This window comes from Oncorhynchus gorbuscha, linkage group LG18 (assembly GCF_021184085.1).
Source record: "Oncorhynchus gorbuscha isolate QuinsamMale2020 ecotype Even-year linkage group LG18, OgorEven_v1.0, whole genome shotgun sequence".
NCBI classification, from domain to species: Eukaryota; Metazoa; Chordata; class Actinopteri; order Salmoniformes; family Salmonidae; genus Oncorhynchus; species Oncorhynchus gorbuscha.
The window spans coordinates 2,218,648-2,362,826 of NC_060190.1; the positions used below are offsets into that span (position 1 = coordinate 2,218,648).

Here is a 144,179-nt window from a genome sequence, read left to right on the forward strand (position 1 = left end):
TGATCTCATGTTAGAACACAAGGATAAAACACAATGATGATCTAATCTGAGATCTGATCTCATGTTATAGAACACAATGATGATCTAATCTTAGATCTGATCTCATGTTAGAACACAAGGATAAAACACAATGATGATCTAATCTGAGACCTGACTGATCTTCGCTCAGTCCCTAGATTGTATTGGTAGCGGCGCCATGATATTAATACAATAATACATTTATTGCATAAAATACTTTCCTAATATAAGTGCTTTCATAATGCTTGATTAGTACAAACACATCTTGTTACAGATACATGGCTTTTGGTGCCTAGATTAATTTAACTAAAAAAAAAAGGTACTCATTTTCCCCCTTAGGTCAGGGATACCAGAGACCCCAGACCTCGTGTTGTCCCCCCTAGGTCAGGGATACCAGAGACCCCCCAGACCTCGTGTTGTCCCCCCCTAGGTCAGGGATACCAGAGAGACCCCAGACCTCGTGTTGTTCCCCCTAGGTCAGGGATACCAGAGACCCCAGACCTCGTGTAGTCCCCCTAGGTCAGGGATACCAGAGACCCCAGACCTCGTGTTGTTCCCCTAGGTCAGGGATACCAGAGACCCCAGACCTCGTGTTGTGGTCAGGGATACCAGAGACCCCAGACCCTTGTGTTGCCCCCTAGGTCAGGGATACCAGAGACCCCAGACCTCGTGTTGTTCCCCCCTAGGTCAGGGATACCAGAGACCCCAGACCTCGTGTTGTTCCCCCTAGGTCAGGGATACCAGAGACCCCAGACCTCGTGTTGTTCCCCCTAGGTCAGGGGATACCAGACCCCAGACCTCGTGTTGTTCCCCCTAGGTCAGGGATACCAGAGACCCCAGACCTCGTGTTGTCCCCCCTAGGTCAGGGATACCAGAGACCCCAGACCCCTGTGTTGTCCCCCCCCTAGGTCAGGGATACCAGAGACCCTAGGTCAGGGATCTCCAGACCCCAGACCCTCGTGTTGTCCCCCCTAGGTCAGGGATACCAGAGACCAATTATAATATGCTACAGTAGACGTCTGCAACAAGTACAAAAATAAAATAGATTTTAAGATCTAGGATCAGCGTAAGATCTCCCAATCCTAACTATTAGTGTGTTTATTATATAACGGGGTGAAGCCTCCCTCAACTACAGATCTAGGATCAGCATGTGCTCTCCCAATCATTCCAACACGTTACTCTCTGCCTAACACCATGCCCAGACCGGAGGCGTGCAAATGTATTTTGTCCCCAACACACCTAAAGCGAACACGACATGGCAGATTGAAATATCAAAACAAACTCTGAACCAATTATAATCATTTCGTCGACAGGTTGAAAAGCATTAAACATTTATGACAATTTAAATGAGCTAGCTTGCAGTTGCTAGCTAATTTGTCCTGGGATATACATTTCGAGCTGTTATTTTACCTGAAACGCACAATGGCAACGCTGACGTTCATTGGCGCGTGCGAGCAGTGTGGGCGCAATAATTGAATAACATGCACGTTGTACATTTATTTTGCAACGCTCGCGTCAGTTTGGTCAGCGTGTAAAGTCACAAGAGAAAATGGAGAATAGAGACGGACTCCACTTTCACTGCCGTTCGATTGAAAAAGAGGACTTCGGCCAACATACAAATAACAGTCAGCCGTAGGCTTTCTGCTTATAGCGCATTTTTTTCAAAAGTTACACGTCCGATAGCCTTTAACATGCCTCGTTTGTTCCATCACGTGGTCAAGTATTCTACTGCACGGAGCGTCACGTGAAAGAGGGGCTATAATTCAGAGCTGTTGTTTTGCGGCCCTGAAAGGGTCCTGCACTTCCCTGATAAAGATTAGCTAACAGACCCGTAAGTCCACTCCCACAGCAACAGGAATGTTTTGCGGTCCTGCACTCCCCTGATAAAGATTAGCTAACAGACCCGTAAATCCACTCCCACAACAACAGGAATTTATGTGTTTTAGCAAATGTGTTTCACGAAATACATGTACCAGATGTTACCAGAGCAGTATAACATGACGGTGCCAAAATGTTACCAATCCATGCATTAATCTACGAACTATGACTGAGACATGTGCGTTTCATGCAGAGCATTTGAAAGTATTCAGACCCCTTGACTTTTCCACCGTTGTTACATTTACCACCTTATTCTAAAATTGATTTAATAGTTATTTTCTCTCCTCAATCTGCACACAATAACAAAGCAAAAACAGTTTAGATTTTTTGCAACTACACACACACACACACACACACACACACACACACACACACACACACACACACACACACACACACACACACACACACACACACACACACACACAAACACAAAAGTATTTAGTCAGCCACCAATTGTGCAAGTTCTCCCACTTAAAGATGAGGCCTGTAATTTTCATCATAGGTACACTTCAACTATGACAGACAAAATTAGGAAAAAAATCCAGAAAATCACATTGTAGGATTTTAATGAATTTGTTTGCAAATTATGGTGGAAAATAAGTATTTCTCGGGGCCCAGTCCCTTGGGCATTGATAGAATACAACAGAGTGCTGTGGGGGGGGCTTTGATAGAATATAACAGAGTGCTGTGGGGGGGCTGGGGGGGGGGGGCTTTGATAGGATATAACAGAGTGCTGTGGGGGGGGGCTTTGATAGGATATAACAGAGTGCTGTGGGGGGGGGGGCTTTGATAGGATATAACAGAGTGCTGTGGGGGGGGGGGCTTTGATAGGATATAACAGAGTGCTGTGGGGGGATAGGGACTTTGATAGGATATAACAGAGTGCTGTGGGGGGGGGCTTTGATAGGATATAACAGAGTGCTGTGGGGGGGGGCTTTGATAGGATATAACAGAGTGCTGTGGGGGGCTTTGATAGGATATAACAGAGTGCTGTGGGGGGGCTTTGATAGGATATAACAGAGTGCTGTGGGGGGGGGGGGCTTTGATAGGATATAACAGAGTGCTGTGGGGGGGGGGGGGGGGGCTTTGATAGGATATAACAGAGTGCTGTGGGGGGGGGGGGGGGCTTTGATAGGATATAACAGAGTGCTGTGGGGGGGGGGGCTTTGATAGGATATAACAGAGTGCTGTGGGGGGGGGGGGGCTTTGATAGGATATAACAGAGTGCTGTGGGGGGGGGGGGGGCTTTGATAGGATATAACAGAGTGCTGTGGGGGGGGGGGGATATAACTTTGATAGGATATAACAGAGTGCTGTGGGGGGGGGGGGGGGGGGCTTTGATAGGATATAACAGAGTGCTGTGGGGGGGGGGGGCTTTGATAGGATATAACAGAGTGCTGTGGGGGGGGGCTTTGATAGGATATAACAGAGTGCTGTGATAGGATATAACAGAGTGCTGTGGGGGGGGGGGCTTTGATAGGATATAACAGAGTGCTGTGGGATATAACAGAGTGCTGGGGGGGGGGGGGGCTTTGATAGGATATAACAGAGTGCTGTGGGGGGGGGGGGGGGGGCTTTGATAGGATATAACAGAGTGCTGTGGGGGGGGCTTTGGGGGCTTTGATAGGATATAACAGAGTGCTGTGGGGGGGGGCTTTGATAGGATATAACAGAGTGCTGTGGGGGGGGGGGCTTTGATAGGATATAACAGAGTGCTGTGGGGGGGGGGGCTTTGATAGGATATAACAGAGTGCTGTGGGGGGGGGGGGGGGCTTTGATAGGATATAACAGAGTGCTGTGGGGGGGGGGGCTTTGATAGGATATAACAGAGTGCTGTGGGGGGGGGGGGGGGGGGCTTTGATAGGATATAACAGAGTGCTGTGGGGGGGGGCTTTGATAGGATATAACAGAGTGCTGTGGGGGGGGGGGGGCTTTGATAGGATATAACAGAGTGCTGTGGGGGGGGGGATAGGATATAACAGAGTGCTGTGGGGGGGGGGGCTGATAGGATATAACAGAGTGCTGTGGGGGGGGGGGGGCTTTGATAGGATATAACAGAGTGCTGTGGGGGGGGGGGCTTTGATAGGATATAACAGAGTGCTGTGGGGGGGGGGGGGCTTTGATAGGATATAACAGAGTGCTGTGGGGGGGGGGCTTTGATAGGATATAACAGAGTGCTGTGGGGGGGGGCTTTGATAGGATATAACAGAGTGCTGTGGGGGGGGGGGGGGGCTTTGATAGGATATAACAGAGTGCTGTGGGGGGGGGGGGGCTTTGATAGGATATAACAGAGTGCTGTGGGGGGGGGGGGGGGGGGCTTTGATAGGATATAACAGAGTGCTGTGGGGGGGGGCTTTGATAGGATATAACAGAGTGCTGTGGGGGGGGGGGGGCTTTGATAGGATATAACAGAGTGCTGTGGGGGGGGGGGGGGGCTTTGATAGGATATAACAGAGTGCTGTGGGGGGGGGGGGGCTTTGATAGGATATAACAGAGTGCTGTGGGGGGGGGCTTTGATAGGATATAACAGAGTGCTGTGGGGGGGGGGCTTTGATAGGATATAACAGAGTGCTGTGGGGGGGCTTTGATAGGATATAACAGAGTGCTGGGGGGGGGGGGGGGGCTTTGATAGGATATAACAGAGTGCTGTGTGGGGGGGGCTTTGATAGGATATAACAGAGTGCTGTGGGGGGGGGGGGGCTTTGATAGGATATAACAGAGTGCTGTGGGGGGGGGGGGGCTTTGATAGGATATAACAGAGTGCTGTGGGGGGGGGGGGGCTTTGATAGGATTTGATAGGATATAACAGAGTGCTGTGGGGGGGGGGGGGGGGGGGGGCTTTGATAGGATATAACAGAGTGCTGTGGGGGGGGGGGCTTTGATAGGATATAACAGAGTGCTGTGGGGGGGGGGGGGCTTTGATAGGATATAACAGAGTGCTGTGGGGGGGGGGGGGGGCTTTGATAGGATATAACAGAGTGCTGTGGGGGGGGGGGGGGGCTTTGATAGGATATAACAGAGTGCTGTGGGGGGGGGGGCTTTGATAGGATATAACAGAGTGCTGAGTGCTAACAGTGCTGTGGGGGGGGGGGGCTTTGATAGGATATAACAGAGTGCTGTGGGGGGGGGCTTTGATAGGATATAACAGAGTGCTGTGGGGGGGGGGGGGCTTTGATAGGATATAACAGAGTGCTGTGGGGGGGGGGGGGGGGGGGGGCTTTGATAGGATATAACAGAGTGCTGTGGGGGGGGGCTTTGATAGGATATAACAGAGTGCTGTGGGGCTGTGGGGGGGGGGGCTTTGATAGGATATAACAGAGTGCTGTGGGGGGGGGGGGGGGCTTTGATAGGATATAACAGAGTGCTGCTGGATATAACAGAGGGTGGGGGGCTTTGATAGGATATAACAGAGTGCTGTGGGGGGGGGGGGCTTTGATAGGATATAACAGAGTGCTGTGGGGGGGGGGGGGGCTTTGATAGGATATAACAGAGTGCTGTGGGGGGGGGGGGGGGGCTTTGATAGGATATAACAGAGTGCTGTGGGGGGGGGGGCTTTGATAGGATATAACAGAGTGCTGTGGGGGGGGGGGCTTTGATAGGATATAACAGAGTGCTGTGGGGGGGGGGGGGGGCTTTGATAGGATATAACAGAGTGCTGTGGGGGGGGGGGGGCTTTGATAGGATATAACAGAGTGCTGTGGGGGGGGGGGGGGGCTTTGATAGGATATAACAGAGTGCTGTGGGGGGGGGCTTTGATAGGATATAACAGAGTGCTGTGGGGGGGGGCTTTGATAGGATATAACAGAGTGCTGTGGGGGGGGGGGGGGATATAACAGGGGCTTTGATAGGATATAACAGAGTGCTGTGGGGGGGGGGGGGGGGGGGGGCTTTGATAGGATATAACAGAGTGCTGTGGGGGGGGGGGCTGGGGGGGGGCTTTGATAGGATATAACAGAGTGCTGTGGGGGGGGGGGGGGCTTTGATAGGATATAACAGAGTGCTGTGGGGGGGGGAGTGCTGTGGGGGGGGGGGGGGCTTTGATAGGATATAACAGAGTGCTGTGGGGGGGGGGGGGCTTTGATAGGATATAACAGAGTGCTGGGGGGGGGGGGGGCTTTGATAGGATATAACAGAGTGCTGTGGGGGGGGGGGCTTTGATAGGATATAACAGAGTGCTGTGGGGGAGTGCTGTGGGGGGGGGGGGGCTTTGATAGGATATAACAGAGTGCTGTGGGGGGGGGGGGGCTTTGATAGGATATAACAGAGTGCTGTGGGGGGGGGGGGGGCTTTGATAGGATATAACAGAGTGCTGTGGGGGGGGGGGGCTTTGATAGGATATAACAGAGTGCTTTGATAGGATATAACAGAGTGCTGTGGGGGGGGGGGCTTTGATAGGATATAACAGAGTGCTGTGGGGGGGGGGGGGGCTTTGATAGGATATAACAGAGTGCTGTGGGGGGGGGGGGGGGCTTTGATAGGATATAACAGAGTGCTGTGGGGGGGGGGGGGGGCTTTGATAGGATATAACAGAGTGCTGTGGGGGGGGGGGGGGGCTTTGATAGGATATAACAGAGTGCTGCTGTGGGGGGGGGATAGGATATAACAGAGTGCTGTGGGGGGGGGGGGGCTTTGATAGGATATAACAGAGTGCTGTGGGGGGGGGGGGGGGGGGGGGCTTTGATAGGATATAACAGAGTGCTGTGGGGGGGGGGGGCTTTGATAGGATATAACAGAGTGCTGTGATAGGGCTTTGATAGGATATAACAGAGTGCTGTGGGGGGGGGGGGGGGCTTTGATAGGATATAACAGAGTGCTGTGGGGGGGGGGGGCTTTGATAGGATATAACAGAGTGCTGTGGGGGGGGGGGGGGGCTTTGATAGGATATAACAGAGTGCTGTGGGGGGGGGGGGGGGCTTTGATAGGATATAACAGAGTGCTGTGGGGGGGGGGGGGCTTTGATAGGATATAACAGAGTGCTGTGGGGGGGGGGGGGGCTTTGATAGGATATAACAGAGTGCTGTGGGGGGGGGGGCTTTGATAGGATATAACAGAGTGCTGTGGGGGGGGGGGGGCTTTGATAGGATATAACAGAGTGCTGTGGGGGGGGGGGCTTTGATAGGATATAACAGAGTGCTGTGGGGGGGGGGGGGGGCTTTGATAGGATATAACAGAGTGCTGTGGGGGGGGGGGGGGGGGGGCTTTGATAGGATATAACAGAGTGGTGGGGGGGGGGGGGCTTTGATAGGATATAACAGAGTGCTGTGGGGGGGGGGGGGGGCTTTGATAGGATATAACAGAGTGCTGTGGGGGGGGGGGCTTTGATAGGATATAACAGAGTGCTGTGGGGGGGGGGGGGCTTTGATAGGATATAACAGAGTGCTGTGGGGGGGGAGTGCTGTGGGGGGCTTTGATAGGATATAACAGAGTGCTGTGGGGGATAGGATATAACAGAGTGCTGTGGGGGGGGGGGGCTTTGATAGGATATAACAGAGTGCTGTGGGGGGGGGGGGGGGGTGCTTTGATAGGATATAACAGAGTGCTGTGGGGGGGGGGGGGGGGGGGGGCTTTGATAGGATATAACAGAGTGCTGTGGGGGGGGGGGGGGGCTTTGATAGGATATAACAGAGTGCTGTGGGGGGGGGGGCTTTGATAGGATATAACAGAGTGCTGTGGGGGGGGGGGGCTTTGATAGGATATAACAGAGGATGTAACAGAGTGCTGTGGGGGGGGGCTTTGATAGGATATAACAGAGTGCTGTGGGGGGGGGGGGGCTTTGATAGGATATAACAGAGTGCTGTGGGGGGGGCTTTGATAGGATATAACAGAGTGCTGTGGGGGGGGGCTTGATAGGATATAACAGAGTGCTGTGGGGGGGGGGGGGGGCTTTGATAGGATATAACAGAGTGCTGTGGGGGGGGGGGGGGGGGCTTAGGATATAACAGAGTGCTGTGGGGGGGGGGGATAGGATATAACAGAGTGCTGTGGGGGGGGGGGCTTTGATAGGATATAACAGAGTGCTGTGGGGGGGGGGGGGGGCTTTGATAGGATATAACAGAGTGCTGTGGGGGGGGGGGGGCTTTGATAGGATATAACAGAGTGCTGTGGGGGGGGGGGGGGCTTTGATAGGATATAACAGAGTGCTGTGGGGGGGGGGGGGGCTTTGATAGGATATAACAGAGTGCTGTGGGGGGGGGCTTTGATAGGATATAACAGAGTGCTGTGGGGGGGGGGGGGGGGGCTTTGATAGGATATAACAGAGTGCTGTGGGGGGGGGGGGGCTTTGATAGGATATAACAGAGTGCTGTGGGGGGGGGGGGGGCTTTGATAGGATATAACAGAGTGCTGTGGGGGGGGGGGGGGGGGGGGGCTTTGATAGGATATAACAGAGTGCTGTGGGGGGGGGGGGGGGGGGCTTTGATAGGATATAACAGAGTGCTGTGGGGGGGGGGGCTGTGGGGGGGCTTTGATAGGATATAACAGAGTGCTGTGGGGGGGGGGGGGGGGGCTTTGATAGGATATAACAGAGTGCTGTGGGGGGGGGGGGGCTTTGATAGGATATAACAGAGTGCTGTGGGGGGGGGGGGGGGGGGCTTTGATAGGATATATAACAGAGTGCTGTGGGGGGGGGGGCTTTGATAGGATATAACAGAGTGCTGTGGGGGGATAGGATATAACAGAGTGCTGTGGGGGGGGGGCTTTGATAGGATATAACAGAGTGCTGTGGGGGGGGGGGGGGGCTTTGATAGGATATAACAGAGTGCTGTGGGGGGGGGGGGGCTTTGATAGGATATAACAGAGTGCTGTGGGGGGGGGGGGGGCTTTGATAGGATATAACAGAGTGCTGTGGGGGGGGGGGGGCTTTGATAGGATATAACAGAGTGCTGTGGGGGGGGGGGGGCTTTGATAGGATATAACAGAGTGCTGTGGGGGGGCTTTGATAGGATATAACAGAGTGCTGTGGGGGGGGGCTTTGATAGGATATAACAGAGTGCTGTGGGGGGGGGGGGGGGCTTTGATAGGATATAACAGAGTGCTGTGGGGGGGGGGGGGCTTTGATAGGATATAACAGAGTGCTGTGGGGGGGGGGGCTTTGATAGGATATAACAGAGTGCTGTGGGGGGGGGGGGGGGCTTTGATAGGATATAACAGAGTGCTGTGGGGGGGGGGGGGCTTTGATAGGATATAACAGAGTGCTGTGGGGGGGGGGGGGCTTTGATAGGATATAACAGAGTGCTGTGGGGGGGGGGGGGGGGGCTTTGATAGGATATAACAGAGTGCTGTGGGGGGGGGCTTTGATAGGATATAACAGAGTGCTGTGGGGGGGGGGGGGCTTTGATAGGATATAACAGAGTGCTGTGGGGGGGGGGGGGCTTTGATAGGATATAACAGAGTGCTGTGGGGGGGGGGGGGCTTTGATAGGATATAACAGAGTGCTGTGGGGGGGGGGGGGGGCTTTGATAGGATATAACAGAGTGCTGTGGGGGGGGGGGCTTTGATAGGATATAACAGAGTGCTGTGGGGGGGGGGGGGGGGGCTTTGATAGGATATAACAGAGTGCTGTGGGGGGGGGGATATAACAGAGTGCTGGGGGGGGGGGGGCTTTGATAGGATATAACAGAGTGCTGTGGGGGGGGGGGGCTGATAGGATATAACAGAGTGCTGTGGGGGGGGCTTTGATAGGATATAACAGAGTGCTGTGGGGGGGGGGGCTTTGATAGGATATAACAGAGTGCTGTGGGGGGGGGGGCTTTGATAGGATATAACAGAGTGCTGTGGGGGGGGGGGGGGGGGGCTTTGATAGGATATAACAGAGTGCTGTGGGGGATAGGATATAACAGAGTGCTGTGGGGGGGGGGGCTTTGATAGGATATAACAGAGTGCTGTGTGGGGGGGGGGGGGGGGGGCTTTGATAGGATATAACAGAGTGCTGTGGGGGGGGGGGGGGGGGCTTTGATAGGATATAACAGAGTGCTGTGGATAGGATATAACAGAGTGCTGTGGGGGGGGGGGCTTTGATAGGATATAACAGAGTGCTGTGGGGGGGGGGGGGGGGGCTTTGATAGGATATAACAGAGTGCTGTGGGGGGGGGGGGCTTTGATAGGATATAACAGAGTGCTGTGGGGGGGGGGGGGCTTTGATAGGATATAACAGAGTGCTGTGGGGGGGGGGGCTTTGATAGGATATAACAGAGTGCTGTGGGGGGGGGGGGGGGCTTTGATAGGATATAACAGAGTGCTGTGGGGGGGGGGGCTTTGATAGGATATAACAGAGTGCTGTGGGGGGGGGGGCTTTGATAGGATATAACAGAGTGCTGTGGGGGGGGGGGCTTTGATAGGATATAACAGAGTGCTGTGGGGGGGGGGGGGGGCTTTGATAGGATATAACAGAGTGCTGTGGGGGGGGGGGCTTTGATAGGATATAACAGAGTGCTGTGGGGGGGGCTTTGATAGGATATAACAGAGTGCTGTGGGGGGGGGGGGGCTTTGATAGGATATAACAGAGTGCTGTGGGGGGGGGGGGGGGGGGCTTTGATAGGATATAACAGAGTGCTGTGGGGGGGGGGGCTTTGATAGGATATAACAGAGTGCTGTGGGGGGGGGGGGGCTTTGATAGGATATAACAGAGTGCTGTGTGGGGGGGGGTGCTGGGGGGGGGGGGGGGCTTTGATAGGATATAACAGAGTGCTGTGGGGGGGGGGGGGGCTTTGATAGGATATAACAGAGTGCTGTGGGGGGGGGGCTTTGATAGGATATAACAGAGTGCTGTGGGGGGGGGGGGGGGCTTTGATAGGATATAACAGAGTGCTGTGGGGGGGGGGGGGGGCTTTGATAGGATATAACAGAGTGCTGTGGGGGGGGGGGGGCTTTGATAGGATATAACAGAGTGCTGTGGGGGGGGGGGGGGGGGGGCTTTGATAGGATATAACAGAGTGCTGTGGGGGGGGGCTTTGATAGGATATAACAGAGTGCTGTGGGGGGGGGGGGGGGGGGGGGCTTTGATAGGATATAACAGAGTGCTGTGGGGGGGGGGGGGGCTTTGATAGGATATAACAGAGTGCTGTGGGGGGGGGGGGGGGGGGGGGGGGGCTTTGATAGGATATAACAGAGTGCTGTGGGGGGGGGGGGGCTTTGATAGGATATAACAGAGTGCTGTGGGGGGGGGGATAGGATATAACAGAGTGCTGTGGGGGGGCTTTGATAGGATATAACAGAGTGCTGTGTGGGGGGGGATAGGATATAACAGAGTGCTGTGGGGGGCTTTGATAGGATATAACAGAGTGCTGTGGGGGGGGGGGGGCTTTGATAGGATATAACAGAGTGCTGTGGGGGGGGGGCTTTGATAGGATATAACAGAGTGCTGTGGGGGGGAGGCTGTGGGGGGGCTTTGATAGGATATAACAGAGTGCTGTGGGGGGGGGGAGGCTTTGATAGGATATAACAGAGTGCTGTGGGGGGGGGGGCTTTGATAGGATATAACAGAGTGCTGTGGGGGGGGGATAGGATATAACAGAGTGCTGGGGGGGGGCTTTGATAGGATATAACAGAGTGCTGTGGGGGGGGGGCTTTGATAGGATATAACAGAGTGCTGTGGGGGGGGGGGGGGGGCTTTGATAGGATATAACAGAGTGCTGTGGGGGGGGGGGGGGGGGGCTTTGATAGGATATAACAGAGTGCTGTGGGGGGGGGGGGGGGGGGGGGGGCTTTGATAGGATATAACAGAGTGCTGTGGGGGGGGGGCTTTGATAGGATATAACAGAGTGCTGTGGGGGGGGGGGGGGGGGGGGCTTTGATAGGATATAACAGAGTGCTGTGGGGGGGGGGGGGGGGCTTTGATAGGATATAACAGAGTGCTGTGGGGGGGGGGGGGCTTTGATAGGATATAACAGAGTGCTGTGGGGGGGGGGGCTTTGATAGGATATAACAGAGTGCTGTGGGGGGGGGCTTTGATAGGATATAACAGAGGCTTTGATAGGATATAACAGAGTGCTGTGGGGGGGGGCTTTGATAGGATATAACAGAGGGCTGTGGGGGGGGGGCTTTGATAGGATATAACAGAGTGCTGTGGGGGGGGGCTTTGATAGGATATAACAGAGTGCTGTGGGGGGGGGGGGGGCTTTGATAGGATATAACAGAGTGCTGTGGGGGGGGGGGGCTTTGATAGGATATAACAGAGTGCTGTGGGGGGGGGGGGGCTTTGATAGGATATAACAGAGTGCTGTGGGGGGGGGGGGGCTTTGATAGGATATAACAGAGTGCTGTGGGGGGGGGGGCTTTGATAGGATATAACAGAGTGCTGTGGGGGGGGGGGGGGGCTTTGATAGGATATAACAGAGTGCTGTGGGGGGGGGGGGCTTTGATAGGATATAACAGAGTGCTGTGGGGGGGGGGGGGGGCTTTGATAGGATATAACAGAGTGCTGTGGGGGGGGGCTTTGATAGGATATAACAGAGTGCTGTTTTGATAGGATATAACAGAGTGCTGTGGGGGGGGGGGGGCTTTGATAGGATATAACAGAGTGCTGTGGGGGGGGGGGGGGCTTTGATAGGATATAACAGAGTGCTTTTTGATAGGATATAACAGAGTGCTGTGGGGGGGGGGGCTTTGATAGGATATAACAGAGTGCTGTGGGGGGGGGGGCTTTGATAGGATATAACAGAGTGCTGTGGGGGGGGGGGGGGGGGGGATATAACTTTGATAGGATATAACAGAGTGCTGTGGGGGGGGGGGGGCTTTGATAGGATATAACAGAGTGCTGTATAACAGAGTGCTGGGGGGGGGGCTTTGATAGGATATAACAGAGTGCTGTGGGGGGGGGGGGGCTTTGATAGGATATAACAGAGTGCTGTGGGGGGGGGGGGGGGGCTTTGATAGGATATAACAGAGTGCTGTGGGGGGGGGGGGGGGCTTTGATAGGATATAAGAGTGCTGTGCTGTGGGGGGGGGGGGGGGGCTTTGATAGGATATAACAGAGTGCTGTGGGGGGGGGGGGGCTTTGATAGGATATAACAGAGTGCTGTGGGGGGGGGGGGCTTTGATAGGATATAACAGAGTGCTGTGGGGGGGGGGGGCTTTGATAGGATATAACAGAGTGCTGTGGGGGGGGGCTTTGATAGGATATAACAGAGTGCTGTGGGGGGGGGGGCTTTGATAGGATATAACAGAGTGCTGTGGGGGGGGGGGGGCTTTGATAGGATATAACAGAGTGCTGTGGGGGGGGGGGGGGGCTTTGATAGGATATAACAGAGTGCTGTGGGGGGGGGGATAGGATATAACAGAGTGCTGTGGGGGGGGGGGCTTTGATAGGATATAACAGAGTGCTGTGGGGGGGGGGGGGCTTTGATAGGATATAACAGAGTGCTGTGGGGGGGGGGGCTTTGATAGGATATAACAGAGTGCTGTGGGGGGGGGGGCTTTGATAGGATATAACAGAGTGCTGTGGGGGGGGGGGGGGGGGCTTTGATAGGATATAACAGAGTGCTGTGGGGGGGGGGGGGCTTTGATAGGATATAACAGAGTGCTGTGGGGGGGGGGGGGCTTTGATAGGATATAACAGAGTGCTGTGGGGGGGGGGGCTTTGATAGGATATAACAGAGTGCTGGGGGGGGGGGGGGGGGCTTTGATAGGATATAACAGAGTGCTGTGGGGGGGGGGGGGGGCTTTGATAGGATATAACAGAGTGCTGTGGGGGGGGGGGGTGGGGGGGGGGGCTTTGATAGGATATAACAGAGTGCTGTGGGGGGGGGGATAGGATATAACAGAGTTGATAGGATATAACAGAGTGCTGTGGGGGGGGGGGGGGGGGGGGGGGCTTTGATAGGATATAACAGAGTGCTGTGGGGGGGGGGCTTTGATAGGATATAACAGAGTGCTGTGGGGGGGGGGGCTTTGATAGGATATAACAGAGTGCTGTGGGGGGGGGGGCTTTGATAGGATATAACAGAGTGCTGTGGGGGGGGGCTTTGATAGGATATAACAGAGTGCTGTGGGGGGGGGGGGGGGCTTTGATAGGATATAACAGAGTGCTGTGGGGGGGGGGGGGGGCTTTGATAGGATATAACAGAGTGCTGTGGGGGGGGGGGGCTTTGATAGGATATAACAGAGTGCTGTGGGGGGGGGCTTTGATAGGATATAACAGAGTGCTGTGGGGGGGCTTTGATAGGATATAACAGAGTGCTGTGGGGGGGGGGCTTTGATAGGATATAACAGAGTGCTGTGGGGGGGGGGGGGGGCTTTGATAGGATATAACAGAGTGCTGTGGGGGGGGGGGGCTTTGATAGGATATAACAGAGTGCTGTGGGGGGGGGGGGGGGGCTTTGATAGGATATAACAGAGTGCTGTGGGGGGGGGGGCTTTGATAGGATATAACAGAGTGCTGTGGGGGGGGGGGGGGGCTTTGATAGGATATAACAGAGTGCTGTGGGGGGGGGGGGGGCTTTGATAGGATATAACAGAGTGCTGTGGGGGGGGGGGGGCTTTGATAGGATATAACAGAGTGCTGTGGGGGGGGGGGCTTTGATGATATAACAGAGTGCTAGGATATAACAGAGTGCTGTGGGGGGGGGCTGTGGGGGGGGGCTTTGATAGGATATAACAGAGTGCTGTGGGGGGGGGGGCTTTGATAGGATATAACAGAGTGCTGTGGGGGGGGGCTTTGATAGGATATAACAGAGTGCTGTGGGGGGGGGGGGGCTTTGATAGGATATAACAGAGTGCTGTGGGGGGGGGGGGGCTTTGATAGGATATAACAGAGTGCTGTGGGGGGGGATAGGATATAACAGAGTGCTGTGTGGGGGGGCTTTGATAGGATATAACAGAGTGCTGTGGGGGGGGGGGGGGGGGGGCTTTGATAGGATATAACAGAGTGCTGTGGGGGGGGGGGGGGGGGGGGGGGCTTTGATAGGATATAACAGAGTGCTGTGGGGGGGGGGGGGGGGGGGGGCTTTGATAGGATATAACAGAGTTTGATAGGATATAACAGAGTGCTGTGGGGGGGGGGGGGCTTTGATAGGATATAACAGAGTGCTGTGGGGGGGGGGGGGGCTTTGATAGGATATAACAGAGTGCTGTGGGGGGGGGGGGGCTTTGATAGGATATAACAGAGTGCTGTGGGGGGGGGGGGGGGGGGAGAAGCTTTGATAGGATATAACAGAGTGCTGTGGGGGGGGGGGGCTTTGATAGGATATAACAGAGTGCTGTGGGGGGGGGGCTTTGATAGGATATAACAGAGTGCTGTGGGGGGGGGGGGGGGGGGCTTTGATAGGATATAACAGAGTGCTGTGGGGGGGGGGGCTTTGATAGGATATAACAGAGTGCTGTGGGGGGGGGGGCTTTGATAGGATATAACAGAGTGCTGTGGGGGGGGGGGGGGGGGGCTTTGATAGGATATAACAGAGTGCTGTGGGGGGGGGGGGGGGGGCTTTGATAGGATATAACAGAGTGCTGTGGGGGGGGGGGCTTTGATAGGATATAACAGAGTGCTGTGGGGGGGGGGGGGGGCTTTGATAGGATATAACAGAGTGCTGTGGGGGGGGGGGCTTTGATAGGATATAACAGAGTGCTGTGGGGGGGGGGGGGCTTTGATAGGATATAACAGAGTGCTGTGGGGGGGGGGGGGGCTTTGATAGGATATAACAGAGTGCTGTGGATATAACAGAGGCTGTGGGGGGGGGGCTTTGATAGGATATAACAGAGTGCTGTGGGGGGGGCTTTGATAGGATATAACAGAGTGCTGTGGGGGGGGGGGGGGGGGGGCTTTGATAGGATATAACAGAGTGCTGTGGGGGGGGGGGGGCTTTGATAGGATATAACAGAGTGCTGTGGGGGGGGGGGGGGGCTTTGATAGGATATAACAGAGTGCTGTGGGGGGGGGGGCTTTGATAGGATATAACAGAGTGCTGTGGGGGGGGGGGCTTTGATAGGATATAACAGAGTGCTGTGGGATATAACAGAGGGCTGTGGGGGGGGGCTTTGATAGGATATAACAGAGTGCTGTGGGGGGGGGGGGGCTTTGATAGGATATAACAGAGTGCTGTGGGGGGGGGGGGGGGGGGCTTTGATAGGATATAACAGAGTGCTGTGGGGGGGGGGCTTTGATAGGATATAACAGAGTGCTGTGGGGGGGGGCTTTGATAGGATATAACAGAGTGCTGTGGGGGGGGGGGGGGGGGCTTTGATAGGATATAACAGAGTGCTGTGGGGGGGGGGGCTTTGATAGGATATAACAGAGTGCTGTGGGGGGGGGGGGGGGCTTTGATAGGATATAACAGAGTGCTGTGGGGGGGGGGGCTTTGATAGGATATAACAGAGTGCTGTGGGGGGGGGGGGGGGGGGGCTTTGATAGGATATAACAGAGTGCTGTGGGGGGGGGGGCTTTGATAGGATATAACAGAGTGCTGTGGGGGGGGGGGGCTTTGATAGGATATAACAGAGTGCTGTGGGGGGGGGGGGGGGCTTTGATAGGATATAACAGAGTGCTGTGGGGGGGGGAGTGCTGTGGGGGGGGGGGGCTTTGATAGGATATAACAGAGTGCTGTGGGGGGGGGGGCTTTGATAGGATATAACAGAGTGCTGTGGGGGGGGATAGGATATAACAGAGTGCTGTGGGGGGGGGCTTTGATAGGATATAACAGAGTGCTGTGGGGGGGGGGGCTTTGATAGGATATAACAGAGTGCTGTGGGGGGGGGATAGGATATAACAGAGTGCTGTGGGGGGGGCTTTGATAGGATATAACAGAGTGCTGTGGGGGGGGGGGGATAGGATATAACAGAGTGCTGTGGGGGGCTTTGATAGGATATAACAGAGTGCTGTGGGGGGGGGGGCTTTGATAGGATATAACAGAGTGCTGTGGGGGGGGGGGCTTTGATAGGATATAACAGAGTGCTGTGGGGGGGGGGGCTTTGATAGGATATAACAGAGTGCTGTGGGGGGGGGGGCTTTGATAGGATATAACAGAGTGCTGTGGGGGGGGGGGGGCTTTGATAGGATATAACAGAGTGCTGTGGGGGGGGGGGGGCTTTGATAGGATATAACAGAGTGCTGTGGGGGGGCTTTGATAGGATATAACAGAGTGCTGTGGGGGGGGGGGGGCTTTGATAGGATATAACAGAGTGCTGTGGGGGGGGGGCTTTGATAGGATATAACAGAGTGCTGTGGGGGGGGGGGGGGCTTTGATAGGATATAACAGAGTGCTGTGGGGGGGGGGGGGCTTTGATAGGATATAACAGAGTGCTGTGGGGGGGGGGGCTTTGATAGGATATAACAGAGTGCTGTGGGGGGGGGCTTTGATAGGATATAACAGAGTGCTGTGGGGGGGGGGGGGGCTTTGATAGGATATAACAGAGTGCTGTGGGGGGGGGGGGGGGCTTTGATAGGATATAACAGAGTGCTGTGGGGGGGGGGGGGGGGCTTTGATAGGATATAACAGAGTGCTGTGGGGGGGGGGGGGGGGGCTTTGATAGGATATAACAGAGTGCTGTGGGGGGGGGGGGGGGGGGGCTTTGATAGGATATAACAGAGTGCTGTGGGGGGGCTTTGATAGGATATAACAGAGTGCTGTGGGGGGGGGGGGCTTTGATAGGATATAACAGAGTGCTGTGGGGGGGGGGGGCTTTGATAGGATATAACAGAGTGCTGTGGGGGGGGGCTTTGATAGGATATAACAGAGTGCTGTGGGGGGGGGCTTTGATAGGATATAACAGAGTGCTGTGGGGGGGGGGGGGCTTTGATAGGATATAACAGAGTGCTGTGGGGGGGGGGGGGGGGGCTTTGATAGGATATAACAGAGTGCTGTGGGGGGGGGCTTTGATAGGATATAACAGAGTGCTGTGGGGGGGGGGGGGGGCTTTGATAGGATATAACAGAGTGCTGTGGGGGGGGGGGGGGCTTTGATAGGATATAACAGAGTGCTGTGGGGGGGGGGGGCTTTGATAGGATATAACAGAGTGCTGTGGGGGGGGGGGGGGGCTTTGATAGGATATAACAGAGTGCTGCTGTGGGGGGGGGGGGGGGGGGGGCTTTGATAGGATATAACAGAGTGCTGTGGGGGATTTGATAGGATATAACAGAGTGCTGTGGGGGGGGGGGCTTTGATAGGATATAACAGAGTGCTGTGGGGGGGGGGCTTTGATAGGATATAACAGAGTGCTGTGGGGGGGGGGGGGCTTTGATAGGATATAACAGAGTGCTGTGGGGGGGGCTTTGATAGGATATAACAGAGTGCTGTGGGGGGGGGGGGGGCTTTGATAGGATATAACAGAGTGCTGTGGGGGGGGGGGGGGGGGGGGCTTTGATAGGATATAACAGAGTGCTGTGGGGGGGGGGGGGGGCTTTGATAGGATATAACAGAGTGCTGTGGGGGGGGGGGGGGCTTTGATAGGATATAACAGAGTGCTGTGGGGGGGGGGGGGGCTTTGATAGGATATAACAGAGTGCTGTGGGGGGGGGGCTTTGATTTGATAGGATATAACAGAGTGCTGTGGGGGGGGGGGGGGGCTTTGATAGGATATAACAGAGTGCTGTGGGGGGGGGGGGCTTTGATAGGATATAACAGAGTGCTGTGGGGGGGCTTTGATAGGATATAACAGAGTGCTGTGGGGGGGGGGGGGGGCTTTGATAGGATATAACAGAGTGCTGTGGGGGGGGGGGGGCTTTGATAGGATATAACAGAGTGCTGTGGGGGGGGGGCTTTGATAGGATATAACAGAGTGCTGTGGAGTGCTGTGGGGGGGGGGGGCTTTGATAGGATATAACAGAGTGCTGTGGGGGGGGGGGGGGGGGGGGGCTTTGATAGGATATAACAGAGTGCTGTGGGGGGGCTTTGATAGGATATAACAGAGTGCTGTGGGGGGGGGGGGGCTTTGATAGGATATAACAGAGTGCTGTGGGGGGGGGCTTTGATAGGATATAACAGAGTGCTGTGGGGGGGGGGGCTTTGATAGGATATAACAGAGTGCTTTGATAGGATATAACAGAGTGCTGTGGGGGGGCTTTGATAGGATATAACAGAGTGCTGTGGGGGGGGGGGCTTTGATAGGATATAACAGAGTGCTGTGGGGGGGGGGGCTTTGATAGGATATAACAGAGTGCTGTGGGGGGGGGGGGGGGCTTTGATAGGATATAACAGAGTGCTGTGGGGGGGGGGGGGCTTTGATAGGATATAACAGAGTGCTGTGGGGGGGGGGGGGGGCTTTTTGATAGGATATAACAGAGTGCTGTGGGGGGGGGGGCTTTGATAGGATATAACAGAGTGCTGTGGGGGGGGGGGGCTTTGATAGGATATAACAGAGTGCTGTGGGGGGGGGGGGGGGCTTTGATAGGATATAACAGAGTGCTGTGGGGGGGGGGATATAACAGAGTGCTGTGGGGGGGGGGGGGCTTTGATAGGATATAACAGAGTGCTGTGGGGGGGGGGGCTTTGATAGGATATAACAGAGTGCTGTGGGGGGGGGGGCTTTGATAGGATATAACAGAGTGCTGTGGGGGGGGGGGGGGGCTTTGATAGGATATAACAGAGTGCTGTGGGGGGGGCTTTGATAGGATATAACAGAGTGCTGTGGGGGGGGGGGGCTTTGATAGGATATAACAGAGTGCTGTGGGGGGGGGGGGGCTTTGATAGGATATAACAGAGTGCTGTGGGGGGGGGGGGCTTTGATAGGATATAACAGAGTGCTGTGGGGGGGGCTTTGATAGGATATAACAGAGTGCTGTGGGGGGGGGGGGGGGGGGGCTTTGATAGGATATAACAGAGTGCTGTGGGGGGGGGGGCTTTGATAGGATATAACAGAGTGCTGTGGGGGGGGGGGCTTTGATAGGATATAACAGAGTGCTGTGGGGGGGGGCTTTGATAGGATATAACAGAGTGCTGTGGGGGGGGGGGGGGGCTTTGATAGGATATAACAGAGTGCTGTGGGGGGGGGGGGGGGGGCTTTGATAGGATATAACAGAGTGCTGTGGGGGGGGGGGGCTTTGATAGGATATAACAGAGTGCTGTGGGGATAGGATATAACAGAGTGCTGTGGGGGGGCTTTGATAGGATATAACAGAGTGCTGTGGGGGGGGGCTTTGATAGGATATAACAGAGTGCTGTGGGGGGGGGGGCTTTGATAGGATATAACAGAGTGCTGTGGGGGGGGGGGGGCTTTGATAGGATATAACAGAGTGCTGTGGGGGGGGGGGGGGGCTTTGATAGGATATAACAGAGTGCTGTGGGGGGGGGGGGGGCTTTGATAGGATATAACAGAGTGCTGTGGGGGGGGGGGGGCTTTGATAGGATATAACAGAGTGCTGTGGGGGGGGGGGGGCTTTGATAGGATATAACAGAGTGCTGTGGGGGGGGGGGGCTTTGATAGGATATAACAGAGTGCTGTGGGGGGGGGGGGGGGGGGGCTTTGATAGGATATAACAGAGTGCTGTGGGGGGGGGGGGGCTTTGATAGGATATAACAGAGTGCTGTGGGGGGGGGGGCTTTGATAGGATATAACAGAGTGCTGTGGGGGGGGGGGCTTTGATAGGATATAACAGAGTGCTGTGGAGGGTGGGGGGGGGGGGCTTTGATAGGATATAACAGAGTGCTGTGGGGGGGGGGGGGCTTTGATAGGATATAACAGAGTGCTGTGGGGGGGGGGGGGGGGGCTTTGATAGGATATAACAGAGTGCTGTGGGGGGGGGGGCTTTGATAGGATATAACAGAGTGCTGTGGGGGGGGGGCTTTGATAGGATATAACAGAGTGCTGCTTTGATAGGATATAACAGAGTGCTGTGGGGGGGGGGCTTTGATAGGATATAACAGAGTGCTGTGGGGGGGGGGGCTTTGATAGGATATAACAGAGTGCTGTGGGGGGGGGGGCTTTGATAGGATATAACAGAGTGCTGTGGGGGGGGGCTTTGATAGGATATAACAGAGTGCTGTGGGGGGGGGGGGCTTTGATAGGATATAACAGAGTGCTGTGGGGGGGGGGGGGCTTTGATAGGATATAACAGAGTGCTGTGGGGGGGGGCTTTGATAGGATATAACAGAGTGCTGTGGGGGGGGGGGCTTTGATAGGATATAACAGAGTGCTGTGGGGGGGGGGGGGCTTTGATAGGATATAACAGAGTGCTGTGGGGGGGGGGGGGGCTTTGATAGGATATAACAGAGTGCTGTGGGGGGGGGCTTTGATAGGATATAACAGAGTGCTGTGGGGGGGGGGGCTTTGATAGGATATAACAGAGTGCTGTGGGGGGGGGGGGGGCTTTGATAGGATATAACAGAGTGCTGTGGGGGGGGGGGCTTTGATAGGATATAACAGAGTGCTGTGGGGGGGGGGCTTTGATAGGATATAACAGAGTGCTGTGGGGGGGGGGGGGCTTTGATAGGATATAACAGAGTGCTGTGGGGGGGGATATAACAGAGTTTGATAGGATATAACAGAGTGCTGTGGGGGGGGGGGAGGGGTGGGGGGGGGCTTTGATAGGATATAACAGAGTGCTGTGGGGGGGGGGGCTTTGATAGGATATAACAGAGTGCTGTGGGGGGGGGCTTTGATAGGATATAACAGAGTGCTGTGGGGGGGGGGGCTTTGATAGGATATAACAGAGTGCTGTGGGGGGGGGGGGGCTTTGATAGGATATAACAGAGTGCTGTGGGGGGGGGGCTTTGATAGGATATAACAGAGTGCTGTGGGGGGGGGGGGGGGGGGGCTTTGATAGGATATAACAGAGTGCTGTGGGGGGGGGGGGGCTTTGATAGGATATAACAGAGTGCTGTGGGGGCTTTGATAGGATATAACAGAGTGCTGTGGGGGGGGCTTTGATAGGATATAACAGAGTGCTGTGGGGGGGGGGGGGGGGCTTTGATAGGATATAACAGAGTGCTGTGGGGGGCTTTGATAGGATATAACAGAGTGCTGTGGGGGGGGGGCTTTGATAGGATATAACAGAGTGCTGTGGGGGGGGGGGGCTTTGATAGGATATAACAGAGTGCTGTGGGGGGGGGGGGGGGGGGCTTTGATAGGATATAACAGAGTGCTGTGGGGGGGGGGGGGGGCTTTGATAGGATATAACAGAGTGCTGTGGGGGGGGGGGGCTTTGATAGGATATAACAGAGTGCTGTGGGGGGGCTTTGATAGGAATATAACAGAGTGCTGTGGGGGGGCTTTGATAGAATATAACAGAGGGCTGTGGGGGGGGGGGCTTTGATAGAATATAACAGAGTGCTGTGGGGGGGGGGCTTTGATAGAATATAACAGAGGGCTGTGGGGGGGCTTTGATAGAATATAACAGAGTGCTGTGGGGGGGCTTTGATAGAATATAACAGAGGGCTGTGGGGGGGCTTTGATAGAGGGCTGTGGGGGGGCTTTGATAGAATATAACAGAGGGCTGTGGGGGGGGGGGGGGGGGCTTTGATAGAATATAACAGAGTGATGTGGGGGGCTTTGATAGAATATAACAGAGTGCTGTGGGGGGGGGCTTTGATAGAATATAACAGAGTGCTGTGGCTTAGCTGGCTGGCTTAGATAACTATATACCAGTAACATCGGTTTACTTTAATGTAGCTGTAAGCTTGGTGTTGATAGCTGCTGTCTGTCTCCTGCAGTCACAGAACATTAGCAGGCTAGTTAGCAACATTGCAAGCTGATTTATTAAAAAATACATTCACATCGCATTTGCTTGTAAACTGTCTGAAAGCAGTAGTCATGAGTAGTCATGACAACAGTCACCCAAACGATTTGGTTTGAAGTTATTTCTGTTGGGGTTATAGTTAATAACATGATAGGGAATAGGCTGGTTTACCAGGTCCTCTATGTTAGTGGAACAGTGTAACTTTAGACCGTCCCCTCGCCCCATACCCGGGCGCGACCAGGGACCCTCTGCACACATCAACAACAGTCACCCAAACGATTTGGTTTGAAGTTATTTCTGTTGGGGTTATAGTTAATAACATGATAGGGAATAGGCTAGTTTACCAGGTCCTCTATGTTAGTGGAACAGTGTAACTTTAGACCGTCCCCTCGCCCCATACCCGGCGCGAACCAGGGACCCTCTGCACACATCAACAACAGTCACCCAAACGATTTGGTTTGAAGTTATTTCTGTTGGGGTTATAGTTAATAACATGATAGGGAATAGGCTAGTTTACCAGGTCCTCTATGTTAGTGGAACAGTGTAACTTTAGACCGTCCCCTCGCCCCATACCCGGGCGCGAACCAGGGACCCTCTGCACACATCAACAACAGTCACCCAAACGATTTGGTTTGAAGTTATTTCTGTTGGGGTTATAGTTAATAACATGATAGGGAATAGGCTAGTTTACCAGGTCCTCTATGTTAGTGGAACAGTGTAACTTTAGACCGTCCCCTCGCCCCATACCCAGGGCGCGAACCAGGGACCCTCTGCACACATCAACAACAGTCACCCAAACGATTTGGTTTGAAGTTATTTCTGTTGGGGTTATAGTTAATAACATGATAGGGAATAGGCTAGTTTACCAGGTCCTCTATGTTAGTGGAACAGTGTAACTTTAGACCGTCCCCTCGCCCCATACCCGGGCGCGAACCAGGGACCCTCTGCACACATCAACAACAGTCACCCAAACGATTTGGTTTGAAGTTATTTCTGTTGGGGTTATAGTTAATAACATGATAGGGAATAGGCTAGTTTACCAGGTCCTCTATGTTAGTGGAACAGTGTAACTTTAGACCGTCCCTCGCCCCATACCCGGGCGCGAACCAGGGACCCTCTGCACACATCAACAACAGTCACCCAAACGATTTGGTTTGAAGTTATTTCTGTTGGGGTTATAGTTAATAACATGATAGGGAATAGGCTAGTTTACCAGGTCCTCTATGTTAGTGGAACAGTGTAACTTTAGACCGTCCCCTCGCCCCATACCCAGGCGCGAACCAGGGACCCTCTGCACACATCAACAACAGTCACCCAAACGATTTGGTTTGAAGCATTTCTGTTGGGGTTATAGTTAATCCACAAAAACCAGGCTACTTTAAGGTCCTCTATGTTAGTGGAACAGTGTAACTTTAGCTCCCCGCCCCATCCGTTACACTAGTACCCTCTGCAAATCCAGTTTTCCCAATACTTTGGTTTGCATTATGATCGGATTGATGTAATAACTAGAAAATAGACACACGTTTAGGAGTAACTTGGCATTGGGACTTTTGATGCATATTACCCCTGAAACCCATACCCGTGGTTACGTTTATGCTACCTACCCTCTGCACACATCAACTTGTCACCAAACCATTTGCTGTGCCCGATTTCTGGGATTTAAAACTATTTATAATAGGCTACAGCAGATCCGATTTCATATTGGGAAAACTTTTGATGTGGGAGTTAAAAACTGAATTTTCTCTCTCTGGAACTGTAACTTTCAGACCGTCCCCTCGCCCCATACCAGAGACCAGACCATGTGCTGTCTCTCTCTCTCTCTCAGATCTCCTCTCGCTTGGAGTTAGAGTTAAACTCAGGGACCCTCTGCTCACTCTCAACAGTCTCCCTCTTTCTTTCTTCTTTCTCTCTCTTATCTCTAATCATCTCTCTCTTTACTCTCTCTCTCTCTTCTGGAACTCTAACTATCTCTCTCCTCTCTCTCTCTCTACTCTCTCTCTCTCTCTCTCTCTCTCTCATCTCTGTAGTTACAATTACAGATATTGTTAATTTCCTTTTTTCTTCGAGTGCTGGATTTTCACCCACAGCGGCCAATCCACCATTCATTCTGATCTGAACTACTCCAACCCTCCGATGTCCACAGATATCTGTGGCCAACAGATGCATATCTGTATTCCCAGTCATGTACAATCTATCGATTAGGGCCTAATGAATTTATTTAAAATTGACAGATTTACTCAAATGAACTGTAACTCTGTAAAATCTATTAAATTGTTGCATGTCGCGTTTGTATTTTTTGTCTGTATACTTGGTTTTGTTCACCAGCTTCAAAAAACAATATGGTTGGTTATTGAAAATATATTTCAGTGGTTTAGATGGTACAAAGATTCTCTATACTGTGCGTGCTTCTTTTGTCACATAAACTGAAATTAGGTAAACTATTATATTTTTTTGCAAACAAGGAAATGGCGGAGCGATTTATGCATATGGCCACCAACTTTCAGCATGCGACTTCACAGTGAAATGGTTGCTTACGAACCTTCCTAACGAGTTTAAAAATAACAAATACATTATTTTCACGTACAAAAACAGCACAAATGTCAATAGCATTTCGCTACACCCGCAATAATAGTGTATGTTACCCATAGCATTTGTTTTGACCGTTAAACGGGTGCTGTGTAAAAGCAGGAAGTTGGCTACAAAGACCCCTGGTCTTAAATGTATATAAACCGACCTTATTCATTGTAGATTCTTCCGTTATTGTCGATTACAGAGATCCTGCGAAGTTAACCAGATGGGAATATTTACGTCTAGTCTACTGATATTGTAGATTAGGGAGGTAGAGGTCTGAGACGTTATATTTCAACACGTGGCTCTCTGCCCAAAATCACAAGACAAAAGAGCCGAGGCTCCACCTTCACTTCCGGTGTTGTGCAGAAAAGCCTCCCCCCTGCCAGAATTCTGCGCACTCAAATCTTCATTCAATCTTCATTCAATTCTTCACTTCATTCAAATCTTCATTCAAATCTTCATTCAATTCTTCATTCAAATCTTCATTCAATTCTTCATTCAATTCTTCATTCAATTCTTCATTCAATTCTTCATTGCTGCGACTTGCTTTTCTTTGCTCTTCACTCCGTTGTCAGTTCAGCCTCCATTTCACTGATCTTAGAAGCAGAAATAATTGTACATGTGTGTTCTTCAAGGCAGCTGTCAGTGATCACTGTGTTTCATGTTATTTGATTTGTTATTTGAGTATTGGTGTCGATTGTCTTTTCAAATATGGACAAAGATGTTAACATCATGAGAGAAACAGCAGAAATATGTTCAATTTAATATAATTGTATATAAAAAAATTATATGGATCTTTCAAGGTTTATCTTTGATCCACATTCTGACTAGATGGCCACTAAAATACAGGAATTTCGGTCGGCAAGAAAACCCCCCCTTCTAATTTCCTTAATTCTGTCACTAGAGTCAAATACTTTATACAGAACAAAATTCATGTCAGGATAGACAACCGAAATGAATACTTAATGTATGTGTGTTATATTAAACAGAGGAGGGAGTAAAATGTAGGAAAGCAATACACTTTTCAGAACAACTACTAGTCGAATAAGACACGGGAGAAATGACGACTTTTGGCAAAGATATTTATTTATAGATTAATACGCTTGAAACAAATAGCCAAACCGAAAACTGCAGACATTACTAGTGAAATCAAAATGACATTAAAAAAATGAAATGCAGCCTAACGTGATGAGAAATCTCAACGAGCAAGTAAATCGATGAAGAATTGAGTGCTTGCGCGTTTACGCGAAGGGGGATTCTGGCAGGGGGGAGCTATTCGGCACAGCACCTGTTTAACTGAAACATTGGAAATACAAATACTACTCCAGTCGTTGGTGGCCTTCTGATTTTAGTCGCTCATTTTCTAAAGTTAAGGCAGTTTCTTTGGACCCCGAAAGGTTGGAGTTTGAGCCCCGCAAGGTTGGAGTTTGGGCCCCGCAAAGTTGGAGTTTGGGCCCCGCAAGGTTGGAGTTTGAGCCCCGCAAGGTTGGAGTTTGGGCCCCGCAAGGTTGGAGTTTGGGCCCCGCAAGGTTGGAGTTTGGGCCCCGCAAGGTTGGAGTTTGGGCCCCGCTCTAAAATAAAATCCAATATTTCAGCCAGTCAGCCATCTCACAAACGGATCGCTGTCCATCGTGTTGAAATAGTGACGTGTCTAATTGGCTGCATGCCTAATTAATCGATGATAGAGTTTCTGGGTATGTATAGCTTTTCGTTATACTTTCATTATCATGATTTATCTCGAGCTACAGTGCCCTCAGAATGTATTCATACCCCTTGACTTATTCCACATTTTGTTGTGAAACAGCCTGAATTCAAAATGGATTTTAATATATAATATATATATTTCTTTATCTACCAATAGGTGCCCTTATTTGCGAGGCATTGGAAAACTTCCCTGGTCTTTGTGGTTGAATCTGTGTTTGAAATTCACTTCTCGACCGTACAGATAATTGTACAGTATATCTGGGGTACGGAGATGAGGTCGTCATATTAAACACTATCATTGCACACAGAGTGAGTCCATGCAACTAATTATGTGTGACTTGTTAAAAAGCACATGTCTACTCCTGAACTTATTTAGGCTCCTTGCCATAACAAATGGGTTGAATACTTATAAACTCAAGACATTTCAGCTTTTCATTTTGAATTCATTTGAAAACATTGAAAACATTTAAAACCGTTGAAAACATGATTCCACTTTGACATTGTGTGGTAGTGTGTGTATGCAGTGGTGTAATGTACTTCAGTAAAAATGAAGTAGTTGTTTGGGGGTATCTGTACTTTACCATTTATATTTTTGCCAACTTTTAATTTTACTTCACTTACATTCCTAAAGACAATAATGTACTTTTTTTACTCCATACATTTCCCTGACACCCAAAAGTACTTGTTACATTATGACAGGAAAATGGTCAAATTCACACACTTATCAAGAGAACATCCCATGTCATCCCTACTGCCTCTGCTCTGGAGGACTCACTAAACAGAGAACATCCCTGGTCATCTCTACTGCCTCTGATCTGGAGGACTCACTAAACAGAGAACATCCCTGGTCATCTCTACTGCCTCTGATCTGGAGGACTCACTAAACAGAGAACATCCCTGGTCATCTCTACTGCCTCTGATCTGGAGGACTCACTAAACAGAGAACATCCCTGGTCATCTCTACTGCCTCTGATCTGGAGGACTCACTAAACAGAGAACATCCCTGGTCATCTCTACTGCCTCTGATCTGGAGGACTCACTAAACAGAGAACATCCCTGGTCATCCCTACTGCCTCTGATCTGGAGGACTCACTAAACAGAGAACATCCCTGGTCATCTCTACTGCCTCTGATCTGGAGGACTCACTAAACAGAGAACATCCCTGGTCATCTCTACTGCCTCTGATCTGGAGGACTCACTAAACAGAGAACATCCCTGGTCATCTCTACTGCCTCTGCTCAGGCGGACTCACTTAACACAAACGCTTCATCTGTAAAGGATGTCTGAGTGTTGGAGAGTGACCCTGGCTACAGGTAAATGATGTCTGAGTGTTGGAGTGTGACCCTGGCTACAGGTAAATGATGTCTGAGTGTTGGAGTGTGACCCTGGCTACAGGTAAATGATGTCTGAGTGTTGGAGTGTGACCCTGGCTACAGGTAAATGATGTCTGAGTGTTGGAGTGTGACCCTGGCTACAGGTAAATGATGTCTGAGTGTTGGAGTGTGACCCTGGCTACAGGTAAATGATGTCTGAGTGTTGGAGTGTGACCCTGGCTACAGGTAAATGATGTCTGAGTGTTGGAGTGTGACCCTGGCTACAGGTAAATGATGTCTGAGTGTTGGAGTGTGACCCTGGCTACAGGTAAATGATGTCTGAGTGTTGGAGTGTGACCCTGGCTACAGGTAAATGATGTCTGAGTGTTGGAGTGTGACCCTGGCTACAGGTAAATGATGTCTGAGTGTTGGAGTGTGACCCTGGCTACAGGTAAATGATGTCTGAGTGTTGGAGTGTGACCCTGGCTACAGGTAAATGATGTCTGAGTGTTGGAGTGTGACCCTGGCTACAGGTAAATGATGTCTGAGTGTTGGAGTGTGACCCTGGCTACAGGTAAATGATGTCTGAGTGTTGGAGTGTGACCCTGGCTACAGGTAAATGATGTCTGAGTGTTGGAGTGTGACCCTGGCTACAGGTAAATGATGTCTGAGTGTTGGAGTGTGACCCTGGCTACAGGTAAATGATGTCTGAGTGTTGGAGTGTGACCCTGGCTACAGGTAAATGATGTCTGAGTGTTGGAGTGTGACCCTGGCTACAGGTAAATGATGTCTGAGTGTTGGAGTGTGACCCTGGCTACAGGTAAATGATGTCTGAGTGTTGGAGTGTGACCCTGGCTACAGGTAAATGATGTCTGAGTGTTGGAGTGTGACCCTGGCTACAGGTAAATGATGTCTGAGTGTTGGAGTGTGACCCTGGCTACAGGTAAATGATGTCTGAGTGTTGGAGTGTGACCCTGGCTACAGGTAAATGATGTCTGAGTGTTGGAGTGTGACCCTGGCTACAGGTAAATGATGTCTGAGTGTTGGAGTGTGACCCTGGCTACAGGTAAATGATGTCTGAGTGTTGGAGTGTGACCCTGGCTACAGGTAAATGATGTCTGAGTGTTGGAGTGTGACCCTGGCTACAGGTAAATGATGTCTGAGTGTTGGAGTGTGACCCTGGCTACAGGTAAATGATGTCTGAGTGTTGGAGTGTGACCCTGGCTACAGGTAAATGATATACATTATTTTCACTGAGTGTTGGAGTGTGACCCTGGCTACAGGTAAATGATGTCTGAGTGTTGGAGTGTGACCCTGGCTACAGGTCAATGATGTCTGAGTGTTGGAGTGTGACCCTGGCTACAGGTCAATGATGTCTGAGTGTTGGAGTGTGACCCTGGCTACAGGTCAATGATGTCTGAGTGTTGGAGTGTGACCCTGGCTACAGGTAAATGATGTCTGAGTGTTGGAGTGTGACCCTGGCTACAGGTAAATGATGTCTGAGTGTTGGAGTGTGACCCTGGCTACAGGTAAATGATGTCTGAGTGTTGGAGTGTGACCCTGGCTACAGGTAAATGATGTCTGAGTGTTGGAGTGTGACCCTGGCTACAGGTAAATGATGTCTGAGTGTTGGAGTGTGACCCTGGCTACAGGTAAATGATGTCTGAGTGTTGGAGTGTGACCCTGGCTACAGGTAAATGATGTCTGAGTGTTGGAGTGTGACCCTGGCTACAGGTAAATGATGTCTGAGTGTTGGAGTGTGACCCTGGCTACAGGTAAATGATGTCTGAGTGTTGGAGTGTGACCCTGGCTACAGGTAAATGATGTCTGAGTGTTGGAGTGTGACCCTGGCTACAGGTAAATGATGTCTGAGTGTTGGAGTGTGACCCTGGCTACAGGTAAATGATGTCTGAGTGTTGGAGTGTGACCCTGGCTACAGGTAAATGATGTCTGAGTGTTGGAGTGTGACCCTGGCTACAGGTAAATGATGTCTGAGTGTTGGAGTGTGACCCTGGCTACAGGTAAATGATGTCTGAGTGTTGGAGTGTGACCCTGGCTACAGGTAAATGATGTCTGAGTGTTGGAGTGTGACCCTGGCTACAGGTAAATGATGTCTGAGTGTTGGAGTGTGACCCTGGCTACAGGTAAATGATGTCTGAGTGTTGGAGTGTGACCCTGGCTACAGGTAAATGATGTCTGAGTGTTGGAGTGTGACCCTGGCTACAGGTAAATGATGTCTGAGTGTTGGAGTGTGACCCTGGCTACAGGTAAATGATGTCTGAGTGTTGGAGTGTGACCCTGGCTACAGGTAAATGATGTCTGAGTGTTGGAGTGTGACCCTGGCTACAGGTAAATGATGTCTGAGTGTTGGAGTGTGACCCTGGCTACAGGTAAATGATGTCTGAGTGTTGGAGTGTGACCCTGGCTACAGGTAAATGATGTCTGAGTGTTGGAGTGTGACCCTGGCTACAGGTAAATGATGTCTGAGTGTTGGAGTGTGACCCTGGCTACAGGTAAATGATGTCTGAGTGTTGGAGTGTGACCCTGGCTACAGGTAAATGATGTCTGAGTGTTGGAGTGTGACCCTGGCTACAGGTAAATGATGTCTGAGTGTTGGAGTGTGACCCTGGCTACAGGTAAATGATGTCTGAGTGTTGGAGTGTGACCCTGGCTACAGGTAAATGATGTCTGAGTGTTGGAGTGTGACCCTGGCTACAGGTAAATGATGTCTGAGTGTTGGAGTGTGACCCTGGCTACAGGTAAATGATGTCTGAGTGTTGGAGTGTGACCCTGGCTACAGGTAAATGATGTCTGAGTGTTGGAGTGTGACCCTGGCTACAGGTAAATGATGTCTGAGTGTTGGAGTGTGACCCTGGCTACAGGTAAATGATGTCTGAGTGTTGGAGTGTGACCCTGGCTACAGGTAAATGATGTCTGAGTGTTGGAGTGTGACCCTGGCTACAGGTAAATGATGTCTGAGTGTTGGAGTGTGACCCTGGCTACAGGTAAATGATGTCTGAGTGTTGGAGTGTGACCCTGGCTACAGGTAAATGATGTCTGAGTGTTGGAGTGTGACCCTGGCTACAGGTAAATGATGTCTGAGTGTTGGAGTGTGACCCTGGCTACAGGTAAATGATGTCTGAGTGTTGGAGTGTGACCCTGGCTACAGGTAAATGATGTCTGAGTGTTGGAGTGTGACCCTGGCTACAGGTAAATGATGTCTGAGTGTTGGAGTGTGACCCTGGCTACAGGTAAATGATGTCTGAGTGTTGGAGTGTGACCCTGGCTACAGGTAAATGATGTCTGAGTGTTGGAGTGTGACCCTGGCTACAGGTAAATGATGTCTGAGTGTTGGAGTGTGACCCTGGCTACAGGTAAATGATGTCTGAGTGTTGGAGTGTGACCCTGGCTACAGGTAAATGATGTCTGAGTGTTGGAGTGTGACCCTGGCTACAGGTAAATGATGTCTGAGTGTTGGAGTGTGACCCTGGCTACAGGTAAATGATGTCTGAGTGTTGGAGTGTGACCCTGGCTACAGGTAAATGATGTCTGAGTGTTGGAGTGTGACCCTGGCTACAGGTAAATGATGTCTGAGTGTTGGAGTGTGACCCTGGCTACAGGTAAATGATGTCTGAGTGTTGGAGTGTGACCCTGGCTACAGGTAAATGATGTCTGAGTGTTGGAGTGTGACCCTGGCTACAGGTAAATGATGTCTGAGTGTTGGAGTGTGACCCTGGCTACAGGTAAATGATGTCTGAGTGTTGGAGTGTGACCCTGGCTACAGGTAAATGATGTCTGAGTGTTGGAGTGTGACCCTGGCTACAGGTAAATGATGTCTGAGTGTTGGAGTGTGACCCTGGCTACAGGTAAATGATGTCTGAGTGTTGGAGTGTGACCCTGGCTACAGGTAAATGATGTCTGAGTGTTGGAGTGTGACCCTGGCTACAGGTAAATGATGTCTGAGTGTTGGAGTGTGACCCTGGCTACAGGTAAATGATGTCTGAGTGTTGGAGTGTGACCCTGGCTACAGGTAAATGATGTCTGAGTGTTGGAGTGTGACCCTGGCTACAGGTAAATGATGTCTGAGTGTTGGAGTGTGACCCTGGCTACAGGTAAATGATGTCTGAGTGTTGGAGTGTGACCCTGGCTACAGGTAAATGATGTCTGAGTGTTGGAGTGTGACCCTGGCTACAGGTAAATGATGTCTGAGTGTTGGAGTGTGACCCTGGCTATCCGTCAATAAAAAAAATACAATTGTGCCGTCTGGTTTGCTTATTAATAAATTAATTTCAAATGGGGTTTACCCTTTTTACTTCTGATACTTAAGTACATGTAAAACCAGATACTTTTAGACTTTTACTCAAGTAGTATTTTACTGGGTGTCTTTCACTTTTACTTGAGTCATTTTCTATTAAGGTATCTTTACTTTTACTCAAGTATGACAATTGAGTACTTTTTCCACCACTGTGTGTACACCAGTGACAAAAAAATCTACATGTAATCAATTTGAACTTCAGTTATTTTTTTCCCCTTATATAACTAGTCAAGCCAAATTCTTATTTTACAAAAAACCCTTGCCAAACCCGGACGTCGCTGGACTAATTGTGCGACACTATGGGACCCAATCACAGCCTGGAATCGAACCAGTGCTCGCACTGAGATGCAGTGCCTTAGACCGCTGCGACGCTCGGGAGCCAAAATATCTGGCAGCGGCGGGATTCGAACCCGCGCCTCCGAAGAGACTGGAGCCTTAATCCAGCGCCTTAGACCGCTCGGCCACGCTACCGATACATGTCATTGGGTTAAACATAATCTATATCCCTGAAAACCGGATGTTTCCGTTTTTCTTTTAACCAACTTCGTAGTAGTTGTGTGGTAGTAAGTAGTGTGGTAAAAAAACGTACTGAAATGATTTGTTATGATATTGTTTGACAGAGCCTCTGTGCGTTACCCAATGCAGCCAGCAGATGGCGACGTGAGGAGGTCTGCTGTACGGAGAAAGAAGCTCTGGGGCTGAACATTGACTTAAAAGAGGAGGTTATCACAGTGAAAGGAGAAGAAGCTTTCAGAATGAAAAAGGAGAAAGAGGAGGCTATCACATTGAAAGAAGAGGATGAAACTTTAGGAGTGAATGAGGAAGAGGGGATACAGGCTGTCACAGTGGAAGAGGAAGAGGGGATACAGGCTGTCACAGTGGAAGAGGGGATACAGGCTGTCACAGTGGAAGAGGGGATACAGGCTGTCACAGTGGAAGAGGAGATACAGGCTGTCACAGTGGAAGAGGAAGAGGGGATACAGGCTGTCACAGTGGAAGAGGGGATACAGGCTGTCACAGTGGAAGAGGGGATACAGGCTGTCACAGTGGAAGAGGGGATACAGGCTGTCACAGTGGAAGAGGGGATACAGGCTGTCACAGTGGAAGAGGAGATACAGGCTGTCACAGTGGAAGAGGAAGAGGGGATACAGGCTGTCACAGTGGAAGAGGGGATACAGGCTGTCACAGTGGAAGAGGGGATACAGGCTGTCACAGTGGAAGAGGAAGAGGGGATACAGGCTGTCACAGTGAAAGAGGAAGAGGGGATAGAGGCTGTCACAGTGGAAGAGGGGATACAGGCTGTCACAGTGGAAGAGGGGATACAGGCTGTCACAGTGGAAGAGGGGATACAGGCTGTCACAGAGGAAGAGGAGGAGGGGATATAGGCTGTCACAGAGGAAGAGGGGATACAGGCTGTCACAGAGGAAGAGGGGATACAGGCTGTCACAGAGGAAGAGGGGATACAGGCTGTCACAGAGGAAGAGGGGATACAGGCTGTCACAGAGGAAGAGGGGATACAGGCTGTCACAGAGGAAGAGGGGATACAGGCTGTCACAGAGGAAGAGGGGATACAGGCTGTCACAGAGGAAGAGGGGATACAGGCTGTCACAGAGGAAGAGGGGATACAGGCTGTCACAGAGGAAGAGGGGATGCAGGCTGTCACAGAGGAAGAGGGGATACAGGCTGTCACAGAGGAAGAGGGGATACAGGCTGTCACAGTGGAAGAGGAAGAGGGGATACAGGCTGTCACAGTGGAAGAGGAAGAGGGGATACAGGCTGTCACAGTGGAAGAGGAAGAGGGGATACAGGCTGTCACAGTGGAAGAGGAAGAGGGGATACAGGCTGTCACAGTGGAAGAGGAAGAGGGGATACAGGCTGTCACAGAGGAAGAGGGGATACAGGCTGTCACAGAGGAAGAGGAAGAGGGGATACAGGCTGTCACAGTGGAAGAGGAAGAGGAAGAGGGGATACAGGCTGTCACAGTGGAAGAGGAAGAGGGGATACAGTCTTTCACAGAGGAAGAGGGGATACAGTCTTTCACAGAGGAAGAGGAAGAGGGGATACAGGCTGTCACAGCGGAAGAGGAAGAGGGGATACAGGCTGTCACAGTGGAAGAGGAAGAGGGGATACAGGCTGTCACAGTGGAAGAGGAAGAGGGGATACAGGCTGTCACAGAGGAAGAGGAAGAGGGGATACAGGCTGTCACAGAGGAAGAGGAGGAGGAGATACAGGCTGTCACAGTGGAAGAGGAAGAGGGGATACAGGCTGTCACAGTGGAAGAGGAAGAGGGGATACAGGCTGTCACAGTGGAAGAGCAAGAGGGGATACAGGCTGTCACAGTGGAAGAGGAAGAGGGGATACAGGCTGTCACAGTGAAAGAGGAAGAGGGGATACAGGCTGTCACAGTGGAAGAGGAAGAGGGGATACAGGCTGTCACAGAGGAAGAGGAAGAGGGGATACAGGCTGTCACAGTGGAAGAGGAAGAGGGGATACAGGCTGTCACAGTGGAAGAGGAAGAGGGGATACAGTCTTTCACAGAGGAAGAGGAAGAGGGGATACAGGCTGTCACAGTGGAAGAGGAAGTGGGGATACAGGCTGTCACAGAGGAAGAGGGGATACAGGCTGTCACAGTGAAAGAGGAAGAGGGGATAGAGTCTTTCACAGTGGAAGAGGAGGTAGAAGCTTTCAGAATGAAAAAGCAGGAAGAGGAGGCTGTTTCAGTGAAAGACAAACCTTTTGGGGAGGAGGAAGAGGAGGCTGTCTCAATAAAAGAGAAGGTTGAAGCCGTTCTGGGAGTGAAAGAGGAGGAGACAGAAGATCTTATTAACACCAGTGAGTATTATCTTAAAAACAACTCAGCAGTTGTTGAACTAGGCTACGGTGTGGTTTTAAAGGGGCATTCTACTGAAGTTATGCTCTCAAATATGTTGTTCAGTACTGGAGGAATTGATAAAGGGGCAGTCTGCGATTGGTACATACATTTTTTTACTTTTAAATGATTGATACTTTATTGTCCATTTACATCTAAATGTATTTAGTTTAGTCAGCGGGTAAACATCATTCCACACTGGGTGCTGGTCTCTCAGCTTACTTTCTCAGAGGAAGAGACATTTAGCATTTTTCTGGATAGGCCAGAGAATGTGACACGTCCCTCCCTATGTAAATGTGACACGTCCCTCCCTATGTAAATGTGACACGTCCCTCCCTATGTAAATGTGACACGTCCCTCCCTATGTAAATGTGACACGTCCCTCCCTATGTAAATGTGACACGTCCCTCCCTATGTAAATGTGACACGTCCCTCCCTATGTAAATGTGACACGTCCCTCCCTATGTAAATGTGACACGTCCCTCCCTATGTAAATGTGACACGTCCCTCCCTATGTAAATGTGACACGTCCCTCCCTATGTAAATGTGACACGTCCCTCCCTATGTAAATGTGACACGTCCCCCTCCCCCTCCCTATGTAAATGTGACACGTCCCTCCCTATGTAAATGTGACACGTCCCTCCCTATGTAAATGTGACACGTCCCTCCCTATGTAAATGTGACACGTCCCTCCCTATGTAAATGTGACACGTCCTCCCTATGTAAATGTGACACGTCCCTCCCTATGTAAATGTGACACGTCCCTCCCTATGTAAATGTGACACGTCCCTCCCTATGTAAATGTGACACGTCCCTCCCTATGTAAATGTGACACGTCCCTCCCTATGTAAATGTGACACGTCCCTCCCTATGTAAATGTGACACGTCCCTCCCTATGTAAATGTGACACGTCCCTCCCTATGTAAATGTGACACGTCCCTCCCTATGTAAATGTGACACGTCCCTCCCTATGTAAATGTGACACGTCCCTCCCTATGTAAATGTGACACGTCCCTCCCTATGTAAATGTGACACGTCCCTCCCTATGTAAATGTGACACGTCCCTCCCTATGTAAATGTGACACGTCCCTCCCTATGTAAATGTGGGGTGTGAAACCTGGCAGTTCAGGCCAGCTCCATTCAGAGAGTGGAAACAGAGAGCTGACTGATGGGGCATTATTAACCAACAATGCAATTCAAGAAATGAAGTTAAGAAAATATTTACAAAATAAAGGGTACATGTAGGTGTATTTTAGTCAATGCCACTCTGACATTGCTCGTCCTAATATTTATATATTTCTTAATTCCATCCTTTTACTTTTAGATTTGTGTGTATTGTTGTGAATTGTTAGACACTACTGCACTGTTGGAGCTAGGAACACAAGCATTTAGTTAGATACTACTTCACTGTTGGAGCTAGGAACACAAGCATTTAGTTAGATACTACTGCACTGTTGGAGCTAGGAACACAAGCATTTAGTTAGACACTACTGCACTGTTGGAGCTAGGAACACAAGCATTTAGTTAGACACTACTGCACTGTTGGAGCTAGGAACACAAGCATTTAGTTAGATACTACTGCACTGTTGGAGCTAGGAACACAAGCATTTAGTTAGATACTACTGCACTGTTGGAGCTAGAAACACAAGCATTTAGTTAGACACTACTGCACTGTTGGAGCTAGGAACACAAGCATTTAGTTAGATACTACTGCACTGTTGGAGCTAGGAACACAAGCATTTAGTTAGACACTACTGCACTGTTGGAGCTAGGAACACAAGCATTTAGTTAGATACTACTGCACTGTTGGAGCTAGGAACACAAGCATTTAGTTAGATACTACTGCACTGTTGGAGCTAGAAACACAAGCATTTAGTTAGACACTACTGCACTGTTGGAGCTAGGAACACAAGCATTTAGTTAGATACTACTGCACTGTTGGAGCTAGGAACACAAGCATTTAGTTAGACACTACTGCACTGTTGGAGCTAGGAACACAAGCATTTAGTTAGATACTACTGCACTGTTGGAGCTAGGAACACAAGCATTTAGTTAGATACTACTGCACTGTTGGAGCTAGAAACACAAGCATTTAGTTAGACACTACTGCACTGTTGGAGCTAGGAACACAAGCATTTAGTTAGATACTACTGCACTGTTGGAGCTAGAAACACAAGCATTTAGTTAGATACTACTGCACTGTTGGAGCTAGGAACACAAGCATTTAGTTAGATACTACTGCACTGTTGGAGCTAGGAACACAAGCATTTAGTTAGATACTACTGCACTGTTGGAGCTAGGAACACAAGCATTTAGTTAGACACTACTGCACTGTTGGAGCTAGGAACACAAGCATTTAGTTAGACACTACTGCACTGTTGGAGCTAGGAACACAAGCATTTAGTTAGATACTACTGCACTGTTGGAGCTAGGAACACAAGCATTTAGTTAGATACTACTGCACTGTTGGAGCTAGGAACACAAGCATTTAGTTAGATACTACTGCACTGTTGGAGCTAGGAACACAAGCATTTAGTTAGACACTACTGCACTGTTGGAGCTAGGAACACAAGCATTTAGTTAGATACTACTGCACTGTTGGAGCTAGGAACACAAGCATTTAGTTAGACACTACTGCACTGTTGGAGCTAGGAACACAAGCATTTAGTTAGATACTACTGCACTGTTGGAGCTAGAAACACAAGCATTTAGTTAGATACTACTGCACTGTTGGAGCTAGGAACACAAGCATTTAGTTAGATACTACTGCACTGTTGGAGCTAGGAACACAAGCATTTAGTTAGATACTACTGCACTGTTGGAGCTAGGAACACAAGCATTTAGTTAGACACTACTGCACTGTTGGAGCTAGGAACACAAGCATTTAGTTAGACACTACTGCACTGTTGGAGCTAGGAACACAAGCATTTAGTTAGATACTACTGCACTGTTGGAGCTAGGAACACAAGCATTTAGTTAGATACTACTGCACTGTTGGAGCTAGGAACACAAGCATTTAGTTAGATACTACTGCACTGTTGGAGCTAGGAACACAAGCATTTAGTTAGACACTACTGCACTGTTGGAGCTAGGAACACAAGCATTTAGTTAGATACTACTGCACTGTTGGAGCTAGGAACACCAGCATTTAGTTAGATATTACTGCACTGTTGGAGCTAGGAACACAAGCATTTTCTCAACACCGGTAATAACATCTAAATACGTGTACGTGACCAATACAATTTCAAGGAGTGCAAAGTCGAATTTAGTTTGTGCACATGCGCACTTCACAGATGAGACGTTCCCTAAAGGAAAATATGCAATTGCCTCAAATGGGATCTCGCTAACTCTGATTTTGCCAACCTCCTTGTTTGTTCCGCCCAATATGCTTAATTTGCTCCCACTGTAAACGACACAGATGAACTATTTTGGGGTTGGTTCTATATACAGTATCTTTGGTTATACCATAGATAACAGTACTAAGGCAGATAGGAGCTAACGTTGGCTAGCTAGCTAACCAATGTAGTATATCCCTAATATATGAATCACTCATAGCCTAGCAGAGTTTGTCTGGAACCTTATAATTAAAACACACCCCATGACTGAGACTTAGGGGGCCATTGCTCAAGACATACTTCTGCATTTAACACAAACACATTCTGTCCTCAGCAGATTCTAAACCGCATAAGCAACTGTAGAATACCAAGCTCATCTGTCTGACTTAAGTTATCACATGCGTCCCTGTCAAAACAGGAAGCGCCCTCGCCTGAAACACCAACTGTCAGTTTCAGTTCCCCTTATCTCACCTCATGGACACACACAGACACACAGACATTTCAGAGCACACACACCCCACACCCCATTCAACTGGGCAGGAGCCAGGATCAGACGACTTCAAGGAGCACCAATGGGGCTCCGGCACAGGGTCGGACAGGACCCGCCTCCAACCTTCACCAACCAGTCAGAAGACAGAACTACAAGAATCAACCTACGTCATTCTATGTACAAAATACATTGCACACTCTGTTCTTCTGAGCTAAATGAATCGGTCCGTGCACGCTTGACAAGATATCTTTGACTTTAATAAACTGCCATTTTGCTATACTTGATTCCACTCAGTCCAGCGTCCGTGATTTGGTCTCCCTCTCTGATAGTTATTCATCAACACCAACCAACTAGCTAGCAAATCAACTAGCTAGCTATATTTAGCCAAGGAAGTTTAAATATATATATATACACGGCTGATGTCATCTGTGTAAACAAACAAATAAAATTAAGCACAAATAAGGTAACGAACGTCATTACCTGTTATATCCAGTTAGCTAGCCAGCTAGCCAACTAGCCAGCTAGCCAGTGTTGGTAAAAGGTGAGATGCTTAGGTGAGCGAGTCGGTCAAGGATCAGTTCAGACGAGGAGTTAAAGTTTAACAATCTGCAGTTTATTCAGAGTAAAAGTATTGTGTACAGCGTATACGGGCTCTGTTCCTTGAACTCAGAGGGAGTCAGAAAAAGAGAGCCCCTAATTTAGACAGCATACATGTTTTATACAGTACAGAAAGTAGGTTGATTCTGGAAGGTCTGGTCCTCGGATTGGTCCAGACCCGGGCGTTGTCTCTCCTTATTGGTCCAAGGTTGTTGTTGCCATTGTCTCAGAATGTTCCTGTTTAATGTCTGTTTTGCGTTGCTCAACTAGCTTACATGTGTCAAAAAGCAGATACGCCCACGATCCCTTGAGGCTAAATGCTGGGTGTGTGGTTCTAAATGTGAATGTATCTGGGTGGGGTGTGTGTGTATGTGTGTGTGTGTTCCTGTCATCAGCAGATATGTCCTCACGAGATGCGGCTTCTCCAGTCTTGTGGTTTGGCCCTCTTCCTGTTTTCGTGACTATGTGTGGAAACATTTGCAGAGGCGCACCCAAAACAGCTTACAGCAACATTATAGCAAACACATTAGTAATCTCCGTTTGTTTATGCCCTTCGTTACTGAGGGCTGAAGCATTAGATATAGAGGCCTGCCACGGCCTTCAAGCATATGTATGGTTATCAAAGTATTATTTACAAATCCCTCTCTTCACGTCTTACAGACGTGACCAACTGATAGGAAGAAACTTTTCAGAGAAAAGTTTAAGTAATCCCTCTCTTCTCGTCTCAGCAGAGACGTGACTAATCAGTCGATTTCGCACATCTCTAAGTCATCGTACACATCCTCCGGGCCCAAGAGAGGATACATCTGAGCCGGGGCGCTAGGATCAATAGCCTTAGTTATCACTTTATTGGTAAGCGAGCGAATACATGGAATGCAGCAGCACCCACACAAAACCAGAATAGCCGCAAAAACAGAAATAGAAATTAAAACAGAGGAAACGAGAGTCTTGTATTTGCCAAAAGCATCCATCCAGGAGTCCCACATAGAGTTATCAATGCCAGAGTGAGATTTCATTTTACCATTAAGAGTCCTAAGTCCTTCTAGAGCTACTGTCAGGCTGCCATCAGACGCAGTGTTATTCGGAATAAATGTACAACATTGTTGCCCAAACATGGAGCAGACACCTCCTTTTTCAGCCAATAGCATATCTATGGCAATTCGATTTTGGAAAGCCATAAGGCTGGTAGCCGATAATTGACCATGTACAGCCTCAAACCCTTGCTGGGTCCAATTTCCCAGTCTTTGGACATTGAAATGGATATAGTTTATGCGATCCACGTTTTTGTTAACAGTGCACCACCAACAAATTGAGGATTCGAACCCCGCAGTGACTTGATTAACCAACTTATATTTATCAGGTACCCCCCTGGGCACACCAATAGCATCAATGTAGGTCGGATTGTCAGTGGGTGATACCATGGTGTGTCTTTTATATCTGCTTAACGGGGTTTCACTGACTTGGGAGAGGAGACCAGCCACACTCATGGGATGTACAGCAATAGGGAGGAGCAGTGACACTAGGGCACACAAACCTGATGAGTTAGGAGGAAACCTAGACAAAAGTCCATTTCCTCCGCACCACCACCAAACATCTGCCCTAGCTACGACCTTAAGGGGAGAATTAGGGAAGTGAGTAGCATTACACCAGTGGGGTGGGACAGTACCTAAATATGGAGGTCCTTGGGTCATGTTCACACATGTGAAATTTCCTTCAGCAACATCTGAGGAGAAAATCGGTGCCTGTCTGCCCTTGACTAGTGGATAAACCTTATCCCAGGAAGAACAATTTCGAGTTGGGTTACTATATCTCATAACCGGGAAAACACAATTGACAGGTAAGGCTGCAGGCACAATGCGAAGGAGAGGCCTGGCTCCCATACATACCACACAGTCCTGGCGAGACACTCTACCTGCTTCCTCAGTTAACAGGAGCCAGTTGTTGGAGAACCCAGAGACCTAAGTGGCAGTAAAGATAGCGTCATCAAATGTCGGTGGGTTGGCAGTCATACGGACAGGTCCCCACATTCCAGATCCTGATTGGGCTCCTTGACCTTCCTTTTTAGTAACAGAAGAAGGGACAGGGGCTGACATCGCACAGACATTCAAAAACCATCTAAAGTAGTATATGTACAATGGTGCCCCTCTGTGGTCTATCCAAGGTGCCAAAATGAAACCTTGGCATCCCTCCTTGTTACCTGGTTTAATCACCAGTTTCAGTTCCACTTTTGATTTGGTAAGGGTCAATCTATTTCTCCATAACAGCACTAAGTCTCCTTTTGAATAACTAGACCAATCAGGGCCTGTTTCAGCAACTAAATTTCTCCAAATCCAATCATCGCGGGGACTATTTCCTTTAGTAAGATACCAGTGGTATTTTGATTGCCATAAGTTATTAACCCCAATCTTATGCACATTGTTCTCTAGTGTTCCCCAGGGTATAGTGACAGTGGTAGTAACATTAACTGGTACACACAGGGTGGTGCTACCTACCCGATCAGTTGGACAAGTTTGGTTTATGACTTCAATGCGTCTTTTACGTAGGTTGTGACTAGCCATGGTGGTTGTGGTAAGATTTGTGGTGAGACCAGTGATGTCAATTGTGGAATTAGTGCCCTCTGGTATTATATCTGTTTTGTTAACTGTATGTTCGAAAGCCCAAAGCATTATTCCTACTACCACACCCGAGGTGAACAGCAATAGCACAAACATTGGAAGAGAGCATCCTAATCTTTCCCATGGTGCCCTTTGTCGTCTAGACCAAAGGTGCCCTTCGCTGGCACCTGAGGATTGGAGGCGTCTCCACATCCTTCAGTTGTCAGAGCTAACAGAATTTGTAGCCGAATTAGATGCGATCAAATCGCTTCTGACTTCTGTCAGTGTTCTGTCAGGTGCTGGTGCTGGTGTACAATGCGTCAGGTGGTGCCAAGGTGCGCCTGGTTTACCTTTGACCTGGACTGAGTGTGAAGTAACTTCCTTCACTTCGTACGGTCCAGTCCACCTGGGATCAGCCCACTTTCTTTTGTGGACTTTGATCCTTACCCAGTCACCAACCTTTACCCTTGGTTGTTCCTGGTCATCCGTCAGCTCCCCCTCTGCGACCCGGTGTATCTGCGTGGAGAGAGCTGCAGATAATTCGGTCAGTTTTTTTACATAGTCAGACATTCCTATCTGGTGGACATCAAGAGGGGGCATATGACCTCCCTCTCTTGGCGGCCCAGGCATCACTCGGCCTGTCATTATCTCATGGGGTGAGAGATGTGTCCCTGCACCTGGTGAGGACCTCATGGCCATCAGTGCCAGGGGCAGGGCTTCCACCCATGTCAATTTAGTTCCTGCACAAACCTTAGCTATCTTAGCTTTCAAAGTCTGGTTACAGCGTTCCACAAGTCCCTGCGATTGCGGCTTATACACCGAACCGAATTTGTGTGTAATGCCAAACCTCTCCTCAACCTGTCTCAAGTGTTGGTTGGAGAAGTGGGACCCATTGTCGGATCTGATTTGTCGCGGGACCCCATACCTAGGTATGAGTTCCGTTTGTAGCCACTTAATGACTGACTTCGCATCCTCCTTAACTGTAGGAATGGCCTCTACCCATTTAGAGAATCTGTCTACCATTACTAGCAAATATCTTTTTCCTCCCTTCACTTGATCTGCTCCCATGTCTGTATAATCTATGCTGATGTCTTGAAAACAGGCATTAGGTACCGGATAGTGACCCATTGGTGTTTGGTAAGGTTTCTTTGGATTGTGACTTCCACAGATGTCACAATTGTCACAGAACAAATCTGTCATTTCTTTCATGTAAGGATGCCACCACACGTAAGAGACTCTCTGACAAGTCTTCAGTTTCCCCTCGTGTGTCAGTCCGTGTGCTTCTCTGATTAGTTCAGGACAGAGGTTTGCAGGGGCCACTAGTCTGCCATCATGGCATCGCCACAGTTCATCAGGACCTTTTGTCGCTCCCCTCTGTCCCCATACTGAGTGTTCATACGGTCCGGCAGTTTGTTGTAGTTCCTTGATGTGTTGGTTAGTCAATTCAGTCCTAGGTGGACTTACTTGTAGAACCATTTGTCTGGGAGTGTAGCCACCTGCTTTCTTAGCTGCCTGGTCGGCCGCATCATTTCCTTTGCTGATCTTGGAGTCCAGTATCTGATGTCCTTTGCATTTCATTATGGCCACCTTTTCAGGAAGTGATACCGCAGCAATCAGTCGCTCCATCTGGGTCTTGTGCTTGATTGGTAGATTTCCAGTAGTGGTAAAGTTTCGTCTGACCCATTGTGGTCCATCAATGTGTACTGCTCCATGAGCATACGCTGAGTCGGTGTATATGTTGACCTTTTTCCCTTTGGCCACTGTTAATGCTTGGGTGAGTCCAATTATCTCTGCCAATTGGGCTGATGCGGGCTGAGGTATTATACCTGATTCCAGGGTGGTGTGGGCTCCATCCTCAGTCTGTTGTACTACTGCGTATGCTGCTATGTTGCCTTCTTCTCCTCTGTAACAACACCCGTCAGTGTATAGCCATAGGTCTGCAGTCAATATGGGTTCGTTTTCCAAGTCTGGTCTGAGTTTCAGTTCTTGAGCAGCTCTTTCTGCGCACACATGGGTTATCCCTTCTTCCGCATTAAGGGCGTCAGCCATGTTCTTGTCCGTGTTGACAAACGTGATGTGTGACTGTGTACATTTGTTCTGAATTTTGTTTTTTCTGTGTGCACTGAAAGTAAATTCTTTTGCAGTTAGGTATGCTGCAACGCCATGGTGTGTGTGTATTTCCAGCTTGTGGCACATTACCAAGTGGGCAGTTTTTTCAATTGCTTTTGCTACCGCCGCCACGTATCTTGAGCACGTGGTTTGACCTGTGTCAATGTGATCCAGTTTTGATGAGTGGTACATCAGGACCCTTCTCTCCCCCTCTTGTTTCTGAAAGAGAATGGATGATGTGAATCCTTCTTTTTCGGAAACATCCAAGTGGAAGGGCTTGCCATAGTCTGGGGCAGTAAGTGCAGCTGCCACTGAGAGTTCGGTTTTCAGGAGGCCAAACGCATCAGTTGCTTGGGGAGTCCATATCAGAGGGGCATGAAGGTTTCTAGGCCCAGCTTCTCGGACTATCTCGCGTAAGGGTTCTGTTCTGGTGGTGTAGTCTGGTATGTGGGTACGACTGTATCCCGTAAGACCAAGAAACGAGAGCATTCCAGAGACTGTGGTAGGCCGCGGGTGATGCAAAATCGAGTTTCTGTGTGCGGTAGACAGTCCTGCCCCTTCACTTGAGATTTCTCTTCCAAGAAACAGGACAGTTCGACGACACGTTTGAACCTTAGATTTCTTGACCTTGTACCCTTTTATCGCCAAAAAATCCAGCAAGAGCTTGGTTGTAGCCAGACATTGATCTGAAGATTGTGCGGCCAGCAGAAGGTCATCTACATACTGGATGAGCACCACACCCTCAGGGATAATGAGTTCAGCCAGGTGATCCTTTAGGATACGGTTGAATAATCCGGGTGAGCACCTGTAGCCCTGGGGAAGAACAGAATACGAATATTGTTCATGAGAAATGATGATAGTGCTGCATAGTCTCTCTCCGTTGGGTATGCTCTCCTGAGTTCAGCCCACAGTTTTACTGAATATGATTCAGGAGGGGTAGCTCCAGGTAGTTGGTCCAGACCGGCTGTTTTCATGATTACATCCATGGTGGTGTGGTCAGTGGCTCTGGCTAGCAGTGCTCTCATGTCTCCTAGTGCTAACCGGAAACCAGAGGTCAGGGTTCGTAGTTGTAAGAGCCAGGCAGAGGCACCTCCATGAAGGCTTGGTAACTGGTCCATCATGGAGGTTAGATCTGTCAACTGCCATGGTTTGTACTCCTCCCCTCTTCCCGTTGTACTCAGGCGGAGTGGAGCCTGTATGCTGGATGCCTGTCTATTTTGTTGGTCTTGGATTCGTTGTGATCGCCTTAGGCCTGTTGGTGGGTGGTTTAGCGCATCCCGGAGATCGGTTATTTCACCCAGATATGTGCCACTTAGATGATATGGTCCCCCTCCCCCACCTGGAAGCTGTTCCCTGTTGATCTGTTCGGCAGCTGTCCATATCTGTTCCCGGGTTGGACCGCCACTGCATTCATTTTCATCCTCCTCTTGTGGCAGGTTTAATGATGTCAGATACTCCCTTTCGACGTTCCCTTTTTCAGCTGAGCGATGTTCACTGGTGTAGCTGCGTGGGGTTGCTGCAGAGACTGCTTTAGATAGTGGAGAAAGGAGACTGGGTGGGAGAGGCTTGAAATCGTTGGAGCAACTGTCGGTGCTGACTGAGTGTGAAGTGAATGGGTTCAGTGATGTCCGTCCACTTTGGGGCCCCGTCTCTACAGTATTCATGGAGTGGAGACCGCTGGGGGGCTCCAGATCCTCAACATCGATTGCTCCTTCCATTAGGCGCACTGCTACTTCCCCCTTTATCACACCCCCTCTCACCGTCATTACAGGGGCCTGTATAGCAGCTAGTGTTGGGGCTGGGAGAGGCGAGTAGGGTGGTGGTCTGTACTCTTCAGATAGGTTTGGGTAGAGCCGCGGGTTGGGCGGTTGTCCTTTGTCTGGGTTGGCTGGTGGGGTGGTGGTATCCCCTCCTTCTTTTGTGTCAGTGACTATTGCCATTACTTCCGGTTTTTTGTTCAGTTGTACTCTACGGGTCTCCTCGATAGCCCAAGTGCCTATTTTCAATTCAGCTTCTGCTTTCTCTCTCTGTTTAGTCCCTTCCTTCTTGAATAAATGCAACTTGTTCTGTTCTGTCTCCCTGTCTTTAGCTTCCTGTAATGCTTCACGCAACTCGTCTTCCATTGTGCTAAGCTGAGTCCTATTTGGAGTTCCCCCTACCAAATAACCCGCCTGTGTCCACTTCAACTTCAACCCTTCCCAAACCTTCTTTATTGACTTCCACTGTTCCTTTCCTCCTGACCTATCCTGCATACGTTGGTCTAGAAAATCATTGAATTTCAGTTTTGGAGGTTGCGAAGTTGCCATGGTGTATAAATGAGTTTGACTATCTGAATATACTTAGCCCGTCACTGTCTCGCGACAGCGATGTATTCTTGGAGAAACTATTACTCGTACTCTGTCTTATCTCAGAGCTCCTCCGTCATATATTCAGATTTTGGTGAGACAATACAGCCCAATTAAACCCTTGTGAGACGCTGTGTACAGTTAAAACCTCACCGGTCACAGCCAGTCTGTTGGGTTACTAGTCGATTATCAATATGCCTCATTCGTATACTTCATGTACTCAGGTAGCAACTCTACAACACATTTAACCAGTCATGAGCTAGGTTATGGTATGTAAATCACCTAGTAGTAGTATCAACCGAACATTTGGTCATATTCAACACTTAGATTTATTCCTCATCAGTCGCTGCTGACATCTCTGAATAATATCACTAATCAACAAATAGACCTATTCCTCATCGAACGCTGTCGACATATCTGAATAGTATCTAGAATCAAGCTAACATTGCAATATCCTCCAACCTAACTCATCTCAGTTCTTTAACACATACAATTCAATTCTGTATCACCTTAACTTTAAACAGTCAATACATTGCATTCATATTTCCACAATTCATTTACTTCACTGCTCAATGAAATTTTGTTAAATTAAATTTACACAAAACTCATACTCACACTCGGTATTACTGATCTTAAATTTGGAGTAGACTAAACGACAATATGCAAAGTTTGTTTTAACAGGTTTTGCTTACCTTTTTAGTGGTCGACCTGAGATCAGTTCTCCGAGTTGAGCAGAGTTTTGTCCTCCCCCGAATTGGCTCGTCTTTCTCCTTGAACCGTCCTTTCACCAATTCGCTCCCGTACTCTCACGTTTTATGGGTCTTTAGTAAACCATCCTCTGCTACCAAGAATTCTGTTGGTAAAAGGTGAGATGCTTAGGTGAGCGAGTCGGTCAAGGATCAGTTCAGACGAGGAGTTAAAGTTTAACAATCTGCAGTTTATTCAGAGTAAAAGTATTGTGTACAGCGTATACGGGCTCTGTTCCTTGAACTCAGAGGGAGTCAGAAAAAGAGAGCCCCTAATTTAGACAGCATACATGTTTTATACAGTACAGAAAGTAGGTTGATTCTGGAAGGTCTGGTCCTCGGATTGGTCCAGACCCGGGCGTTGTCTCTCCTTATTGGTCCAAGGTTGTTGTTGCCATTGTCTCAGAATGTTCCTGTTTAATGTCTGTTTTGCGTTGCTCAACTAGCTTACATGTGTCAAAAAGCAGATACGCCCACGATCCCTTGAGGCTAAATGCTGGGTGTGTGGTTCTAAATGTGAATGTATCTGGGTGGGGTGTGTGTGTATGTGTGTGTGTGTTCCTGTCATCAGCAGATATGTCCTCACGAGATGCGGCTTCTCCAGTCTTGTGGTTTGGCCCTCTTCCTGTTTTCGTGACTATGTGTGGAAACATTTGCAGAGGCGCACCCAAAACAGCTTACAGCAACATTATAGCAAACACATTAGTAATCTCCGTTTGTTTATGCCCTTCGTTACTGAGGGCTGAAGCATTAGATATAGAGGCCTGCCACGGCCTTCAAGCATATGTATGGTTATCAAAGTATTATTTACACCAGCTAGCCAACTAGCCAACTAGCTAGCTAGCCAACTAGCCAGCTAGCTAGCTAGCCAACTAGCCAGCTAGCCAACTAGCCAGCTAGCCAGCTAGCCAACTAGCCAGCTAGCCAACTAGCCAGCTAGCCAGCTAGCCAACTAGCCAGCTAGCCAGCTAGCCAACTAGCCAGCTAGCCAGCTAGCCAACTAGCCAGCTAGCCAGCTAGCCAACTAGCCAGCTAGCCAACTAGCCAGCTAGCCAGTAACAACTCAATGTTGACAATAAGTTACATCTGACATTCTTCCACAAAGCACAGCTACCTCACTAAGTAAAGTTCACAGTCAACACCAAACTTTGGGAAAAAGACACACTGTTCATTTATAATACCTGCAACGGGAAATGTATTAATGTATTTAAAAAAATACCCTTAGATATTAATTTGGAATAATTTCGATTAGATCTACAAGGACATTTTTATTGATCTGTCAGTATTTTCATTTAGAGTTTCCTTTCATGGGTCCTACCAATTATTATTGGATTATTCACCATGGCAACCACTTGAGTTTCCTTTCATGGGTCCTACCAATTATTATTGGATTATTCACCATAGCAACCACTTGAGTTTCCTTTCATGGGTCCTACCAATTATTATTGGATTATTCACCATGGCAACCATGTTAATATAAAAAAGGACATTTATTTGTCAGTTTGGCTTTTGTGTTAGATCAGACTGTTTTCATTTGCAGGGTTATCTGTCATCACTCTTTGACCAGAGTGCAGTCTGGTATCCCTGTCTACCAGTCTTAGTCTTTGCTCATCGAACGTTAGCTACTCCATACAGTCAAATTGGCTCCTCTTACGAAAAAGCACTATAGCATTCCTATAAGATTCCTATAAGAAACTGCGTTTTTTAAGATTTTTTAAAAATGTTTTAATTTCACCTTTATTTAACCAGGTAGGCCAGTTGAGAACAAGTTGTCATTTACAACTGCGACCCTGACCAAGATAAAGCAAAGTAGTGCACAACAAACAACAACACAGAGTTACACATGGAATAAACAAGCATACAGTCAATAACACAATATAAGAAAAAAAATAAAGTCTATATACAGTGTGTGCAAATGGCATGAGGAGGTAAGGCAATAAATAGGCCATAGTAGCTAAGTAATTACAATTTAGCAGATTCACACTGGAGTGATAGGTGAGCAGATGAAATACTAATACAAGTAGAAATACTGGTGTGCAAAAGAGCAGAAAAGTACATAAAAACAGTATGGGGATGAGGTAGGTAGATTGGGTGGGCTATTTACAGGGCTCCGGGCAGCCGAGCGGAAATGGAGGAAAACTCGCCTCCCTGCGGACCTGGCATCCTTTCACTCCCTCCTCTCTACATTTTCCTCCTCTGTCTCTGCTGCTAAAGCCATTTTCTAACACTCTAAATTCCAAGCATCTGCCTCTAACCCTAGAAAGCTCTTTGCCACCTTCTCCTCCCTCCTGAATCCCCCCCCCCCTCCTCCCTCTCTGCAGATGACTTCGTCAACCATTTTGAAAAGAAGGTCGACGACATCCGATCCTCGTTTGCTAAGTCAAACGGCACCGCTGGTTCTGCTCACACTGCCCTACCCTGTGCTCTGACCTCTTTCTCCCCTCTCTCTCCAGATGAAATCTCGCGTCTTGTGACGGCCGGCCGCCCAACAACCTGCCCGCTTGACCCTATCCCCTCCTCTCTTCTCCAGACCATTTCCGGAGACCTTCTCCCTTACCTCACCTCGCTCATCAACTCATCCCTGACCGCTGGCTACGTCCCTTCCGTCTTCAAGAGAGCGAGAGTTGCACCCCTTCTGAAAAAACCTACACTCGATCCCTCCGATGTCAACAACTACAGACCAGTATCCCTTCTTTCTTTTCTCTCCAAAACTCTTGAACGTGCCGTCCTTGGCCAGCTCTCCCGCTATCTCTCTCTGAATGACCTTCTTGATCCAAATCAGTCAGGTTTCAAGACTAGTCATTCAACTGAGACTGCTCTTCTCTGTATCACAGAGGCGCTCCGCACTGCTAAAGCTAACTCTCTCTCCTCTGCTCTCATCCTTCTAGACCTATCGGCTGCCTTCGATACTGTGAACCATCAGATCCTCCTCTCCACCCTCTCCGAGTTGGGCATCTCCGGCGCGGCCCACGCTTGGATTGCGTCCTACCTGACAGATCGCTCCTACCAGGTGGCGTGGCGAGAATCTGTCTCCTCACCACGCGCTCTCACCACTGGTGTCCCCCAGGGCTCTGTTCTAGGCCCTCTCCTATTCTCGCTATACACCAAGTCACTTGGCTCTGTCATAACCTCACATGGTCTCTCCTATCATTGCTATGCAGACGACACACAATTAATATTCTCCTTTCCCCCTTCTGATGACCAGGTGGTGAATCGCATCTCTGCATGTCTAGCAGACATATCAGTGTGGATGACGGATCACCACCTCAAGCTGAACCTCGGCAAGACGGAGCTGCTCTTCCTCCCGGGGAAGGACTGCCCGTTCCATGATCTCGCCATCACGGTTGACAACTCCATTGTGTCCTCCTCCCAGAACGCTAAGAACCTTGGCGTGATCCTGGACAACACCCTGTCGTTCTCAACTAACATCAAGGCGGTGGCCCGTTCCTGTAGGTTCATGCTCTACAACATCCGCAGAGTACGACCCTGCCTCACACAGGAAGCGGCGCAGGTCCTAATCCAGGCACTTGTCATCTCCCGTCTGGATTACTGCAACTCGCTGTTGGCTGGGCTCCCTGCCTGTGCCATTAAACCCCTACAACTCATCCAGAACGCCGCAGCCCGTCTGGTGTTCAACTTTCCCAAGTTCTCTCACGTCACCCCGCTCCTCCGCTCTCTCCACTGGCTTCCAGTTGAAGCTCGCATCCGCTACAAGACCATGGTCCTTGCCTACGGAGCTGTGAGGGGAACGGCACCTCAGTACCTCCAGGCTCTGATCAGGCCCTACACCCAAACAAGGGCACTGCGTTCATCCACCTCTGGCCTGCTCGCCTCCCTACCACTGAGGAAGTACAGTTCCCGCTCAGCCCAGTCAAAACTGTTCACTGCTCTGGCCCCCCAATGGTGGAACAAACTCCCTCACGACGCCAGGACAGCGGAGTCAATCACCACCTTCCGGGGACACCTGAAACCCCACCTCTTTAAGGAATACCTAGGATAGGATAAGTAATCCTTCTCACCCCCCCCCCTTTAAGATTTAGATGCACTATTGTAAAGTGACTGTTCTACTGGATGTCATAAGGTGAATCCACCAATTTGTAAGTCGCTCTGAATAAGAGCGTCTGCTAAATGACTTAAATGTAAATGTAATGTAAATGTACAGATGGACTGTGTACAGCTGCAGCGATGTGTACAGCTGCTCAGATAGCTGTTGTTTAAAGTTAGTGAGGGAAATATAAGTCTCCAGCTTCAGCGATTATTGCAATTCGTTCCAGTCATTGGCAGCAGAGAACTGAAAGGAAAGCATAGATTATACATGACCTGGAGCAAGTGGGTCTGGTGACAAATATGTAGCGAGGGCCAGCCGACGAGGCAATACAGGTCACAGTGGTAGGTGGTATGAGGGGCTTTGGTGACAAAACGGATGGCACTGTGATAGACTACTCAGCAAACTGGATGCGGAGTATTGGAAGTTGTTTTGTGAATGACATCGCCAAAGTCGAGGATCGGTAGGATAGTCAGTTTTACGAAGGTATGTTTGGCGGCGTGAGTGAAGGGGGCTTTGTTAAGAAATATGAAGCCGATTCTAGATTTAATTTTGGATTGGAGATGTTTAATATGAGTCTGGAAGGAGAGTTTACAGTCTAGCCAGACACCTAGGTGTTTGTAGTTGTCCCCATATTCTAAGTCAGAACCGTCCAGAGTAGTGATGCTAGTCGGGCGGGCAGGTGCGGGCATCAAACAGTTGAAGAGCATGCATTTAGTTTTACTAGCATTTAAGAGCAGTTGAAGGCCACGGAAGGAGTGTTGTATGGCATTGAAGCTCGTTTGGAGGTTTGTTAACACAGTGTCCAAAGAAGTAGCTGCGGGGGGTGCCGAGCTGTTGGCCGGGGTTGGGGTAGCCAGGAGGAAAGCATGAACTGCCGTAGAGAAATGCTTCTTGAAATTCTCGATTATTGTGGATTTATCGGTGGTGACAGTGTTTCCTAGCCTCAGTGCAGTGGGCAGCTGGGAGGAGGTGCTCTTATTCTCCATGGACTTTACAGTGTCCCAAAACTTTTGGAGTTAGAGCTACAGGATGCAAATTTCTTTTATGAAAAAGCTAGCTTTTGTTTTCCTGACTGACTGTGTGTATATTGGTTCCTGACTTCCCTGAACAGTTGCATATCGCTGGGACTATTCAATGCTAGTGCCACAGGGTGTTTTTGTGCTGGTCGAGGGCAGTCAGGTCTGGAGTGAACCAAGGGTTGTATCTGTTCTTAGTTTTTTTATTAATTGAAAGGGGCATGCTTATTTAAGATGGTGAGGAAATTACTTTTAAAGAATGACCAGGCATCCTCTACTGACGGGATGAGGTCAATATCCTTCCAGGATACCCGGGCCAGGTCGATTAGAAAGGCCTGCTTGCAGAAATGTTTTAGGGAGCGTTTGACAGTGATGAGGGGTGGTTGTTTGACTGCGGACCCATAGAGGATGCAGGCAATGAGGCAGTGATCGCTGAGATCCTGATTGAAAACAGCAGAGGTGTATTTAGAGGGCAAGTTGGTCAGGATAATATCTATCAGGGTGTCCATGTTTACAGATTAAGGGTTGTACCTGGTGGGTTCCTTGATAATTTGTGTGAGATTGAGGGCATCTAGCTTAGATTGTAGGACTGCCGGGTGTTAATTAAGCATATCCCAGTTCAGGTCACCTAACAGATCGAACGAACTCTGAAGATAGATGGGGGGCAATCAATTCACACATGGTGTCCAGGGCACAGCTGGGAGCTGAGGGGGGTCTATAACAGGCGGCAACAGTGAGAAACTTATTTCTGAAGAGATTCATTTTTAAAATTAGAAGCTCGAACTGTTTGGGCACAGACCTGTAAAGTATGACAGAATTCTTCAGACTAACTCCTCCCCCTTTGGTAGTTCGATCTTGATGGAAAATATTGTAGCTGCGTATGGAAATCTCAGAATTTTTGGTGGCCTTCCTAAGCCAGGATTCAGACAAGGCAAGGACATCAGGGTTGGCGGAGTGTGCTAAAGCAGTGAGTAAAACAAACTTAGGGAGGAGGCTTCTGATGTTAACATGCATGAAACCAAGGCATTTTCGGTTACAGAAGTCAACAAATGAGAGTGCCTGGGGACACGCAAGGCCTGGGTTAGCCTCCACATCACCTGAGGAACAGAGCAGGAGTAGGATGAGGGTACGGCTAAAGGCTATAAGAACTGGTCGTCTAGTGCGTTGGGGACAGAGAATAAAAGGAGCAGATTTCTGGGCGTGGTAGAATAGATTCAGGGCATAATGTACAGACAGGGGTATGGTGGGGTGTGGCTACAGTGGAGGTAAACCCAGACACCAAGTTTACTGTACGGGCTAGTTATGCTGGGTGAGGTCACCGCATGTGTGGGAGGTGGGACAAAGGAGATATCTGAGGCATGTTGAGTGGGACTAGGGGCTCCGCAGTAAACTAAAACAATGATAACTATCCTAAACAACAGTGTACAAGGCATATTGACATTTGAGAGAGACATAAAGCAATCACAGGTGTTGATTGGGAGAGCTAAGACAACAACGGGTAACACAGAACCCAAACCGGCTGCGCGCGTGCGCCATCGTACATCTTGTACCCCTACACCAAACGCGATCACGACACGCAGGTTAAAATATCAAAACAAACTCTGAACCAATGACATTAATTTGGGAACACAAGTTTGCACTTGCTAGCTAATTTGTCCTGGGATATAAACATTGAGTTGTTATTTGACCTGAAATGCACAAGGTCATCTACTCCGACAATTAATCCACACATAAAACGGCCATCCGAATCGTTTCTAGTCATCTCTCCTCCTTCCAGGCTTCTTCATCTTTGAACTTATATGGTGATCCATCTACACTTTCATATTACCACGACGACCGGCAAAACAGTTCATCTTTCAATCACCCACGTGGGTATAACCAATGAGGAGATGGAACTGTGGGTACCTGCTTCTATAAACCAATGAGGAGATGGGAGAGGCAGGACTTGCAGCGCGATCTGCGTCAGAAATAGAAAAGGAGTTCTATTTCAGCCCTTGGCATCGCAGATGCTCGTTGGCGGGTGCAATAATTGAATAACATGGATTTCTAAATTTGTTTTACGATGCTCGCGCACGCGACGTGTCCGGTCTGGTCAGCATGTAAGACAACAACAGGTAAAATGGCGATGAATGGCCAGAGAGGGTCGGTTAACAAACAAAAACAAAATGGATTAATGAACAGCCCAGCAGTCATCAGCTATGTAGCCAAGTGATCATAGGGTCCAGTGAACAGCAATAGATGGAACAGGGAAGCCGCGATGTAGTCGTTACTACGCTAGCACGCGGGAGACATGACGTTTAAAGTTAGCAGGCCGGGGGTAAGTAGAAATGTTTGCTCCAACTGGCAAAGGCCAGTTGAGGGCACAGCGGATGGAGTTACATCGGCAGACCAGTCGATGGATGGTACGGCGGGGCGCCGTGTCGACAAAAGGGTCCGGGCCAGATGGCGAAAGAAGTATTGTAGTTGTAGTCATTTCGTTTGCTAGTCGGGAGATGCGCCAGGCTTGCGGCTAACTGGTGCTAGCTTCGGAGCAGGGGCGTTAGCCACTATAGCCAATCGGTAGCAGCGATGATCCGACGCAAAGGTCCAGAACTTACGGTATGGATCCGGTGGAGTAGTGGATTGTAGCTGTGTTGGGGTATAGCCGAGTGACCACAGAGTAGGCCGGGAGGTGGGCCTGGCTCAGGGCTGGGTCATTCTGGTCACTCGGTGGCAGCTAGCTAGCTGTGATGATCAGGAGTAATGGGTTTACGGCAGGAATACGGTGTTGTAGTGGAGAAAACAGTCCGACACTGGCAGGCTGGCAAGTATTATCCAGGCTAAAAAAAAACGGTTGGTGTCTGTGCAGAAGGTGAAGGCCGCTAACAATGACTAAATAGCTAGTAGCTAATTAGCTGGTTAGCTTCTGATGGCTAGGTTCTGATGGGGGTTCTAACTATAAGGTCTAAAAAATAGCGGATCCGTATGACATTGGGTGAGGCGGGTTGCCGGAAGGGATATTTAATTTAAAAATAGCAAAAATATTGAAAATAAATGTGTATATATATATATACATACAAAAAAAGACTAAATACAAAAATAAAGGAGGGGACGACAAACCACGTCTGCACTACCACACCATCTTGGAATTACAATACTTGTTATTAATTCAAATAAAACGCACATTAGAACATTTTAAAACAAAAGTAGCCATTTTGTTGTATGATGTCATTCATACAGTTTGATTTCATGCGGCATAAAACAAAAACACAAATTCTCAGTAAAAAAAGAGACAGAACAGAGCTTCTTTATTCTCTCATGTACAACGAACCTTGAAAACCACGATGACCCTTCAAAGAGTGTCTTCAATAAATCTGACCTGAACTTGTCTTTTCCTACGAGCACTGACTTCACTGAGAACTATTTAATGAATGGAAAACGTACTTACTATGTCTGTGATGTGTGGCTGTCTCACCTAGCTACCTTTAAGGTGAATTCAACAATTGTTATTCTCCCTGGATAAGAGTGTGTGAAATGTAATGGGATTTCAGTTCCCTTAATCGGGAAAAGGTCTTTCCACAATGAGAGCAGTGGTAGGGCTTCTCTCCTGTGTGTATCCTCTCATGCTCTTTTAGGTTCCATAACCGGGCAAAACTCTTCCTACACTGGGAACATTGGAAGGGCTTTTCCCCTGTGTGTGTTTTCTCATGCTCTTTGAGATGGCATGACCGAATAAAGCTCTTTCCACACTGAGAGCAGTGGTAAGGCTTATCTCCAGAGTGAATTATCTTATGTAAATTCAGGTTCCCTAACTGGGTAAAACGCTTTCCACATTGGGAGCATTGGAAAGGCCTTTCACCTCTGTGTGTAGAGTGAATTCTCTCGTGTATTTTCACGCCCCATAACTCAGTAAAACTCTTTCCACACTGAGAGCAATGGAAGGTCTTCCTTCCTTCTTTGTGTATTCCTTGGTGCCTAATTAGGGTCCTTAACCGGGTAAAACTCTTTCCACACTGGGAACATTGGAAAGGCTTTTCTCCTGTGTGCGTCCTCTCATGTGATTTCAGGTGTGCCAACAGGGTAAAACTATTTCCACACTGGGAGCATTGAAAAGGCTTTTCTCCTGTGTGTGTCCTCTCATGCCTTTTGAGGGCCTGTGATCGTGAAAAACACATTACACAATAGGAGCATTGGTAAGGCTTCTCTCCAGAGTGAATTCTTTCATGCATTTTCAGGCTGTCTAACCGGCTAAAACTCTTTCCACACTGGGAACATTGGAAGGGCTTTTCTCCTGTGTGTGTCCTCTCGTGCTCTTTTAGGTTGTGTAACTTGGTAAATTTCCTTCCACAGTGGGGGCAGCAGTGTCGTCCTACTGGTTTGGCAGTCTCTAGGTCTGGTTCCCCTGAAGGCCTCTTCCCCAAGTCTGGTTCCCCTGAAGGTCTCCTCCCTGGGTCTGGTTCCCCTGAAGGACTCTTCCCTGGGTCTGGTTCCCCTGAAGGACTCTTCCCCAAGTCTGGTTCTCCTGAAGGACTCTTCCCCAAGTCTGGTTCCCCTGAAGGACTCTTCCCCAAGTCTGGTTCCCCTGAAGGTCTCCTCCCTGGGTCTGGTTCCACTGAAGGTCTCCTCCCTGGGTCTGGTTCCACTGAAGGTCTCCTCCCTGGGTCTGGTTCCACTGAAGGTCTCCTCCCTGGGTCTGGTTCCCCTGAAGGCCTCTTCCCTGGGTCTGTTTCCCCTGAAGGACTCTTGTCAGAGGGAGAGTCTGGTCTCTCTCCTGTCAAAGACAAAGTATTTTGTTAAACAGAGATCTGAATGAAATCGCCAGCATGATAAAACAGTTTTCAGAACATTTCCGTAATAAAAAATAAAATAACATTTATGAGCAGGTTGAAAGAGACAGTTGTATGGATGCATATACATCCTTCTTTGTGTACACTTGACAGTTGAAAACGCTTCATGTGCTAGTCGTGTTGCTGGTCATGTTGCTAGTCATGTTGCTAGTCATGTTGCTAGTCATGTTGCTAGTCATGTTGCTAGTCATGTTGCTAGTCATGTTTGTCTTGATGCTAGTCATGTTGCTAGTCATGTGCTAGTCATGTGCTAGTCATGTGCTAGTCATGTGCTAGTCATGTTGCTAGTCATGTGCTAGTCATGTTTGTCTTGATGCTAGTCATGTTGCTAGTCATGTGCTAGTCATGTTGCTAGTCATGTTGCTAGTCATGTTGCTAGTCATGTTTGTCTTGATGCTAGTCATGTTGCTAGTCATGTTGCTAGTCATGTGCTAGTCATGTTGCTAGTCATGTTGCTAGTCATGTTGCATGTTGCTAGTCATATTGCTAGTCATGTTGCTAGTCATGATGTTTGTCTTGATGCTAGTCATGTGCTAGTCATGTTGCTAGTCATGTTTGTCATGCTTGTTGATAGTCATGTTGATAGTCATGTTGCTAGTCATGTTTGTCTTGATGCTAGTCATGTTGATAGTCATGTCTTGATGCTAGTCATGTTGCTAGTCATGTTTGTCTTGATGCTAGTCATGTTGCTAGTCATGTTTGTCTTGATGCTAGTCATGTTGCTAGTCATGTTGCATAGTCATGTTGCTAGTCATGTTGCTAGTCATGTGCTAGTCATGTTGCTAGTCATGTTGATAGTCATGTTGATAGTCATGTTGCTAGTCATGTTTGTCTTGATGCTAGTCATGATGCTGCATGATGCTCATGTTTAGTCATTGATCATGTTGCTAGTCATGTTGCTAGTCATGTTTGTCATTGATCATGTGCTAGTCATGTTGCTAGTCATGTTTGTCATTGCTATGCTAGTCATGTTGCTAGTCATGTTTAGTCATGATGCTATGTTGCTAGTCATGTTGCTAGTCATGTTGCTAGTCATGTTGCTAGTCATGTTTGTCTTTGCTAGTCATGTGCTAGTCATGTTGCTAGTCATGTTGCTAGTCATGTCTATCATGTTTGTCTTGAGCTCATGTTGCTAGTCATGTTTGTCTTGATGCTAGTCATGTTGATAGTCATGTTTGTCTTGAGTCATGTTGCTAGTCATGTGCTAGTCATGTTGCTAGTCATGTTGCTAGTCATGTTTGTCTTGATGCTAGTCATGTTGCTAGTCATGTTGCTAGTCATGTGCTAGTCATGTTGCTAGTCATGTTGCTAGTCATGTTGCTAGTCATGTTGCTAGTCATGTTGCTAGTCATGTTGCTAGTCATGTTGCTAGTCATGTTTGTCTTGATGCTAGTCGTGTTGCTAGTCATGTTGATACAACGAAGACAAGTGGAGTTACCAGGGTTTAAAACATGTGTTTTTTCACAGGTCAGTACAGGTGCATCAAAGCTGGGAACCAAGAGACTGAAAAACAGCTTCCATCTCAAGGCCATCAGACTGTTAAACAGCCACCACTAACAGAGAGGCTGCTGCCTACATACAGACTTGAAATCATCGACCAATTTAATAAATGAATCACTAGTTACTTTAATAATGCCACTTTAATTATTTTTTTTAAACATATCTTGCATTACTCATCTCATGTGTATATACTGCATTTTATACCATCTATTGCATCTTAGTCTATGCTGCTCTGTCATTGGTCATACATATATTTATATGTATGTATTCTTATCCCATTTCTTATTTTTGTGCGTATTAGGTAGTTATTGTGGAATTGTTAGATTACATGTAGATATTTCCGCAATGTCGGAACGAGAAGCACCAGCATTTCGCTACAATATCAAAATAACATCTGCTAACCCTGTGTATGTGACCAATAACATTTGATTTGATATCATTAATCACACAGATGATTGGTTGGTATCGGATGCAGAAGAATCCAATGGGGGACAAAAGGAGTCTGTAGCTCAAACACAGAATGTTTCAAACGGTTTGGAATAGGCCAGGGACGATAGTATCGTGGCAAAACACCAAACGGTTTGGAATAGGCCCGGGACGATAGTATCGTGGCAAAACACCAAACGGTTTGGAATAGGCCAGGGACGATAGTAATCGTGGCAAAACACCAAACGGTTTGGAATAGGCCAGGGACGATAGTATCGTGGCAAAACACCAAACGGTTTGGAATAGGCCAGGGACGATAGTATCATGGCAAAACACCAAACGGATGTAACTTTTTTTTTAGGAAAACAGCCCAAATGATGGCTATAGCACACAATATTTTACAAAAGCAGGTTTTTAAAGGACCGGAGAGTTAAGTCAGCACCAAACGTTTTAATTTTTGCCATGGAAAAAAATATTGCGATAAGCCCTAGTTTGGAAGCACTAAATCATGGCAGCGTTATCATGGGATTCAAAACATTACTCATTATTACCTCACGACAAACTGATACCTTTTCCTTTTTTGTCAAAAACAACTTTAGGAGGATTTGATTTGGCCAGGCCTGTACATGCAAACAGAAAAATAATATATAGAAATACATTAAAATGTTGTGATATATATATATATTAGCTCAGTTATTATATATTCAAATATATGTAAATATACAGTATCATTCAAGGGTTTTTATTTATACAATTTTCTACATTGTAGAATAATAGTGAAGACGTCAAATCTATGAAATAACAAATCAAATCAAATCAAATTTATTTATATAAAACAGCCTTCAACATGATGGCTATAGCAGCTTTATCTCAAAGTGCTGTACAGAAACCCAGCCTAAAACCACAAACAGCAAACAATGCAGGTGTAAAAGCACGGTCATGCATATGGAATCATGTAGTAACCCCCACCAAAAATGTTAAACAAATCAAAATATATTTCATATTTGAGATTCAAAGTAGCCACCCTTTGCCTTGACAGCTTTGCACACTCTTGGCATTCTCTCAACCAGCTTCATGAGGTAGTCACCTGGAATGCATTTCAATTAACTGGTGTGCCTTGTTAAAAGTTAATTTGTGGAATTTCTTTCCTTCTTAATGTTTGAGTCAATCAGTTGTGTTGTGACAAGGTAGAGGTACACAGAAGAGCCCTATTTTGTAAAAGACCAAGTCCATATTATGGCAATAATTGCTCAAATAAGCAGAGAAACAACATCATTACTTTACAACATGAAGGTCAGTCAATGTGTACAATTTCAAGAACTTCAAATGCAGTCGCAAAAAAATATCAAGCGCTATGATGAAACTGGCTCTCACGAGGACCGCTGCAGGAAAGGAAGACCCAGAGTTACCTCTGCTGCAGAGGATAACTTCATTAGATTACTCTCTGCTGCAGAGGATAAGTTCATTAGAATGTTACCTCTAACTGCAGAGGATAAAAGTTCATTTGAGTTTCTTTCCTGCAGAGGATAAGTTCATTAGAGTTACCTCTACTGCAGAGGATAAGTTCATTAGAGTTCCCTCTTTTGCAGAGGATAAGTTATATTAGAGTTACCTCTAATGCAGAGGATAAGTTCATTAGTTACCTCTACTGCAGAGGATAAGTCAATGTGTTACAATTTGCAGAGGATAAGTTCATTAGAAAATATCTCTACTGCAGAGGATAAGTTCATTAGAGTTACCTCTACTGCAGAGGATAAGTTCATTAGAGTTACCTCTACTGCAGAGGATAAGTTCATTAGAGTTCCCTCTACTGCAGAGGATAAGTTAATTAGAGTTACCTCTACTGCAGAGGATAAGTTCATTAGTTACCTCTACTGCAGAGGATAAGTTCATTAGAGTTACCTCTACTGCAGAGGATAAGTTCATTAGAGTTACCTCTACTGCAGAGGATAAGTTCATTAGAGTTACCTCTACTGCAGAGGATAAGTTCATTAGAGTTACCTCTACTGCAGAGGATAAGTTCATTAGAGTTACCTCTACTGCAGAGGATAAGTTCATTAGAGTTACCTCTACTGCAGAGGATAAGTTCATTAGAGTTACCTCTACTGCAGAGGATAAGTTCATTAGAGTTACCTCTACTGCAGAGGATAAGTTCATTAGAGTTACCTCTACTGCAGAGGATAAGTTCATTAGAGTTACCTCTACTGCAGAGGATAAGTTCATTAGAGTTACCTCTACTGCAGAGGATAAGTTCATTAGAGTTACCTCTACTGCAGAGGATAAGTTCATTAGAGTTACCTCTACTGCAGAGGATAAGTTCATTAGAGTTACATCTACTGCAGAGGATAAGTTCATTAGAGTTACCAGCCTCCGATTGACGTCCAAATAAATGTTTCACAGAGTTCAAGTAACAGACACATCTCAACATCAACTGTTCAGAGGAGACTGCGTGAATCACTGCAAAGAAACCACTACTAAAGGACACCAATAATAAGAAGAGACTTGCTTGGGCCAAGAAACACGAGCAATGGACATTAGACATTGGAAATCTGTCCTTTGGTCTGATCAGTCCAAATTTTTGTTTTCTTGATTCCAACCACTGTGAGATGCAGTGTAGGTGAAAGGATGATCTCTGCATGTGTCGTTCTCACCGTGAAGCATGGAGGTGGTGTGATGGTTCTTCGCTGGTGACACTGTGATTTATTTACAATTCAAGGCACACTTAACCAGCATGGCTACCACAGCATTCTGCAGTGACACGCCATCCCATTTGGTTTGTGCTTAGCGGAACTAGATGACCTGGCCTCCACAATGCCCCGACCTTTACCCAATTGAAATGGTATGGACCGCAGAGTGAAGGAAAAGCAGCCAAGAAGTGCTCAGCACGTGGGAACTCCTTCAAGAAAAGCATTCCAGGTGACTACCTCATGAAGCTGGTTGAGAGAACGCAAAACTGTCATCAGGGCAAAGGCTGGCTACTTTGAAGAATCTCAAAGATATTTTCATTTGATTAACAGTTTTTAGGTTACTACATGATTCCAATGTAGAATAACTAACAGAACTCTGTCTACCGTGGTGGAAATATACCAGTGTATCTTCATGCCAATTAACATAACTCTGCTGGTTGTCCTGGTAACAGACACCAGTGGGAAGATCTATTATATTTGTTCAAACTAAACTACAGCACTTACTTTGGTGAGTAAAATCTGATCCTTTCTTCTCTTCAAACTTTTATAAGTTATATTCTCCAAGAATCTATGTCTAGGTATGTGCACATCCTCATCCTAGACTTGTCCTCTGCTTTTAAATGCATTCAGCCTCACCTTGTCTGTGACTACCCCCCCTACAGGTGATCCCAGCCTCGCCTTGTCTGTGACTAACCCCCCCACCACCACCAACACCACCACCACCACCTACAGGTGATCCCAGCCTCACCTTGTCTGTGACTAACCCCCCCCACCACCACCAACAACACCACCACCACCTACAGGTAATCCCAGCAGTACCTTGTCTGTGACTAACCCCCCACCACCACCAACAACACCACCACCACCTACAGGTAATCCCAGCAGTACCTTGTCTGTGACTAACCCCCCACCACCAACACCACCTACAGGTGATCCCAGCCTCACCTTGTCTGTGACTAACCCCCCACCACCACCAACACCACCACCACCACCTACAGGTGATCCCAGCCTCACCTTGTCTGTGACTAACCCCCCACCACCACCAACACCACCACCACCACCTACAGGTGATCCCAGCCTCACCTTGTCTGTGACTAACCCCCCACCACCACCACCAACAACACCACCACCACCACCTACAGGTGATCCCAGCAGTACCTTGTCTGTGACTAACCCCCCACCACCACCACCACCACCACCTACAGGTGATCCCAGCCTCACCTTGTCTGTGACTAACCCCCCACCACCACCAACACCACCACCACCACCTACAGGTGATCCCAGCCTCACCTTGTCTGTGACTAACCCCCCACCACCAACAACACCACCACCACCACCACCACCCCAGCCTCACCTTGTCTGTGACTAACCCCCCACCACCACCACCACCACCACCTACAGGTGATCCCAGCAGTACCTTGTCTGTGACTAACCCCCCACCAACACCACCACCTACCCCAGCCTCACCTTGTCTGTGACTAACCCCCCCCCCACCACCACATCTAGGTGATCCCAGCAGTACCTTGTCTGTGACTAACACCCCCCACCACCCCACCACCACCACCCCCCCCACCACCACCACCTACAGGTGATCCCAGCCTCACCTTGTCTGTGACTACCTACCCCCCAGCACCACCTAAAGGTGATCCCAGCAGTACCTTGTCTGTGACTACCTACCCCCCCCCACCACCACCTACAGGTGATCCCAGCAGTAAATTGTCTGTGATACCTACCCCCCACCACCACCTACAGGTGATCCCAGCAGTACCTTGTCTGTGACTACCTACCCCCCCCCCACCACCACCTACAGGTGATCCCAGCAGTAAATTGTCTGTGACTACCCACCCCCCACCACCACCTACAGGTGATCCCAGCAGTACCTTGTCTGTGACTAACACCCCCCCCACCACCACCACCTCCCCACCACCACCACCTACAGGTGATCCCATCCTCACCTTGTCTGTGACTACCTAGCCCCCCAGGCGATCCCTACTGAAGGAGATATAAGGTCTCACTGTTCAGCAAGAATAGGAGCAGGGCACGTTTCAATCTGGCAGCCATTTGGCTGCTGAACAGTGGGACAGAGGAGGGCCAATCAGGCTGCTGAACAGTGGGACAGATAAAGGCCAATCAGGCTGCTGAACAGTGGGACAGAGGAGGGCCAATCAGGCTGCTGAACAGTGGGACAGATAAAGGCCAATCAGGCTGCTGAACAGTGGGACAGGTGAGGGCCCATCAGGCTGCTGAACAGTGGGACAGAGGAGTGGCCCCATCAGGCTGCTGAACAGTGGGACAGAGGATGGCCAATCAGGCTGCTGAACAGTGGGACAGAGGAGGGCCAATCAGGCTGCTGAACAGTGGGACAGAGGAGGGCCAATCAGGCTGCTGAACAGTGGGACAGAGGAGGGCCAATCAGGCTGCTGAACAGTGGGACAGAGGAGGCCAATCAGGCTGCTGAACAGTGGGACAGAGGAGGGCCAATCAGGCTGCTGAACAGTGGGACAGATAAAGGCCAATCAGGCTGCTGAACAGTGGGACAGAGAGAGCCCCATCAGGCCGCTGAACAGTAGGACAGGTAAAGGCCCATCAGGCTGCTGAACAGTGGGACAGGTAAAGGCCCATCAGGCTGCTGAACAGTGGGACAGGTAAAGGCCCATCAGGCTGCTGAACAGTGGGACAGGTAAAGGCCCATCAGGTGGCTGAACAGTAGGACAGGTAAATGCCCATCAGGTGGCTGAACAGTAGGACAGAGAGAGGCCCATCAGGCTGCTGAACAGTAGGACAGAGAGAGGCCCATCAGGCTGCTGAACAGTAGGACAGAGAGAGGCCCATCAGGCTGCTGAACAGTAGGACAGGTAAAGGCCCATCAGGCCGCTGAACAGTAGGACACAAGAAGGCCCAATGCACGGTCAGACAGTAGGCCAAAGAAATGTGTGACTTGTGTACTAACTTTCCAGTTTTCCAAACTGAATGTTTTCTAGTGTTTGTGTACCTAAATGAATTTCCATGTAAAATGGACAATAAAGAATATTGTATCATATCATTAATTTATAGTAAAAAAAATGCATGTACCAATCACAGATAATCCTTTAATATTTCCTACAGTACTGAACAACATATTCATGTGTAGTACTTCATTAGAATGCCCCTTTAAAAACCACACATTGGTTCAACTTCCTGAGTTTGCGCCCCTGTTTCAAAGACCATACTCACTGGTGTTAATCAGGTCTTCAGTCTCCTCCCCAATTTCTTCCCTTTCTTTCACTCCCAAAATGTCCTCCTTTTTTATTGAGGGAGCCTCCTCTTTCATTCTGAAAGCTTCTATCTCCTCCTCTTCCACTGTAACAGCCTCCTCCTCTTTCAATATGATATCCTCCTCTTCCATTTTGAAAGCTTCTATCTCCTCTTCCACTGTAACAGCCTCTACCCCCTCTTCCACTCCAAACGGTTCTTTCTCTTCTTCCACTGTAACTTCCTCCTCTTTCATTCTGAAAGCTTCTACCTCCTCCTCTTCCACTGTTAATATGATATCATTTTGACTCTATTCCTCTTCCTCTTTCATTCCAAACTTCTACCTCCTCCTCTTCCACTGTTACATACTCTATTCCCTCTTCCTCTTTCATTCCAAACGGTTCTTCTCTTCTTTCACTGTAACTTCCTCCTTTTTAATTCTGAAATCTTCTTTCTCTCCTTTCACTGTGATATCCTCCTCTTCTACCACGACAATGTTCAGCCCCAGAGCTTCTTTCTCTGTCCAGCAGACCTCCGCTTCTTTAGCAGAGGGGGAGTAGTTTAGCGAGCTCATTGGTCAGGGATGCTAGCTAGCATTAGTGACTAGCCTAGTCTAGTCTTAGCTCAGTATCACTCTTAACAATGTAGTACATTTAACAAGCATATTACGTTTAAATTGTTTTAAAAACCAGATTAATATACAAATTATCAAAGGAGTTTCAATGCATCAGTTTATTGTTGGCTAGTAAGCTACCGAGGTAGCTGATTTAGTTGCCATTTTGTTTTTAGGGAGAGTCCCGTCCCGTCCACTAGATTATGCACACAAAAAAATCAACTGAAAGACTCACATCGCCATCTGCTGACTGGAGTTGGTAAAGCAGTTATTCAACGACATTTATTCTCGCAAATAATAATAATATCAAAATGAGAAAATACATTTTCTCAAACCCCTTTACAGCCAATACTTTCCTTCATCACAAGATAAGATAATTACTTTTTTCATCCCAATGGGGAAATGTTGTTTTCTGCTCTGTGTATGTACAAACAAATCATCAAACATACAAAGGACATTAAGACAACTTCAGACAATAAATATGAGAATAAAAGATGAGCTTCTACTTCAGTCAAATTTATTGTAAAAAGCCTTTATATTTCTTACAAAATAATAATTTGTTTTATTGTTAGACAAAGATTAAACAAAGATGTAGGCCTACTCAATAACATTAATAACTATTTTAGTGGTGACTCAAATCTGTAGCCTATAGTACGGTGAGTAGTCTAGATAGCTCATTTAGAAACATCTGTAGTACAGTGAGTAGTCTAGATAGCTCATTTAGAAACATCTGTAGTACAGTGAGTAGTCTAGATAGCTAATTTAGAAACATCTGTAGTACAGTGAGTAGTCTAGATAGCTCATTTAGAAACATCTGTAGCCTGTAGTACAGTGAGTAGTCTAGATAGCTCATTTAGAAACATCTGTAGTACAGTGAGTAGTCTAGATAGCTCATTTAGAAACATCTGTAGCCTGTAGTACAGTGAGTAGTCTAGATAGCTCATTTAGAAACATCCTGTAGTACAGTGAGTAGTCTTAGTCTAGATAGCTCATTTAGAAACATCTGTAGCCTATAGTACAGTGAGTAGTCTAGATAACTCATTTAGAAACATCTGTAGTAAAGTGAGCCTAGATAGCTCATTTAGAGTGAGTAGTCTAGATAGCTCATTTAGAAACATCTGTAGCCTATAGTGGTGAGTAGTCTAGATATCTCATTTAGAAACATCTGTAGTACAGTGAGTAGTCTAGATAGCTCATTTAGAAACATCTGTAGCCTGTATTACAGTGAGTAGTCTAGATATCTCATTTAGAAACATCTGTATCAGTGAGTAGTCTAGATATCTCATTTAGAAACATCTGTATACAGTGAGTAGTCTAGATAGCTCATTTAGAAACATCTGTAGCCTGTAGTACAGTGAGTAGTCTAGATAGCTCATTTAGAAACATCTGTAGCCTGTAGTACAGTGAGTAGTCTAGATAGCTCATTTAGAAACATCTGTAGCCTGTAGTACAGTGAGTAGTCTAGATAGCTCATTTAGAAACATCTGTAGTACAGTGAGTAGTCTAGATAGCTCATTTAGAAAAATGTGATATTATTCTTCCCTTTTCAACATTAAAAGTAACAATATAAATCGACATCTCTGTCTAATTCCATCTCCATCTGTTTCTTTCTCGTAAACCTTTTCCCCATCCTGGAATCTGAGACTTTATGGGAATCTGTGGTCGAGAAGAAGAATGTATGACAATTTTGGCATAGACACTATACATTACCCTCTAGTTATCATCATCGTGATTTCTATAGTTTAGGCATATAGCTAGTTACCTAGCTAGTGTTTGTGTTATCCAGCTAGCAATAACAGTGTTTGGTAACATTAACACGTTTGCTAGCGTTTAGTTACATTGAAAAGGGGTAAACGTTACTCATAGTGTGTTGACTCAAGTAGCTAGCTAGCTAATGCTAACATGCTGGGTGTGTCTCACCTGGAGAACAAGGTTCAGGAAGGATAATACCACCGAGCCCAGCTAACGTTAGCCAGCTAGCTAGTAGCTACCATAGCATATTGCGAGCTTTAGCCAGCCAGCTAGCTAGTAGCTACCATAGCATATTGCGAGCTTTAGCCAGCCAGCTAGCTAGTAGCTACCATAGCATATTGTGAGCTTTAGCTAACCAGCCAGTCAATGTTAAAATACAAAGTAAAGTACTCAAATAACTTTGTGGTAATGAAAGCAAAAACAGATTTTTCAATTTTTTTTTGCAAATGTATTTAAAAAAAACACTATTTATAAGTATTCAGACCCATTGTTATGAGACTCGAAATTGAGCTCAGGTGCATCCTGTTTCCATTGATCATCCTTGAAACGTTTCTACAACTTGGAGTCCACCTGTGGTAAATTAAATTGATTGGACATGATTTGGGAAGGCACACACCTGTCTATATAAGGTCCCACAGTTGACAGTGCATGTCAGAGCAAAAACCAAGCCATGAGGTCGAAGGAATTGTCAATAGAGCTCCGGGACTGGTTCCTCGACACAATCCTATGGCACCATCCCTACAGTGGCACCATCCCTGGTGGTGGCACAGTGAAGCATGGTGGTGGCACCATCCCTACGGTGAAGCATGGTGGTGGCACCATCCCTGACGGTGACCATCACTACGCATGGTGGTGGCACCATCACTACGGTGAAGCATAGTGGTGGCACCATCCCTACGGTGAAGCATGGTGGTGGCACCACTATGGTGAAGCATGGTGGTAGCACCATCACTACGGTGAAGAATGGTGGTGGCAGCATCATGCAATGCGGATGTTTTTCAGCGTCAGGGACTGAGAAACTAGTCAGGATCGAGGGAATGATGAACGGCGCAAAGTACAGAGACATCCTTGACGAAAACCTGCTCCATAGTGGTCAGGACCTCAGACGGGGGCGAACTCGATCGAACATCTCTGCAGAGACCTGAAAATAGCTGTGCAGCGACGCTGCCCATACAACATACCTGAAACAGAGCTTGAGAGGATCCGCAGAGAAGAATGGGAGAACCTCCCCAAATACAGGTGTGCCAAGCTTTTAGCGTCATACCCAAGAAGGCTGTAATCGCCCACAAAGGTGCTTCAACTGAGTAAAGGGTCTGAATACTTATGTAAATGTATTAGTACATTTTTTAAAAACATTTGCAACATTTTCTAAACATCTGTTTTTGCTTTGTCATTATGGGGTATTGTGATGTCATTATGGGGTATTGTGATGTCTTTATGGGGTATTGTGATGTCATTATGGGGTATTGTGATGTCATTATGGGGTATTGTGTGTAGATTGATGAGGGGGGAAAAAACATTTAATCAATTTTAGAATATCAAGCTCTAACGTAACAAAATACATTGTAATTCTCATAGTTATATTGTAATAAGACAATATTCACGTTGTCGGCCAGAAGGGTAGTTAATGTTAACAACGTCGAGGTAGCTAGCTTGTTCACTTAACTACACGATTCACAATAGCTACCGTGAATTTCCCTGCCTGGTACAAGATAGCAATATGACGATAGCCTTAGTACATTAGCTATCATGCAGTGTGAAATAATACATTTCGACTATCATAGCTCTGCATTCATAGAAAATAACCTTAGCATGCTTTTCAATCCTTTGCCCTTCTGACTCCTAAGTTACCTAATGACATTACTGGGATGGTTCTATACTAGTTACCTAATGACATTACTGGGATGGTTCTATACTAGTTACCTAATGACATTATTGGGATGGTTCTATACTAGTTACCTAATGACATTACTGGGATGGTTCTATACTAGTTACCTAATGACATTACTGGGATGGTTCTATACTAGTTACCTAATGACATTACTGGGATGGTTCTATACTAGTTACCTAATGATATTACTGGGATGGTTCTATACTAGTTACCTAATAACATTACTGGGATGGTTCTATACTAGTTACCTAATGACATTACTGGGATGGTTCTATACTAGTTACCTAATGACATTACTGGGATGGTTCTATACTAGTTACCTAATGACATTACTGGGATGGTTCTATACTAGTTACCTAATGACATTACTGGGATGGTTCTATACTAGTTACCTAATGACATTACTGGGATGGTTCTATACTAGTTACCTAATGACATTACTGGGATGGTTCTATACTAGTTACCTAATGACATTACTGGGATGGTTCTATACTAGTTACCTAATGACATTACTGGGATGGTTCTATACTAGTTACCTAATGACATTACTGGGATGGTTCTATACTAGTTACCTAATGACATTACTGGGATGGTTCTATACTAGTTACCTAATGACATTACTGGGATGGTTCTATACTAGTTACCTAATGACATTACTGGGATGGTTCTATACTAGTTACCTAATGACATTACTGGGATGGTTCTATACTAGTTACCTAATAACATTACTGGGATGGTTCTATACTAGTTACCTAATAACATTACTGGGATGGTTCTATACTAGTTACCTAATGACATTACTGGGATGGTTCTATACTAGTTACCTAATGACATTACTGGGATGGTTCTATACTAGTTACCTAATGACATTACTGGGATGGTTCTATTCTAGTTACCTAATATTACAATACAATCCTAGTAACAGACCATGTAGTGAATATTACAATACAATCCTAGTAACAGACCATGTAGTGAATATTACAATACAATCCTAGTAACAGACCATGTAGTGAATATTACAATACAATCCTAGTAACAGCCGTGTGCACTTTTGTTTTCTTCTGTAGGATTTGAGTTTTGAAGAGAGCCGCAAGAACGCCCAGGGGCTGCAGACCGCCCAGGGGCCCAGGGGCCGCAGACCGCCCAGGGGCCCAGGGGCCGCAGACCGCCCAGGGGCCGCAGACCGCCCAGGGGCCCAGGATGCAGAGAGAATTGGACAGGAAGACGTATCCAACAAAGCAGGATCAGTGAGTTAGTCTCACCTGGTGCTTCGGTTGTTATTTTATGTTTTTAGAAGCTTTTTTAAAAAATGGTCTAATTGACTCAATAACCAAGTTTAGATTTCCCAATGAGCCAGAAATGTCATAGTTATTTCTGGTTCTTTATAAAAGTTTAGATAGCCCTTATTGATCCTGCCTTGCAGTACACCCCTCTCAATATTAATATGTACATTATGAATAAATACTGTTAGAATAGGGATTTTTAATTTATTTTTTAAATGTACATGAAGATGTGACCAAATATTCCCTTAAATCCACACTCTGTAAGATACATATGCAACTCAAATGTAAACAATAGATGATTTGTAGTGCTTGAGGAAGGAGGTCCACTCAGTCACACAGACACACACATAGAAAACCCAGAGCCAGAGTTTGTAAAGGACCATTTAAATCACAGAGAGTACAAATTGAAACTGTCACACAGACAAACCCATAGAAGAGCCAGAGCCAGAGTTTGTAAAGGACCATTTAATCACAGAGAGCGTACAAATTGAAACTGTCACACAGACAAACCCATAGAAGATCCAGAGCCAGAGTTTGTAAAGGACCATTTAAATCACAGAGAGAGTACAAATTGAAACTGTCGCGCTCGCTATTAAAACTGCTATACTTCATTTTTTCAATTCATGTCTTTAGATGAAAAGACTTAACCCATGTATTGTTGAATAGGCGTTTTAAAAGGCCCAGTACAGAGTCAGAAACGTGTGTTTTTAAATATGTCCATACTGAGGTTGGAATAATACTGTGGAAATGATGATCATGTCCTTGCAGTGTAAGAGCCGTTTCAAAAGACCGCCTGAAATTTCAGCCTGTTTTGGAAGGATGACACGTTGGCGTTCTTGATATCCTCATCAGGCAGGTAATTAGTTATCAAATCAATATGAAAAACCTCTCTGTCCATAAGAGCTAGTTCAGTTGTTCCCTCCCCACTCAGTCCCATCAAAATGCTTGCTTGAGAAATTGCTCTTTGCTAAGAAATTATTTTGGTTTTGACCATTTGAAATTGAAAAACCTTACAGTAAGGTACCTAAATATTACAGTAAGGTACCTAAATATTATAGTAAGGTACCTAAATATTACAGTAAGTGACCTAAATATTACAGTAAGGTACCTAAATATTACAGTACGGTACCTAGACATTACAGTAAGGTACCTAAATATTACAGTAAGGGACCTAAATATTACAGTAAGGGACCTAAATATTACAGTACGGTACCTAAACATTACAGTAAGGTACCTAAATATTACAGTAAGGGACCTAAATATTACAGTAAGGGACCTAAATATTACAGTAAGGAACCTAAACATTACAGTAAGGTACCTAAATATTACAGTAAGGGACCTAAATATTACAGTACGGTACCTAAATATTACAGTAAGGGACCTAAATATTACAGTAAGGGACCTAAATATTACAGTAAGGGACCTAAATATTACAGTAAGGGACCTAAATATTACAGTAAGGGACCTAAATATTACCCATTGGACCCTTAAAGCTAGAATCTTTAGTTTGACCGAAAATTATAGTTTAAACTATAATCTGTTTTGAGGTTCATACAATGTGTGTTTACATTGTTTACAAACCATTGGTGCAAATCAAGAGTGTATTTTGGAATCAGAGTATGACAGTTGAACTAAGCTCATGAGGCATTTTATAAGTTATGTTCAATCAAGAATCAATGAGTATCATTAATTTGGAAAGTTTTTTAAAAAGTAGGCAGCAACTAAGGATTCTAGCATCGAACCAAGTTGATTTTACGTGACATGAACAAAAACACTACTTTTCAGTCAAAAACTTAAGTCAGAACACAGCTTCTTCATTCTCTCATGTGCTTTCAGGCACCATAACCGGGTAAAACTCTTTCCACACCGGGAACAGTGGTATGGCTTCTCTCCCGTGTGTGTCCTCTCGTGCTCTTTTAGGCTCCCTAACTGGGTAAAACTCTTTCCACAATGAGAGCACAATGGTTTTTCGCCTGTGTGTATTTTTTCATGAGCTTTCAAGTGACAACGCTGGATAAATCTCTTTCCACACTGAGAGCATTTGAAAGGCCTCTCTACAGAGTGTGTTCTCTCATGTTTTTTCAGGTCCCATGGTGATAAAAACACGTTGTCACACTGGGAGCATTGATACGGCTTCTCTACAGCGTGTGATCTTTTATGTCTTTTTAAGTTCCCTAAATGGGTAAAACTCTTTCCACACAGGGAGCAATAGTAAGGCTTCACTCCTGTGTGTGTCCTCTCGTGCTCTTTCAGTTGCCCTGGCCAGCTAAAACTCTTGCCACACTGGGAACAGAGGTATGGCTTCTCCCCTGTGTGTGTTCTCTTATGTGACTTCAGGGCTCCTGATGAAACATATCTATTTTTACACTGGGAGCAGTGGTAGGGCTTCTCCCCTGTATGTGTCATTTCATGCATTTTCAGTTTCATTAACTGGATAAAACCTTTTCCACATTGGGAGCAGTAATAAGACTTCTCCCCTGTGTGCGTTCTCTTGTGTTCTTTCAGGTGGCTTGACCGGATAAAACTCTTTCCACACTGGGAGCAGTGATGAGGTTTTTCCCCTGTGTGTGTCCTCACATGTTCTTTTAGGTTCCAAAACCTTGTAAAACTCTTTCCACACTGGGAACATTGGTAGGGCTTCTCTCCTGTGTGTGTCCTGTCATGGTTTTTAAGGCTCCCTAACTTGGTCAAACTCTTTCCACACTGGGAAGAGTGGCGTCGTCTTGCTGGTTTGGACGTCTCTGGTTCTTCTGAAAGACACTTTTCGCTGTCAGAGTGAGAGTCTTGTCTCTCTCCTGCCAAAGACAAATAAATAGAGCATTTAGTTAAATACTAAACTGAAGACCCTAAAACAAACCTGAATTATACCTAGGGTTCAATCCAGACTCGGTCTCTCAAAATCCTGAGTTCAGTTTGAAGAACATTCTAGAACATCCTGGTTGGGTTCTGGAATGCGTGGCTATATTTGAAATGAACAGACTTCTTTTCAAAATAATTGTCAACGCATAGCCCAATGTTAAGGTGTGAGAGGTTCACTGTAGCTCCGCGTAATCTGTCTGTGGGAAGGAACAATGGCTGCTCTCAACACCAGACAACAGAAAGAGTTGGCCACGACTATCCAAGAGACTGTGCGTGAGGAAATTACCTCTCTGCCCTCCACTTGCAATTAAGACCGATAAATTAATCTCTTGCAGTGATCCACTTCTAAAGTGGATACCTACTAAGTCTCGCAATGATCTATTATTCCTACTGAGGTCTATTTAAAAATGTTGGTATCAATATTTAGACTTTGGTACTTTCTTTGCTTTCAGGCCCCTGGGGAAGGAGTGTTACGGGGGGGGTCTCTGGTAATTTTTGGGGGAGGATGTAAGGGGGCTGAAAAGCTGGGGGGCTAGGTGGGGAGGGAAACATGGTTTCTGGCTGTGGAGGGAGGATGAGGGCGGGTGGGGACTGAGGGGGCTGTGGAGGGAGGATGAGGGCGGGTGGGGACCGAGGGGGTAATGGGTTGGTGGGGAGGGAAACATGGATGAGGGCGGGTGGGGGCTGTGGAGGGAGGATGAGGATAATGTCATGTTTATAGGCTGAACAGAGCTCTATAATAATAGATCATGTCATGTTTATAGGCTGAGCAGAGCTCTATAATAATAGATAATGTCATGTTGAGGCTGAACAGAGCTCTATAATAATAGATAATGTCATGTTGAGGCTGAACAGAGCTCTATAATAATAGATAATGTCATGTTTATAGGCTGGGCAGAGCTCTATAATAATAGATAATGTCATGTTTACAGGCTGAGCAGAGCTCTATAATAGATAATGTCATGTTTATAGGCTGAGCAGAGCTCTATTATAGATAGATAATGTCATGGTTACAGGCTGAGCAGAGCTCTATAATAGATAATGTCATGTTTATAGGCTGAGCAGAGCTCCATGATAATAGATAATGTCATGTTTATAGGCTGGGCAGAGCTCTATGATAATAGATAATGTCATGTTTACAGGCAGAGCAGAGCTCTATAATAATAGATAATGTCATGTTTATAGGCTGGGCAGAGCTCTATAATAATAGATAATGTCATGTTTACAGGCAGAGCAGAGCTCTATAATAACAGATAATGTTATGTTTATAGGCTGGGCAGAGCTCTATGATAATAGATAATGTCATGTTTACAGGCTGAGCAGAGCTCTATAATAGATAATGTCATGTTTATAGGCTGAGCAGAGCTCTATAATAGATAATGTCATGTTTATAGGCTGGGCAGAGCTCCATGATAATAGATAATGTCATGTTTATAGGCTGGACAGAGCTCCATGATAATAGATAATGTCATGTTTATAGGCTGGGCAGAGCTCCATGATAATAGATAATGTCATGTTTATAGGCTGGGCAGAGCACCATGATAATAGATAATGTCATGTTTATAGGCTGGGCAGAGCTCCATGATAATAGATAATGTCATGTTGAGGCTGAACAGAGCACTATAATAATAGATAATGTCATGTTTATAGGCTGGGCAGAGCTCTATAATAATAGATAATGTCATGTTTACAGGCTGAGCAGAGCTCCATGATAATAGATAATGTCATGTTGAGGCTGAACAGAGCTCTATAATAATAGATAATGTCATGTTTATAGGCTGGGCAGAGCTCTATAATAATAGATAATGTCATGTTTACAGGCTGAGCAGAGCTCTATAATAGATAATGTCATGTTTATAGGCTGAGCAGAGCTCTATTATAGATAGATAATGTCATGGTTACAGGCTGAGCAGAGCTCTATAATAGATAATGTCATGTTTATAGGCTGAGCAGAGCTCCATGATAATAGATAATGTCATGTTTATAGGCTGGGCAGAGCTCTATGATAATAGATAATGTCATGTTTACAGGCAGAGCAGAGCTCTATAATAATAGATAATGTCATGTTTATAGGCTGGGCAGAGCTCTATAATAATAGATAATGTCATGTTTACAGGCAGAGCAGAGCTCTATAATAACAGATAATGTCATGTTTATAGGCTGGGCAGAGCTCTATGATAATAGATCATGTCATGTTTACAGGCTGAGCAGAGCTCTATAATAGATAATGTCATGTTTATAGGCTGAGCAGAGCTCTATAATAGATAATGTCATGTTTATAGGCTGGGCAGAGCTCCATGATAATAGATAATGTCATGTTTATAGGCTGGGCAGAGCTCCATGATAATAGATAATGTCATGTTTATAGGCTGGGCAGAGCTCCATGATAATAGATAATGTCATGTTTATAGGCTGGGCAGAGCTCCATGATAATAGATAATGTCATGTTTATAGGCTGGGCAGAGCTCCATGATAATAGATAATGTCATGTTTATAGGCTGGGCAGAGCTCCATGATAATAGATAATGTCATGTTTATAGGCTGGGCAGAGCTCCATGATAATAGATAATGTCATGTTTATAGGCTGGGCAGAGCTCCATGATAATAGATAATGTCATGTTTATAGGCTGGGCAGAGCTCCATGATAATAGATAATGTCATGTTTATAGGCTGGGCAGAGCTCCATGATAATAGATAATGTCATGTTTATAGGCTGGGCAGAGCTCCATGATAATAGATAATGTCATGTTTATAGGCTGGGCAGAGCTCCATGATGATAGATAATGTCATGTTTATAGGCTGGGCAGAGCTCTATGATGATAGATAATGTCATGTTTATAGGCTGGGCAGAGCTCCATGATGCTGGGCAGAGCTCCATGATAATAGATAATGTCATGTTTATAGGCTGGGCAGAGCTCCATGATAATAGATAATGTCATGTTTATAGGCTGGGCAGAGCTCCATGATAATAGATAATGTCATGTTTATAGGCTGGGCAGAGCTCTATGATAATAGATAATGTCATGTTTATAGGCTGGGCAGAGCTCTATGATAATAGATAATGTCATGTTTATAGGCTGGGCAGAGCTCTATGATAATAGATAATGTCATGTTTATAGGCTGGGCAGAGCTCCATGATAATAGATAATGTCATGTTTATAGGCTGGGCAGAGCTCCATGATAATAGATAATGTCATGTTTATAGGCTGGGCAGAGCTCTATGATAATAGATAATGTCATGTTTATAGGCTGGGCAGAGCTCTATGATAATAGATAATGTCATGTTTATAGGCTGGGCAGAGCTCCATGATGATAGATAATGTTATGTTTATAGGCTGGGCAGAGCTCCATGATAATAGATAATGTCATGTTTATAGGCTGGGCAGAGCTCTATGATAATAGATAATGTCATGTTTATAGGCTGGGCAGAGCTCCATGATGATAGATAATGTTATGTTTATAGGCTGTGCAGAGCTCCATGATAATAGATAATGTCATGTTTATAGGCTGGGCAGAGCTCTATGATAATAGATAATGTCATGTTTATAGGCTGGGCAGAGCTCCATGATAATAGATAATGTCATGTTTATAGGCTGAGCAGAGCTCTATAATAGATAATGTCATGTTTATAGGCTGGGCAGAGCTCTATAATAATAGATAATGTCATGTTTATAGGCTGGGCAGAGCTCTATAATAATAGATAATGTCATGTTTATAGGCTGGGCAGAGCTCTATGATAATAGATAATGTCATGTTTACAGGCTGAGCAGAGCTCTATAATAGATAATGTCATGTTTATAGGCTGGGCAGAGCTCTATGATAATAGATAATGTCATGTTTATAGGCTGGGCAGAGCTCTAGGATAATAGATAATGTCATGTTTATAGGCTTCCATGATAATAGATAATGTCATGTTTATAGGCTGGGCAGAGCTCCATGATAATAGATAATGTCATGTTTATAGGCTGGGCAGAGCTCCATGATAATAGATAATGTCATGTTTATAGGCTGGGCAGAGCTCTATGATAATAGATAATGTCATGTTTATAGGCTGGGCAGAGCTCTAGGATAATAGATAATGTCATGTTTATAGGCTGGGCAGAGCTCCATGATAATAGATAATGTCATGTTTATAGGCTGGGCAGAGCTCCATGATAATAGATAATGTCATGTTTATAGGCTGGGCAGAGCTCCATGATAATAGATAATGTCATGTTTATAGGCTGGGCAGAGCTCTATGATAATAGATAATGTCATGTTTATAGGCTGGGCAGAGCTCCATGATAATAGATAATGTCATGTTTATAGGCTGGGCAGAGCTCCATGATAATAGATAATGTCATGTTTATAGGCTGGGCAGAGCTCCATGATAATAGATAATGTCATGTTTATAGGCTGGGCAGAGCTCCATGATAATAGATAATGTTATGTTTATAGGCTGGGCAGAGCTCCATGATAATAGATAATGTCATGTTTATAGGCTGGGCAGAGCTCTATGATAATAGATAATGTCATGTTTATAGGCTGGGCAGAGCTCCATGATAATAGATAATGTCATGTTTATAGGCTGGGCAGAGCTCCATGATAATAGATAATGTCATGTTTATAGGCTGGGCAGAGCTCCATGATAATAGATAATGTTATGTTTATAGGCTGGGCAGAGCTCCATGATAATAGATAATGTCATGTTTATAGGCTGGGCAGAGCTCCACGATAATAGATAATGTCATGTTTATAGGCTGTCCATGATAATAGATAATGTCATGTTTATAGGCTGGGCAGAGCTCTATGATAATAGATAATGTTATGTTTATAGGCTGGGCAGAGCTCCATGATAATATATAATGTCATGTTTATAGGCTGGGCAGAGCTCTATGATAATAGATAATGTCATGTTTATAGGCTGGGCAGAGCTCCATGATAATAGATAATGTTATGTTTATAGGCTGGGCAGAGCTCCATGATAATAGATAATGTTATGTTTATAGGCTGGGCAGAGCTCTATGATAATAGATAATGTGGACTAATGTCATTGGATGCATTCGATCCATTGTTTCCGTTTTGTTAGTGGCCCACTGTTTAATGGTGTACACGTCTTACATCGTAGCTTTAATAATTCCCACAGTAGAGAACGTATTGAAGTATCGAACTTCAGTGGAATGCCCCTTTATAACCACACATTGATTTGCGCCCCTGTTGTTAAGATAGTACTCACTGGTGTTAATCAGATCTCCATTCTCACTGGTGTTAATCAGATCTCCATTCTCACTGGTGTTAATCAGATTTCCATTCTTCTCTTCTTCCTCCTCCATAACTGTGACAGTAATCTCCTCCTCTTTCCCCTTTTCAACTGCATCCTCCTCCTCTTTCACTCTGAACGCGTCTTCCTCTTCTTCAACAGTAACATCCACCTCTTTCACTGAAACGTCTTCCTCTTTCACTGTAACAGCCTCACCCTCTACTTCCTTTTTAACCGTGATAGCCTCATCTTCCTTCTCCTCTTTCACTGGACCATCTTTCTCCGTCCAGCAGTCCTCCTCTTCTTTAGCAGGTGGAGAGTAGGATAGTGAACTCATGGTCGGGAACGTTAGACTATCCTAGTGCTAACTAAAACAGCTAGCTAGCTGACAACGTAAATATTAAAGTAACTAGTAAACAGTGTGTTTAAAACACTGAGGTTAATATACACACAAATGGTCTAAATATGACCGGTTTTATGTTTGCTAGCGAACAACCGATGTGGTTTAATCAGTAGCCCTGTCGTCCTTGTTGAAGAAGTGTCCCGTCCACTAGATTATACGTCACGCAACGAGCATCAGCTGAAAGACTCCCATCGCCATCTGTTGACCGGAGTGGGTACCGCAGTTAATAAGGAAAATATTCACCACATTGTTTATACTGGCTAAAATATCAAATGAACTGATATGTTTTCTCTTACTTCATACAAGTAATACTTTCCTTCACACACATATAGAAGCTGAATATAAAATACATATCTCTTACTTCCTACAGGTAATACTTTCCTTCACACATATATAGAAGCTGAATATAAAATACATATCTCTTACTTCCTACAGGTAATACTTTCCTTCACACATATATAGAAGCTGAATATAAAATACATATCTCTTACTTCCTACAGGTAATACTTTCCTTCACACATATATAGAAGCTGAATATAAAATATAAACACAAAGTGTAAAGTGTTGGTTCCGTGTTTCATGAGCTGAAATAAAAGATATCAGAAATGTTCCATATGCACAAAAAGCTGAACATTTCTCCTTTGTTAACAAAACGAAGGAGCTGATTGTGGACTTCAGGAGACAGCAGACAGAGCACGCCACCATCCACATCAACGGGACAGGAGACAGCAGAGGGAGCACGCCCCCATCCACATCAACGGGACAGGAGACAGCAGAGGGAGCACGCCCCCATCCACATCAACAGGACAGGAGACAGCAGAGGGAGCACGCCCCCATCCACATCAACAGGACAGGAGACAGCAGAGGGAGCACGCCCCCATCCACATCAACAGGACAGGAGACAGCAGAGGGAGCACGCCCCCATCCACATCGACAGGACAGGAGACAGCAGAGGGAGCACGCCCCCATCCACATCAACAGGACAGGAGACAGCAGAGGGAGCACGCCCCCATCCACATCAACAGGACAGGAGACAGCAGAGGGAGCACGCCCCCATCCACATCGACAGGACAGGAGACAGCAGAGGGAGCACGCCCTGTTCTATCATGGGCCTCTCAGATCTAAGGCTGAACAATGTTCTATCATGGGCCTCTCAGATCCATAGGCTGAACAATGTTCTATCATGGGCCTCTCAGATCCATAGGCTGTACAATGTTCTATCATGGGCCTCTCAGATCCATAGGCTGTACAATGTTCTATCATGGGCCTCTCAGATCCATAGGCTGAACAATGTTCTATCATGGGCCTCTCAGATCCATAGGCTGAACAATGTTCTATCATGGACCTCTCAGATCCATAGGCTGAACAATGTTCTATCATGGGCCTCTCAGATCCATAGGCTGTACAATGTTCTATCATGGGCCTCTCAGATCCATAGGCTGAACAATGTTCTATCATGGGCCTCTCAGATCCATAGGCTGAACAATGTTCTATCATGGACCTCTCAGATCCATAGGCTGAACAATGTTCTATCATGGACCTCTCAGAACCATAGGCTGAACAATGTTCTATCATGGACCTCTCAGAACCATAGGCTGAACAATGTTCTATCATGGACCTCTCAGATCCATAGGCTGAACAATGTTCTATCATGGACCTCTCAGATCCATAGGCTGTACAATGTTCTATGAAGTCTAATACATCCACAGTGCGATGTCATCTGATTACATTTTTTGGGGGGAGTAAATTAACAAAGTATTGTCTTTTGTTGTATTTATACAACATTCCAAACATAATCTGGTCCAATTCTGGAGTGCTTCCACTCTATGAATTTGTTTGCTTCCGTTTCAAATGCGGGACTTTTATTTTGAAGGCAAAACAGCAAATTCTACTATTGAGCAAAGCGCTGCGACATTGATCAACCAATGGTGTGTTAGTTACCACAGACAGACAGACAGACATTGGCTTGACACCACCTCATTATCATATTGGTGTGTTAGTTACCACAGACAGACAGACAGACATTGGCTTGACACCACCTCATTATCATATTGGTGTGTTAGTTACCACAGACAGACAGACAGACATTGGCTTGACACCACCTCATTATCATATTGGTGTGTTAGTTACCACTGACAGACAGACAGACATTGGCTTGACACCACCTCATTACCTCATTATCATATTGGTGTGTTAGAAACCACAGACAGACAGACAGACATTGGCTTGACACCACCTCATTATCATATTGGTGTGTTAGTTACCACAGACAGACAGACAGACATTGGCTTGACACCACCTCATTATCATATTGGTGTGTTAGTTACCACAGACAGACAGACAGACATTGGCTTCACACCACCTCATTATCATATTGGTGTGTTAGTTACCACAGACAGACAGACAGACATTGGCTTGACACCACCTCATTATCATATTGGTGTGTTAGTTACCACAGACAGACAGACATTGGCTTGACACCACCTCATTATCATATTGGTGTGTTAGTTACCACAGACAGACAGACAGACATTGGCTTGACACCACCTCATTACCTCATTATCATATTGGTGTGTTAGAAACCACAGACAGACAGAGACATTGGCTTGACACCACCTCATTATCATATTGGTGTGTTAGTTACAACAGACAGACAGACAGACATTGGCTTGACACCACCTCATTATCATATTGGTGTGTTAGTTACCACAGACAGACAGACAGACATTGGCTTGACACCACCTCATTATCATATTGGTGTGTTAGTTACCACAGACAGACAGACAGACATTGGCTTGACACCACCTCATTATCATATTGGTGTGTTAGTTACCACAGACAGACAGACATTGGCTTGACACCACCTCATTATCATATTGGTGTGTTAGTTACCACAGACAGACAGACAGACATTGGCTTGACACCACCTCATTACCTCATTATCATATTGGTGTGTTAGAAACCACAGACAGACAGACAGACATTGGCTTGACACCACCTCATTATCATATTGGTGTGTTAGTTACCACAGACAGACAGACAGACATTGGCTTGACACCACCTCATTACCTCATTATCATATTGGTGTGTTAGTTACCACTGACAGACAGACAGACATTGGCTTGACACCACCTCATTATCATATTGGTGTGTTAGTTACCACAGACAGACAGACAGACATTGGCTTCACACCACCTCATTATCATATTGGTGTGTTAGTTACCACAGACAGACAGACAGACATTGGCTTGACACCACCTCATTACCTCATTATCATATTGGTGTGTTAGTTACCACAGACAGACAGACAGACATTGGCTTGACACCACCTCATTATCATATTGGTGTGTTAGTTACCACAGACAGACAGACATTGGCTTGACACCACCTCATTATCATATTGGTGTGTTAGTTACCACAGACACACAGACAGACATTGGCTTGACACCACCTCATTATCATATTGGTGTGTTAGTTACCACAGACAGACAGACAGACAGACATTTACTTGACACCACCTCATTATCATATTGGTGTGTTAGAAACCACAGACAGACAGACAGACATTTACTTGACACCACCTCATTACCTCATTATCATATTGGTGTGTTAGAAACCACAGACAGACAGACAGACATTGGCTTCACACCACCTCATTATCATATTATAATAATAATAATAATATATGCCATTTAGCAGACGCTTTTAACCAAAGCGACTTACAGTCATGTGTGCATACATTCTACGTATGGGTGGTCCCGGGGATCGAACCCACTACCCTGGCGTTACAAGCGCCATGCTCTACCAACTGAGCTACAGAAGGACCGTTTTGGTGTGTTAGTTACCACAGACAGACAGACATTGGCTTGACACCACCTCATTACCTCATTATCATATTGGTGTGTTAGTTACCACAGACAGACAGACATTGGCTTGACACCACCTCATTATCATATTGGTGTGTTAGTTACCACAGACAGACAGACAGACATTGGCTTGACACCACCTCATTATCATATTGGTGTGTTAGTTACCACAGACACACAGACAGACATTGGCTTGACACCACCTCATTATCATATTGGTGTGTTAGTTACCACAGACACACAGACAGACATTGGCTTGACACCACCTCATTATCATATTGGTGTGTTAGTTACCACAGACAGACAGACAGACATTTACTTGACACCACCTCATTATCATATTGGTGTGTTAGAAACCACAGACAGACAGACAGACATTTACTTGACACCACCTCATTACCTCATTATCATATTGGTGTGTTAGAAACCACAGACACACAGACAGACATTGGCTTCACACCACCTCATTATCATATTGGTGTGTTAGTTACCACTGACAGACAGACAGACATTGGCTTGACACCACCTCATTACCTCATTATCATATTGGTGTGTTAGTTACCACAGACAGACAGACAGACATTGGCTTCACACCACCTCATTATCATATTGGTGTGTTAGTTACCACAGACAGAGAGACATTGGCTTGACACCACCTCATTACCTCATTATCATATTGGTGTGTTAGTTACCACAGACAGACAGACATTGGCTTCACACCACCTCATTATCATATTGGTGTGTTAGTTACCACAGACAGACAGACAGACATTGGCTTGACACCACCTCATTACCTCATTATCATATTGGTGTGTTAGTTACCACAGACAGACAGACAGACATTGGCTTGACACCACCTCATTATCATATTGGTGTGTTAGTTACCACAGACAGACAGACAGACATTGGCTTGACACCACCTCATTATCATATTGGTGTGTTAGTTACCACAGACAGACAGACATTGGCTTGACACCACCTCATTATCATATTGGTGTGTTAGTTACCACAGACACACAGACAGACATTGGCTTGACACCACCCCATTATCATATTGGTGTGTTAGTTACCACAGACAGACAGACAGACATTGGCTTGACACCACCTCATTATCATATTGGTGTGTTAGTTACCACAGACAGACATTGGCTTGACACCACTTCATTACCTCATTATCATATTGGAGGAAGAAACACAGACATTAATAAATATATCAGATGAATAACATTTATTGGAGATTGAAGAATTAGATAATAGATAATTACGGCAGGTTTTGTCCTCGTGATTCACAATTGATTATTTTGATTCACCAGAATCCTAACTAATACAAATGAATGAAGTGAATCATTTGTTTGCAAAAAACAAAACAAGAAGAAAACAGTTTAAATGAATTGTCAAAAAAAAGTGAATAAACTTTGCATGGCCTTAACCGGCAAGTGTCGGTGGAAAGTTTTTGGGACATGACGAAAACATGAATAAATGCTAACAGCTAAACAGTTAACTAGCATGAATAAATGCTAACAGCTAAACAGTTAACTAGCATGAATAAATGCTAACAGCTAAACAGTTAACTAGCATGAATAAATGCTAACAGCTAAACAGTTAACTAGCATGAATAAATGCTAACAGCTAAACAGTTAACTAGCATGAATAAATGCTAACAGCACTTGAGGCCCACTCCACAGTGCTACTGTCTCTCTCCCCTTGAGGCCCACTCCACAGTGCTACTGTCTCTCTCCCCTTGAGGCCCACTCCACAGTGCTACTGTCTCCCTCCACTTGAGGCCCACTCCACAGTGCTACTGTCTCTCTCCCCTTGAGGCCCACTCCACAGTGCTACTGTCTCTCTCCCCTTGAGGCCCACTCCACAGTGCTACTGTCTCTCTCCCCTTGAGGCCCACTCCACAGTGCTACTGTCTCTCTCCACTTGAGGCCCACTCCACAGTGCTACTGTCTCTCTCCCCCCACTTGAGGCCCACTCCACAGTGCTACTGTCTCTCTCCCCTTGAGGCCCACTCCACAGTGCTACTGTCTCTCTCCCCTTGAGGCCCACTCCACAGTGCTACTGTCTCTCTCCCCTTGAGGCCCACTCCACAGTGCTACTGTCTCTCTCCCCTTGAGGCCCACTCCACAGTGCTACTGTCTCTCTCCCTTGAGGCCCACTCCACAGTGCTACTGTCTCTCTCCACTTGAGGCCCAATCCACAGTGCTACTGTCTCTCTCCACTTGAGGCCCACTCCACAGTGCTACTGTCTCTCTCCCCTTGAGGCCCACTCCACAGTGCTACTGTCTCTCTCCCCTTGTATGTGCAGGTGATGCGGTCACACAGCATTAAAGTATTCTGATCCTGGTTGTTATGGTGATTTGTATGTGATTGAAATATTTACAAACTATGCCTAAATAAATGGCTAACAGAAGTTAAATTAATTTCCATTGACTTTTTGAAAAACACTTTTTGAAAACACAACAACAACAAAAAAATCATGACTTTTCCCAGATTCCCGAAAAAGTGTGGGAGCACTGTGTGTTATGAGAAAAATCTCTTTTCACACTGGGAGCATTGGAAATGCTGATCTCCTGTGTGTACTCGTGTGTTTTTAGTGTGCTTAACCTGGTAAAACCCTTTTCCACATTGAGAGCATTGGAACGTTTTTTCTCCTGTGTGTGTTGTCATGTGATCTTTCAGATGTGATGACTGGATGAATCTCTTTCCACACTGAGAGCATTGGAACGGCCTCTCTACTAAATGGGTTCTTTCATTTCAACCCTAAAACCGTTTCTAATCTCCCTAATCTTTCTAATCTACTCTTGTATTAGAAAGGTACAAGTGGTGAAACCCCTATTGTTTTTAATTAGTTCAACTTGTCTTTCTAAAGCCTAAAGACCCCTTCTAATCTCCCTAATCTTTCTAATCTACTCTTGTATTAGAAAGGTACAGGTGGTGAAACCCCTATTGTTGTTAATTAGTTCAACTTGTCTTGTAAAGACCGTTTCTAATCTCCCGAATCTTTCTAATCTACTCTTGTATTAGAAAGGTACAAGTGGTGAAACCCCCCAAAAAACAGAATCACCTGGAAGAAGGAAGGACAACAATATGACACCCCGGCCCGAACTGCCACGAGTATTCGGCCAGTAGTCATCTTCTTGTCCTTCATTTGTTTGCCCAGATCTTCTATCCTTGATATCCTTCAACCCTGATAATATAATAATAATAACCCTGATCTTCTTCTTCTCTCTCTCTGCATCAACAACTGCCTGTCTACTTCTAACGTGGTGCAGAGAGTACAGAGGTTTCTAGTTGTTCTTAATGATTTCATCTTGGTAAAGGCCACTATGAATAATATGGATAACTGTAGTTTGAGTACTTTAATCAACTTAAATCTGAAGAAAAAAACATTTATGCTCAGGTTTATTGATTATTAGGTGATAAACACAATCTCCATGTGTTTCAATGCAAACTGGGCTTAATTGGAACAGCAAGGTATAAAAAAAAAATACAGAATAGCAAAAATGTACTTCAAATATTTGGAAACCATTGGGTATAAATATACACTATATATTACAACATTATGCAAAGTTAGTATTGATCATAAAGTTAGTATTGATCATAAAGTTAGTATTGATCGTATTGAACAATATTTATTTATTTTGATTTCCATTTTGTATAGCTTTGTTGCTACTGTACTTCAGGACAAGTCTCTGAATGTCCTTGAGTGGCCCAGCCAGAGCCCAGACTTGAGCCCGATCTAACATCTCTGAATGTCCTTGAGTGGCCCAGCCAGAGCCCAGACTTGAGCCCGATCTAACATCTCTGAATGTCCTTGAGTGGCCCAGCCAGAGCCCAGACTTGAGCCCGATCTAACATCTCTGAATGTCCTTGAGTGGCCCAGCCAGAGCCCAGACTTGAGCCCGATCTAAAATCTCTGAAAAGACATGAAAATAACTGTGCAGCAACGCTGCCCCATCCAACCTGACAGAGCCTGATAGGATCTGCAGAGAAGAATGGGAGAAACTCCCCAAATACAGGTGTGCCAAGCTTGTAGCGTCAAACCCAAGAAGACTGGAGGCTGTAATCGCTGCCAAAAGGTGCTTCAACAAAGTACTGAATCCTTATGTAATGTGATATTTCTTGTTTTTTATTTATTTATATACATGACCTCAAATTAAAATAAAACAGTTTTTGATTTGTCATTATTGGGTATTGTGATGTCATTATTGGGTATTGTGTGTAGATTAAAGGGAGAAAAAAACAAGTTAAAGCAATTTTATAACAAGGCTGTAAGAGTTAGTTGAACTAAGTTAATTCAGCATGTATCAGTTATTCTCCAATAAACAATAGCTAGGCCTATATATTGTCACGTTCTGACCTTTATTTCCTGTGTTTTGTATTTAGTTAGTATGGTCAGGGCGTGAGTTGGGTGGGCAGTCTATGTTTGTTTTTCTATGTTTTGGGTATTTCTATGTTTCAGCCTAGTATGGTTCTCAATCAGAGGCAGGTGTCATTAGTTGTCTCTGATTGAGAATCATACTTAGGTAGCCTGGGTTTCACTGTGTGTTTGTGGGTGATTGTTTCTGTCTCTGTGATTGCACCAGATAGGACTGGTTTGAGTTTTCACATTTATTGTTTTTTGTAGTCAGTTGTTCATGTGTACCTTAACGTATTAAAAGGAACCATGGACACTTACCACGCCGCGTATTGGTCCTCTGATCCGTTTCGCCTCTCCTCTTCGGAAGAAGAGGAGGAAATTCATTACATATATTATTAATTTAATTTATATAGCTAGGCCTATATATTATATTATTAATTTAAAAAGTCAACAAATGCATGTACCAATGGCAGATTGCCCTTGAACAATTTCTACAGTCCTGAATAACCTATTGAAGTATAGCACTTCAGTAGAACGCCTATTTAAAACAACATATTACTTCACAAGTGCAACGTTTGTGTCCCTGTTTTTAAGACAATACTCACCGGTGCTATACCGATCTTCAGTCTCCTCTTCCTCTCCTTCCTCCTCCTCTTTCACTCCCAGAATGTCTTCCTCCTCTTTTACTGAGATAGCCTCCTCTTCCTCCTTCACTCTAAAAGGTTCTTCCTCTAATTTCATTACAATATCCTCTTCTTCTTTCAATGTGATAGCCTCTTTCTCCTTTTTCATTATCGAAGCTTCTACCTCCTCCTCTTCCACTGTGACAGCCTCTATCTCCTCCTCTTCCACTGTGACAGCCTGTATCCCCTCTTCCTCTTCCACTGTGACAGCCTCTATCTCCTCCTCCTCTTCCACTGTGACAGCCTGTATCCCCTCTTCCACTGTGACAGCCTCTATCTCCTCCTCCTCTTCCACTGTGACTTTCTCCGGCCAACACATCGCCTCTTCTTTAGCTGGGGGCGAGTAGCTTAAAGAGCTCATGGTTGTGGATGCTAGCTAGTTAGCATTAGCGACTAGCCGAGTGCTAGGCTCAGAACAAGTTTGCAAATGTAACAAGTACATTACGTTAAAGTTAACCAGTAGATACCTCAACAGAACTGTTTTTAAAACAACGATATTAATATTCACAAAAGTGGTCTAAAGAGCTTAAATGTTTCGGTTGCATGTTGGCTAGAAGGAAGGACAACAATATGACACCCCGGCCCGAACTGCCACGAGTATTCGGCCAGTAGTCATCTTCTTGTCCTTCATTTGTTTGCCCAGATCTTCTATCCTTGATATCCTTCAACCCTGATAATATAATAATAATAACCCTGATCTTCTTCTTCTCTCTCTCTGCATCAACAACTGCCTGTCTACTTCTAACGTGGTGCAGAGAGTACAGAGGTTTCTAGTTGTTCTTAATGATTTCATCTTGGTAAAGGCCACTATGAATAATATGGATAACTGTAGTTTGAGTACTTTAATCAACTTAAATCTGAAGAAAAAAACATTTATGCTCAGGTTTATTGATTGTATCAACATAGTGGTTCTGAGAATATTGAGGCATTGTGTCAATATAGTGGTTCTGAGAATATTGAGGCATTGTATCAACATAGTGGTTCTGAGAATATTGAGGCATTGTATCAACATAGTGGTTCTGAGAATATTGAGGCATTGTGTCATAGTGGTTCTGAGAATATTGAGGCATTGTGTCATAGTGGTTCTGAGAATATTGAGGCATTGTGTCATAGTGGTTCTGAGAATATTGAGGCATTGTATCAACATAGTGGTTCTGAGAATATTGAGGCATTGTGTCATAGTGGTTCTGAGAATATTGAGGCATTGTGTCAACATAGTGGTTCTGAGAATATTGAGGCATTGTATCAACATAGTGGTTCTGAGAATATTGAAGCATTGTATCAACATAGTGGTTCTGAGAATATGAAGCATTGTGTCATAGTGGTTCTGAGAATATGAAGCATTGTGTCATAGTGGTTCTGAGAATATGAAGTGTCATTGTGTCAACATAGTGGTTCTGAGAATATTGAAATTGTATCGTATCAACATAGTGGTTCTGAGAATATGAAGCATTGTGTCATAGTGGTTCTGAAAATATTGAAGCATTGTAACATAGTGGTTCTGATAGTGGTTCTGAGAATATGAAGCATTGTGTCATAGTGGTTCTGAGAATATTGAAGCATTGTATCAACATAGTGGTTCTGAGAATATTGAAACATTGTATCAACATAGTGGTTCTGAGAATATGAAGCATTGTGTCATAGTGGTTCTGAGAATATGAAGCATTGTATCAACATAGTGGTTCTGAGAATATTGAGGCATTGTGTCAACATAGTGGTTCTGAGAATATTGAGGCATTGTATCAACATAGTGGTTCTGAGAATATTGAGGCATTGTGTCAACATAGTGGTTCTGAGAATATTGAGGCATTGTATCAACATAGTGGTTCTGAGAATATTGAGGCATTGTGTCATAGTGGTTCTGAGAATATTGAGGCATTGTATCAACATAGTGGTTCTGAGAATATTGAGGCATTGTATCAACATAGTGGTTCTGAGAATATTGAGGCATTGTGTCATAGTGGTTCTGAGAATATTGAGGCATTGTGTCATAGTGGTTCTGAGAATATTGAGGCATTGTGTCATAGTGGTTCTGAGAATATTGAGGCATTGTGTCAACATAGTGGTTCTGAGAATATTGAGGCATTGTATCAACATAGTGGTTCTGAGAATATTGAGGCATTGTGTCAACATAGTGGTTCTGAGAATATTGAGGCATTGTGTCAACATAGTGGTTCTGAGAATATTGAGGCATTGTATCAACATAGTGGTTCTGAGAATATTGAGGCATTGTGTCATAGTGGTTCTGAGAATATTGAGGCATTGTATCAACATAGTGGTTCTGAGAATATTGAGGCATTGTATCAACATAGTGGTTCTGAGAATATTGAGGCATTGTGTCATAGTGGTTCTGAGAATATTGAGGCATTGTGTCATAGTGGTTCTGAGAATATTGAGGCATTGTGTCATAGTGGTTCTGAGAATATTGAGGCATTGTGTCAACATAGTGGTTCTGAGAATATTGAGGCATTGTATCAACATAGTGGTTCTGAGAATATTGAGGCATTGTGTCATAGTGGTTCTGAGAATATTGAGGCATTGTGTCAACATAGTGGTTCTGAGAATATTGAGGCATTGTATCAACATAGTGGTTCTGAGAATATTGAGGCATTGTGTCATAGTGGTTCTGAGAATATTGAGGCATTGTGTCATAGTGGTTATGAGAATATTGAGGCATTGTGTCATAGTGGTTCTGAGAATATTGAGGCATTGTGTCAACATAGTGGTTCTGAGAATATTGAGGCATTGTGTCAACATAGTGGTTCTGAGAATATTGAGGCATTGTATCAACATAGTGGTTCTGAGAATATTGAGGCATTGTGTCATAGTGGTTCTGAGAATATTGAGGCATTGTGTCATAGTGGTTCTGAGAATATTGAGGCATTGTGTCATAGTGGTTCTGAGAATATTGAGGCATTGTGTCATAGTGGTTCTGAGAATATTGAGGCATTGTGTCAACATAGTGGTTCTGAGAATATTGAGGCATTGTATCAACATAGTGGTTCTGAGAATATTGAGGCATTGTGTCATAGTGGTTCTGAGAATATTGAGGCATTGTGTCATAGTGGTTCTGAGAATATTGAGGCATTGTGTCATAGTGGTTCTGAGAATATTGAGGCATTGTGTCAACATAGTGGTTCTGAGAATATTGAGGCATTGTAACAACATAGTGGTTCTGAGAATATTGAGGCATTTTATCATAGTGGTTCTGAGAATATTGAGGCATTGTATCAACATAGTGGTTCTGAGAATATTGAGGCATTGTATCAACATAGTGGTTCTGAGAATATTGAGGCATTGTGTCATAGTGGTTCTGAGAATATTGAGGCATTGTATCAACATAGTGGTTCTGAGAATATTGAGGCATTGTGTCAACATAGTGGTTCTGAGAATATTGAGGCATTGTATCAACATAGTGGTTCTGAGAATATTGAGGCATTGTATCATAGTGGTTCTGAGAATATTGAAGCATTGTATCAACATAGTGGTTCTGAGAATATTGAGGCATTGTATCATAGTGGTTCTGAGAATTTTGAAGCATTGTATCAACATAGTGGTTCTGAGAATATTGAGGCATTGTGTCATTGTTCTGATCAACATAGTGGTTCTGAGAATATTGAGGCATTGTATCATAGTGGTTCTGAGAATTTTGAAGCATTGTATCAACATAGTGGTTCTGAGAATATTGAGGCATTGTGTCATAGTGGTTCTGAGAATATTGAGGCATTGTGTCATAGTGGTTCTGAGAATATTGAGGCATTGTGTCATAGTGGTTCTGAGAATATTGAGGCATTGTGTCATAGTGGTTCTGAGAATATTGAGGCATTGTGTCAACATAGTGGTTCTGAGAATATTGAGGCATTGTATCAACATAGTGGTTCTGAGAATATTGAGGCATTGTATCAACATAGTGGTTCTGAGAATATTGAGGCATTGTGTCAACATAGTGGTTCTGAGAATATTGAGGCATTGTATCAACATAGTGGTTCTGAGAATATTGAGGCATTGTATCATAGTGGTTCTGAGAATTTTGAAGCATTGTATCAACATAGTGGTTCTGAGAATATTGAGGCATTGTATCATAGTGGTTCTGAGAATTTTGAAGCATTGTATCAACATAGTGGCTCTGAGAATATTGAGGCATTGTATCAACATAGTGGTTCTGAGAATATTGAGGCATTGTATCAACATAGTGGTTCTGAGAATATTGAGGCATTGTATCAACATAGTGGTTCTGAGAATATTGAGGCATTGTGTCATAGTGGTTCTGAGAATATTGAGGCATTGTGTCATAGTGGTTCTGAGAATATTGAGGCATTGTGTCATAGTGGTTCTGAGAATATTGAGGCATTGTGTCATAGTGGTTCTGAGAATATTGAGGCATTGTGTCAACATAGTGGTTCTGAGAATATTGAGGCATTGTATCAACATAGTGGTTCTGAGAATATTGAGGCATTGTGTCATAGTGGTTCTGAGAATATTGAGGCATTGTATCAACATAGTGGTTCTGAGAATATTGAGGCATTGTATCAACATAGTGGTTCTGAGAATATTGAGGCATTGTGTCATAGTGGTTCTGAGAATATTGAGGCATTGTGTCATAGTGGTTCTGAGAATATTGAGGCATTGTGTCAACATAGTGGTTCTGAGAATATTGAGGCATTGTGTCAACATAGTGGTTCTGAGAATATTGAGGCATTGTATCAACATAGTGGTTCTGAGAATATTGAGGCATTGTATCAACATAGTGGTTCTGAGAATATTGAGGCATTGTATCAACATAGTGGTTCTGAGAATATTGAGGCATTGTATCAACATAGTGGTTCTGAGAATATTGAGGCATTGTGTCAACATAGTGGTTCTGAGAATATTGAGGCATTGTGTCAACATAGTGGTTCTGAGAATATTGAGGCATTGTGTCAACATAGTGGTTCTGAGAATATTGAGGCATTGTATCAACATAGTGGTTCTGAGAATATTGAGGCATTGTGTCAACTGAGAATAGTGGTTCTGAGAATATTGAGGCATTGTATCAACATAGTGGTTCTGAGAATATTGAGGCATTGTGTCATAGTGGTTCTGAGAATATTGAGGCATTGTATCAACATAGTGGTTCTGAGAATATTGAGGCATTGTATCAACTGAGAATATTGAGGCATTGTGTCAACATAGTGGTTCTGAGAATATTGAGGCATTGTGTCATAGTGGTTCTGAGAATATTGAGGCATTGTGTCATAGTGGTTCTGAGAATATTGAGGCATTGTGTCATAGTGGTTCTGAGAATATTGAGGCATTGTATCAACATAGTGGTTCTGAGAATATTGAGGCATTGTGTCATAGTGGTTCTGAGAATATTGAGGCATTGTGTCAACATAGTGGTTCTGAGAATATTGAGGCATTGTATCAACATAGTGGTTCTGAGAATATTGAGGCATTGTGTCATAGTGGTTCTGAGAATATTGAGGCATTGTGTCATAGTGGTTCTGAGAATATTGAGGCATTGTGTCATAGTGGTTCTGAGAATATTGAGGCATTGTGTCAACATAGTGGTTCTGAGAATATTGAGGCATTGTATCAACATAGTGGTTCTGAGAATATTGAGGCATTGTGTCAACATAGTGGTTCTGAGAATATTGAGGCATTGTGTCATAGTGGTTCTGAGAATATTGAGGCATTGTGTCATAGTGGTTCTGAGAATATTGAGGCATTGTGTCATAGTGGTTCTGAGAATATTGAGTGCATTGTGTCAAACATAGTGGTTCTGAGAATATTGAGGCATTGTATCAACATAGTGGTTCTGAGAATATTGAGGCATTGTATCAACATAGTGGTTCTGAGAATATTGAGGCATTGTGTCATAGTGGTTCTGAGAATATTGAGGCATTGTGTCATAGTGGTTCTGAGAATATTGAGGCATTGTGTCAACATAGTGGTTCTGAGAATATTGAGGCATTGTATCAACATAGTGGTTCTGAGAATATTGAGGCATTTTGTCATAGTGGTTCTGAGAATATTGAGGCATTGTATCAACATAGTGGTTCTGAGAATATTGAGGCATTGTATCAACATAGTGGTTCTGAGAATATTGAGGCATTGTGATATTGAGGCATTGTCATAGTGGTTCTGAGAATATTGAGGCATTGTGTCAACATAGTGGTTCTGAGAATATTGAGGCATTGTATCAACATAGTGGTTCTGAGAATATTGAGGCATTGTTGTCAACATAGTGGTTCTGAGAATATTGAGGCATTGTATCAACATAGTGGTTCTGAGAATATTGAGGCATTGTATCAACATAGTGGTTCTGAGAATATTGAGGCATTGTGTCATAGTGGTTCTGAGAATATTGAGGCATTGTATCAACATAGTGGTTCTGAGAATATTGAGGCATTGTGTCAACATAGTGGTTCTGAGAATATTGAGGCATTGTATCAACATAGTGGTTCTGAGAATATTGAGGCATTGTATCATAATGGTTCTGAGAATATTGAGGCATTGTATCAACATAGTGGTTCTGAGAATATTGAGGCATTGTATCATAGTGGTTCTGAGAATATTGAAGCATTGTATCAACATAGTGGTTCTGAGAATATTGAGGCATTGTGTCATAGTGGTTCTGAGAATATTGAGGCATTGTGTCATAGTGGTTCTGAGAATATTGAGGCATTGTGTCATAGTGGTTCTGAGAATATTGAGGCATTGTGTCATAGTGGTTCTGAGAATATTGAGGCATTGTGTCAACATAGTGGTTCTGAGAATATTGAGGCATTGTATCAACATAGTGGTTCTGAGAATATTGAGAATATTGTATCAACATAGTGGTTCTGAGAATATTGAGGCATTGTGTCAACATAGTGGTTCTGAGAATATTGAGGCATTGTATCAACATAGTGGTTCTGAGAATATTGAGGCATTGTTATCATAGTGGTTCTGAGAATATTGAAGCATTGTATCAACATAGTGGTTCTGAGAATATTGAGGCATTGTATCATAGTGGTTCTGAGAATTTTGAAGCATTGTATCAACATAGTGGCTCTGAGAATATTGAGGCATTGTATCAACATAGTGGTTCTGAGAATATTGAGGCATTGTATCATAGTGGTTCTGAGAATATTGAGGCATTGTATCTGAGAATATTGAGGCATAGTGGTTCTGAGAATATTGAGGCATTGTGTCATAGTGGTTCTGAGAATATTGAGGCATTGTGTCATAGTGGTTCTGAGAATATTGAGGCATTGTGTCAACATAGTGGTTCTGAGAATATTGAGGCATTGTATCAACATAGTGGTTCTGAGAATATTGAGGCATTTTGTCATAGTGGTTCTGAGAATATTGAGGCATTGTGTCAACATAGTGGTTCTGAGAATATTGAGGCATTGTATCAACATAGTGGTTCTGAGAATATTGAGGCATTGTGTCATAGTGGTTCTGAGAATATTGAGGCATTGTATCAACATAGTGGTTCTGAGAATATTGAGGCATTGTGTCATAGTGGTTCTGAGAATATTGAGGCATTGTGTCAACATAGTGGTTCTGAGAATATTTGAGAATATTGAGGCATTGTGTCAACATAGTGGTTCTGAGAATATTGAGGCATTGTGTCAACATAGTGGTTCTGAGAATATTGAGGCATTGTATCAACATAGTGGTTCTGAGAATATTGAGGCATTGTATCAACATAGTGGTTCTGAGAATATTGAGGCATTGTGTCAACATAGTGGTTCTGAGAATATTGAGGCATTGTATCAACATAGTGGTTCTGAGAATATTGAGGCATTGTATCAACATAGTGGTTCTGAGAATATTGAGGCATTGTATCAACATAGTGGTTCTGAGAATATTGAGGCATTGTATCATAGTGGTTCTGAGAATATTGAGGCATTGTATCAACATAGTGGTTCTGAGAATATTGAGGCATTGTGTCATAGTGGTTCTGAGAATATTGAGGCATTGTGTCATAGTGGTTCTGAGAATATTGAGGCATTGTGTCAACATAGTGGTTCTGAGAATATTGAGGCATTGTATCAACATAGTGGTTCTGAGAATATTGAGGCATTTTGTCATAGTGGTTCTGAGAATATTGAGGCATTGTATCAACATAGTGGTTCTGAGAATATTGAGGCATTGTATCAACATAGTGGTTCTGAGAATATTGAGGCATTGTATCATAGTGGTTCTGAGAATATTGAAGCATTGTATCAACATAGTGGCTCTGAGAATATTGAGGCATTGTATCAACATAGTGGTTCTGAGAATATTGAGGCATTGTATCATAGTGGTTCTGAGAATTTTGAAGCATTGTATCAACATAGTGGTTCTGAGAATATTGAGGCATTGTATCATAGTGGTTCTGAGAATTTTGAAGCATTGTATCAACATAGTGGTTCTGAGAATATTGATATTGCAACATAGTAGTAACCAGCGAGAGGCAGCCCGCTGGTCAAATTTTCCCCCTGGTCACCTTGTCTCTGTCTGATTATTGTGTTGCCTATGCAGCAGTTGCACTATCTAGGTGCTCATTTGCGACGACCCTCCCACTCTGTCTGCCAAATTCTTTCTCTTTGTTTATCCTTTAATAGGATGTCGGTGGGCGGAGCTGGGAAGGTCGTCAGTAAAATGGGACAGGCCTGGGTTTGGGTGTTTCCATAGTGGTTCTGGGATAAATACCCCCCCCCCTTGGTCAACATCCCTCATTATCACCAGGGCCGTGACCAAGAACTGACGGTCACTCTGACAGAGTTCCAGAGTTCCTCTCTGTGGAGATGGGAGAACCTTCCAAGAAGGACAACCATCTCTGCAGCACTCCACCAATCAGGCATTTTTGTAGTAGAGTGGCCAGACAGAAGCCACTCCTCAGTAAAAAGGTACATGACAGCCCACTTGGAGTTTTCCAAAAGGGTCCTTACTCTTTATCTCCTGGTTGGATATCATGCTCTGTTCCATCCATCTATCTTTAGAGATGGTTATGAACACCTGGAGAGATTTCACCAAGCTCTGTTATAACACGTTATCCATCTATCTTTAGTGATGGTTATGAACACCTGGAGAGATTTCACCAAGCTCTGTTATAACACGTTATCCATCTATCTTTAGTGATGGTTATGAACACCTGGAGAGATTTCACCAAGCTGTCAAGAGTTGCTGACTAAGACATTTATTATGTCATGTTTATAACCATGTGATGGATGCTGTTATAACACGTTATCCACATATCTTAGTGATGGCAGCGTAGCCTAGTGGTCAGAAGATCGAACCCCCGAGCTCACAAGGTAAAAATCTGTCGTTCTGCTCCTGAACAAGGCATTTAACCCACTGTTCCCCGGTAGGCAGTCATTGAAAATAAACATTTGTTCTTAAACTGACTTGCCTAGTTAAATTAAGGTAACATTTAAAATGTAAAAAATAATAACACCTAAAGGACTCTCACCATGAGAAACACAATTCTCTGCTCTGATGAAACCAAGCTTGAACTCTTTTGGCCTGAATACCAAAAGTCATGTCTGGAGGAAACCTGGCACCATCCCTACGGTGAAGCATGGTGGTGGCAGCATCATGCTGTGGGGATGTTTTTCAGCGGCAGGGACTGTGAGACTAGTCAGGATCGAGGCAAAGACGAACAGAGCAAAGTACAGAGATATCCTTAATGAAAACCTGCTCCAGGACCTCAGAATAGGACCTCAGACTGGGGCAAAGTTTAACCTTCCAGGACAATGACCCTAACCACACAGCCAAGAGAACGCAGGAGTGGCTTCGGGACAAGTCTCTGAATGTCCTTGAGTGGCCCAGCCAGAGCCCGGACTTGAACCTGATCAAACATCTCTGGAGAGCCCTGAAAATAGCTGTGCAGCAACGCAAGAGAGGATCTGCAGAGAAGAATGGGAGAAACTCCCCAAATACAGGTGTGCCAAGCTTGTAGCGTCAAACCCAAGAAGATTGGAGGCTGTAATCGCTGCCAAAGATGCTTCGAAACAGCACTGAGTAAAGGGTCTGAATGCTGACAATATCAGTCAAACAGCACTGAGTAAAGGGTCTGAATGCTGACAATATCAGTCAAACAGCACTGAGTAAAGGGTCTGAATGCTGACAATATCAGTCAAACAGCACTGAGTAAAGGGTCTGAATGCTGACAATATCAGTCAAACAGCACTGAGTAAAGGGTCTGAATGCTGACAATATCAGTCAAACAGCACTGAGTAAAGGGTCTGAATGCTGACAATATCAGTCAAACAGCACTGAGTAAAGGGTCTGAATGCTGACAATATCAGTCAAACAGCACTGAGTAAAGGGTCTGAATGCTGACAATATCAGTCAAACAGCACTGAGTAAAGGGTCTGAATGCTGACAATATCAGTCAAACAGCACTGAGTAAAGGGTCTGAATGCTGACAATATCAGTCAAACAGCACTGAGTAAAGGGTCTGAATGCTGACAATATCAGTCAAACAGCACTGAGTAAACGGTCTGAATGCTGACAATATCAGTCAAACAGCACTGAGTAAAGGGTCTGAATGCTGACAATATCAGTCAAACAGCACTGAGTAAAGGGTCTGAATGCTGACAATATCAGTCAAACAGCACTGAGTAAAGGGTCTGAATGCTGACAATATCAGTCAAACAGCACTGAGTAAAGGGTCTGAATGCTGACAATATCAGTCAAACAGCACTGAGTAAAGGGTCTGAATGCTGACAATATCAGTCAAACAGCACTGAGTAAAGGGTCTGAATGCTGACAATATCAATCAAACAGCACTGAGTAAAGGGTCTGAATGCTGACAATATCAGTCAAACAGCACTGAGTAAAGGGTCTGAATGCTGACAATATCAGTCAAACAGCACTGAGTAAAGGGTCTGAATGCTGACAATATCAGTCAAACAGCACTGAGTAAAGGGTCTGAATGCTGACAATATCAGTCAAACAGCACTGAGTAAAGGGTCTGAATCACAATATCAGTCAAACAAAGGGTCTGAATAACAATATCAGTCAAACAGCACTGATTTCAAGGCATAAAGGGTCTGAATGCTGACAATATCAGTCAAACAGCACTGAGTAAAGGGTCTGAATGCTGACAATATCAGTCAAACAGCACTGAGTAAAGCTCTGATGAAACCAGCTGAATGCTGACAATATCAGTCAAACAGCACTGAGTAAAGGGTCTGAATGCTGACAATATCTGTCAAACAGCACTGAGTAAAGGGTCTGAATGCTGACAATATCAGTCAAACAGCACTGAGTAAAGGGTCTGAATTCTGACAATATCAGTCAAACAGCACTGAGTAAAGGGTCTGAATGCTGACAATATCAGTCAAACAGCACTGAGTAAAGGGTCTGAATGCTGACAATATCAGTCAAACAGCACTGAGAGAAAGGGTCTGAATGCTGACAATATCAGTCAAACAGCACTGAGTAAAGGGTCTGAATGCTGACAATATCAGTCAAACAGCACTGAGTAAAGGGTCTGAATGCTGACAATATCAGTCAAACAGCACTGAGTAAAGGGTCTGAATGCTGACAATATCAGTCAAACAGCACTGAGTAAAGGGTCTGAATGCTGACAATATCAGTCAAACAGCACTGAGTAAACGGTCTGAATGCTGACAATATCAGTCAAACAGCACTGAGTAAAGGGTCTGAATGCTGACAATATCAGTCAAACAGCACTGAGTAAAGGGTCTGAATGCTGACAATATCAGTCAAACAGCACTGAGTAAAGGGTCTGAATGCTGACAATATCAGTCAAACAGCACTGAGTAAAGGGTCTGAATGCTGACAATATCAGTCAAACAGCACTGAGTAAAGGGTCTGAATGCTGACAATATCAGTCAAACAGCACTGAGTAAAGGGTCTGAATGCTGACAATATCAATCAAACAGCACTGAGTAAAGGGTCTGAATGCTGACAATATCAGTCAAACAGCACTGAGTAAAGGGTCTGAATGCTGACAATATCAGTCAAACAGCACTGAGTAAAGGGTCTGAATGCTGACAATATCAGTCAAACAGCACTGAGTAAAGGGTCTGAATGCTGACAATATCAGTCAAACAGCACTGAGTAAAGGGTCTGAATAACAATATCAGTCAAACAGCACTGAGTAAAGGGTCTGAATGCTGACAATATCAGTCAAACAGCACTGAGTAAAGGGTCTGAATGCTGACAATATCAGTCAAACAGCACTGAGTAAAGGGTCTGAATGCTGACAATATCAGTCAAACAGCACTGAGTAAAGGGTCTGAATGCTGACAATATCAGTCAAACAGCACTGAGTAAAGGGTCTGAATGCTGACAATATCAGTCAAACAGCACTGAGTAAAGGGTCTGAATGCTGACAATATCAGTCAAACAGCACTGAGTAAAGGGTCTGAATAACAATATCAGTCAAAAGTTTGGACACACTTACTCATTCTGAATATTTCAGTTGTTTATTTTTTAATACGTTTGCAAAACATTTTACAAAACCAGTTTTTGCGTTTGTAATTTTGAGGTATTGTTTGCAGATTCAAGGGGGAAAAAACTATTTCATACATTTTCGAATAAGGCTGTAACTGTTATGCAGGTGAGTGAGGACCCAAAAGCGACTTAACAGAAACAGAGTTTATTCAAGTCCACAACAGAAAACGACAAATCCTGAATCCATAACAGAAATCCTCTAGTAAGTAGAGGGGAAGGACAGGAGAAGCGGCCACAGACTGCAGGTCGCTTAGGGTAGGCGCAGGCCGTAGCTGACAGAGACACCTGCTCACACGCAGCATCTGATGAAGGCAAAAACACGACAGAACGGAACAAGAACACAGCACAGCAAACAAGGATCCGACAAGGACAGAAGCGGAAACAGGGGAGAAATAGGGACTCTAATCAGAGGGCAAAATAGGGGACAGGTGTGAAAGAGTAAATGAGGTAGTTAGGAGACTGAGGAACAGCTGGGAGCAGGAACGGAACGATAGAGAGAGAGAGAGATAGAGAAAGGGAAAGAACCTAATAAGACCAGCAGGGGGAAACGAATAGAAGAGAAAGCACAGGGACAAGACATGACAATCTATGACAAAACATGACAGTAACGTAACAAAATGTGGGGAAAAGTCAAGGGGTCTGAACACTTTCCAAATGCTCTGTATATATTTATAGAAACAATGTGAACAAATGCTCTGTATATAAGGAACGTAACAATACATCATGTAGATGTATATAATGAACAGACTAGGTCTATACTGCTCCTACATGGTGTAACAATACATCATGTATATAATGAACAGACTAGGTCTATACTGCTCCTACATGGTGTAACAATACATCATGTAGATGTATATAATGAACAGACTAGGTCTATACTGCTCCTACATGGTGTAACATCATGGTGTAACAATACATCATGTAGATGTATATAATGAACAGACTAGGTCTATACTGCTCCTACATGGTGTAACAATACATCATGTAGATGTATATAATGAACAGACTAGGTCTATACTGCTCCTACATGGTGTAACAATACATCATGTAGATGTATATAATGAACAGACTAGGTCTATACTGCTCCTACATGGTGTAACAATACATCATGTAGATGTATATAATGAACAGACTAGGTCTATACTGCTCCTACATGGTGTAACAATACATCATGTAGATGTATATAATGAACAGACTAGGTCTATACTGCTCCTACATGGTGTAACAATACATCATGTAGATGTATATAATGAACAGACTAGGTCTATACTGCTCCTACATGGTGTAACAATACATCATGTAGATGTATATAATGAACAGACTAGGTCTATACTGCTCCTACATGGTGTAACAATACATCATGTAGATGTATATAATGAACAGACTAGGTCTATACTGCTCCTACATGGTGTAACAATACATCATGTAGATGTATATAATGAACAGACTAGGTCTATACTGCTCCTACATGGTGTAACAATACATCATGTAGATGTATATAATGAACAGACTAGGTCTATACTGCTCCTACATGGTGTAACAATACATCATGTAGATGTATATAATGAACAGACTAGGTCTATACTGCTCCTACATGGTGTAACAATACATCATGTAGATGTATATAATGAACAGACTAGGTCTATACTGCTCCTACATGGTGGTGTAATAATGAACAACTAGGTCATCATGTAACAATGATGTATATAATGAACAGACTAGGTCTATACTGCTCCTACATGGTGTAACAATACATCATGTAGATGTATATAATGAACAGACTAGGTCTATACTGGTCCTACATGGTGTAACAATACATCATGTATATAATGAACAGACTAGGTCTATACTGCTCCTACATGGTGTAACAATACATCATGTAGATGTATATAATGAACAGACTAGGTCTATACTGCTCCTACATGGTGTAACATGTATACATAGATATAGGTGTATACATAATATAACATCCACACAGTTAAAAAAAATATCAGTTTACTTTTATTCAGTTAAATGTTGAAATAATCTAATCATTTTTACAAATCAGCACCTGTGTTTTATCTGATGGAACAGTACTGATGGACACTACATGATGGAACAGTACTGATGGACACTACATGATGGAACAGTACTGATGGACACTACATGATGGAACAGTACTGATGGACACTACATGATGGAACAGTACTGATGGAACAGTACTGATGGACACTACATGATGGAACAGTACTGATGGACACTACATGATGGAACAGTACTGATGGACACTACATGATGGAACAGTACTGATGGACACTACATGATGGAACAGTACTGATGGAACAGTACTGATGGACACTACATGATGGAACAGTACTGATGGACACTACATGATGGAACAGTACTGATGGACACTACATGATGGAACAGTACTGATGGACACTACATGATGGAACAGTACTGATGGAACAGTACTGATGGACACTACATGATGGAACAGTACTGATGGACACTACATGATGGACACTACATGATGGACACTACATGATGGAACAGTACTGATGGACACTACATGATGGATACTACATGATGGAACAGTACTGATGGACACTACATGATGGAACAGTACTGATGGACACTACATGATGGAACAGTACTGATGGAACAGTACTGATGGACACTACATGATGGAACAGTAACTGATGGACACTACATGATGGAACAGTACTGATGGAACAGTACTGATGGACACTACATGATGGAACAGTACTGATGGAACAGTACTGATGGACACTACATGATGGAACAGTACTGATGGAACAGTACTGATGGACACTACATGATGGAACAGTACTGATGGAACAGTACTGATGGACACTACATGATGGAACAGTACTGATGGAACAGTACTGATGGACACTACATGATGGAACAGTACTGATGGAACAGTACTGATGGACATTGAGGTAGTAAATGTTTTATCATGTCAACAACTTAACAATGTTATCAGAACAACGTAATCTAATTCATCACACAGTTATCAGAACAACGTTAATAATAACTACTAACACAAATGAACTCAATGAAAAACACAACGACTAAATTAATGTTATCAACAACGTAATCTAATTATCACACAGCTTAATAATAACTACTAACACAAATGAACTTAAAAACACAACGATCAAGAATTTAAGAAAAACACACGACTGATTCATTTTTATTGTATTTTTTAAATAACAATATATCCAAATCATATAATGAACACATAAGGGTTTATATTTATCAATAAAACAATTCGTAATGATAATCAAATACATGCAAAATCTATTCTAATTTTAGATGTGAACATGTTTTGAGAGAAAAAATGAACTAAGAACAAATTATTATTATTTTTCTTACATTACAATTTTATTTAATGTGGCATAAACCAAAGCACAAAAAAGTTTGTCAAAACTATAAGTCAGAACACAGCCTCTATTCTCTCATGTGATTTCATGTCCTCTGACTGGGAAAATATCTTTCCACACTGAGAACGGATTCTATCCTGTGTGTGTTCCTTCATGCCTTTTCAGGTTCACTAACTGGGTAAAACTCTTTCCACATTGGGAGCATTGGAAAGGCTTCTCTCCTGTGTGTGTCATCTCATGCTTTTTCAGTGTCCCTAAAAAGGTAAAACTCTTTCCGCACAAGGAGCAGTGGAAAGGCTTCTCTCCTGTGTGTATTCTCTCGTGCATTTTCAAGTTCCCTAACCAGGCAAAACTTTTTCCACACTGAGGCATTGGAAAGGCTTATCTCCTGTGTGTGTCCGCTCATGTGATTTCAGGTCCCCTAGCTGGATAAATCTCTTTCCACAGTCTGAACAGTGGTATGGCTTCTCCCTGTGTGTGTTCTCAAATGCATATTCAGATTCCCTAACCGGGTAAAACTCTTTCCACACTGAGAGCATTGGAAAGGCCTCTCTACAGTGTGTGTTCTCTCGTGTGATTTCAGGTCCCCTGATGAGAAAAATTTACTTTCACATTGGGAGCATTGATACGGCTTCTCTCCAGTGTGTGTTCTTTCATGCACTTTTAGATGCCCTGAGTGTCCAAAACCTTTTCCACACTGGGAGCAGTGATAAGGCTTATTTCCTGTGTGTGTCATCTCATGCATTTTCAGGTTCCCTAAATGGGTAAAACGTTTTCCACAGAAGGAGCAGTGGAAAGGCTTCTCTCCTGTGTGTGTCATCTCATGCGTTTTCAAGTTCCCCAAACGGGTAAAACTTTTTCCACAATGAGAGCATTGGAACGGTTGTTCGCCTGTGTGTATTCTCTTGTGTTTTTTCAGATGTGATGACTGCATAAATCTCTTTCCGCATTGAGAGCATTGGAAAGGCCTCTCTACTAAATGTGTTCTCTCGTGTTTTCTCAGGTCCCCTGGTGAGAAAAAACCCTTTTGACACTGAGAGCATTGATACGGCTTCTCTCCAGTGTGTGTTCTTTCATGCACTTTTAAATGCCCTGAGTATCTAAAACCCTTTCCACACTGAGAGCATTGATACGGCTTCTCTCCTGTGTGTATTCTTTCATGCTCTTTCAGATGCGATGACTGGATAAATCTCTTTCCACACTGAGCGCATTGAAAAGGCCTCTCTAAAGACTGTGTGTGTGTTCTCTCATGTGACTTCAGGTCCCCTGGTGAGAAACATTTCTTTTCACACTGGGAGCATTGATATGGCTTCTCTCCAGTGTGTCTTCTTTCATGCACCTTCAGATGCCCTGACTGTCCAAAACCCTTTCCACACTGGGAGCAGTGGTAAGGCTTCTCCCCTGTATGTGTTTTCATGTGTTCTTTCAGGTGCCCTAACCGGATAAATCTCTTTCCACACTGGGAGCAGTGGTGTGCTCTCGCTGGTTTGGACGTCTCTGGGTCAGGTTCTCCTGAAGGACTCGTCCCGCTTTCAGAATGAGAGTCTGCTCTCTCTCCTGTCAAAGACAGAGTATTTGGTTAAACAGAGAGACCTGAATGAAACCTCCACGTGGTAAAACTGTCTACCTCTGAGGTTTAATCTAGACTAGATCCCTCAATAAAAGAGCAGAGCTTGTCATCACAGCGCTTTGAGGCCAATAAATCTAAATATAATAATATATAATAATATATAAACACTATTAAACATATTGTTGTTTTACATGTATTAGACTAGTCAGTATAGGATACATGTATTAGACTAGTCAGTATAGGATACATGTATTAGACTAGTCAGTATAGGATACATGTATTAGACCTAATAGATAAATAGTCTATAGGATACATGTATAGACTAGATACATGTAATAGACTAGTCAGTATAGGATACATGTATTAGACTAGTCAGTATAGGATAAATAGACTAGTCAGTATAGGATACATGTAATAGACTAGTCAGTATAGGATACATGTATTAGACCTAATAGATAAATAGACTAGTCAGTATAGGATACATGTATTAGACTAGTCAGTATAGATAAATAGACTAGTCAGTATAGGATACATGTATTAGACTAGTCTAGTCAGTACATGTAGACTAGTCAGTATAGGATACATGTATTAGACTAGTCAGTATAGGATACATGTATTAGACTAGTCAGTATAGGATACATGTAATAGACTAGTCAGTATAGGATACATGTAATAGACTAGTACATGTAATAGACAGTCAGTAGGATACATGTATTAGACTAATAGATAAATAGACTAGTATAGGATACATGTATAGGATACATGTATTAGACTAGTCAGTATAGGATACATGTATTAGACTAGTCAGTATAGGATACATGTATTAGACTAGTCAGTATAGGATACATGTATTAGACCTAATAGATAAATAGACTAGTCAGTATAGGATACATGTATTAGACTAGTCAGTATAGGATACATGTATTAGACTAGTCAGTATAGGATACATGTATTAGACCTAATAGATAAATAGACTAGTCAGTATAGGATACATGTATTAGACTAGTCAGTATAGGATACATGTATTAGACTAGTCAGTATAGGATACATGTATTAGACCTAATAGATAAATAGACTAGTAGGATACATGTATTAGACTAATGTAATAGACTAGTCAGTATAGGATACATGTATAGACTAGTCATAGGATACATGTATTAGACTAGTCAGTATAGGATACATGATAAATAGACTAGTCAGTATAGGATACATGTATTAGACTAGTCAGTATAGGATACATGTATTAGACTAGTCAGTATAGGATAATGTATTAGACTAGTCAGTATAGGATACATGTATTAGACTAGTCAGTATAGGATACATGTATTAGACTAGTCACATGTAATAGTAGTCAGTATAGGATACATGTATTAGACTAGGATACATGTATTAGACTATCAGTATAGGATACATGTATTAGACAGTATAGGATACATGTATTAAGTCATTTAGCAGACGCTTTATCCAGACATCCAAATTGGTGGAACAGTGGAACAGCCACTTTACAATAGTGCATCTAAATATTTTAAGGGGGGTGAGTGAGAAGGATTACTTTATCCTATAGGATACATGTATTAGAATAGGATAATAAGTAGGGATAATGGATATGCCATAGACTAGTCAGTATATTAGACCAAAGTTAGTCAGTATAGGATACATACAGACCTAATAGATAAATAGACTAGTCAGTATAGGATACATGTATTAGACTAGTCAGTATAGGATACATGTATTAGACTAGTCAGTATAGGATACATGTATTAGACTAGTCAGTATAGGATACATGTATAGACTAGTCAGTATAGGATACATGTATTAGACTAGTCAGTATAGGATACATGTATTAGACTAGTCAGTATAGAATACATGTATTAGACTAGTCAGTATAGGATACATGTATTAGACCTAATAGATAAATAGACTAGTCAGTATAGGATACATGTATTAGACTAGTCAGTATAGGATACATGTATTAGACTAGTCAGTATAGGATACATGTAATAGACTAGTCAGTATAGAATACATGTATTAGACTAGTCAGTATAGGATACATGTATTAGACCTAATAGATAGACCTAATAAATAGACTAGACATAGTCAGTATAGGATACATGTATTAGACTAGTCAGTATAGGATACATGTATTAGACCTAATAGGATAACTAGACTAGTCAGTATAGGATAGACTGTATTAGACTAGTCAGTATAGGATACATGTATTAGACCTAATAGATAAATAGACTAGTCAGTATAGGATACATGATTAGTTAATAGATAAATAGACTAGTCAGTATAGGATACATGTAATAGACTAGTCAGTATAGGATACATGTATTAGACTAGTCAGTATAGGATACATGTATTAGACTAGTCAGTATAGGATACATGTATTAGACCTAATAGATAAATAGACTAGTCAGTATAGGATACATGTATTAGACTAGTCAATAGATAAATAGACTAGTCAGTATAGGATACATGTATTAGACCTAATAAATAGACTAGTCAGTATAGGATACATGTAGACTAGTCAGTATAGGATACATGTATTAGACTAGTCAGTATAGGATATTAGACCTAATAGATAAATAGACTAGTCAGTATAGGATACATGTATTAGACTAGTCAGTATAGGATACATGTATTAGACTAGTCAGTATAGGATACATGTATTAGACTAGTCAGACTATAGGGATACATGTATTAGACTAGTCAGTATAGGATACATGTAATAGACTAGTCAGTATAGGATACATGTATTAGACTAGTCAGTATAGGATACATGTAATAGACTAGTCAGTATAGGATACATGTAATTAGACTAGTCAGTATAGGATACATGTATTAGACTAGTCAGTATAGGATACATGTATTAGACTAGTCAGTATAGGATACATGTATTAGACTAGTCAGTATAGGATACATGTATTAGACCTAATGAATAAATAGACTAGTCAGTATAGGATACATGTATTAGACTAGTCAGTCAGTAGGATACATGTAATAGACTAGTCAGTATAGGATACATGTATTAGACTAGTCAGTATAGGATACATGTATTAGACTAGTCAGTCATAGGATACATGTATTAGACCTAATGGATAAATAGACTAGTCAGTATAGGATACATGTATTAGACTAGTCAGTATAGGATACATGTATTAGACTAGTCAGTATAGGATACATGTATTAGACTAGTCAGTATAGTACATGTATAGGATACATGTATAGATACATGTATTAGACTAGTCAGTATAGGATACATGTAGACTAGTAGGATACATGTATAGACTAGTCAGTATAGGATACATGTATGACCTAATAGACTAGTCAGTATAGGATACATGTATTAGACTAGTCAGTATAGGATACATGTATTAGACTAATGTAAATAGACTAGTAGTAGGATACATGTATTAGACTAGTCAGTATAGGATACATGTATTAGACTAGTCAGTATAGGATACATGTATTAGACTAGTCAGTATAGGATACATGTATTAGACTAGTCAGTATAGGATACATGTAAATAGACTAGTCAGTATAGGATATAGGATACATGTAATAGACTAGTCAGTATAGGATACATGTATTAGACTAGTCAGTATAGGATACATGTATTAGACCTAATAGACTAGTCAGTATAGGATACATGTATTAGACTAGTCAGTATAGGATACATGTATTAGACTAGTATAGGATACATGTATTAGACTAGTCAGTATAGGATACATGTATTAGACTAGTCAGTATAGGATACATGTATAGACTAGTCAGTACTACATGTATTAGACTAGTCAGTATAGGATACATGTATAGACTAGTCAGTATAGGATACATGTATTAGACTAGTCAGTATAGGATACATGTATTAGACTAGTAGTATAGGATAAATGTATTAGACTAGTCAGTATAGATACATGTTAAGTAGACTAGACTAGTCAGTATAGGATACATGTATTAGACCTAATGGATAAATTTGACTAGTCAGTATAGGATACATGTATTAGACTAATGGATAAATAGACTAGTCAGTATAGGATACATGTATTAGACTAGTCAGTATAGGATACATGTATTAGACTAGTAATAGATAAATAGACTAGTCAGTATAGGATACATGTATTAGACCTAATAGATAAATAGACTAGTCAGTATAGGATACATGTATTAGACCTAATAGATAAATAGACTAGTCAGTATAGGATACATGTATTAGACTAGTCAGTATAGGATACATGTATTAGACTAGTCAGTATAGGATACATGTATTAGACTAGTCAGTATAGGATACATGTAATAGACTAGTCAGTATAGGATACATGTAATAGACTAGTCAGTATAGGATACATGTAATAGACTAGTCAGTATAGGATACATGTATTAGACTAGTCAGTATAGATACATGTATTAGACCTAATAGATAAATAGACTAGTCAGTATAGGATACATGTATTAGACTAGTAGTATAGGATACATGTATTAGACTAGTCAGTATAGGATACATGTATTAGACTAGTCAGTATAGGATACATGTATTAGACTAGTCAGTATAGGATACATGTATTAGACTAGTAAGTATAGGATACATGTAGACCTAATGGATAGGATACATATAGGATACATATAATAGACCTAATGGATAAATAGACTAGTCAGTATAGGATACATGTATTAGACTAGTCAGTATAGGATACATATTAGACTAGTCAGTATAGGATACATGTATTAGACTAGTCAGTATAGGATACATGTAATAGACTAGTCAGTATAGAATACATGTATTAGACTAGTCAGTATAGGATACATGTATTAGACCTAATAGATAAATAGACTAGTCAGTATAGGATACATGTATTAGACTAGTCAGTATAGGATACATGTATTAGACTAGTCAGTATAGGATACATGTAATAGACTAGTCAGTATAGGATACATGTATTAGACTAGTCAGTATAGGATACATGTATTAGACCTAATAGATAAATAGACTAGTCAGTATAGGATACATGTATTAGACTAGTCAGTATAGGATACATGTATTAGACCTAATAGATAAATAGACTAGTCAGTATAGGATACATGTATTAGACTAGTCAGTATAGGATACATGTATTAGACCTAATAGATAAATAGACTAGTCAGTATAGGATACATGTATTAGACCTAATAGATAAATAGACTAGTCAGTATAGGATACATGTATTAGACCTAGACTAAGTATAGGATACAGTAGTAGGATACATGTATTAGACTAGTCAGTATAGGATACATGTATTAGACTAGTCAGTATAGGATACATGTATTAGACCTAATAGATAAATAGACTAGTCAGTATAGGATACATGTATTAGACCTAATAGATAAATAGACTAGTCAGTATAGGATACATGTAATAGACCTAATAGATAAATAGACTAGTCAGTATAGGATACATGTATTAGACTAGTCAGTATAGGATACATGTATTAGACCTAATAGATAAATAGACTAGTCAGTATAGGATACATGTATTAGACTAGTCAGTATAGGATACATGTATTAGACTAGTCAGTATAGGATACATGTAATAGACTAGTCAGTATAGGATACATATATTAGACTAGTCAGTATAGGATACATGTAATAGACTAGTCAGTATAGGATACATGTATTAGACTAGTCAGTATAGGATACATGTAATAGACTAGTAGACTAGTCAGTATAGGATACATGTATTAGACTAGTCAGTATAGGATACATGTATTAGACTAGTCAGTATAGGATACATGTATTAGACTAGTCAGTATAGGATACATGTATTAGACCTAATGAATAAATAGACTAGTCAGTATAGGATACATGTATTAGACTAGTCAGTATAGGATACATGTAATAGACTAGTCAGTATAGGATAGTCAGTATAGGATACATGTATTAGACTAGTCAGTATAGGATACATGTATTAGACTAGTCAGTATAGGATACATGTATTAGACCTAATGAATAAATAGACTAGTCAGTATAGGATACATGTATTAGACTAGTCAGTATAGGATACATGTATTAGACTAGTCAGTATAGGATACATGTATTAGACTAGTCAGTATAGGATACATGTATTAGACTAGTCAGTATAGGATACATGTATTAGACTAGTCAGTATAGGATACATGTATTAGACTAGTCAGTATAGGATACATGTATAGACTAGTCAGTATAGGATACATGTATTAGACTAGTCAGTATAGGATACATGTATTAGACTAGTCAGTATAGGATACATGTATTAGACTAGTCAGTATAGGATACATGTATAGACTAGTCAGTATAGGATACATGTATTAGACTAGTAGTATAGGATACATGTATAGACTAGTCAGTATAGGATACATGTATTAGACTAGTCAGTATAGGATACATGTATTAGACTAGTCAGTATAGGATACATGTATTAGACTAGTCAGTATAGGATACATGTATTAGACTAGTCAGTATAGGATACATGTATTAGACTAGTCAGTATAGGATACATGTATTAGACTAGTCAGTATTAGATAGGATAGGATACATGTATTAGACTAGTCAGTATAGGATACATGTAATAGACTAGTCAGTATAGGATACATGTATTAGACTAGTCAGTCAGTAGGATACATGTATTAGACTAGTAGTATAGGATAATGTATAGACTAGTCAGTATAGGATACATGTAATAGACTAGTCAGTATAGGATACATGTAATAGACCTAATGGATAAATAGACTAGTCAGTATAGGATACATGTATTAGACCTAATGGATAAATAGACTAGTCAGTATAGGATACATGTATTAGACTAGTCAGTATAGGATACATGTATTAGACCTAATAGATAAATAGACTAGTCAGTATAGGATACATGTATTAGTCACATGTATTAGACTAGTCAGTATAGGATACATGTATTAGACCTAATGGATAAATAGACTAGTCAGTATAGGATACATGTATTAGACTAGTCAGTATAGGATACATGTATTAGACTAGTCAGTATAGGATACATGTATTAGACTAGTCAGTATAGGATACATGTAATAGACTAGTACATGTATAGACTAGTCAGTATAGTATAGGACTACATGTAATAGACTAGTCAGTATAGGATACATGTAATAGACTAGTCAGTATAGGATACATGTATTAGACTAGTCAGTATAGGATACATGTATTAGACCTAATAGAATAAATAGACTAGTCAGTATAGGATACATGTATTAGACTAGTCAGTATAGGATACATGTATTAGACTAGTCAGTATAGGATACATGTATTAGACTAATCTAGTCAGTATAGGATACATGTATTAGACTAGTAATGGATAAATAGACTAGTCAGTATAGGATACATGTATTAGACCTAATGGATAAATAGACTAGTCAGTATAGGATACATGTATTAGACTAGTCAGTATAGGATACATGTATTAGACTAGTCAGTATAGGATACATGTATTAGACCTAATGGATAAATAGACTAGACTCAGTATAGGATACATGTATTAGACCTAATGGATAAATAGACTAGTCAGTATAGGATACATGTAATAGACTAGTCAGTATAGGATACATGTATTAGACTAATGGATAAATAGACTAGTCAGTATAGGATACATGTATTAGACCTAATGGATAAATAGACTAGTCAGTATAGGATACATGTAAGACTAGACTAGTCAGTATAGGATACATGTATTAGACCTATAGATAAATAGACTAGTCAGTATAGGATACATGTATAGACCTAATAGATAAATAGACTAGTCAGTATAGGATACATGTAATAGACTAGTCAGTATAGGATACATGTAATAGACTAGTCAGTATAGGATACATGTATTAGACCTAATAGATAAATAGACTAGTCATTTCCCAAGGATCTCAAAACAGCCCCGGGGTGGTTCCACTCCACAAGAAGAGCATGTAGGAAACTACAGGCCTGTGTCAATCCTCAGCACCTCATCCAAAGTTGTTGAGAGATTTGTTTCATTAATCAACTTGAGGGATAAAACTTCTTTATGAACTCCAGTCTGGCTTCATTCCACGGATTACTTGCCTTATTCACCTTTCACATTAAGCAGGAAAGTGAGAAGGGGAACTATACAGGTATGGTCATGTTAGACTTGCAGAAAGCTTTTGACACTGTGGACCAATGACATTCTCCTGATGAAACTGAAATACATGTACTCATTACTGTATCTGGCATATCATTAACGTATATAAGAAATAAAAGAGGCCCTAAAATGGATCCCTGCGGTATTCCATAAAATATTTATTTGGCCTCTGACATCACCAATATTACATACTTGTGTTCTGTTGGTCATATAAGACCTAAAACAATTCCCTGCTACATAGTTTAGACCCATGCATGTCAGTTTGTCAAAATACTTATTTTCCACCATAATTTGCAAATAAATTCATAAAAAATCCTACAATGTGATTTTCTGGAATTTTTTTTCCTCATTTTGTCTGTCATAGTTGAAGTGTACCTATAATGAAAATTACAGGCCTCTCTCATCTTTTTAAGTGGGAGAACTTGCACAATTGGTGGCTGACTAAATACTTTTTTATTAGCCCCACTGTATACAGTAGCAACATAACTTGGTGAACCTCAACAAGATAATAGATCTCAGCTTAAATGGTTGGCTTATTTTACTGTTAAATAAGCCTTGCATTGTTATACACAGCTACTGTTGATGTCATTATCTGCCGAGAAAGTTTTCTTGCTGTATCATACTGGCCACATACTACAAGAGATACACAGATGAACTAAAAACTACTAGCACCGCAAACACTCAGAACAAAAGAGAGAGCAGCAATGTCTGGACTTTTCTGTCTCCCTCTTCAAGTCCCCCTTTTCTGAGAACAAGTGACAGGCAGAATTCCACACTCCATAAATCAGTATTTTAGTCTATGAGTGTCATGTGAGCACAACAACAACAAAAACGAATCTGTGAAAATAAATTAATGACCAAAAACTACCAAAGTTTATGTATTGAAATCTTAAATAATGTCAGGTTGGTTTTCGCAGCTGTTCCACAAGGTGTTCATTACTGCTCTAAGGTGTCCTGACTAGGTGTTCATTACTGCTCTAAGGTGTCCTGACTAGGTGTTCATTACTGCTCTAAGGTGTCCTGACTAGGTGTCCATTACTGCTCTAAGGTGTCCTGACTAGGTGTTCATTACTGCTCTAAGGTGTCCTGACTAGGTGTTCATTACTGCTCTAAGGTGTCCTGACTAGGTGTCCATTACTGCTCTAAGGTGTCCTGACTAGGTGTTCATTACTGCTCTAAGGTGTCCTGACTAGGTGTTCATTACTGCTCTAAGGTGTCCTGACTAGGTGTCCATTACTGCTCTAAGGTGTCCTGACTAGGTGTTCATTACTGCTCTAAGGTGTCCTGACTAGGTGTCCATTACTGCTCTAAGGTGTCCTGACTAGGTGTTCATTACTGCTCTAAGGTGTCCTGACTAGGTGTTCATTACTGCTCTAAGGTGTCCTGACTAGTCCAGGGACCTACAACAGAGACATATCATTACTGCTCTAAGGTGTCCTGACTAGGTGTTCATTACTGCTCTAAGGTGTCCTGACTAGTCCAGGGACCTACAACAGAGACGTATCTGAGCTATGCCAGATCATAATAGACTGTTGAAATGATATTATTTCAGTGTAGATGAGGGAAGGGCAGGTTAAAGGTTAAATTAGAAACATCACAGCCAGACAAGCCAGTGTGTGAATTAAATGGATTTGCATATGAAATGGAGTGGAACTTCCTGGTCTGTAAGGTAAGTGACTTTAATGTGTCAAGCAGATGACTCGTTCTCTTAGCCATTTACGAAACGTAGCAACGTTTAAGACATGTTAAAATGTTAACAACATACCAAAAAATAGTTTGAATTAATGTTTTCATTTTATTATGTAAACTAAACTTGTTTAATAAACAGCAAAATGGCAGCGGAAATCAGCCTTGTTTGCATAGCAATGATGAAAAGAATGTAAATTAGGCTGCAAAATTCTAATCATTAGGTCATCACACCGTTGATATAGCAACGGACGCTAATAGTTTATCGAATCCCATTGTGACGTAGAGGGGGACACTATTTGGCCGGGGGACATTATTTGGCACTACAGGCCCTTAAGTTTATTACTGCGTTTATTACTGCTGAGGGTTCTAGAACTCACCATTGGGCCCTTAGGTTTATTACTGCTGATGGTTCTAGAACTCACCATTGGGCCCTTAGGTTTATTACTGCTGATGGTTCTAGAACTCACCATTGGGCCCTTAGGTTTATTACTGCTGATGGTTCTAGAACTCACCATTGGGCACTTAGGTTTATTACTGCTGATGGTTCTAGAACTCACCATTGTGTTTCGTATCAAAAAGTGGGTTGGGCCTCTTTGTATGCAAAGAGAGCATTTTCTTGTGTTTATCTACAAAGCACTCATGTAGAAACTTCCTATGTATCTATAATCATGAATTACATTTAGACCAACAGAATGACCGAACCTGGTCTCAGGCTTGGATAACCCTGGGGCTCCTTCGGTCTCAACAGAGTTGGGTAAAAAGCTGATTTTAGGTTTTTTGCACCCTTCATATGGAACAACTTCCCAGAGCTCTCTGATATGAGATGTTCTGTTCCACAGAGGGCCAGTGTGGTGGTTCTTATCCACAGAGGGCCAGTGTGGTGGTTCTTATCCACAGAGGGCCGGTGTGGTGGTTCTTATCCACAGAGGGCCAGTGTGGTGGTTCTTATCCACAGAGGGCCAGTGTGGTGGTTCTTATCCACAGAGGGCCGGTGTGGTGGTTCTTATCCACAGAGGGCCAGTGTGGTGGTTCTTATCCACAGAGGGCCAGTGTGGTGGTTCTTATCCACAGAGGGCCAGTGTGGTGGTTCTTATCCACAGAGGGCCGGTGTGGTGGTTCTTATCCACAGAGGGGAGGTGTGGTGGTTCTTATCCACAGAGGGCCTGTGTGGTGGTTCTTATCCACAGAGGGCCGGTGTGGTGGTTCTTATCCACAGAGGGGAGGTGTGGTGGTTCTTATCCACAGAGGGCCAGTGTGGTGGTTCTTATCCACAGAGGGCCGGTGTGGTGGTTCTTATCCACAGAGGGGAGGTGTGGTGGTTCTTATCCACAGAGGGCCTGTGTGGTGGTTCTTATCCACAGAGGGCCAGTGCAGTCGTAGATTTTTGTTCTAACCAATCAGTAAGAACTAATCAAGTCTTGATTGAAGTCTATGATTGGTTTATAAGTTGAATCGGGTGTGTACTGGTTGATCTCTGCGGATGTGATTGGACTTGTGATGAGTGCTACTTCCATGACTAATAGTAATAAATGATTTCAGTAACTTCAGGGGACGGTGATTATCATTCAAGATCACATAACAAAAATGTCTGTTCTTAACAGTTGGATTTTTTTATTGATTATATTTAAAAATGTATTATTTAATGGGTAATGTTTTTAACAGTTGGATTTTAACATTTTTTAATTGATTATATTTAAAAATGTATTATTTAATGGGTATGGCTATTAAACCCAGTCTGGACATTTCACATATTTTATTTATAAAACTAAACGTGAACGATTCCTCTTTAATTTTAGCTCCACTTTCTTTCAGGAACATTAGGACTGTATATGTTAGAAATGTCTACGTTTAGATTTGTGTTTTGCTTAATGTACAACTTAACCTATATTATTGGTTCTGATGGGAACTGTGACAGTTGAACTAAAGCTCGTGGGGCATTTATAAATGAGGCTATATTTAAACAATAAGGCCCTGGGGGGGGCAATATTCCACGGCTGTGGGCTGTTCTTAAGCACGACGCAACGCAGAGTGCCTGGATACAGCCCTTAGCCGTGGAATATTGGCCATATACCACAAACAGCCGAGGTGCCTTATTGTTATTACAAACTGGTTACCAACTTAATTAGAGCAGTAAAATGTATGTTTTGTCATACCCATGGTATACCACGGCTTTCAGCCAATCAGCATTCAAGGCTCCAACCTCCCAGTTTATAATCTCCAATAAAGAATGGCTAGAGGCCGATATATCACTAGTTTCACCGTTTTAAAAACCGCAAGGACCAATCGCAGAATCGTTCAGTAAAGAACAACATTCATGTGTAGAACATCAATAGCATCCCCCTTAAAAACAACACAGTTCACCAACTGCAGAGTTCCTGCCCCCTGTTTTTAAGACAATACTCACTGGTGTTAATCAGATCTTCTGTCTCCTCCTCCTCCTCCCCTCCTCCTCCTTCTTCTTCTTCCTCCTCATCATCATCCTCTTTCGCTCCCAAAACGTCTTCCTTCTCCTCTTTTATTGAGATAGCATCCTCTTCCTCTTTCACTCCAAAATGTTCTCTCTCTTCTTTCAGTATAACATCCTCCTCCTCTTTTTTCAATGTGATATCTTCCTCTTCCTCCCTTTTCATTATCGAAGCTTCTACCTCCTCTTCTTCCACTGTGACAGCCTCATCTTCCTCCTTTTTAATTCTGAAAGCTTCTACCTCCTCCTCTTCCACTGTGACAGCCTCCTCTTCCTCCTTTTTAATTCTGAAAGCTTCTACCTCCTCCTCTTCCTCTTCCTCTTTCACTCCAAATTGTTCTTTCTCTTCTTTCACTGTAACATCCTCCTCCTCTTTTTTCAATGTGATATCTTCCTCTTCCTCCTTTTTCATTCTGAAAGCTTCTACCTCCTCTTCTTCCACTATGACAGCCTCTATCCCCTCTTCTGACCCAAAATGTTCTTTCTCTTCTTTCACTGCAACATCCTCCTCTTCCTCCTTTTTAATTCTGAAAACGTCTTCATCTCCTTTCACTGTAACACCCTCATCTTCTTCTTTCACGACAATGTTCAGCCCCAGAACTTCGGTCTCCGTGCAACAGACCTCCTCTTCTTTAGCAGATGGGGAATAATTTAATGAGCTCATGGTCGGAGATATCAGTTAGCTAGTTAGCATTAGCGACTATCCTAGTGCTAGGCTCAGTATCAATCTTAACAGGTTTGCAAATGTATTGAGCAAATTAGGTCAAACTTAACCAGTAGATACGTAAACAGACGCGTGTTTAAAACAGTAAGATTAGTTAATGTTCACAAAAATGGCCTATGACCGTCAATGTTTCGGTTTATTGTTGGCTATCAAGCTACTGAGGTGGTTGAAAGAATAGCTTTGTTGACCGCTGCGAAACAGGCAAGAAGACCTAAGTGCGTCCGGGTCAAAGGTTTTTGGAATCCTTTAGGATAAGAGTCCCATCCTGTTTACTTTGAAAAGGAATAATTATGGCGAAAATTATGGGAAATGTGCATAAATATGGATATTTTTTGTACTATCTGTCATTAAAAGACTAATCAGTGTTGATTTCGAGACCGACTCAAGACCAAGACTGGGAGGGGGGGGGGGGGGGGGGGGGGGGGGCGAGACAGAGTCAAGACCAGAAAAATGTGAGTCCAATTCAGGACCATGATTGTAATTTTGTCAAATCGCCGCCATAATAAAGAGTCCAAAATGTTCAGTGTTTCTGTGTTCATATTTCAGAACAACATTAATTATTTAGACGTTCAGAATTGTGAAAAAAAGAAGCAAATAGAGCCGCTTTACAAATGATTGCTAACTGAAACACAGTGGCGAACAACGAGGGCCTTTCCCGCTTTCAAAGAAAGGCTACGGATTTATAAAATACAATTAAAAATTATTATTATATTATTCTTTTCAATGATGTTCTGATTCTTCAGTTTTTTGTTAAAAAGGAAAGCGTTAACACTGAAGAGAAAAAATATTCAATCAGGATTTTCTTTGGTGGTCACTGGGGAGATAAATCTAGCTAGCGAAGTCAGCCATTGGCTAGGCTTTATTCAACAGAATAACATGGTCTATATTACCCTATCAGGACAGCTTATTCAACATGATAACATGGTCTATATGACCCTATCAGGACAGCTTATTCAATATAATAACATGGTCTATATTACCCTATCAGGACAGCTTATTCAATATAATAACATGGTCTATATTACCCTATCAGGACAGCTTATTCAACATAATAACATGGTCTATATTACCCTATCAGGACAGCTTATTCAACATAATAACATGGTCTATATTACCCTATCAGGACAGCTTATTCAACATAATAACATGGTCTATATTACCCTATCAGGACAGCTTATTCAACATAATAACATGGTCTATATTACCCTATCAGGACAGCTTATTCAACATAATAACATGGTCTATATTACCCTATCAGGACAGCTTATTCAACATAATAACATGGTCTATATTACCCTATCAGGACAGCTTATTCAACATAATAACATGGTCTATATTACCCTATCAGGACAGCTTATTCAACATAATAACATGGTCTATATTACCCTATCAGGACAGCTTATTCAACATAATAACATGGTCTATATTACCCTATCAGGACAGCTTATTCAACATAATAACATGGTCTATATTACCCTATCAGGACAGCTTATTCAACATAATAACATGGTCTATATTACCCTATCAGGACAGCTTATTCAACATAATAACATGGTCTATATTACCCTATCAGGACAGCTTATTCAACATAATAACATGGTCTATATTACCCTATCAGGACAGCTTATTCAACATAATAACATGGTCTATATTACCCTATCAGGACAGCTTATTCAACATAATAACATGGTCTATATTACCCTATCAGGACAGCTTATTCAACATAATAACATGGTCTATATTACCCTATCAGGACAGCTTATTCAACATAATAACATGGTCTATATTACCCTATCAGGACAGCTTATTCAACATAATAACATGGTCTATATTACCCTATCAGGACAGCTTATTCAACATAATAACATGGTCTATATTACCCTATCAGGACAGCTTATTCAACATAATAACATGGTCTATATTACCCTATCAGGACAGCTTATTCAACATAATAACATGGTCTATATTACCCTATCAGGACAGCTTATTCAACATAATAACATGGTCTATATTACCCTATCAGGACAGCTTATTCAACATAATAACATGGTCTATATTACCCTATCAGGACAGCTTATTCAACATAATAACATGGTCTATATTACCCTATCAGGACAGCTTATTCAACATAATAACATGGTCTATATTACCCTATCAGGACAGCTTATTCAACATAATAACATGGTCTATATTACCCTATCAGGACAGCTTATTCAACATAATAACATGGTCTATATTACCCTATCAGGACAGCTTATTCAACATAATAACATGGTCTATATTACCCTATCAGGACAGCTTATTCAACATAATAACATGGTCTATATTACCCTATCAGGACAGCTTATTCAACATAATAACATGGTCTATATTACCCTATCAGGACAGCTTATTCAACATAATAACATGGTTATTCTATATGGTCTATATTACCCTATCAGGACAGCTTATTCAACATAATAACATGGTCAACATAATATTATATTACCCTATCAGGACAGCTTATTCAACATAATAACATGGTCTATATTACCCTATCAGGACAGCTTATTCAACATAATAACATGGTCTATATTACCCTATCAGGACAGCTTATTCAACATAATAACATGGTCTATATTACCTATATTACCCTATCAGGACAGCTTATTCAACATAATAACATGGTCTATATTACCCTATCAGGACAGCTTATTCAATATAATAACATGGCCTATATTACCCTATCAGGACAGCTTATTCAACATAATAACATGGTCTATATTATTCCCTATCAGGACAGCTTATTCAATATAATAACATGGTCTATATTACCCTATCAGGACAGCTTATTCAATATAATAACATGGTCTATATTACCCTATCAGGACAGCTTATTCAACATAATAACATGGTCTATATTACCCTATCAGGACAGCTTATTCAATATAATAACATGGCCTATATTACCCTATCAGGACAGCTTATTCAACATAATAACATGGTCTATATTACCCTATCAGGACAGCTTATTCAATATAATAACATGGTCTATATTACCCTATCAGGACAGCTTATTCAATATAATAACATGGTCTATATTACCCTATCAGAACAGCTTATTCAACATAATAACATGGTCTATATTACCCTATCAGGACAGCTTATTCAATATAATAACATGGTCTACAGCTGTGGTTCCCAAACTTTTTATAGTCCCGTACACCTTCAAACATTCAACCTCCAGCTCTAGTGTAACAGTATAACTTCAGTTCGTCACTCTCCTCGCCCCAACCTGGGCTCGAACCAGGGACCCTCTGCACACATCAACATCAGTCACCCTCGAAGCATCGTTACCCAGCGCTCCACAAAAGCCACGAAACCCTTGCCGAGCAAGTGTCCAAAACGTCTTTCAAGCTGTCAGGCATTCCCTTGACAGCAAGAGCCTCTCGGTGGATGCTGCAGTGGACCCAAGTGGCGTTGGGAGCAACCTCTTGCACGTGTTACAACTCCATTATCTCTCCCTGTCATGGCTTTTGCGCCATCAGTACAGATACCAACACATCTTGACCACCAAAGTCAAATCAAATCAAATGTATTTATATAGCCCTTAGTACATCAGCTGATATCTCAAAGTGCTGTACAGAAACCCAGCCTAAAACCCCTAAACAGCAAGCAATGCAGGTGTAGAAACACGGTGGCTAGGAAAAACTCCCTTTTCTCTATTCAAACTGGTTGAATGAGTCCTCTTCTCTATTCAAACTGGTTGAATGAGTCCTTTTCTCTATTCAAACTGGCTGAATGGGTCCTTTTCTCTATTCAAACTGGTTGAATGAGTCCTTTTCTCTATTCAAACTGGTTGAATGAGTCCTTTTCTCTATTCAAACTGGTTGAATGAGTCCTTTTCTCTATTCAAACTGGCTGAATGAGTCATTTTCTCTATTCAAACTGGTTGAATGAGTCCCTTTCTCTAGTCAAACTGGCTGAATGAGTCCTGTTCTCTATTCAAACTGGTTGAATGAGTCCTTTTCTCTATTTAAACTGGTTGAATGAGTCCTTTTCTCTATTCAAACTGGTTGAATGAGTCCTTTTCTCTATTTAAACTGGTTGAATGAGTCCTTTTCTCTATTCAAACTGGTTGAATGAGTCCTTTTCTCTATTCAAACTGGTTGAATGAGTCCTTTTCTCTATTTAAACTGGTTGAATGAGTCCTTTTCTCTATTCAAACTGGTTGAATGAGTCCTTTTCTCTATTCAAACTGGCTGAATGAGTCCTTTTCTCTATTCAAACTGGCTGAATGAGTCTTTTCTCTATTCAAACTGGTTGAATGAGTCCTTTCTCTATTCAAACTGGTTGAATGAGTGATTTTTCTCTATTCAAACTAGTTGAATGAGTCCTTATCTCTATTCAAACTGGTTGAATGAGTCCTTTTCTCTATTCAAACTGGTTGAATGAGTCCTTTTCTCTATTCAAACTGGTTGAATGAGTGATTTTTCTCTATTCAAACTGGTTGAATGAGTCCTTTTCTCTATTCAAACTGGCTGAATGAGTCCTTTTCTCTATTCAAACTGGCTGAATGAGTCCTTTTCTCTATTCAAACTGGCTGAATGAGTCCTTTTCTCTATTCAAACTGGCTGAATGAGTCCTTTTCTCTATTCAAACTGGCTGAATGAGTCCTTTTCTCTATTCAAACTGGTTGAATGAGTGATTTTTCTATTCAAACTGGTTGAATGAGTCCTTTTCTCTATTCAAACTGGTTGAATGAGTGATTTTTCTCTATTCAAACTGGTTGAATGAGTCCTTTTCTCTATTCAAACTGGTTGAATGAGTCCTTTTCTCTATTCAAACTGGTTGAATGAGTGATTGTTATATTGCAGGTACCTGCAGCTCCACCACAGGTGAGTTCAATTCCAAAGTAAAGGAGAATCACCTGCTTGAAATCTAATTATTTTTTCACTACTTCTAGAAGGTGCCACTCATATTTTCTTGGCCATTTTAGGATGTCTTTGTGTAATAAGCCGACACTTGATAAATTATTCCGGTTTTGTTCGACTACAAACCGGAGACACACTTATGTGGACACTAAAATATGTTTTCAATTGAACAGTTTTCTGGAAGAAATGGTGTATTATTTGAAAAAAGTGCAATGGTGCCAATATTTTCCGGCTACAACTGTATATACAAAAGTATGTGGACACCCCTTCAAATTTAGCGTATTTTGCTATTGCAGCCAAACCCATTGCTGGCAGGTGTATAAAATCAAGCACACAGCCATGCAATCTCCATAGACAAACATGAGCGGCAGAATGGCCTTTTACTGAAGAGCTCAGTGAGTTTCAACGTGGCACCCGTCATACGATGTTCACCTTTCCAACAAGTCAGTTCGTCAAATTTCTTCCCCTGCTAGAGTTGCCCCCCCAGTCAACAGAAAGTGCTGTTCTCGTGAAGTTGGAAAAAGTCTAGGAGCAACAACGGCTCAGCTACGAAGTGGTAGGACACACAAGTCTAGGAGCAACAACGGCTCAGCTACGAAGTGGTAGGACACACAAGTCTAGGAGCAACAATGGCTCAGCTACGAAGTGGTAGGACACACAAGTCTAGGAGCAACAACGGCTCAGCTACGAAGTGGTAGGACACACAAGTCTAGGAGCAACAACGGCTCAGCTACAAAGTGGTAGGACACACAAGTCTAGGAGCAACAACGGCTCAGCTACGAAGTGGTAGGACACACAAGTCTAGGAGCAACAACGGCTCAGCTACGAAGTGGTAGGACACACAAGTCTAGGAGCAACAACGGCTCAGCTACGAAGTGGTAGGACACACATGCTCACAGGACGGGACTGCCGAGTGGTGAAGCGAGTTCCAAACTGCGTCTGGAAGCAACATCATCAGCAAAATAACTATTCGTCTGGAGCTTCATGACCCGAGCAGAGTGTCGTGGAAATTCTAATCAAGTTAAGAGAGAATTTGTCATTTCTATTGCAATAATGGAGCTGGTCAACGACCAACCCTAAAGGCAAAGTTTATCACTACGACAAAAGATAAACTGTGAAACCCCAAGTCTAGTTTAATGTATCTGATAAAACTATTATATCACAGCTGAAGAGGAGATCAGGCAACATATCAAGGAGCTGTGTCTCGGGCTCCACTCCATCCACAGTGACTGACGGACAAGACTCAGTCCAGAACTCTATATTTAATGCTCCACTCCATCCACAGCGACTGATGGACAAGACTCTGTCCAGGACTCTATATTTAATGCTCCACTCCATCCACAGCGACTGATGGACAAGACTCTATCCAGGACTCTATATTTAATGCTCCACTCCATCCACAGCGACTGATGGACAAGACTCTGTCCAGGACTCTATATTTAATGTTCCACTCCATCCACAGCGACTGATGGACAAGACTCTGTCAGGGACTCTATATTTAATGCTCCACTCCATCCACAGCGACTGATGGACAAGACTCTGTCCAGGACTCTATATTTAATGCTCCACTCCATCCACAGCGACTGATGGACAAGACTCTATCCAGGACTCTATATTTAATGCTCCACTCCATCCACAGCGACTGATGGACAAGACTCTGTCCAGGACTCTATATTTAATGCTCCACTCCATCCACAGCGACTGATGGACAAGACTCTGTCCAGGACTCTATATTTAATGTTCCACTCCATCCACAGCGACTGATGGACAAGACTCTGTCAGGGACTCTATATTTAATGCTCCACTCCATCCACAGCGACTGATGGACAAGACTCTGTCCAGGACTCTATATTTAATGCTCCACTCCATCCACAGCGACTGATGGACAAGACTCTATCCAGGACTCTATATTTAATGCTCCACTCCATCCACAGCGACTGATGGACAAGACTCTGTCCAGGACTCTATATTTAATGCTCCACTCCATCCACAGCGACTGATGGACAAGACTCTGTCCAGGACTCTATATTTAATGCTCCACTCCATCCACAGCGACTGATGGACAAGACTCTATCCAGGACTCTATATTTAATGCTCCACTCCATCCACAGCGACTGATGGACAAGACTCTATCCAGGACTCTATATTTAATGCTCCACTCCATCCACAGCTCTATATTTAATGACTGATGGACAAGACTCTATCCAGGACTCTATATTTAATGCTCCACTCCATCCACAGCGACTGATGGACAAGACTCTATCCAGGACTCTATATTTAATGCTCCACTCCATCCACAGCGACTGATGGACAAGACTCTATCCAGGACTCTATATTTAATGCTCCACTCCATCCACAGCGACTGATGGACAAGACTCTGTCCAGGACTCTATATTTAATGTTCCCCTCCATCCACAGCGACTGATGGACAAGACTCTATCCAGGACTCTATATTTAATGCTCCACTCCATCCACAGCGACTGATGGACAAGACTCTATCCAGGACTCTATATTTAATGCTCCACTCCATCCACAGCGACTGATGGACAAGACTCTATCCAGGACTCTATATTTAATGCTCCACTCCATCCACAGCGACTGATGGACAAGACTCTGTCCAGGACTCTATATTTAATGCTCCACTCCATCCACAGCGACTGATGGACAAGACTCTATCCAGGACTCTATATTTAATGCTCCACTCCATCCACAGCGACTGATGGACAAGACTCTGTCCAGGACTCTATATTTAATGCTCCACTCCATCCACAGCGACTGATGGACAAGACTCTATCCAGGACTCTATATTTAATGCTCCACTCCATCCACAGCGACTGATGGACAAGACTCTATCCAGGACTCTATATTTAATGCTCCACTCCATCCACAGCGACTGATGGACAAGACTCTATCCAGGACTCTATATTTAATGTTCCACTCCATCCACAGCGACTGATGGACAAGACTCTATCCAGGACTCTATATTTAATGTTCCACTCCATCCACAGCGACTGATGGACAAGACTCTATCCAGGACTCTATATTTAATGCTCCACTCCATCCACAGCGACTGATGGACAAGACTCTATCCAGGACTCTATATTTAATGCTCCACTCCATCCACAGCGACTGATGGACAAGACTCTATCCAGGACTCTATATTTAATGCTCCACTCCATCCACAGAGACCGTATACTTAAAAACAGAGGTACTCTGTATTCAATTAAAGTATTGAAATTATAACAAATATTTAAAATATATATTTTTATTAGGTTTTATTGAAGTTGTCATTAACAAAAACACATTCTCAGTCAAGAACATAAAGAACATAGCTTCTTCTTTATCTCATGCTTTTTCAGGCCCCCTGATTGGGTAAAACTCTTTCCACAATGGGAGCATTTGAAAGGCTTCTCTCCAGTGTGCATTCTCTTATGTCTTTTCAGTTTTGCTGATTGGGAAAAACTCTTTCCACAATGGGAGCATTGGTAGGGCATTTCTCCTGTGTGCATTCTCTCATGTCTTTTCAGGCTCACTAGATGGGTAAAACTCTTTCCACAATGTGAGCATTGGAAAGGCTTTTCTCCTGTGTGTGTCCTCTCATGCTCCTTCATGTTTGCAGACGACCTAAAACTTCTTCCACAATGGGAACATTGATAAGGCTTCTCTCCAGAGTGTACTCTCTCATGCCTTTTCAGGGACCTTAACTGGGTAAAACTCTTGCCACACAGAGAACATTGATAAGGCTTTTCTCCTGTGTGTATTCTCTCATGTCTTTTCAGGTTAACTAACACGGTAAAACTCTTTTCGCATTGGGAACATTGGTAAGGCTTTTCTCCTGTGTGTATTCTCTCATGTCTTTTCAGGTTAGTTAACACGGTAAAACTCTTTCCACACTGGGAACATTGGAAAGGCTTTTCTCCTGTGTGTGTCCTCTCATGCTCTTTTAGATTCCGTAACTTAGTAAAACTCTTTCCACAGTGGGAGCAGTGGTGTGGTCTCGCTGGTTTGGGCGTCTCTGGGTCTGGTTCCCCTGAAGGACTGTTCCTGCTGTCAGAGTGGGTGTCTGGTCTTTCTCCTGCTAAAGACAAAAAATAGCATTTAATTAACTACTAATCAGAGACCAGAATGAAACCAGCACATGATAAAACTGTCTACCTATGAGGTTTAAACCAGAAATGATTCCTCATTTAAAGAAAAACTTGGTGGCTACTATAATAATAATAATGTAGAGCTTCAAGTATAATCTGCTTTCATGGAATGAGCAGAGCTCTATAATAATAGATAATGTCATGTTGAGGCTGAACAGAGCTCTATAATAACAGATAATGTCATGTTTATAGGCTGAGCAGAGCTCTATGATAATAGATAATGTCATGTTTATAGGCTGAGCAGAGCTCTATAATAACAGATAATGTCATGTTTATAGGCTGAGCAGAGCTCTATGATAATAGATAATGTCATGTTGAGGCTGAACAGAGCTCTATAATAACAGATAATGTCATGTTTATAGGCTGAGCAGAGCTCTATGATAATAGATAATGTCATGTTGAGGCTGAACAGAGCTCTATAATAACAGATAATGTCATGTTTATAGGCTGAACAGAGCTCTATAATAATAGATAATGTCATGTTGAGGCTGAACAGAGCTCTATAATAAAGATAATGTCATGTTTATATAAGAGCTCTATGATAATGTAATGTCATGTTTATAGGCTGAGCAGAGCTCTATAATAACAGATAATGTCATGTTGAGGCTGAGCAGAGCTCTATGATAATAGATAATGTCATGTTGGACATAGGAATGAGGATGATGCAGAATGCTCTGATAATAGATAATGTCATGTTGAGGCTGAACAGAGCTCTATAATAATAGATAATGTCATAAGGCTTCTCAGAGCTCTATGATAATAGATAATGTCATGTTTAAGGCTGAGGTTTAGATGGAAGATAGGCTACATTTCCATATGCACTTGAAACACCAGTGAATTAAAACATGAACGGAGAGCTATAATAGACAGAAATGTCATGTCATAGGCTTACGCTGCGAGATCAGGCTCTAAATGATAATAGATAATGTCATGTCTGTAGGCTGAGCAGAGCTCTATAATAATAGATAATGTCATGTTTATAGGCTGAACAGGGCTCTATAATAATAGATAATGTCATGTTTACAGGCTGAACAGGGCTCTATAATAATGGATAATGAGGACTACAGTATTTTGGTCAATGTCATAGGATGCATTGACCCATTGTTAACGGCCCTCTGTTTGATGGTGATACACTATCTGACAGTGTAGCGTTAACCATTTCTACAGTACAGAACTACATATTCAAGTATATTACTTCAGTAAAACCACACAATAGTTTAACAACTGCATAGTTTGTACTTCTGGTTTTGAGATGGTACTCACTGGTGTTAATTATATCTCCAATCTCTTCCTCCTCCTCCTCCCATGTGACAGTAATCTCCCCCTCCTCCTTCACTCCAAAGACGGCATCCTCCTCCTCTTTCACTGTGACAGTCAATTCCTCCTCTTTCACTCCCAAAGCGGCACTGTCTTGTTTCTCTTCCTCCACAGTAACATCCACCTCCTCTTCTTCCTCCTCTTCTTTCACTCCAACAGCTACACCCTCTACTTCTTGTTTAACAGTAACAGTCTCATCCTCTACTTCTTGTTTAACTGTAACAGCCTCCTCTTCCTTCTCCTCTTTCACGGGGGCTTCTTTCTCCTCTTCTTTAGCAGGGAGGGTGTAGCTTGGTGAGCTCATGGTCGAGGATGTTAGCGAGGTAACGTTAGCTAGCTATCATTAATTAGCTTCTAGGCTACTGGTAATTTAACCACCCATCTAGATGGCTAACAAAAACATAAATATAGAAATGAAGGGTAACCAGATACGACATAAATGTGTTTTTAAACTAACTGAAACGTCTAAAGCGCTTTAATGTATCTGTTTTATGTAGGTTCCGAGGTGATTGAATCAGTAGCCATGTTGTTGAAGAAGCGTTCCGTCCACTAGATTATACGTCACATTAGCAACATCTCATTAAATGCGGATATCGCATAACTGGAGTTGGTAACGCAGTTGCTGAAAATGTTTATTTTCATTTTATTAATTAAATAATCATTGATATGAAGACATACAAAGGAAACTGTGTTGAAGGCAATTTCTTATAGATTCATTTTATTTTTTACTTAGATAAAAATATCAGTCATCACATTTTCATACACCTTTAGCTTGATGACCACTGCACAAATTAAGCAATTGAAACAACTTAAATTCAAGAGTTCTCAAGGTATATATATATATACACACACACAAATATATATATATCAAATCCAATACATTTTGCAAAATCCAAATCATATATCATATCAAATTAATTTACAATATCAAATCAAAGAGGTTTGAATGTTAGAATCAACTAAATGCAAATTCTATTCAGCTGGGTTTTTCTTTTCATTTTACATTTTGAAAATATTGAAATCATATTCTGAACAACATTGAAGGGTTTATACTCAAAGTATATTGGCTAAAGGTTTGGTTCCTAAATTCTAAGACACTTCACGGAACGCCAAATACAGGTTTAGTTCCTAAATTCTAAGACACTTCACGGAACGCCAAATACAGGTTTGCTTCCTAAATTCTAAGACACTTCACGGAACGCCAAATACAGGTTCTTCCTAAATTCTAAGACACTTCACGGAACGCCAAATACAGGTTTGCTTCCTAAATTCTAAGACACTTCAATTCTAAATACAGGTTTGCTTCCTAAATTCAAGACACTTCACGGAACGCCAAATACAGGTTTGGTTCCTAAATTCTAAGACACTTCACGGAACGCCAAATACAGGTTTGCTTCCTAAATTCTAAGACACTTCACGGAACGCCAAATACAGGTTTGCTTCCTAAATTCTAAGACACTTCACGGAACGCCAAATACAGGTTTGCTTCCTAAATTCTAAGACACTTCACGGAACGCCAAATACAGGTTGGTTCCTAAATTCTAAGACACTTCACGGAACGCCAAATACAGGTTTGGTTCCTAAATTCTAAGACACTTCACGGAACGCCAAATACAGGTTTGCTTCCTAAATTCTAAGACACTTCACGGAACGCCAAATACAGGTTTGCTTCCTAAATTCTAAGACACTTCACGGAACGCCAAATACAGGTTTGCTTCCTAAATTCTAAGACACTTCACGGAACGCCAAATACAGGTTTGCTTCCTAAATTCTAAGACACTTCACGGAACGCCAAATACAGGTTTGCTTCCTAAATTCTAAGACACTTCACGGAACGCCAAATACAGGTTTGCTTCCTAAATTCTAAGACACTTCACGGAACGTTCCTAAATTCTAAGACACTTCACGGAACCAAATACAGGTTTGCTTCCTAAATTCTAAGACACTTCACGGAACGCCAAATACAGGTTTGCTTCCTAAATTCTAAGACACTTCACGGAACGCCAAATACAGGTTTAGTTCCTAAATTCTAAGACACTTCACGGAACGCCAAATACAGGTTTGCTTCCTAAATTCTAAGACACTTCACGGAACGCCAAATACAGGTTTAGTTCCTAAATTCTAAGACACTTCACGGAACGCCAAATACAGGTTTGCTTCCTAAATTCTAAGACACTTCACGGAACACCAAATACAGGTTTAGTTCCATACACTTTTCTATCGATGATATCAGAGGTTGTTGTTACTTCACTGTCCTAATTAGTGTAGTGACGTCAATCTTACCAACAACCCTCAATGCTATTCTCATAGAGATAGATAAGAGAACTCTAGTGGCCAAAAGAGCATGGGCTATTCTCATAGAGATAGATAGAGAACTCTAGTGGCCAAAACTCTGTTTTAGCATGGGCTATTCTCATAGAGATAGATAGAGGACTCTAGTGGCCAAAACTCTGTTTTAGCATGGGCTATTCTCATAGAGATAGATAGAGAACTCTAGTGGCCAAAACTCTGTTTTAGCATGGGCTATTCTCATAGAGATAGATAGAGAACTCTAGTGGCCAAAACTCTGTTTTAGCATGGGCTATTCTCATAGAGATAGATAGAGGACTCTAGTGGCCAAAACTCTGTTTTAGCATGGGCTATTCTCATAAAGATAGATAGAGGACTCTAGTGGCCAAAAGTCTGTTTTAGCATGGGCTATTCTCATAGAGATAGATAGAGGACTCTAGTGGCCAAAACTCTGTTTTAGCATGGGCTATTCTCATAGAGATAGATAGAGGACTCTAGTGGCCAAAACTCTGTTTTAGCATGGGCTATTCTCATAGAGATAGATAGAGGACTCTAGTGGCCAAAACTCTGTTTTAGCATGGGCTATTCTCATAGAGATAGATAGAGAACTCTAGTGGCCAAAACTCTGTTTTAGCATGGGCTATTCTCATAGAGATAGATAGAGAACTCTAGTGGCCAAAACTCTGTTTTAGCATGGGCTATTCTCATAGAGATAGATAGAGGACTCTAGTGGCCAAAAGTCTGTTTTAGCATGGGCTATTCTCATAGAGATAGATAGAGGACTCTAGTGGCCAAAAGTCTGTTTTAGCATGGGCTATTCTCATAGAGATAGATAGAGGACTCTAGTGGCCAAAACTCTGTTTTAGCATGGGCTATTCTCATAGAGATAGATAGAGAACTCTAGTGGCCAAAACTCTGTTTTAGCATGGGCTATTCTCATAGAGATAGATAGAGGACTCTAGTGGCCAAAACTCTGTTTTAGCATGGGCTATTCTCATAGAGATAGATAGAGGACTCTAGTGGCCAAAACTCTGTTTTAGCATGGGCTATTCTCATAGAGATAGATAGAGAACTCTAGTGGCCAAAAGTCTGTTTTAACATGGGCTATTCTCATAGAGATAGATAGAGGACTCTAGTGGCCAAAAGTTTGTTTTAGCATTGGCTATTCTCATAGAGATAGATAGAGGACTCTAGTGGCCAAAAGTCTGTTTTAGCATTGGCTATTCTCATAGAGATTGTCTGTTTTAGCATGGGCAGCGCCATTGTCATTGAGGACTTTCACCATTTTGAAGTAGTCAAGTGGATGGGACTTCCTAATGGTTAAGGAAGGACCACATGATTCCATCCAGGTCATCAAGAGGGATCAGCCAATGAATTATACTTCCTTACTGCCAGTGTACCTGTTCAAACCCTCTAGGGGGGCAGTATGTACCCTTTCAGTTTGTTTACCAAGTCATAGAAGTAGTGGATGACCAGGTGGCTGGTCTCAGACGATCCCGAATGTGGAGGTCCTGGGTTGGCATGGTTACACACGCGGTTGATTGGCCAGTTGGATGTACTGACAAATTCTCTAAAACAACATTGGAGGCGGCTTATGGTAGAGAAATGAACATGACATTTTCTGTAAAAACAGCTCTGGTGGACATTCCGGCAAGTCCGCATGCCAATTGCGCTTTTCCCTCAAAACTTGACACATCTGTGGCATTGTGTTGTGTGACAAAACTGCACATTTTAGAGTGGCCCTGTATTGTCCCTCAGCTCAAGCTGCACCAGTTTAATCAGCTTCTTGATATGACACACCTGTCAGGTGAATTGGATTATCTTGGCAAAGGATCAATTGCTCACAAACGGGGATGTAAACAAATTTGTGCACAAAATGTGAGAGAAATAAACTTTGTGTGCCGTATGGAAGATTTCTGGGATCTTTTATTTCAGCTCATGAAACATGGGACCAACACTTCACATATTACATATACATATAGTCTAATACATGTATCCTATACTGACTAGTCTATTACATGTATCCTATACTGACTAGTCTAATACATGTATCCTATACTGACTAGTCTATTACATGTATCCTATACTGACTAGTCTAATACATGTATCCTATACTGACTAGTCTAATACATGTATCCTATACTGACTAGTCTAATACATGTATCCTATACTGACTAGTCTAATACATGTATCCTATACTGACTAGTCTAATACATGTATCCTATACTGACTAGTCTATTACATGTATCCTATACTGACTAGTCTAATACATGTATCCTATACTGACTAGTCTAATACATGTATCCTATACTGACTAGTCTAATACATGTATCCTATACTGACTAGTCTAATACATGTATCCTATACTGACTAGTCTAATACATGTATCCTATACTGACTAGTCTAATACATGTATCCTATACTGACTAGTCTAATACATGTATCCTATACTGACTAGTCTAATACATGTATCCTATACTGACTAGTCTATTACATGTATCCTATACTGACTAGTCTATTTATCCATTAGGTCTAATACATGTATCCTATACTGACTAGTCTAATACATGTATCCTATACTGACTAGTCTAATACATGTATCCTATACTGACTAGTCTATTTATCTATTAGGTCTAATACATGTATCCTATACTGACTAGTCTAATACATGTATCCTATACTGACTAGTCTATTTATCTTTTAGGTCTAATACATGTATCCCATACTGACTAGTCTATTACATGTATCCTATACTGACTAGTCTATTACATGTATCCTATACTGACTAGTCTATTACATGTATCCTATACTGACTAGTCTAATACATGTATCCTATACTGACTAGTCTATTACATGTATCCTATACTGACTAGTCTAATACATGTATCCTATACTGACTAGTCTATTTATCTATTAGGTCTAATACATGTATCCTATACTGACTAGTCTATTACATGTATCCTATACTGACTAGTCTATTACATGTATCCTATACTGACTAGTCTAATACATGTATCCTATACTGACTAGTCTAATACATGTATCCTATACTGACTAGTCTAATACATGTATCCTATACTGACTGGTCTATTACATGTATCCTATACTGACTAGTCTAATACATGTATCCCATACTGACTAGTCTATTACATGTATCCTATACTGACTAGTCTAATACATGTATCCTATACTGACTAGTCTAATACATGTATCCTATACTGACTAGTCTATTACATGTATCCTATACTGACTAGTCTATTACATGTATCCTATACTGACTAGTCTAATACATGTATCCTATACTGACTAGTCTATTACATGTATCCTATACTGACTAGTCTATTACATGTATTACACTTCACATATTACAACTTTACATGTTGCGTTTATATTCTGGTTCAGTTCAATTCTTGGGCTATTATGAAAGTAAACCACAGGTGTCCATTAGGTGAAAGTAAACCACAGGTGTCCATTAGGTGAAAGTAAACCACAGGTGTCCATTAGGTGTCACCATAACCACAAAAGTACTTCCATAGGCATCTCTAAATAATTAGATATATTTCTTTCTCTCTAATCATAAATCAACCAAACAACATTTTCCAAACTTTTCAGCCTTGAAGTGTCCCCTTTTCAGCCTTGACGTGTCCCCTTTTCAGCCTTGACGTGTCCCCTTTTCAGCCTTGACGTGTCCCCTTTTCAGCCTTGACGTGTCCCATTTTCAGCCTTGACGTGTCCCCTTTTCAGCCTTGACGTGTCCCCTTTTCAGCCTTGACGTGTCCCCTTTTCAGCCTTGACGTGGTGTCCCCTTTTCAGCCTTGACGTGTCCCCTTTTCAGCCTTGAAGTGTCCCCTTTTCAGCCTTGACGTGTCCCCTTTTCAGCCTTGAAGTGTCCCCTTTTCAGCCTTGAAGTGTCCCCTTTTCAGCCTTGAAGTGTCCCCTTTTCAGCCTTGAAGTGTCCCCTTTTCAGCCTTGAAGTGTCCCCTTTTCAGCCTTGAAGTGTCCCCACTAGAGTGGAAGAATTGATAGCTTTACTGAAGTAAGACTCTTCGGCAGAGCGATCGTGAGATCACGTGTTTTGTGTTAAGGTGAGAGATTATCCTTTACTGAAGTAAGACTCTTCGGCAGAGCGATCGTGAGATCACGTGTTTTGTGTTAAGGTGAGAGATTATCCTTTACTGAAGTAAGACTCTTAGGCAGAGCGATCGTGAGATCACGTGTTTTGTGTTAAGGTGAGAGATTATCCTTTACTGAAGTAAGACTCTTCGGCAGAGCGATCGTGAGATCACGTGTTTTGTGTTAAGGTGAGAGATTATCCTTTACTGAAGTAAGACTCTTCGGCAGAGCGATCGTGAGATCACGTGTTTTGTGTTAAGGTGAGAGATTATCCTTTACTGAAGTAAGACTCTTAGGCAGAGCGATCGTGAGATCACGTGTTTTGTGTTAAGGTGAGAGATTATCCTTTACTGAAGTAAGACTCTTCGGCAGAGCGATCGTGAGATCACGTGTTTTGTGTTAAGGTGAGAGATTATCCTTTACTGAAGTAAGACTCTTCGGCAGAGCGATCGTGAGATCACGTGTTTTGTGTTAAGGTGAGAGATTATCCTTTACTGAAGTAAGACTCTTCGGCAGAGCGATCGTGAGATCACGTGTTTTGTGTTAAGGTGAGAGATTATCCTTTACTGAAATAAGACTCTTCGGCAGAGCGATCGTGAGATCACGTGTTTTGTGTTAAGGTGAGAGATTATCCTTTACTGAAGTAAGACTGAAGAAGAAGATCACACCTTCTTTCACACACGTGGACCGAAGTGGGAATGACTGACATGAAGCTCGACGAATCAGAGGTCAACTACACTGACAGTTACCGCCCCCCCCTGGAAGAACTGTAAAATACTTATGACTGACATGAAGCTCGACGAATCAGTGGTCAACTACACTGACAGTTACCGCCCCCCCTGGAAGAACTGTAAAATACTTATGACTGACATGAAGCTCGACGAATCAGTGGTCAACTACACTGACAGTTACCGACCCCCCTGGAAGAACTGTAAAATACTTATGACTGACATTATTCATTTGTCTTCCGGAACTGTCTACGTCCCAACGGGACAAGGTCTACGAGCGCTCTCTCTCTTTAAAAAAAAAAATCAGTCAGCAAGCGGCAAACGTGATGAACAGCATCTAGCATGAACAAAGACAAAAAAAAATCTCAGTCAAAAACACAAGTCGGAACACAGCCTCGCTATTCTCTCATGTGATTTCAGGTCCTCTGACCTGGAAAATGTCTTCCCACAATGAGAGCAGTGGTATGTCTTCTCCTGTGTCTTTGTGTGTTTTAATTCATGCTCTTTCAGTGTACCTAACTGGGTAAATCTCTTTTCACATTGGGAGCATTGGTAGGGCTTTTCTCCTGTGTGTATTCTCTCATGCGTTTTCAGGGCCCCTAACTGGTTAAAACTCTTTCCACACTGGGAGCATTGGTAGGGCTTCTCACCAGTGTGTGTTCTCTTATGTTCTTTCAGGTGCCCTAGCTGGGTAAATCTCTTTCCACAGTCTGAGCAGTGGTAAGGCTTTACTCCAGAGTGTATTCTCTCATGTATTTTCCGGTCCCATAACCGGGAAAAACTCTTTCCACACTGGGAGCAGTGGTGTGGTCTTGCTGGTTTGGCCGTCTCTGGGTCTGGTTCCCCCAATGGACTCTTCCTGCCGTCAGACTGAGAGTCTGGTCTCTCTTCTGCCAAAGACAAACAGAGTATTTGGTTAAACAGAGACGTGAATAAAACCTCTACTTGATTAAACTGTCTTCCGATGAAGTATAATCCCAACTAGACTGGAGGTATACCATATACAGGGCCTTGCTATATATATATACCATATACAGGGCCTTAATCCCAACTAGACTGGCGGTATACCATATACAGGGCCTTAATCCCAACTAGACTGGCAGTATACCATATACAAGGCCTTAATCCCAACTAGACTGGCGGTATACCATATACAAGGCCTTAATCCCAACTAGACTGGCGGTATACCATATACAAGGCCTTAATCCCAACTAGACTGGCGGTATACCATATACAGGGCCTTAATCCCAACTAGACTGGAGGTATACCATATACAGGGCCTTAATCCCAACTAGACTGGAGGTATACCATATACAGGGCCTTAATCCCAACTAGACCGGCGGTATACCATATACAGGGCCTTAATCCCAACTAGACTGGCGGTATACCATATACAGGGCCTTAATCCCAACTAGACTGGCGGTATACCATATACAGGGCCTTAATCCCAACTAAACCGGCGGTATACCATATACAGGGCCTTAATCCCAACTAGACTGGCGGTATACCATATACAGGGCCTTAATCCCAACTAAACCGGCGGTATACCATATACAGGGCCTTAATCCCAACTAGACTGGCGGTATACCATATACAGGGCCTTAATCCCAACTAGACTGGCGGTATACCATATACAGGGCCTTAATCCCAACTAAACCGGCGGTATACCATATACAGGGCCTTAATCCCAACTAGACTGGCGGTATACCATATACAGGGCCTTAATCCCAACTAGACTGGCGGTGTACCATATACAGGGCCTTAATCCCAACTAGACTGGCGGTATACCATATACAGGGCCTTAATCCCAACTAGACTGGCGGTATACCATATACAGGGCCTTAATCCCAACTAGACTGGCGGTATACCATATACAGGGCCTTAATCCCAACTAGACTGGCGGTGTACCATATACAGGGCCTTAATCCCAACTAAACCGGCGGTATACCATATACAGGGCCTTAATCCCAACTAGACTGGCGGTATACCATATACAGGGCCTTAATCCCAACTAGACTGGCGGTATACCATATACAGGGCCTTAATCCCAACTAAACCGGCGGTATACCATATACAGGGCCTTAATCCCAACTAGACTGGCGGTATACCATATACAGTGCCTTGCAAAAGTATTCATCCTCTTTGGCATTATTCCTATTTTGTTGCATTACAACCTGTAATTTAAATGGATTTTTATTTGGATTTCATGTAATGGATATACACAAAATAGTCCATATTGGTAAAGTGAAATGAAAAAAAAAGTACTTATTTCAAAGAATTATATATATATTTAAAAAACTGAAAAGTGGGGTGTGCATATGTATTCACCTTCTTTGCTATGAAGCCCCTAAATAAGATATTGTGCAAGCAATTACCTTCAGAAGTCACATAATTAGTTAAATAAAGTCCACATGTGTACAATCTAAGTGTCACATGATCTCAGTATATATATATATATATATATATATATATGAAAGATTAGTGGAATCTGTGTGGGTTGCTGGACAGGTAGGATGACTGACAGTGAAGGTGAACAGGTGGTCACGTGTCAGGTGACAGAGGAATGTATGAGACTGAGGCAGGAATTCCTTTAACCATAAAGTGGTATATTTACTGGTAGTCTGTGCTGCATCACAAAGGAAACAAATAACATGTATACAATCAAATTCATAATCAAAGATCAAATCATAGCAGTCATTATTAACAATTCACATTACACAATATGTTTCGAGCGTGCGCTCCAAGCCGCGCTCCGCGGTGATAACTATAAACAATAACTGAATGGCCCACTCTCCCGATCACCACAGATCATTCTGATGAAAGGTAAGAGTCGGTGGACTTACGTGGATTCATGGACGCACAGAACTTCTGGATCAGATGGATTTAGGGAAGAGAAAGCAGCGAGATCAGGCGATGGCAATTTCCTCCTTTTATAGAGTTGAGATCTGTAGGACATTTCCACCTGACCTAATTAAAGCGCCCCTGGCCCAGCTGAGTAAATGGCAATTAATTAAAGGAGTATTCCACCAACTCCATGGGCCTTTTCTACAGCCACCCCGGAAATTTGTTAATTTCCACATTCCTCAAAAAGGCTCATTGCTCCCCATCCTCTGTCATCTCAGGGAGAGGAATCAGTCGGGCAACTGGCCGGATATATGTCCGGTTCTTCACCTGGATTTCCACTGATCTAACACGACCATCGGTCCCAGGCATGGTCTTAGTTATACGGCCCACCGGCCAGGAGGCTCGAGGCAGCTGAGGGTCCACCATCATTACTACTTGGCCAGTTTCCAGGCTGGCCATTTCTCTCCGCCATTTCCCTCTGTGCTGTAGACTTGGTAGGTAATCCCGAATGAATCGGGCCCAAAAAAGGTCAGCTAAGATTTGGCTGTGTCGCCACCGGCGTCTGCCTACGAGGTTGGTATCAGCATACATGGCTTGAGGAAGTGACGCATCTCGGCGCCCCATCAAGAGCATATTCGGTGTAACCGGATCGGGGTCAGCGATGTCTGCAGAGAGATATCCCAAGGGTTTGGAGTTCAGAATCCCTTCCACCTCTATCAGGACAGTCCTCAAGACCGTTTCAGTGACAGTTTGGTCCCCTAGTACGACTCGTAAGGCCGTCTTTACAGATTTGATCTCTCGCTCCCATGTTCCTCCAAAATGAGGAGCGCCTGGAGGGTTAAATTTGAATGAGATTTGTTGGTCCATCAGCTGATCCTGGAGGCTGGGTTCCATGGCTTCCTCCAACCTGGCTTCTCCTGCCTTGAAGTTCGTACCTCTGTCAGCCAGGATCTCGTAGGGTTTCCCCCGTCGGGAGATAAACCGCCGTAGGGCCATGAGGAAGGCTTCCGTATCCAAACTCTCCAGTAGGTCCAGGTGGACACATCTGGTTGTCAAACACTTGAATAGAATGCCCCAGCGCTTTTCCACACGACGACCTAACTTGATCATCAAGGGGCCGAAGCAATCTACTCCTGTTGACCAGAAGGGTGGTTTAAGGAGGCGCAAGCGAGCAGGGGGTAAATCTGCCATTTTGGGCACCGTAGCTCCGGCCCGCCATCTCTGACATTCTACGCAGGCGTATTGGTGCTTACGAATGGCTCCTCGTCCTCCAATTATCCAGTACTTCCGCCTCATCTCCCCATAGACCCTCTCTGGCCCTGGGTGGAGAAGCCGCTCATCATAACTCTTGATGAGGAGCCTGGTAAGAGGGTGTCTGGAGTCGAGGATAATTGGGTGGATAGCATCTGGGTCCAAAACCTCCGCTTGGCGCAGCCTCCTCCGACTCTGATCACTCCAAGGATTGGATCATATTCTGGGGCAAGAGAGAGAAGACGGCTGCCCTTAGCCACTTCCCTACCGGCTTTCAGAGCTTTTAACTCCTCAGGGAAGCTAACTGCTTGTGCTTGCTGGAGGAGTAGTGTCTCTGCCGCGAGGGAGGTAGGTATAGAAGCCACCCCATCTGAGGTCTGGTTTGTGGCTGTGATCAGATCCGGCAGTGTTTGGGATTGTGTTAGGTCAGGGAGAGCCGTTGTTGGTTCCGTAGAAATGCTGTAGCATTGGGCAGACTTCCTTAACTCATGAGCTTCAGTCGGTCGCGGAAGGGCCGCACGCCTGGGGGCTGTCGGCCACTCGTTCTCTGGTTGGGACAAGAATGGTGGTCCCAAGCTCCAGCGATGGGGTTTAGCCAATTCCTTAAGGGTTTTACCTCTAGTAATGTCATCAGCAGGATTGTTTATGCTATCAACATACCTCCAGTCCTGGACTTCTGTTAGGTCTTGGATTTCCGCAATGCGAGTCCCGACAAACACCTTATACCTGCAGGACTCCGACTTGAGCCATGTCAATACAGTGGTCGAATCACTCCAGTAGATGATCCTTTGGATTGGCAAGGTGAGCTCGGCTCGCAAGGTAGAGGCCAACTGGGCTCCGGAAAGGGCAGCACTGAGTTCCAGCCTAGGCATTGACAACTGCTTCTTGGGTGCGACCCTGGACCTGGCCATGACAAAGGAGACATGGGTGTGGCCTGCCTTATCCTCCACTCTAAGATAGGAAACCGCCCCATAAGCTCGCTCCGAAGCGTCACAGAACACATGCAGTTCCAGGCATGATCCCAGTTGGTCAACACAGGATGGTACATAACATCTTGGCATTTGGACATCAGAGAGCTCCGTTAACTCAGTTTCCCAACAGATCCATCGTTCCACTAGGTCAGCTGGGTGGATTGGTTCATCCCAGTCCCTCTTGGTCTGCCACAGGTCCTGGACTAAGACTTTGGCCCGTGTTGTGTATGGCAGGATATACCCAAGGGGATCGTATTGACTGGCCAGGGTCCGATAGATGGTGCGCAGAGTGGGGGTTTCGGTACTCGGGGATGAGCGGTGCTTATACCCCAGGGTATCCGGTTTGCAGCTCCACCTCAGTCCTAGAGTGGGCTCTTCTGGGTTAGCACCAGACTGCGTTAGCCATAGTTCACTGCTACTGGACCTAGCTTGTGGCGGGAGGTGCTGGATAACCTCCGCTCTGTTACTAGCCCACTGTCGGACCTCAAATCCCCCTTTGGACAGGAGATTCCGCACTTTATCAAGGAGTGATTTCGCTTCAGCCGTGGATGGGATGCTTTGTAAGCAGTTATCCACATAGAAGGCATTTTCCACTGAATCCAATACTTCTGGGTCACTGTCTGGATGCTCCCATGCGTGTCTCTGCAGAGCGTATATGGCACAGCAAGGACTGCAGGTGGTGCCGAATGGGAGTACCTGCCATTCATAGATTGTGGGCTCTGCATCTCGTTCCATATTTCGCCATATGAACCGGAGCAGTGTGGTGTCAGAAGGCAGTAAACAAATCTGATGAAACATGGCTTTGATGTCTCCACTGATGGCTGTAGAGTGCTGCCGGAACCGGAGGAGGACACCGAGCAAGGAAGGACCTAAGGTTGGTCCGGGGAGTAGACAGTCATTCAGGCTTTGACCAGCTGCTTGGAATGAACAGTTGAAGACAAGTCTATACTTCCCACCATGTTGCTGGATAACATGGTGAGGGAGATACCAGGATTCACGGAGTGCGTTTCCCTCTTCATGAGCTGTCACTTCAGTGACGTAGCCTGCCTTCACAAGGTTATGAATCTCTCGGTTATGAACTTCTGCAAGCTCAGGATTCTTCACCAGGCGTCGCTCTGTTCCACGCAGTAGTGGGAGTACAGCCCGTGTCGTGGTTGCCAGAGAAGGATGGTTGGGCACCCGTAGCAGTGGGGTTGCATACCTGCGAACGCCATCCATTTCAGTGGTGGTGGTGCTCTTCTCCAGGAGGTCTAATGCATAGGAGTCATTTTTCGAGCGAGTGACCTCCTGTAGCTTCCGGTTGGAGAAGGTGTCCATCTTCCATAGCATCTCAACATTCCGAAGGAGGTCAGTGGCTGCATCTGGATTGCTTCTGGTGAAGAGGACTTGCTGTGACTGTACAGCTTGGGTGGAGAGAAGTAGATGGGATGGACCTTGCACAACCCAACCCAAGGATGTATGGACAGCAATGGGTCCTCCTTCTGGTCCAGCTCGTATAGGCTCAGTCGGGGTGACGAGATGTGGGTGGTCTGACCCAATCAGGATAAGTGGTGCTACTCTGGCCAGGTTAGGAAGAGGCAATCCTCGTAGATGAGGATATTGTTTCTGTAGAACACTTACCGGGCAGGAGTGCTCTGCGAGATTCAAGCCATCTGCCGTGAAGGCATTGGTGATGTTATAGGCCACGTCCCTGTTTCCTGAAGGTGAAATGCTAAAGGTTACAGCAGAGCCTTTCATTTGGATAACATCATGTCGCACCGTTCTGAGATTAAGGGTCTCGGGGGTCCCTTCCAGGTTAAGCTGACGGGTGGCCGCTGTGAGAATGATTGTTCTTTCTGACCCATCATCTAGAACGGCGAATGTATCAATGCTTCTCCCTTCACTTTGCAGAGTGACCTTGACCACCTTCAACATGACCCTTGGAGACCGGTTCTGCTGGTCGAGATACAGCTCCTTTGCAGCTCCTACCATGAGCATACTCTGCTCCTTCTTTGCTTGGGGAAATAGATCATGCAACACGGTGAGATGGATTTCTTTACAACGGTTGCAGGGTTTCCTCAATGTGCAGGTCTCCACCTTATGGCTACGGGCACACTTGTAGCATCGCTCGCCTGAAGTGATCCAGGCCTTCAATTGAGTTTGAGTGAGCTTTTTTACTCTGGGGCATGAGCCAAGGAAGTGCCCCTTACTATTGCAATATGGGCAGTAAGGCTGGAATTTGATGTTCTTGCTCTTGAGAGGGGTCTTTTTCCCAGGTTCCTCTCCGGCCTCACTATTTAAGTACATGGTAGTGGGATTTGGTCTTTTCTGTCCCTGCTGGCGTTCAAACTCCTTCCTTCCCCCTATGGCTATGGCGGAGATTGTGGCCTGGTGAGCGATGCTCTTCGCCTTTGCCTTCACCTCCAACCATGTGGCCAGGTCTCTGAGAGCATAGGTGCTTCTCGAGCCCTCTTTCAGGATGCCCTTATTCAAACAATGTTCAATGAAACTGTCTCTGAGGTACACTGGAAGTTTGCTAAGAAGCCTGTCCACGTGGGAGCCACATTTAAGCTCGTTCCCGTCTTCTCCTTCAACGGATTGGAGCATCGAGGTCAGGGATTGGACAGCCAGGGAGAATTCTTGGAAGGCAGCATGGTCTCCCATTTTAATTGGAGACGTGTTCAGGATGTTGTTTAGTTCATTCTGGACTAGCTGACGTGGCTCACCATATCTCGCCTTCAGGGCCTGGAGAGCTGCAGTGTATGGTGTTGCGGAGTGCATAAAGGATTGGGCCAGCCTGTATGCACTGGGAAACCGCAAATGATCCATTAGTACTTGGTATTTGTAGCGTTCTGACAGATGACCGTGAATACCCAGTAGGCTCTCCAATGCCATTTCCAAAAGGACAAATTCACTCTCCTTTCCGTTTTCAAAGTATGGCAGTTTGGGTCTGGGAATTCCATAGGCTGAGGCTACTAGAAGTTTCATAATGTTGGCTCCCTCTTCTGGTTGCGTGAAGGATAAACCCGGGACTTCTGAT

General features: G+C 44.0%; 6 protein-coding genes and 1 non-coding gene across 9 annotated transcripts in view; all 7 read right to left on the bottom strand.

The window, feature by feature from the left end:
* Positions 1–32,790: 32,790 nt before the first annotated feature.
* On the bottom strand, positions 32,791–32,872 carry trnal-aag. The gene has a single exon. It is a non-coding gene; the product is annotated as a tRNA-Leu (tRNA).
* Positions 32,873–39,686: 6,814 nt separating this feature from the next.
* On the bottom strand, positions 39,687–48,322 carry LOC124002761 (endogenous retrovirus group FC1 Env polyprotein-like). Of its 2 annotated transcripts, XM_046310484.1 has the most exons (3): positions 47,433–48,321; positions 40,436–42,802; positions 39,687–40,362 (listed from the first exon to the last, which is right to left on the bottom strand). In XM_046310484.1, the coding sequence occupies exon 2, from the start codon at positions 41,570–41,572 to the stop codon at positions 40,436–40,438; it is 1,137 nt and encodes a 378-aa protein (XP_046166440.1). In that variant the 5' UTR covers positions 41,573–42,802; positions 47,433–48,321; the 3' UTR covers positions 39,687–40,362. The 2 variants fall into 2 exon arrangements, with proteins under 2 accessions (XP_046166440.1, XP_046166441.1); XM_046310485.1 differs by having other exon boundaries at positions 39,687–42,816; positions 47,433–48,322.
* Positions 42,418–46,335, bottom strand: LOC124003133. The gene is made up of 4 exons (XM_046311197.1): positions 45,735–46,335; positions 45,376–45,431; positions 42,752–45,289; positions 42,418–42,474 (listed from the first exon to the last, which is right to left on the bottom strand). The coding sequence occupies exons 1-4, from the start codon at positions 46,333–46,335 to the stop codon at positions 42,418–42,420; spliced, it is 3,252 nt and encodes a 1,083-aa protein (XP_046167153.1).
* Positions 48,323–55,670: 7,348 nt separating the features above from the next.
* LOC124003134 (zinc finger protein 709-like) lies at positions 55,671–88,316 on the bottom strand. Its single transcript, XM_046311198.1, has 6 exons — positions 88,098–88,316; positions 87,811–87,850; positions 78,861–79,458; positions 72,553–73,554; positions 65,203–65,505; positions 55,671–57,300 (listed from the first exon to the last, which is right to left on the bottom strand). The coding sequence occupies exons 3-6, from the start codon at positions 79,192–79,194 to the stop codon at positions 56,036–56,038; spliced, it is 2,904 nt and encodes a 967-aa protein (XP_046167154.1). The 5' UTR covers positions 79,195–79,458; positions 87,811–87,850; positions 88,098–88,316; the 3' UTR covers positions 55,671–56,035.
* A 16,030-nt stretch (positions 88,317–104,346) lies between these two features.
* On the bottom strand, positions 104,347–105,553 carry LOC124003136 (zinc finger protein 135-like). The gene is given in 2 exon segments (XM_046311200.1): positions 104,347–104,483; positions 104,486–105,553. Coding segments are annotated over 2 exon segments (1,077 nt in total). The 5' UTR covers positions 105,426–105,553.
* Positions 105,554–126,757: 21,204 nt separating this feature from the next.
* Positions 126,758–129,501, bottom strand: LOC124002762 (zinc finger protein 239-like). Of its 2 annotated transcripts, none has more exons than XM_046310487.1 (2): positions 128,911–129,501; positions 126,758–127,574 (listed from the first exon to the last, which is right to left on the bottom strand). In XM_046310487.1, the coding sequence occupies exons 1-2, from the start codon at positions 129,266–129,268 to the stop codon at positions 126,811–126,813; spliced, it is 1,122 nt and encodes a 373-aa protein (XP_046166443.1). In that variant the 5' UTR covers positions 129,269–129,501; the 3' UTR covers positions 126,758–126,810. The 2 variants fall into 2 exon arrangements, with proteins under 2 accessions (XP_046166443.1, XP_046166442.1); XM_046310486.1 differs by having other exon boundaries at positions 126,758–127,577.
* Positions 129,502–136,031: 6,530 nt separating this feature from the next.
* Positions 136,032–144,179, bottom strand: part of LOC124002778 (zinc finger protein 37-like) — a 16,347-nt gene continuing 8,199 nt past the window's right edge. Inside the window, exon 2 of the mRNA XM_046310506.1 lies at positions 136,032–136,984. Coding sequence (XP_046166462.1) covers positions 136,464–136,984 — 521 coding nt within the window. The 3' untranslated portion in view covers positions 136,032–136,463. The remainder of the gene's footprint in view (positions 136,985–144,179) is intronic.

Coding starts and splice junctions, on each gene's coding strand:
- LOC124002761 (XM_046310485.1), bottom strand. CDS start 41,572: ATGGGAGCCAGGCCTCTCCTTCGCATTGTGCCTGCAGCCTTACCTGTC.
- LOC124002762 (XM_046310486.1), bottom strand. CDS start 129,268: ATGAGCTCACCAAGCTACACCCTCCCTGCTAAAGAAGAGGAGAAAGAA. Junction 127,578..128,910: donor TGGAGATATAATTAACACCA/GTGAGTACCATC, acceptor TTTTGTCTTTAG/CAGGAGAAAGACCAGACACC.
- LOC124003134 (XM_046311198.1), bottom strand. CDS start 79,194: ATGAGTTCACTATCCTACTCTCCACCTGCTAAAGAAGAGGAGGACTGC. Junction 73,555..78,860: donor TGGAGATCTGATTAACACCA/GTGAGAATGGAG, acceptor TGTCTTTGGCAG/GAGAGAGACAAGACTCTCAC. Junction 57,301..65,202: donor TGAAGACCTGATTAACACCA/GTGAGTATGGTC, acceptor TGTCTTTGACAG/GAGAGAGACCAGACTCTCCC.
- LOC124003133 (XM_046311197.1), bottom strand. CDS start 46,335: ATGGCAATAGTCACTGACACAAAAGAAGGAGGGGATACCACCACCCCA. Junction 45,290..45,375: donor CTGACCACACCACCATGGAT/GTAATCATGAAA, acceptor GGCTGAACTCAG/GAGAGCATACCCAACGGAGA. Junction 42,475..42,751: donor ATGACCAGGAACAACCAAGG/GTAAAGGTTGGT, acceptor TCCAATCCTCAG/GTGCCAGCGAAGGGCACCTT.